Source organism: Papio anubis, chromosome 8 (assembly GCF_008728515.1).
Source record: "Papio anubis isolate 15944 chromosome 8, Panubis1.0, whole genome shotgun sequence".
NCBI classification, from domain to species: Eukaryota; Metazoa; Chordata; class Mammalia; order Primates; family Cercopithecidae; genus Papio; species Papio anubis.
The window spans coordinates 77,336,166-77,480,344 of NC_044983.1; the positions used below are offsets into that span (position 1 = coordinate 77,336,166).

Sequence of the window (144,179 nt, forward strand, 5' to 3'; positions counted from 1 at the left end):
TGCCCAAATTCCTTGACTCATGACTCCTTCCTCAGTCTTCAAAACCAGAAAGTGGCATCCTCAAATCTCTTCCTCTTCCTCACCAAACCTTCCCATTTTTCCTTTTGCCATGTCTGTCTCTAACCCTTCTGCCTTCCTCTCTTAAGGACTCTCGTGATCACATTGGGCCCACCTAGATATTTCAGGATAATCTCATTTGATGAGCCTTAACTTAATCACACCTACAGAGTCCTTTTTGCCGTGTAAGGTGACAGAGTCACAGGTTCATGGATTATAATGTATACGACTTTGAGGGCCATTGTTTTAACTACCGCAATATATATTCTCAAATTTCTCATAGTATTTCCATAGCATTTATCACAATTTCTGAGTTTATTTTTGCATGATTATTGATTAATATCTGTCTCCTCTTTGTCACCTGAGAACAAATACTGTGTCTTATTTATTACATCTCTATCTCATTGCTCAATGCTTGGCATATGGTAAAACCTCAGAAAAAATCTGTCCACTGAGTCAATGAATGAACAAGTCAACACTGATATACGCTGCCTCCCGTGTGGTTATACTTTCAATTAGTATTAATAAAAATGTAAAATTCAGAACAAAGAACATGAACATGGTAGTTTGTTCACTGTGGTTGGCCACTCAAAACCACTGGGAATATTTTGCTTGGTTCTGAGAACCATACTTCAAATGTGAAAGAGGCAAATTGGGGCATATATTTAAAGGAGGGCAGCAGGATGGCGAAGGAACTAAAAACCATTACGTAAAACTGAGAGTTTATAATGTTTAGGGCTGAAGCAGTAGAGATGAATAAGGGTGTGAAGCAAAGGAAAACCTATCATCAAAACTGCAATCCCTACTATTATCATGGCAGCAGTTATGTGTGTGAGTTTTGAAAAGCATGGTTTTTTTAAGCAATAGTTTGCCTTCGCAGGTAACTTTGTAACATTTTCTCAGGTAATTATTCTTTAGAAAGATAAATTTAGTAGTTCTGATAAGCATACATAAGATTATTTTGAAATGATGTCTTAAATTGCATTTTGGCACTAATGGGATATTCAAAATAATTAATCTAACTATAGAAAAAAAATCTAACTATAGAAAAAAAATAGCAACAACACCTACTATTAACTTTACTCCTTAAAATTCTCACCAATGAAAAGAATCAAATATTTAAAAATACGAACTAGTTTCTCAAGGGTATATTTCCTTCTTCTTCTTCTTCTTCTTTTTTTTTTTTTTGAGACGGAGTCTTACTCTATTGTCCAGGATGGAGTGCAGTGGCACGATCTTGCCTCACTGCAACCTCTGCCTCCTGGGTTCAGGCAATTCTTTTGCCTCAGCCTCCTTTCTCCTGCCTCAGCCTCTCGAGTAGCTGGGACTACAGGCTCGCGCCACCACGCCCGGCTAATTTTTTTTTTTTTGTATTTTTTGGTAGAGACAGGGTTTCTCCATGTTGGCCAAGCTGCTCTCAAACTCCTGACCTCAGATGATCCACCTGTCTCGGCCTCCCAAAGTGCTGGGATTACAGGTGTGAGCCATCTCGCCCAGCCTAGAGAGTATATTTCTTATAAGAGGAAGTCATTGCCTCCTTCTCTAATGCTAGGTGCAATATCTGTCCAAAGTTTTTTGTTTTTTGCCCAAATTAAGATGGGCCAGACATTTTGTGAGAGTCTTTGCATGCCGGTTCTGAGATTTGATGCTTTGATTCTTTTTTGTATTATCAGAATGATAACACAGATTCTTGGATCTAGGAAATGTGTTTCCAAATGTTTTCATATGCTGTACCATCATTTGGATATTTTATCACTTATGTTGTATTTCTTTATGCATTCATTTATTCAACAAATATTGATAGAGTGTCTACAGTGCGCCAGGCTCTGTTATAGGAATTGGGAAAATACTGGTGAAAATAGAACAAATAAAAATTCCCACTCTGAGGGCCAGGATTCTGGGGATGGTGGGGAAGCAATGGAAAATAAAAACTTAAAAATGCAAAACAGCGTAAGATAGATAGTGGTAAGTACTATGGAGAAAAACAAAGCTGAGAAAGAGGGTTAGAGTTCTTTTGGGGTACAGAAGTGAGACAATAGGGTTGCAGTTTCTGATATGGTGGGACAAAAATGGGATAAAGATCTAAAGAAGGTGAAGAAGGGAATGAAATAGGTGTCTGGTGGCAGGTTTCTAGGCAGAGGAGCAGCCTGTGCAATGACAGTATGCTTGGTGTACTCCAGCCAAATTGAGGACACCGGTGTGGCTGGAGCAGAGTAGATGGGGATATATGGATAGGGAGACACAGGTGAAGTAAACTTAAGGGTCAGTATTATTTCATGTAGGAGCTTGAAGACATTTGTGAAGACCTTCGCTTATAATTGGAGTGAGGTGGGAAGTCACTGGAGGTTTTCGTCTCCGTCTCCATCTGTTTGCTATGTAGGGAGGCTGTAATAGGGTCAAGGTATTTGTAGAAGAGTCAGAAGTCTAGTGGGATAATCTGGGTGAGAGATGACAGTGGTTTGAAGCATCATGCTAGTTATATTGGTGGTGGCCAGTGGGCAGGTTTCCATCATAGTTAGAACTCACGGGATCTGGTGATGGATGGGATGTAGGTCAAGGTTGATTCCAAGGTTTTTGGCCTGAGAAAAGGGAAGCCTGGAGTTATTAACTAAGAGGTAGAGGAGCAGGATTGGAGAGATTAGGTGTATTTCTTGATTAGGTACAAATCTCATGTGATTGTACTCAGGTATAGTGAAACTCTAGAGGTAAAGGAAAGTGTAGAAATCAATTTTAAGTAGGTAATGCAGTAAGAGTAACATTGAGGTGGGGGCTGTATTTCACTTTATATCCATTAAATGGTTTACATTTAAGTCTAATGAAGTTTAGGATTTTTTTTTTTTTTTTTTTTTTTTTTGAGATGGAGTCTTGCTCTGTCACCCAGGCAGGAGTGCAGTGGCATGATCTTGGTTCACTGCAACCTCCGCCTCCCAGGTGCAACCATTTCTCTGCCTCAGCTTCCCGAGTAGCTGGGATTACAGGCGCCCGCCACCATGCCCGGCTAATTTTTGTATTTTTAGTAGAGACGGGGCTTCATCATGTTGGCCAGGCTGGTCTCGAATTCGTGACCTCAGGTGATATGCCTGCCTCGGCCTCCCTCCCAAAGTGCTGGGATTACAGGCGTGAGCCACCGTGCCCAGCTGAACCTTAGGATCTTTAACTTCTTTCTGATCAAGGATGAACAAAGGTATGAAACACATGAATAAAGAGCTATGCAGGCAAAACCCAGTCATAGGCACCATCTACCTTCATTATGAGTTAGGATAATCAAACTTTTAATTTTGCAAAATTATAATTTTTTAAATCATAGCGACTTTTGTACTCAAGTGTGACTGAGTATTATATATGATGGATATTTGGTTCTAAGAAACAGAACTGCTGATAAAAAGAATGTGTACATGCTTGTTGAGCTGCTTAATAAATAACTATTTGATGATGATTCTGCAGTATGTTTAAAGGCAATCCTTCTTCTGTTGCTTTAGAGAGTTCATTTGGCATTCTAAAAATGGACGTAATTTCAGGGGGTGGCCAAAATGTATCAATTAGCCTGACAGCTAGGTCTTTTTAACAGATCTATAAATTTCCAATTTCCTTTGCCCTCTTAACCATGGTAAATCATCCTGAACAAGATCGTTCTTTTGAACAACAGCCTCCTTATTAGCTGAGATCAATTGAGATTAGAAAATGAAAAATACACTAGATGCTAAAAACTCTTTATGAAACCACATTTGTAGGATGAGTATTGAATGAAGATTAATGTGTTATTTTTGGCTTCTAAATCACTGATTTAAAAATTTATTTTCTACATCCCACTGCTGGATTAAACACTAATATATATTTGGTTGGTTTACTTGCTTGCAAGTGTTATCTTTTCCTCTTTGAGCTTATGGATTAATGGAAGGAAATGATTTTTAATTTAATTGTATCTTGCTTTGCACACCACATGTTTCTGAAAGAGCTACACACTAAATTGGTTAAATTGATTATTTTTTCCTATTGAATTACAAATTAATGACTAGCTTCTTTGTTTTAATGTCTGATTGATTTTCATTTGCTTTTTGAATAAAATACAGGATCCTTAGCACATCATGTGATCTGGACTTATGTGATCTGGACTCTGTCTACCTTTGTAGGCGACCTCACCACACTCTCCTACTCTCCTCTTCTGTCTCTAAGCCCCAGTGACACTGACCTTTTCTCAACCCCTAGTAATTCAGACTCAAGATTTTTGCACATATTGTTTAAAAGTTTTAATTCTCCAACATTCTTTGCTTTATTAAAAATTTAGTACACATAGTACATTGCTTTCTTAATTCTCCATCTTCCCTTAGCAAGAAAGTAGGCTCCAAATATGAATGTATTTTCGTCTTTTTATTCACTGCTGAATCTCTACATCTAAAAGTGATGAATAAATGAATGAATAAATTGATAAATGAATAAGGAATTCCTTATAATGGAATAAAAACTTCCCTTCTCTAAAACCAGGTAACTTCTATTCATCTTTCAAATTCTAGCTTAAATGTCACTTTTTCAGGCCACTCTTCTATGACCCTAAGACAAGATCGAGTTCCTCTATTATTTATTCTTATAGATCCTATACTTTTCTATATAGTTTATTAGAACTCCAACTTATAAAGTTTATTATTTGTGAGATAATTTGCTTAATTTCTGTGTTCTCCCCTAAGCTGTAAGCTCTGTCGGGACAGACAATGTTTCTTACTCTTACCTGTATCCCCAACACTAGCACAATGCCTGGATCATACAGACACTCAATAAGCATCAGTTGAATGAAGCCATGGATGTGTGGATTAAGCAACTCCTCAGTTATAACTTTGTCTCTCTGTTCTACTGTCCAATGTTCTCACAAGAAAAAAAAGTAATTAATGAACCCCAAAAGAATGCCTTAGTATTCTGGATAAGTTCTTATTTCAATGCACTCCTCCATGAATTCAATAATGCTTGGAGGATCCCTTAAAGATAATGCCTAATAATTACCTCTTCACCCCATGCTATTTAATTAAACAAATACTTAATGAGTTTTTCCTCTAGTCCAAGTTGCACAGAGGGAAATAACATCATGTAAATAGTGAAAAGACCATGCGTTTTCAAACAGAAAGATCTCTTTCACTTTTGCTGCCTGTTAAATTTGGTTATCAACTGAGCCTTGGGTTCTTCATCTGTCAAACAGAAATAGCAATACCTATTTTGCAGGGTTTATGTAAGGATTAGTGATAAGCATATGTATATTGACAAGCCTGACACATAGTCAGTGCTCAAAAGATGGCAGCTGTTATTACTGTCACTGGAAAGTAAGCTCTTAGAGGGCAGACTACACTTGCATTCCCCGTACCTTACACTCAATAAAGGCTGGTTAAACTGACTAGCAATGGGAACCATAGCAGAATATGTGCTACTTCTCAACTCTCAAGGGCCTTAAAATTCTAATCAAGAAAATACATTCCAAAACATATTCAAGAAATATTCAGATAATAAAGAAAAACAATACTTATTACAACCTATAATATACATGAAATTAGAGCAAAATGTGTGTTATAGACCATACATGCTTTACATGGCCAGCCAGGAAATGATAGGAGGTGACTGGCTGCAGTTACTGTGAAATGATGAGTTCACATTTTTGTGTGTTAGAAGATGCATACCGTAAGCCTCCTATGAAAGTGTTCAATTTCTTTGGCAAAATTTTATGCTATCTATGCCAATGTTGGATAAATAGATTAACTTGCGGCTTTGTGTTTGTATGTTTGCAGACAAAATTGGGTTATCGATCTTGTGTATCAAGGTGAATTTGTCAGAGGAATGGGTGTTTTTTTTTTGTTTTTTGTTTTTTTTTTCTTAAACAGTGGCTGGCTAACAATTACAAATAGGTTCTGATGATGTTGGGTAATACTGCTCAAATAGGGCTGTATTATGCAGAGCACATGGCAATCCTTGAAAACTAAAACAGACAATTCCACTTCTTTGTAGTGTGCTTGGCACAGGTTTGCAGTTGTATTGCATCATCTATAAGCATTACATATGGCTGTCCTTTCATCTCACCAAATTATTTGGCAGCAGATCTAATAGATGGGACTGAGAAAGCGAGCATGAACAAAAGAATGTTTCTCTTCTCCAGGATATTCTCTACTTTTTGTTCCTTAGGTATCTATGTAATGGCATTTGACACACAGCCAAACACAAAGGCAGCCCCATTTAAGGTTTTTGATACATTGACGATCATTCAGAAAACTTCAGATTCCTAGTTATAGAATTGAGTCCAACCACCAACACACTTCAGAAGTCCTGACGTTAGGAAAAGAGATGGCCACCATCTTTAACCCACTTCAAGTCCTGTAAGGATGATCTAGAATCTACTTTGTGCCAACTAGCAGCCAGGCAGACATCAACCTGCCCAGACTACCAAATGCAGAAACAAGCCCAGTAGGAGCAACTGCTCCTAGGTTGCCCACACACCTGCATCCTAGCGGCAGACAAATATCCTGGAAGCCTTTGTGTCCACACCTCATACCTACATGACATACACTTAGAGGAAAAGATCTGAATATTCTTATTCACAAGAACAGAGGCCTGAATACAGGAACACTATGCTCACGCACACACAAAAGACACGCATGGAATAAAGCATTTTGCGTATCCAGCCTTGCGCACTTACACTTCCAGGTCCTGCACAAGACCCCTGGACATCGGTTTGCTTTTCTTTGAGCCGTTCACAAACTAATTCCTCGTTCCTGGGAGAGTCCCTAGTGTGGTTTAAGCCAGCTTCCCACGGTCTTTGTCGGTCTTTTCAACTTTTCTCTGCTCTCCCTCAACTCCCAGAGGGCCGGGTGGCGCCGGCCAGCCGACGTCCCAGCGGTGCCCTCCCCGCCCAGCCGCTGTGCCGCGGGGCGGGGCCGAGTTGGCAGCCAGGAAATGCCCTGGAGTGTGTGTCACCTGTCCAGGACGACTTGTTGATTCCCAGGAGCGCCGCCTTTCCGGTCTGGGTCCCCGAGAGGACTGCTTTGCTCACCTGTCCCCTCGGCACGGCCCGGGGGAGCTCCCGACAAGTCCCCGGGATCGCTCTCCCTCCTAACTCCACAGCAATGAGCAAGTTGGGCAAGTTCTTTAAAGGGGGCGGCTCTTCTAAGAGCCGAGCCGCTCCCAGTCCCCAGGAGGCCCTGGTCCGACTTCGGGAGACTGAGGAGATGCTGGGCAAGAAACAAGAGTACCTGGAAAATCGAATCCAAAGAGAAATCGCCCTGGCCAAGAAGCACGGCACGCAGAATAAGCGAGGTAGGCTGGGATCTGGCCCACAGGCAGGAGCCCATCTGCCTTTAGCCCTTCCCTTGGGGACAATCGGCCCACACCACTGAGGTCCCCAGATGGCCGGGTTTGCTCTTGCAGTCTTTTCTAGGAACTGGTACTGACTCTTAGGGCCCTGACTAGGGTGAGCTGAGCTAGACGCTGGCACTTATGGCAAAATGTAAGCGGCCGCTAAAAATCTCAGTAATCAAGATGAACAATACTTTAATGCAATACCTAAAGGACTCAGAACCAATGCCAAGAAAGAAATGATGAAGAAAATATCAAAATTTTAAATAAAGATAGGATTGGTATTGTTTTTTTTATTTGCCTCTAGGTCTTATATTGTTATGTACAGCACTTCTTTGTTTAAGACTATTTTTTATAATGTGATGATTTGTTCATCGTGGATTTTTTAATATTAATTTTGAATTTTAAAAATATTGCATTAAAATATTATCTGTCTTGATTACTGAGTGTTTTTGCACCCCTGTAAATTTTGCTCCTGGTTCAGCTTTTTCTAGGCCAGCCTTGCTGACTCCAACACTAACTATCAAGTTTTCTGCTGTATGTTTGTATATTAAATTACACATTTTAACTTGCACGTAAATCTTCAGCAAAGCATATTCTAGCGCATTGTGGTTTACCTTGCTCTTCAGCTGTGGAAAGCTTTAGTTGGATGTTCGGCAGTTGAAGTCTTAAAAAAAAAAGAGGAATTAAATATTAAATTTCCTATCACTGACTTTTGGCACACACAAGAGACTTTGAGTTAATAATAATTCTTAATGTTCCTGTTGCACCTTGAACACCTGTTCTTTGCCAGAGTTAATTGATTGCTTCAGTATACAGCTCCTTCTATAGGAATACCACTAAACAACACCTGTGGCACAGATAAAAACTCAGTGAGAAGTTGAAGTGATTTGCACTTGTAATACAGGTTAATGGCAGACCCAGAAAAGGAAGTGGCAATATAGGACTCTGTTTACCACCAAACCCAAATATTTGCATCCTCAAGTTGGGCTTCTTTAGTCATAATGAAACCTTGGGAAGATTTTGGCTCAAGGATTTGGCTACAGGATGCTGCCACTGTTTAATGCAGGAAAGGAAGGATGTCTCAAGGAGCTGACCTTGAGAACTCTGCCTCTTCCCGTAAAAGTGTGACAGCTGTATTTATGCCTACTTACTACCAACAATAAAAAGGCTGTTTTATTGCGTATAACTTTTGCCCATATTATAGCCTGTTTTAGAGGTAAGTACTGATTTCTACTTTTACTTTGTGTCTGAAAATATTCTGGGAAGTTATTCAATGGCAATTTCTAAAGAAAGACCATGTCATTATGGCTTGCTAAAAATGTTGTTGGTCATTTTGTAACTTGGCCCTTCCTCTTCAGTTTGATACACACTCTGACATTTGTTTAGCGTCTGTCAAGGGTTTTCTTCCCTTTGCCATCTATTTGGATCTGTGTATAGCTTTGTCTACCATGGTTGCTCAGCAAATATTGGTAGTGGTTGTTGTTTTGAGACAGAGTTTAACTCTTGTTGCCCAGGCTGGAGTGCAATGGCGCGATCTCGGCTCACTGCAACCTCTGCCTCCCAGATTCAAGCGATTCTCCTGCCTCAGCCTTCCGAGTAGCTGGGATTACAGGCATGTGCCACCACACCCAGCTAATTTTATATTTTTAGTAGAGACGGGTTTTCTCCGTGTTGGTGAGATGGGTCTCGAACTCCCGACCTCAGGTGATCCACCTAGCTTGGCCTCTCAAAGGGCTAGGATTACAAGCATGAGCCACAGTGCCTGGCCAACATTGGTTTTAAAAATCTGAAAAATTGACCATTTCCTTTTAGGAAGTGGTAAAAATGTAAATTTGCTTTCAAAGACAGAGTGCAAAATAATATGGGTTTTATTGATTTTTTTTCAGAAGTACCCTTCAATAGGCAATGCACAAAAAATGATCTCAATTTGACTTTATGAATAAAGACAAAAAGTTTAAAGACAGTGCTAACCAAGACTATCAATCTAACTTCCTTAAATCAAGAAAGTTATAGATGCAAGTATGAAGAGCAAATAACTTGGGTTTTTTTTTCTTTTTTTTTTTGAGACACGATCTTACTCTGTCGCCCAGGCTGTAGTACAGTGGCACGATCTCAGGTCACTGCAGCTTCCACCTCCTGGGTTCAAGTGATTCTCCTGCCTCAGCTTCCCAAGGAGCTGGGATTACAGGCATGCACCACCACGCCCAGCTAAATTTTGTATTATTAATAGAGATGGGGTTTCACCATGTTGGCCAAGCTGGTCTCAGACTCTGGACCTCAAGTGATTCTCCTGCCTCTGTCTCCCAAAGTGCTGGGATTACAGGTGTGAGCCACTGCGCCCAGCCCTAATTTTTAATAGAAAAGTCATTAACTTTGTCCTCAGAAGCTTCACTGGTGTTAGTGTCTGGAAACTCCCAGAGCTTCTAGAGTGACTCTAGGAGTAAGAAGAGGCTGATTAGCATGAGGTCATCTGTAATCTAAGCTATGGAAAGAATTCAATCTTAGGCCCATGCATTGGTAACACGCTCAGTATCAGTACCTTCCAAATAAACCGGATAACTTCATATACTTCATAACTTTGCATACACAGTTACTGTCTTCTATTAGGCACCAAGTGATATAAAATAGTAAAATAAAACCTGATATACTTAGTACTAAATGGTCCCTGTGTGACACAATGCCGTTGTTAGAATGGCTGTAATTTAAATGATAATCAGGGTGACATAATTTATGTGTAATTGAAGTTTATTATTAGAGATAGCTGGTCAGCTAATATATTCTCTGAATGGCCAGCTAGCATTATACCAGAAAAGGCCACACTCCTAGCCACTTCAGATTCTTCAAAGATCAATTTCTCTACAACAACAGAAGCTTTGACAGCATTCTAAATGTCAAAATGAGTTTGACTGGTAAAATGAAAAACTTTTAATTAGCATAATAAATGTTAGAAATGGGGCAGGACATGGTGGCTCATTCCTGTAATCTCAGCACTCTGAGGGGCTGAGGTGGGCACATTACTTGAGGTCAGGAGTTTGAGACCAGGCTGGCCAACATGGTGAAACCCCATCTCTACTAAAAGTACAAAATTAGCCGGATGTGGTCGCGCATGTCTGTAATCCCAGCTACTTGAGAGGCTGAGGCAAAAGAATTGCTTGAACCTGGGAGGTGGAGGTTGCAGTGAGCAGAGATGGCACCATTGCACTCCAGCCTGGGTGACAGAGTCAGACTATGTCTCAGTAAATAAATAAATAAATAATAAGTAAATAGATAAATGTTAGAAATGGGATCTCACTGGTGAATTTTTTTTGAGACAGAGTCTCGCTTTGTCACTTAGGGTGGGTTGCAGCGGTGTGATCAGGGCTCACTGCAGCCTTGACCTCTGGGACCCAATTGATCCTTCCACTTCAGCTTTCTGAGTAGCTAGCACCACAGGCATGCACTACCACACCCAGCTATTTAATTTTTTTTTTTTTTTTGTATGGGTGAGGTCTCCCTATGTTGCCCAGGCTGGTCTCATACTCCTGGGCTCAAACGATTCTCCTGCCTCAGCCTCCCAAATTGCTGACAAGAGCCACTGGGCCTGGCCTCACTGGTGAAATTCTAGGTATTTTAAATATGTGGATTGCTAAAACAGTTTAGAGACACTTCCAATACCCTCGCCACCCCACCCCCAGGTATGAACCAGACGTGAATCTACTAGGTGTATAATTAACTTAACACTAGAATGGTGTCTGAAACTAGATCTCAAATCAATGCAGTGTTCAGTCTTTAGTTTAGGTGGGTTTCTGATGGAGTGCACCTCTAACAGAGCACAGCACCTACCAGAGAAAGTTGCTGTCTTCCTCAGTGAGCCTTTCATGCAGGGTGAATGGGAGCATCTAAAAGTACCTAGAGTTGGGACTTCATTGAGCTCATGGGACAGGTTGGCAAATTATTGTTATATGCTTGCCAGTGTATGTTGTTTAATAATGTATATGCAGAATTTAGTCTGAAATTTGCTTTCATTATAACTCATAGCAAGGTAGTACAGGGGTAGCTAATTCTCCTCCCTTCAAATTTGTTTGGCAGTTATCATCATCATCCACCAAAAAGAACCTGAGTAAACATGAACAAATTGATTTTGCAACACTTACTATCCAAGGCTCTATCGATCCAAAAGAGTAACAGTTGGAGCTTGAGTTATAATTTGGTTAAAAACTCTAGGAGGCCAGAGATTCTTGAATGCAGTTTATTTAGATTACTATGCTATAATTCTTGCTTTATAGGTAGCAATCTACTGTGTGGAAAAGCAAACTTTTAATATATTATTTAATTTTTGTTCTACTTCTTCTCAGCACTGTATCTTAAAGTCACCTGGATGCATGGGGCCCACCCCGATTTATTCTGATATAATTGACTGGAGTGGGGATCAGGCATCTATTTTTTTTTAAAGGGCCCCCACCTGATTCTGACCTGTGGGCCAGGGTTAAGGATGGGGAGCCTAAATCCATAGGAATGTTAATGAGGTGGAAAAACAAGATCTGTTGCTATACCAGTGCTTCTGACCTCAGGGTCTAAAGGGTATCAATATCTCAGCACACTGTAGAACTCTCCTGCCACACTGATCTGGCAATACACACCTTACAGGTCACTATTCCAACTTTATTTATTTATTTATTTTTTGCTTAAATATAATATCCCTATCTATTTTTTTGCACATTTAATAGAAAGTATCTTGGTGTTGTAGTTAAGAGCCTGGGCTTCAAAGCAGACAGCCAAATAAAGTCCTACGTTTGATTTCCATCCCCGCCGGCCACTTAGTAGCTCAATGACCCTAGATCAATAATTTCGCTTGTCTAATCCTGTTTCCTTATCTGCATAATGGCAACGATGACATAAATCCTTGGAGTTATGGGGATGAATGACATTATTGGGTAAAGCATTTAGTGCAGTGCTTTATAAACATTAGCTCTTAGTATAAACTAATTACATTTTAAAAAGCTGTACTTGGCCCAGTTTTTGGTCAAATTTTGTCTTCTGGAATACCATCAAATAAATCTACTTCATCTGTCCTATGAAGGCCTTTTACATATTTGATGACAGCAATCAATTCTTCAAGTCTCCTGTTCCTTGCCTACCTTTTCCACCCTCCTCAATGACCCCTTACCGTGCTGAGGTTTTCTCACTAGGGGCAGGTCAAGGATGAGGCAGGTGAGATGCCTAGGACACAATTGTGTGACCCTGAGAGTGAGTGCCTCCTTGCAGTTTGCACCCTACATGCCTCTTTTTCCCTCTCATCCTAGTCCTAGCTCTGTTGCTTGCCTTATCCCAGGCTTAGCAGCAACTCCAAATATGTAAATATGTGAAAATGAGTGGATCTAGTCTGGGGTTATTTGTGGGCTGATTAGGATTAAGGGTTGAGATGGAGAGAAAGCAAATATGGCCAAAACCCCTACTTAGTGTCATTACACATGATTCCAGTGAAAATTGGGTTCGGAGGCTGTTCTATCTCTTCATCAGGTGTCCATTTGGTGAAGTGAGTCTCCAGTACAGAGTCCTCTATTGAATAAGCGCTCTCACTTTGAAGCCTGGGCTGTATTGGTAAGGATGAATTTGCTTTCAGAGTCATGATGTGGACTTGATCTTCCTTGGAGAGAAGGAGTGTGCATAATCCTACTTTTAGCTCGTGGGAAGAACCTCCTCAGTCTCTTAATTTTGCTTTTTATTATAGTTGTCATAGAACTCAACTTTGTAGTCCTCAGACACTGCAGATCAGAAGGACATCTGTGTAAAGAGAGTCAGCTAGTTAGTTGAATGTCAAACTAGTGATAACAAAACCATGGCTCAGGTTAAACAACACAGCCATAGACTGCAAGAGATTGTTGGAAGTTCCCTTGGGAGATTTAACTTACCTAGTAACCTCCATTCTTAAGACAGTCTCTTAAAATGTGGTACTCAGATCACCTGCATCAGAATTCCTTCTATATTTCACTCATAAGTATTCACTAAAGATTCTAATTTAGTAGGTTAACTATAGGGTCCAGAAATCTGGACTTTGAACAATTAACTCAATGACTGCTCCCCAATTTGAGAATCTATGAAGTATTATTCAATGAGCTGTTAAACTGGAAGGGATTACTCTCTATTTATTCTGTTTTCTTCCTCACCCATTTGTATTGTTTCTCCCTTCCTCCATCATCACTCAGATAATTGGATGAAATATCTTTCCACCTTTCCCTCTGCTTATTCTTTTTTTTTTCTTTTTGAGACGGAGTCTTGTTCTATCACCAGGCTGGAGTACAGTGGCATGATCTCGGCTCACTGCAACCTCTGCCTCTTGGGTTCAAGTGATTCTCCTGTCTCAGCCTCCTGAGTAGCTGGGACTACAGGTGCGTGCCACCATGCCCAGCTATTTTTTTTTTTTTTGTATTTTTAGTAGAGACGGCTTTTACCCTGTCTCAGACTTATCCAGTATTCAAATTAGAACCAGGCATTAAAATACCTTGTTTTGTGTGCCTTTGATTGTCTGATTATTTTGTATCATACTCAGTATTCTAGGGCCTGGGGAAAAAAGCAAAACAAAACAAAAACCAACGAATGAAAAAAACTCTTATCCCTGGGGCATTAACAACCAATACCTAGGCCAGATCTTACTCCCAATCAACTACCCCTCTCCTGGAAAAGATAGATCAGTGGAAACATGATCCTCCCCTCAACCTTCATCCCTAATTTCCCTCCCTTACCAGAGGCTCCACTTGGGCTTTCACCCCACAGTGGGGAGACCTGAGACATGGGCACCTAGCCCCGGGGACCCTCTTCACTTAAACTGTTGTTTTAAACTTTGAGCTTCCCCACTACCTCCCTCTCTTCTCTGAGCTGTTGCAAGGATCCAATATAGACCAACACTGCACTTGCACACTTAGGTACTGGCCAGCACAGAGTGGCCTGGGCTTGTTATTTCTTTTGTTCTGTTAATACAGTCTCAATTTGAATATGATTTTTCAGATACCCATTTCACTCGCTTTTTTCCCAGTGGATGTGGAAAGAGTTAAAACTCTCAGCCAAGTTACTCTTCCATGGAAATCAATATGTTCAACTGCATTTAGTATTTGACATTTATTTCTATTAAATATCCTCTTATTTTTAGTTGTTTTAGAATTAAGATTTTAATTCCAATGTTATTGTCTTATATGCAAGCTATTTCTTTGAGTTAAGTTAGCCACAAATTTGATCTGCAGCCTCTATTGTTGTTGTGGAAGTCGTTGTTAAAACATTGAATAAAACAGAACCAAGGACAGAACCTTGGCATGCCACCAGAGGCTGCATTTCAGGATGGCCTTTGCATGATAGCAACCATGTTTCATCAGCTGAGGCGGCAGTCCCCAACCCTTTTGGCACCAGGGACCAGTTTCATGGAAGACAATTCATCCATGGCTGTTTGGGGGTAGAGGGGATGGTTTTGAAATTAAACTGTTCCACCTCAGATCGTCAGGTATTGGATTATCATAAGAAGTGCACAACCTAGATGCTCGCATGCGCAGTTCACAATAGGGTTCTGCTCCTTTGAGAATGTAATGCCGCTGCTCTTGTAACAGAATGTGGAGCTCAGGCCATAAGGCTCGCTGGCCTGCCGCTCATTTCCCGCTTTGCAGCCCAGTTCCCAACAGGACACGAACCAGGGTTTGGGAACCCCCAGAGCTAAGGCGTAATCCCAGTTCAACAGATCAACACTCAATGAATTCAGGTGTTCATCTAGCGATAAATACACCTGACCCACATTTCTAGTCCTTATCATCTTATTTCTCCAGCTTTTTCTCTTTTATTCAGCAATGCCCTCAATATTCCTTGTGAATAATATTCCTAAAACTGAACTGTATTTACGCACCTGGGGTTCACAAATGTTGGCTTCTGAACTGAGAGTATCTTACCTTCATCAGATTCTCTGGAGAGCTTTTAAAAAATGCCACACCAGGAGATTCTGCCTGGAGGGATCTGGAATAAGGTTCAGGATCTTGGTATTCAAAGACTGGGTGATTTTGAAGTGTGTAATGTTTGGAGGCTAGTGGATGGTCTACGGTTTTTCCTTGAGTCAGTATCCAGCAACCAAAAGAAAAGAAGCCTATGAAATTATTTGGGTATTTTTCATAGCTGTGAACTCATATTGGCTTAGAGTAATCATCATCTTCTAACTCCTCAGAAACTGCAGTATTTTTGTTCTAGAATTTTGCTTTTAGTGTGTGTGACACAGTTTGCTGATGGATTGTAGCAACTTCTAGAAGAGCAATTGCTACTGTTTCTTATGTTATATAACATTACATCTAGTTTTTTTCATGAATTTGGAGCAGTATTGTAAATATTTAAACATTTATTATTATTACTCATTTAAATTCCACAAGGATGAAAAGCACTACATTTGGGGAAATATTTACATCAAGCAAATAATAAAATTCCCTTCATTTATACTATTTTGCAGTTTATTGAGTCAGCCAAAATAAAGTAGAATAAGTTAGAAAAGGTATTGCTAACACCATGATTATGCCAAAGTAATGGGATTTACACAGTTTCAAGGAATTATGGCAAGAGAGTACTATGAGCTTACCTAGACATGTGCTTAGTACAACTAGTTTATTTCTCGGTATTTAGGACTACTTATTTCAGGTGATTTTTTTAAGATAACAGAAAAGTACCAGGTACTCTAACCAGTGATAAGTAAGACAAGGGATCTAATACTCAGTTAAATAAAAATTATAAGGTTTGGCTTTGGGGGTCAGCTTTGGAATGGGTAAGAATTATCTATTTTGGCATTCATTTTTTGTACTATGCCTAAGTACATGTGAATCTATTTGTACTTTTAAGGAATAAAATTATCACAAAACTTAAAATATACAGATGATGTTAATTTATTTTTAAATATCACATTCTCAATCTGTTTTAGTAAACTTAACTAGTTTCGTTTTTGTTTTGTTTTGTTTTTTTGAGACGGAGTCTCGCTCTGTCACCCAGGCTGGAGTGCAGTGGCGTGATCTCAGCTCACTGCAAGCTCTGCCTCCTGGGTTCATGCCATTCTCCTGCCTCAGCCTCCTGAGTAGCTGGGACTATAGGCGCCCACCGCCACACCTGGCTAATTTTTTGTATTTTTAGTACAGATGGGGTTTCACCGTGTTAGACAGGATGGTCTCGATCTCCTGACCTCATGATCTGCCCGCCTCAGCCTCCCAAAGTGCTGGGATTACAGGCGTGAGCCACTGCGCCCGGCCATTTGATAGAAGTTTTAACAAATACACAGTTAGTTTAAAAGTTTGCAGAAGAAGAAAAAATAAAATTTAAAAACTCAAACAAACAAAAGTCTGGATTAAATATGAAACACACAGTATGCCACTCTTTGAATAATTGACTTTTCCTGTACTAGACATTTTGATTCTTTACTTCAAGCAGCTGGTACTGATAGGGAATTGCTTGTTGGAAATATTTAGGACCCTATCCAAAGCTTCTAAGATCATGGTTTAAAGCAGTAAGAGCTATTATACCTAGACCAATGGCTCTTCTAACCACTGCTAAGCCCTTTTTTCAGGTATTTCTAATTTGTAGGAATTTCCAGGTAGCTAGAAGGCCCCACTACTATTGCTCTGCACAGCCTCCATCATCTCTTCCCCAATGTATGAATCTAGTGACTTAAAATACCAACACTGTAATCACTACTTGCAAAATAAGACAAGCCCCCAAAAAGCAAGCAAATGAGAATGGTAATTTTAAAATTACAGGCAAGGAAAAGTAGGTCATTTTCTGTTAACAGTTGGGAAGCCTTGCATTAAAAGTTAAACTCTTGATTTAAAAATTAAAATTCAATTTCAACTATCTCGCTTAAATGAAATAAAGTTTACATGTGTATGTTTAGCCTAGATGGAAATTTGGAGGAGTAAAATTACGCAACTAAATATTTAACAAACACTTTGGACATTTTATTCTTTATTTAAATATGAAGTCTTAGTGAATCTTTTTGGCTCTATCACATGGTGTTATATGCTATATAGTCATACTGGGCGCGTCTCATTTGCTGTAGTGGTAACGTTGTTCAACAGGCCTTGCTTGCTTAGCAGTGCTATTTACATTATCATTTCTTTCCCTATATTTAATATGTATAAAGTGAAAGCAAATATAACCTTGGAGTTGGAACAAAGATATTACTGTAACTCAAAACTTCTACTGTGTTAACTATAGAAAAAAATTATGATCGTGGTCAATTAATTTGCAAGTATTTCAAAGACCCCATATATAAGAGCCTATGCTTTATTATTTTGTGAGCAGTTTGAAAATGTTTATTTATGAAAACTATATTGATTTGTTGGTGTTACTTGTATTTGAAAACATTAAAGAATAGTATAGTTCATCACCAATTTCAAGGTGAATCTATTCTTAAAGAATTTCCAATACTAACAGTCAACTTGAGGAACTATATATTTTTAAAGATTTTTTGACCTTAGGGTCTCAAAGGAATAGTCATAGAAACCAGACAGTGAGACCTGAAAGGGGCTAAAGGAATACAGTTTTCTGGTTCTTGAACTTCAGGTGGTAGAGCACCTGCAAGCCACAGGCACAGTACTATGAAATATTGCTGCATCATATGACTAAGGAATACATTTTTACAAGTAGATAATAGAACCATATTAAATATATATATTATATATAATAAATGACATCTGTAGGTACACACATCGACTTTGTAAAATTAAGCATAATCAGCTATTTCTGTTTTTTTTCTGTTAAAATTTGCTGGTTTCATATTTATACTTAAAAAATATTCTAGATGATAACAGGCCCACAAAGTTTACCAATTTGTGGGGTTATTAATAACATTAGCAGCAAATAAAAAACTCATTTATTCAATTAGTTATATATTCTGACTGGTATCAAACAATTAATTGGGTTTTCACAAAGAATATCAAATAGATTTTAATTAATGTATTGGTATGTTCGTCGAACATGTTAATTTCTCTTGCCCAGCAATTGACTTCTGAAGCAATTAATTATAAGAGATGAGAATTTCAGTGAGTATTTAAAATAAGTCTATTATGCAAGTATATCTTCCTTTTTTGACAACTCAAGGCACTTTTAGATCATGAACTTCCCTTCTCAGATTTACCTTTTTTCATATTCTCTTGCATGATATCCTGGTAGCAAGAAATGCCTCATCTTCAAAAACAACCTCAAGCTCTTTAGAATGAGGAGCATCATTTCTGCTGGAAAATAACCTTAGTTTCCTTTGCCCATTTGCTATCTCTCTGGAGAAGAGAGAGGGCACTGATCATCCAGCCTATTTTTCTCCTCTTTTATACTTTATAGTATTAATCAATCACCTTTTTTAAACACGAAATTCAGTCCAAAGTTACTAGCTTGCTTATAGCAGTATTGAACTTCCAAATGCCCTTATAATATCTCTTATTTACTTTCTGAAATCTCATTCCTTTTTACTGCTTTCTCAGGCATCTGCTTTAGCATTATATAATCCTATATATCACTGTTGTGTGTTGGTCTTCTTCTAGATTGCTATTTACCCTCCATGTGACATTTAATATTGATGAGACCTCCAGAAATATGGAGGTTACATACAAGATTCAGCTGCTGTGGCAAGCTGGAGTGCAAATCTTTAAAACGAAGACGTGCTCTATATTTAAGGTTTATAGTTCCTAATTTCTAATATATCTCAGTCAGAAACTTTTCATTGGTATGAGATTTGTAGTAGGAGAAAGGGTTGGGGAATGGAAGGAACCTGTCGTGTAATACCTTTTTATCATTCATGTTCTTTATTTACCAGTGTGTTGAGTATACATGTAGACAGTCACCGGGAACTTTATCTACATAGAAGACATGTAACCATATTTCTTTCCATATATGAAAAGAAACGGTAATGTAAATAGAACTGCTCACCGAGTAAGGCCTGTTGAACAAGGTTACTGCTACAGCGATTTCTGCGAAGCCTTCCCTAACCCTCCCAAGAGAGCCTGTAAATTATTCTGCGTACCCATTGCACCTTGTACATCTATCTTCTTATTCTCCTCTACATCTTCTCTACTACTTGAGGTGAAGAATGTAACTTACACATGTCAGTATCCCTAGGAACAGTGCCTATAGCATAATAGGTGCTGGATAAATGCTTGCTGAATGATGAATAGGTGATTGCCCATTTCATATTTTGTCTCTCTCTCAGACTGTAGCCTTATTTCTTTGTCCCTCCAGTGCCTAACACAGTACCAGGCATGTCATAGATCTTTAATACATGCTTGTTAAGTGACTGAAATAAATGAATACAGAGTATTTTTTAAAAGTAAAGAAGTTCAGTGAAATTCATAATAGGACGCCTCTGGCCACATGGGTGTTAAAATTTTCGAATATTCCCCCAGTTCTTTTCAATTTAACCTGTAACATTGAGCAGATATATTTTGTTTTTATTTCATTTGGGAAATGTCTATGATGATGCTTATTCAGATTGAGCTTTTTGAAAACCAAAACAATTGCCATAAATAGAAGGTATTGTTTAATTAATGAGGTGATTTGTATATGGGTAAGAACAGGGCTTACACTAAAGTTCCTCAAATAAAACATGATCACGAGCCTTCCCAGTTAAAAGCAAAAAATGACATAAGCAATTATGTGTGACATGTCTCTTAAACATTCTCATATCTGGGCTTACTCTTCAGAGCCTCATCTTTTAGCCCTTCTCTAGAGATCATTCCTGGGACAGAGAAGAGCTACTATAATGCAGTTTCATATTTCAAAAACAGGTTTGTCTGTGTTCACTAGATATAATGATTCCTAAAAGGTTCTTCCTGTGTGCTGACTAATGGATTAACAATACAGACGTTTATATACCCCAAATGAATGAAGAACAAGTTGACTTTTAAAACCAAAACGCCCTATACATTACATGAGCAATGAAACTGAAACTCTTTTCTGCTAGTTGAAATTATTTGGCATAAGTGACTGAAAGCCTTCCTCCCTTGGCAGCATATTGGAGTTGCATAGGAATAGTTAAATTTTGGTTCAAATGGGTAATTTTTGCATTTTAGTTCCAATCCCCAATGGGCTGCTGTAAGGACTCTTCACGTATCCTGTTAGCAATAGTACATAAAGGACATTGTTTTGCAACTCCACTGCTGAAGGAACATCACTATTATGCAAGGAGACAAAAACCCTGGCTGTTTCTCTACCACAGAGCAATACAGTAGATTCCTTTGTCTTAGAAAGAATGTTGTCCAGGTCTCACCAGCTGCCTAAAAGCAGGAGTTTGGAAGATTGAACTACACCTTCTATACAGGTTAAATTTCACAGCTCTGAAAATGTCCTTTTAGGCCAAATCAGGAATAATGCTTGATTTGCAGCACTTGTTGCATGCCTTTGAAAATATACAGTTGCTTCTTTCCCAAATTGTTTATTAGGGAACAAGGTTAAGTCCTGTCCGGCTCATGACATATCAGTGGCATCATCATTTCATATAAGAAACAGCTCACTGAGAGACTCACACTTCTTGGCTATTTGAAACAAAAGCCTCCTGTCTTAATGTTTGGGAGAAGCTTAACGTGCCAGGCAGAAATCACAGTAAATGTCAAGTATCCTAGGCTTTGATCCAGCCATGCAGAAGTTACCGGTTTCATTCACACAGGTTTTTAGAAAAATTTAAAATAGCATGTAAAAATTGGGGAATTTTGCATGAAAATCCAGATTTCTTGCTTCTTTTAAACATGTGGTAGGCTGGGACTTCAGGTCTACAAGGCAGCCTGGCACTGAATCCCAGCAGTGCTGCTTCCATTAGATCAGGTTTATGATCCCAGGTCACTGGGGTCTCCAGTTCTTCCTCTTGACTCCCTTATACTGAGGCCAGTGTCTGTTGCTCTGTATTGCCACCATTACACTAGTTTTTATTTTTATAGAAGAGAAACATTTCTTTTTCTTTCTTTCTCACAGGCGAAAAAACAAAGAAGGCCTTTTCCCTGACCTTCTAGATGCTTCACTTAATTTCATTACCTGCCTGGCTCCCTCTGAGTTTGGGACTCTGGTTGGGCCAATATGTAGTGTGTGGTATGGGAATTACAGTGTAAATTGAGATCCCAAGTGTTGGTGAAGTTTAAAATTTTTCCAAAATATTTTGAAAGGCAGAAACCATATTAAACATAGGTGTTTAAAATTATGCCCAAACCAGAACTTATTATTACTAATGACTAACAATTTCATTAGTCATTAGTGAGGTTCAGTGTCATACCATGAGAGTCCCACCATGTGGTTCTGACAACCTACAAAGGAAATGATGATGATAAAGATCCCTAATATTTAGTAATCACTCACTATGTGCCACTGCACTAAACAATTTATGAATGCTATTTCATTTAGTTCTCAACAACCAAATGAGTTATATCTCCATTTTTCAGTAAGCAACTTATGTAAAACCGCATAGTCTTGCCTGTGAATGAGGGAGCCTAGATTTGAAGGTAAACAACTCTAGCGCATGATGTTCTATTGTTGTCTTCTAGGTACAATTGTTCTTGTCAATCAGGTGGGGGAACGTCACTTAAGATGAGTTCAGGTCATGCATCACGATTATTACACACAGGTATTAAGTGGTTTAGGTAGAATTAAAACACAGGTCTAGAGCTTCAGAGCTCCACCCTTTATACCAAATTGCTTTTCTAGATTTTCAGAAGATTATCTAAAATTAATTTTTACTAAGAAATATGACATTTTTTAAATGGAGAACTTAAAAAATTGCTCAAAAAAAAAATTTGATGCCTTAGGGTCGATGGGTACCAGTTCGGTTCCAAATATGTATAGATACTGAACCAGCCTGACAAGATAGGGAGGACATGCACTCTGAACATTCCACTTCCGGGTATGTTGGGTGGAGATGTATATTTGCAGTTTAGCTTCTTAGGCTACTCTGCTGAATAATAATGTTGGCTGTACCTATTGAAATGTAGAAATGTTTTGTAATATTATGTTTCTATTGTGATGAGGTATGGTAAAACAAATGGGTAATTTGTTATGTGGTAGTCTCAGAAATAAGATATGCAAGCTCAGGGCTGGGCACGGTGGATCACGCCTGTAATGCCAGCACTTTGGGAGGCCGAGGCAGGTGAATCACGAGGTCAGGAGATCGAGACCATCCTGTCTAACACAGTGACACCCCGTCTCTACTAAAAATACAAAAAAGTAGCCGGGCATAGTGGTGCATGCCTGTAGTCCTAGCTACTTGGGAGACTGAGGCAGGAGAATTGCTTGAACCAGGGAGTCAGAGGTTGCAGTGAGCCAAGAGTGCACCACTGCACTCTAGCCTGGTGACAGAGCGAGACTGTCTAAAAAAAAAAAAGCAACCTTAGTAATTATGAATGTTGTATAAATTGCTACTATTTATTTACTTGCTACATCCCTGCCATTCACAGGGACTGTATAAGATGTTTTCCATAAATTATCACTAGTTCTTATAATCACCCAGCCTGATATAATCCCAATTTTCAGAACAGCAAACTAAAGCTCAAGGAAGGGATGTGACTTGCCCAAGAACACACATCTGTGAAGTCATGGAAGAAGGATTCGCACTCTGGTGTCAAAAGGCCACACTCTTTCCATTATACCATGCTGTCCTTGTCCTATGTGCAAAATTATCAAATTTATTCACTTACTATCTATTCATTTTATTTCTGTAAAATGGCCAATATCTACTCTTGGGATTCTTGTGAGAATTAAATGTGATAAATCACATAATGCACATAAAGCATGATTTAGAGTATCTGGTGGAGGGAATTTCTAAGTGGCAAAGTGTTCAAGGGGAAGCAGAGCATAAAAGTTTGGAAAATTTGCAGCCTGATGATGTAATAGAAAAGAAAATCTCATTTTCTGAGGAGAAATTCAAGCTTGCTGCAGAGATGTGCATAAGTAAGGAGGAGTCTCATGTTAATCACCAAGACAATGGTGAAAATGTCTCCAGGGCATGTCAGACACCTTTGTGGCAGCCACTCCCATCATAGGCCTGGAGGCCTAGGAGGGAAAAATGGTTTCCTGAGCCTGACCCAGGGCCCCCTGCTGTGTGCAGCCTAGGAACTTGGTGCCCTGCATCCCAGCTGCTCCAGTTAAAAGGGGCCAAGGAGGCTGGAAGGGAATCAAAGGGCCCAAGGTACAGATTGGGCCATGGCTTCAGAGGGTGCAAGCCCCAAGCCTTGGCAGCTTCCACATGGTGTTGAGCCTGCAGGTGTGCAGAAGTAAAGAATTGAGGTTTGGGAACCTCTGCCTAGGTTTCAGAGGATGTATGGAAACACCTGATGTCCAGGGAGAAGTTTGCTGCAGGGGCAGAGCCCTCATGGAGAACCTCTGCTATGGCAGTGCAGAAGGGAAATGTGGGGCTGGAGCTCCCACACAGAGTCCCCCCTAGGGCACTGTCTAGTGGAGCTTTGAGAACAGGGCCATCATTCTCCACACCCCAGAATGATAGATCCATCAACAGCTTGCACTGTGTGCCTGGAAAAGACGCAGACACTCAATGCCAGGTGTGAAGGCAGCCAGAAATGGGGCTATACCCTGTAAAGCTCCAGGGGCGGAGCTTCCCAAGGCTGTGGTAGACCACCTTTTGCATCAGCATAACTTGATGTGAGACATGGAGTCAAAAAAGGTCGTTTTGGAACTTTAAGGTTTAATGACTGCACTATTGTATTTTGGACTTGCATGGGGCCTGTAGCCCCTTTGTTTTGGCTAATTTCTCCCATTTGGAACAGGTGTATTTACCCAATACTTCTACACCCATTGAACTTGCTTTTGATTTTAGAGGCTCATAGGCAGAAGGGACTTGCCTTGTCTCAGATGAGACTTTGGACTTGGACTTTTAAGTTAATGCTGGAATGAATTAAGACTTTGGGGTCTGTTGGAAGGGCATGATTGTGTTTTGAAATGTGAGGACATGAAATTTGGGAGGGGTCGGGGTGGAATGATATGGTTTGGCTGTGTCCCCACCCAAATCTCATCTTGAATTCTAGTCCCCACAATCCCCATGTGTCATGAGGGACCAGGTTGAGATAACTGAATCATGGGGATGGTTTCCCCCATCCTATTCTCATGATAGTGAGTTAGTTCTCACAAGATCTGATGGTTTTATAAAGTGCTTCCCCCTTTGCTAGGCTCTCATTCTTCTCCTTTGGGCTGCCATGTGAAGAAGGATGTGTTTGTTTCCCCTTCCACCATGATTGTAAGTTTCCTGAGGCCTCCCCAGCCCTGCAGAACTGCTAGTCAATTAAACCTCTTTCCTGTATAAATTACCCAATCTCAAGTATGTCCTTATAGCAGCAGGGGAATTGATTAATACATTCTCCTTGTAGTGATTTTTCACCTCCCTGTTTAGCTGTATTCCTAAGTATTTTATTCTTTTCATTGGTAAGCCTCTGTTGAGTGTGATGTTGTAAAAAGGACTTTAAGCCATTTGACTTACAAAATTATTTCAGTTCTTTCCTAAAAGACAGATTAAACAAATTTTCCTCTATAAAAAAGTTTGTATATAACAAGGAAAAAATGAAAAAAAAAGAAAAAATGTAAGTGCTGTTCATCAAGAACTTAAATTGTGGTGTTATACCTGGAGAGGGAGTTGGAGCAGAGCTTGAGGATCCCCAAACCTCCACAGTGGGCAGGAAGGGGTGAGGAAGGACTGTCACCACTTATAAGAAAAATAAAGATGTCCCATACCTAGAGGCAAGCCTTTCTTTGGTAACCGTAGTAATCCTCTGCTTGTGTACCTGCCCCACCTTTTTCTTACACAGAGCTATGGGCAACCTTCCCTTTAGGAGAGAGGCCTTGTGGGGAAACACTCTCACATAACGACAAGATGCACAGCCACTTAAATGAACTCTTCCAGTCTGTCATAATATTTATAAATATGAACCTATAATAGATCAGAAGAATTTTGAGGAAAGGTAATTGCATGAAAGAGAAGAATCAAGATAAGCAATACAAACAATGGAACCCAGGAGAACAGAGGTAATGTCAGAAATAAAATATGTTACAAATAAAACTAGTGTTAGTATCTTCAGGGAGATTAAAGAGGCAATTACATCTATAAAACAAGAATAGGCTGCCATTAAAAAATGAGCAACTAAAGAACAAGTTTTTAGAAGTTAGAAACATAATTTTTTTATAAAAAAGGTAAAAAAGTAGAATGAATATTGCTGAAGACTAAATTAGTGATCTGAAAATAAAGTCAAGGAATTCTCCCAGAACATAGATCAAAAAGACAAGGAGGGCTGGGTGTGGTGGCTCACACCTGCAATCTCAACACTTTGGGAGGCCAAGGGGAGTAGGACTGCTTGAGGCCAGGAATTTGAGACCAACTTGGGCAGTATAGCAAGACCCTGTCTCTACAAAAATATTAAAAAAATAGCTGGGTATGGTGACATGTGCCTGTAGTTGCAGTTACTCTGGAAGGATTGCTTGAGCCAGGAATTCAAGGCTGCAGTGAGCTGTGATTGTACCACTGCATCCAGCCCGAGTGACAGAGTGACTCCATGTGTCAAAACAAAAAATATATAGGATAGAGCCAAAGAACACAATGTTCGTCTTATATTATGGCATTTCAAAAGAGAGAAAACAATGTTTTCAGGGTGTGTGTGTAATTGTATATATAATTAAATAAAAATAATAGAAATTTCAGAAGAGAGTAGACAGAAATACAGGGGAGAAAGGAGTGATAAAAAAATAATAGGATACAATTTTTTCAAGCTGAAGGAAGATTTGAGTCTTCAGATTGAAAATACTCACTGAATGCTCAGTTGGAAAAAGCAAAAAACAAAAGACACATACCTAGATGCATACTGGTTAAATTTTGTAACTCCAAAGTGTAAAAGAAAGTCTTTAACATTTTTGGAGAGGAAATAAGAAAAGAGATTATCTGCAAAGGGATGAGAATAATTTTATTATCAAGCTTTTAAAAAGTTAGCTATTCAAAGATAATCTTTTGAAATATTTTGAACCTAGCATTCTGTAAAAATCCAAACTGTCACTCAAGTTTGAGGCAAAATAAAGACATATTCAGACTTACAGGCATTCAAATAATTTATATCTATGTACCTTTTCTGGAAAGTGTAATACTGTAAGTTTTACTCCAGTAAAATAAAGAAGCAATCCAAGAAAGAGGACAATATAGAATACAAGAAGCAATAGTAAGAAATTTATAAATGATTGTTAAAATTGTGTCTATGAAGCTTAGGACAATTGTTAAGAAAGATTTCCTTAACATTGGAAAGTATAATAAAAAAAAAACTATGTGAATCATCAGGGACTAATAAAATGGCAGATTCAGTCAAACCTTTCAGAGTTTGGAGTGGGAAGGGAATCTTATTTGGGAACAATAAATTAGAGATACTGAGTAATTTTCAACATAGAAGAAAACTTGTTTAATTATATGTGTCTTAAGGGTATCCATTAAGAGAATAAATTCAGTATATACAATTGTCCAACAATTAAAGGGAAAAAATGAACAAAGAAAATTTAATGAATCTATATAAAGACAAGAAAGCAGAAAGAAAACAAAAAGCATAACAAACAGAAAACACAAAAAAGATGACAATAAAGAGATGGTATTAGATAGCATACCAGTTACTAACTACAATAAATAAGACCGAGTGAAAATCTTACATTAAGTAACAGAGACTATCTAAATGGGTCAAAAACAATCATAAAAAGTAAACACTCATGTAGAGTAATATAGGTGTCTTTATATAAAATTGAATAAAAACAATTTTGAAATAGTGGTCTATGTAAAGATTTTTACAGACAAATTGTAATAAAAAACTGGCATATTAACTTAATAAAACAAAATGGAATTCAAGGCAAAAAAGAATGAATGGGATAGCGAGTAATACTTGATTACAATAAAAATCCACCAAGAAAGTATAATGGCTATGAGCCTTTGTGCACTGTAGAAAAAGCACTGGAATGAATCAATCAAATCTGTTGCAATTACAAGTATAAGTGGGCCAAAACAGAAGAGAGAGTTCTCTCCAAAATCTCTGTTGTGATAACTTACCTGCTTTACACTGAAACCATAAAACCATTTGCGTTCTTTTGCCAATTCCATTTAGTTATCACTTATTTCCGTATTAACATTCTGCTGCTGCTCTTTTCGCGCTCTCTCCTGAAATGCATTATGAAAACATATATTTTAGGGCCTTTTTTGGTTGCCTTCCAAGGTGCCACAGTCAAGAGGGCTCTACTTGTTTCGTGGTTTCAGAGTGAGGCAAGTTAGGTTATCTTACTAAAACGTTAATGGGAAGATTATTTGGTTATCATTTCTCTGAAGGCCCTGTTCTTTTCTCTCACCATTGTGCCATCTGATCCTTGAATACAACTCTAGCAGTGCTGAATTCATGGATGCTCACAGTTAGATGTAACCTCAATAGCCATCTCAAAATAATTTCAGACCAAGACATACAGCTCAGCATTCTAAGTTCTTGTTCCAGCTGCCACTGTCTTCCTTTAAGCAAGTCACTTCACTTCTCTGGTCTCAATGAACTTGCCTTTAAGAAAATGGAGCTAGAATCAACTGTCATTGAGGTCTTTACATTCTCTAAAGGTTTGCTTTTCTATTGAGTGATTTTTACTCATATTTTTATCCTTTTTCTAAAATCTGACATTGACAAAACATTTCTATGGCATATGTTTTGGAATAGGAAAACTGACTTTCCATCTGCTTACACTTGCCAGATCTTTGGAAGAAAAGACTATTAAAATATTGGAGACGGTACTAGTTGGTGTAGGTAATTGAGAGGACAATGTGAGTCATTCATTTCTCAGGTTTATTTTGGTATATTCATTGGCCTTAGGTACAAGCAGGTCTAAGTCCATAGTGGTGCTGAGCAAACATCTCTTGAGTTAGTGTCTCTTTCTCTTTCCTAATAAATGTAGCTTCTCTCTTATTTAGCTGCATTACAGGCACTAAAGAGGAAGAAGAGGTTCGAGAAACAGCTCACTCAGATTGATGGCACACTGTCTACCATTGAGTTCCAGAGAGAAGCCCTGGAGAACTCACACACCAACACTGAGGTGTTGAGGAACATGGGCTTTGCAGCAAAAGCGATGAAATCAGTTCATGAAAACATGTGAGTGACTCTGGTCTTCCCCTGAATCATAAATTCCCTCAGTGTTGGGAAGAACTTTTGGAACCATATGATGATTTTGGCAGGAATGGGTTTACTCATTTGAGGCTCTTTGACATGTTGAATAAAATACGTCTCAGAGAAAGATTAAAGGTTATAGCAACAACAACAAGAAAGACCATGAAGAAAGAAAGGGCATTCATTTTTGCCTGTAATGTTTCCCAGTTACTTTATGATTGCTGGAAACTGTACCTGTAAATATTTTAATTCTACAGTTTAAAAAAGACTTCAATTTCAACCTGTGTGAGGGTGTTAGATCTATGGGATAGTGGCTGTCAAACTTTGGAGGGAATCAGAATCACGTGGAGAATAAATAAAGAGAACACAGATGCCCAGGCTCCTTGAACTTGCAAAGTGTTTGGGTCCATGTGATTCTGATGCTAACTAGTGTCTGAGAACCACTGACACAGAAGAACAGTCATGAGCATGGATTTCGGGGTCAAATTTTATGGGCTATAATCCCAGGTCAACTGCTGACTATCCCTTGGGCAAATTACTATACCTTATTCAGTTTCCTTATATGTAAATTAGAGATGATAATAGTACTTACTTACCTCGTGGTTATTGTGGGATTCGATGAGATACTAGATATAATGCACTTAGTATAGTTCCTGGCACAAAGTGAGCACTCAATAATTAATATTCACAATTTGCTTTACATTCACACTGGGCAATATGTCTGGGACCTCATCCTTTCCTGATACTGGACATGATAGTGGAACCTGGGCCAAGGATGCACAAGAGCAATGAGTGCCTAAGAGATGTAGACACATTTCCGTAGAGTGGGAAAAGGTGAAAAAGGTGGCAGTCGGGGGCAGTGAAGACAACCTTGCCAACATTTTCTATTCTGAATAATTCATTAACAATCAGCTTTCATTTTGACAGCTTCAGGGAGATATTAGATTCATTATCACAGTCAAAATTCTCTATTGCTTTTGGATACTAAAATGTATTACAAAATCAGCCTTTCTCTCCAGGCAGCTTGGCAGCATCATACCATTGTATTACATTTGAGAAAAATTTGTTCCCAGGCCCAAAGTTTAGCGATACATTTTTTCATACTCCTTTTAGAAATAAATATATTTGTTTTATATTTATTATAAATAGGATAATAAGGTTTAGAGATAAGGGATGGTCATAAGGAGGTAAAAGTATTCTTTTGGATTATTGCATGAAAATATGTCAAAATAGCTCCTATAGAGTCAGAGAAACTCACAAAAAAATTACTTCCACTAGGAATCAAACTTTTGATATTTAGACTACTTAATAATGAGGGACATTGTCAATTCTCTTATATCCAATCTGTTTGGCCTAGTTTCAGAGTTGGAGGAATTATTCAGAGACAAGCTACTATAGAAACATTCCAGAACCTGGCATGTAGACACCGAGATGCTTAAGCGGGTGTTTAGCAGCCAGTGAAGCTCAGGTGTTAGAAAATGTCTTCAAAGCAGCTATCCATCCTGAGCCAGTGGCCACCTAGATTTATTTGCTGCAGTTGCTGATTCTTCTGAGGGCTGTATAAGTTTAATCCTGCTCTCTTTAGTAACCTCTCAGGGCATCACCGCTATGGGAAAACCCTCAGGGAGCCAGGATCTCAGAACTGCTAAGTGTTACAGAAAATAGATCTCTAGACCCAGCGTTTAGCTTCAACAAAGGGCTGCTGTCAGATGGGGGCTCCTGAGAGCTGCCAAAAGCTCATTTGGTTCCAGTGGTCCTGGTGGTCTGTGGCAGTGTTTCCTGCAGAGTTGATACACAGCAGCATGTATTTAAATTTGTCATATGCCCTACCAGACAAAATTTCAAAATGGGTCTATAAATACTGATAGTTATAAAATACTTTTATTTTTAGTGAGTTCCAAATGTAATAGGTATTTACTTAATGTTTGTAATATATGGATTATTAAGTTTTAAAAATATAAGTTACCTTTAAAGTTTATAAATATCATCAGGAATATATATCCTACTCAAATAACTAAGAACTTATATTAAATGAACTTTTTAATATAGGATTGTATCTAAACTCATAATTATAAGTTAAAGTTCTAAAATGTTCAACAAAATATGATTTCCCAGGGATCTGAACAAAATAGATGATTTGATGCAAGAGATCACAGAGCAACAGGATATCGCCCAAGAAATCTCAGAAGCATTTTCTCAACGGGTTGGATTTGGTGATGACTTTGATGAGGTACGTAAGCCAATATGAAGAATGCAGGATTGTGGCTGCTATAAAGAGTAGGTTCCCGTCGTATACAGTAGGCAGCTTCCTTTACTACTGAAAGAACAAGTGATATTTCTCAGAAAGATACTTCTCTTAAGAGAAAAATAAAGTGTTAGTAGCTCTGATTTAAAGGAAAGATTAATATAGTTTGGCAAACAGCCACCTAGTTAAGTTTTCAGCTATTAAGGAAAGAACAGCATGTGATTATGTAAAGTTAGTGACTTTTAATGGTTGAAGCCTAAACAGCCCCATTACAAGGAACTGAGTGCTCGCACATCTGGGTAAAACAAAGTAGACTTTGTCATTCTGCATGAAACAGATGTATCATGCTCTGTAGCTGTTAAATTAGAGGTTAGGCTGCCTCTGTTTATTACTCAGACTATGAAATCAAATAAATGTGGAGTGGCATTATTAACACACACATTCCATTTAGATTAATCAGTCAATAATACAGACAGACTATAATTATAATGATGATGTCTGCACTGTGAATTTCAATTGTTCTGCTCAAAGCACACACAAGTGGGACTACTACAGATTTAGGAATATTTCCAAAGCTTGGATTAGCATGGCAAAGAATCCAACTTCCTGCATCTATGTGGTATTAAAAATAGTACATTTAGCAAGTAAGACCTGGTTCCATGGAATCCCCAAAAATGAGAATGGGGTATCAACACCTTTTAAAAATGGTGTAGACAAGGGGTCAGCAAAAATTTGGCTTGCAGGCCAGATTCTTCCCATGACCTGTTTTTGTACATCCCATAAGCTCAGGATGGGTTTCACGATTTTAAAGTGTTGTAGAAAACGATGACAACAAAGGAGACCATGGGGTAGAAGAAAACATGCAGCCTGCAAATCCTGCAATATTATTATTTGGGCCTTTACAGAAAAAGTTTTTCAACTCCTGATGTAGACTAATAAGCATCTAATGAGTACATTATGATATGGTGGAAAGGACTCTGGGCTTGTGTGGACATCTGGGCTCTATCATTTGTTGAAAACTTTGTGTAAGTCCCTTTTACTTTTCTAACTCTTAGTTTTCTTATCTATGATAATGAAGATTATTGGATCACTGGATTATCTCCAAAACATCTTAAGTTCTAAAATTCTTTTCTCAATGGTCTTAGTGTTTGGTACCTAAAAGATGAAAATGGTGGAGGAGACAATTGCTCTGTTGTTAACATATTGCTAAAGAAAATATTAATATGTTTCTGCTGCTGTTGATAATGATGACGTATTACTGGCAATTCTGGGCATACATTCGGCATAGGATAGCTTGTTTTGCCGTTACTATGTTTATGGTATTTGTCCCTAATTGTTTTGTGAGCAGAAATAGGACACCAGGGTATTCATTCTGATGCCATTTTATTCATATAGCCTGTGGAGATCCATCAAGTACACCACTATATTGACTGTGCTATTTCATACGGCCCAATGCTATACACCTTCATATTTTCTTTTCTTTTTATGAGGCGAATTTAATAGAGGTCAGACAATCTTTAGTTTGCTGCAGTTCTGATACCCACTGACTTAATCAAATGTTGTGTTTGGCTTAAATATCTTCTCTCTTTCCCCACATTCCCCATTCCCCTTTACTCTTTCCCCACAATACTCTCACATTAATATTGGATAATTATTTGTTTATGTGCTTTCCTCCCACATTTGAGTGTAAGCTCCTTGAATATAGGGAGTGTTGATTCAACTTTGCATCCCAGCACTGGGTTCAAAACCTGTCCAGGAGTCAGTGCTCAATAAATTTGTTGAATAATGAATGAATGATTCTCTCATTTGTTATTCTTCCATGAAAGAAAAATCTACTTGGTTGAATATAAGGTGTCCCAAGTCATTTCTAATAGTGACGACCTCATAATTCTGTCAATGACAAGTTTAGTTGTGACTCCCAAACGCTCTCTGAGAGGGGTTAGACTCCACTTGAGGACTTGTGGAGCCAGTGAGATCTGAACTATCTGAGTCATCTCAGAATTGGCATAAGGTGACTTACATCTTTAAGGTCTCAAACTAGCCTTGTCTCTCAAAAGTTCTTGGAATAGAGAATAGTTTAAGATTAAATCAGACTCTCTCAGACTATTGCTAAAAGAAAGAAATATGGTATACCTATCTTGAATTGAACTTTTCTTAACCCAAATGCACAACATAATTTATATTGGCTTTGGTGATTTGATAAAAGAACCATAGTATCTTTGATTCTTTTTACTCTGTGCGTTATGGTTTTGCTATACCTGTTGTTTTATTTTCTATAGCATTCGCCCGAAGAAAAGCATTTATTTCCACCAATTAACATTTTGTGGATTCTAAACAGTAGAAAAGAACACATTGGAAAGATGACAGGCAAGGTGTAAATTTCCCAGAAACTGTGGGGAGGTTATATATTCAGCTAGCACAAATTACTTGAATGGCTGTTTACTGAAGTATTAGAAGATTAACTACAACAAATTTGCACAACCCAGAATATTCATTTTTTAATCATTGCTCAGTGTTGCAAAAAAGACTTAGTTTTAAAATAAATATTCCATTTCACTGGGTTCTCACATATCAATTGGGTAGCAGATGTTCTTGTTATTGTGTTTGAGGAAACCCACGTCTTGAAACGTTAACTTCGTAATTCTTCCTTTCTCCTGTGTTCAGGATGAGTTGATGGCAGAACTTGAAGAATTGGAACAGGAGGAATTAAATAAGAAGATGACAAATATCCGCCTTCCAAATGTGCCTTCCTCTTCTCTCCCAGCACAGCCAGATAGAAAACCAGGCATGTCCTCCACTGCACGTCGATCCCGAGCAGGTCTGTTACCCAACTCAACTACATGTGGTCAGATAGTTGCCTAAAATGATAGCCAGGCCCATTCTTTTTAGCACATGTTTTTGATTTCATATTGAACACATTTTTATATGTAATTCATACTGTTTTCTATGCTGAAAGTGTGAATCTCACCAATTACTAATTTTTATCTATTTTATGTTCCAGCATCTTCCCGGAGGGCAGAAGAAGAGGATGATGATATCAAACAATTGGCAGCTTGGGCTACCTAAACTAAAATGCATTTTTTGATACGTAAATTAATGAGCTGTAGATAAAAATACAAAAAATGTTTTTGCCAAGTTCAGAAGTTAACAAAGACTGTGTTTTATAATTATACTGAATGAATAATTGTGTTTTAAGCCTCCTAAGTAAAAGTAAAAAATGCGTCATTTGTATACATATACTCAGTGATGGAGGCCGGGCACGGTGTCTCACGCCTGTAATCCCAGCACTTTGGGAGGCTGAGGCAGGTGGATTACTTGAGTCCAGGAGTTCGAGTCCAGCCTGACCAACATGAAGAAACCCCGTCTCTACTAAAAATACAACAATTAGCGGGACATGGTGGTGGGCACCTGTAATCTTAGCTACTTGGGAGGCTGAGGCAGGAGAATCGCTTGAGCCCAGGAGATGGAGGTTGCAGTGAGCTGAGATCATGCCACTGCACTCCAGACTGGGCAACAGAGGGAGATTCTGTCTAAAAAAAAAAAAAAAAAAAAGATGCATTTAGTATAGCTGGGAAAAATAACGTTATTTCCTATGCAAATGATGTGTATCCATGTACCCATGGTAAATGTAAATATACTGTGTCTCTTTTGGGAGCAACTTCTAGTAGAGGAGTCTTTCATGAGTCTCTATATAAGTAGTTTCACTTGAGTTTTGCAGTTTGAAATCTTAAAGGAGCTTTAATTGACATTTATTATACCAATTAAGCTTGGAATGGGGCAATGGATGCATTTCCCAAAATGTCTGAAAGCACTAACAGCTTACATTGCTGAGTGAGAATCTCCTGGGTGTAATTTAGCCACTTAGGGATCTACGTGAACACTCCCAGGCCGTTATGATGCTGTTATGGCTTCAGTGTATAAATGCATGAGTGTTGTTTCTGTTCTGTTTGATGCTCTCTTGTATATTTATTTACACTTTACAGAATATTCCTTGTAAATACATAAAAATATTGGCAATTAAAAGTGTATATTGAACAAAATGTTGGCCATTATTATTTTTAAGTGAAAATAAATTACAAAATTATGGATTCCCCATAATAGATCATGGACCATCAAATGACAAATATCATTTAATAAGATATTTTAGTATTCTTGCCAACATTTTGCTTGCCAACATGGTGGAATGGAAAGAGCACTAGACCTGATGGTAGGAGTCCTGGGTTTCAGTCCCTGCTCTGACACTAATATGAGCCATAGACTCTCTGAGCCTTTGTTTCTTCACTGGCAAACCTAAGGATTGGACTGGATGATTTCTAATAATTCCATCCTGCCACAGACCTTTTGCACATTCTGTTCTCCTTGGCAGTCTTCCTACCCTGCACAGTGCAGGTACCAATCTTACTTATTCCTTAAATCTTAGTTAAAAATGTCCTTGTTTTGGGAAACTTTGCTTGATTGCCCAGACTAACTCAGATTTTCTCATAAATAATGGTTTGCTGTTGCAGTGCTCTGCCTTCTGTTATTTCTTACCATGGTTTATATTACATATTTTCTTGAATGATTCTTTAATTATTGTTGCTCTTCCCTGCTGAGCTGTGCTAACCATGGGGGCAGGGACTGCATTTCTTTTAGTTCAATAGTTGATTCCCAGCATTCTGCAGTTTCTCATCAGCAAGCAATCAGTCAATATTTATTAAATGAATGGCAATTAACTGTTTATATCTTTCAGGCCATGGTAGAATAACAGGATCTAGATTTACCTTATACTCTTAAACAACTGGAAAACTGGACAAAATACAGGAAACAAAATTTTTTCAGACATTGGACAACAGGCAGCACTGGACAATGTTTCCTGGGAAGAGAAACCAGTAATGTGAGCACTTCCATGGCCCCAGCCCCTGCCTACACAGGGAAAGGGAACCCAAGTAGAGCCTGGTGGTCTTGCTGAGTTGAGAAAATTTGTGGGGAAGAGTGCTAGAAAGGAAGTTTCTGCAGAGATTGAGATTGAGAGAGAGAAAGAGAGAGAGAAAGCCATAAGCCGGAGGGCATGAGCTATCTATGGTCTGAATGTTTGTGTACCCACCCCCTAAATTCATGCATTGAAATTCTCACCCCTAAAGTTTGATAGTATTAGGTGTGGGACATTTTGGGAGTTGATATTATGAATGATTAATGAGATTAGAGCTTGTATAAAATAGGCCCAAGGGAGTTCATTCATAACTTTCCTCCATGTGAGGACAGAGTAGGACACAATAAAGAAGGTGCCATCGATGAACCACAGAGTGAGCCCTCACAAGACACCAAATTTGCTAATATCTTGATCTTGGACTTTCCAAACTCCAGAACCATGAGAAATAAATATCTGTTGTTAATAAGCTACCCAGTTGATGGTGTTTTGTTATGGCAATCCCAGCAGACTGAGAGAGAGAGAGAGAGGGAGACAAAGAGAGAGAGAGAGACAAAGAGGGCAAAGTGGTGGTGGGGGGATGGGGGAAGAGAGAGAGGGAGAGGCCAGAACTCTGGAACTGAGCAGAAGAGTACTTTCAAATCTTCCTCTGAGAACCAATCTGCATACATGTGTGAGGAAACTACTGACATCAAGAAGAACTGCTGGGAAGACAGGCGGATCAATCTCCAGAGCACACACAGGTCCGGGAATAGCTTATACACCCATTAGCCAGAGTGGAAAGACCTCCTAATACAGGAGGAATTAGGTTCAGTTCTCAGAAGAGTATTGCTTCAGTAGTGGGGCCATATTATCCCTAGACTAAAGAGCACACCCCACAAAGCCTGAAAGCAAACCTCAAAAGTATCAAATGATTCCAATTGACTAAATTGCATCCCAGAACAAAGCCCCTAAATACTTAAAGAAATATAAAAACTATCAATTAACAATAACACAATGAATAAAAGCTTGGCACCCAATATCATAAAATTCACAAAGTCCAGCATTGACTTTGTTCAATGTTCAAGCATGCCAAGAAGCAGGAAAATACAATCCAGAACCAGGAGACAAACAGTAGGAACAGACTGTGAAATGACAAAAGGCAAGATTTTAAAACAGCTGTTATAAGTATACTCCATATGTTCATTAAGATAGCTGTAATGAATATACTCCATATGTCCAAGAAAGGAGAGGAAAGCCATGATCATGATGAAGAGAAACGTGGAAAACATTTTAAAACACCCAAATTGAAGTTCTGGAGATGAAGAATACATGATCTGAAGTGAAAAATGCAGAATATCATGGATGGCATTAACAGCAGATTGGACACTGCAGAAGAAAAGATGAGTGAACTTGAAGACATAGTAACAGAAACAATTCTAATTAAGATACAGAGAAAGAAAAACACTAAAAAAAAAAAAAAAAGCAGAAAAGAACAGAGCAAGAGTGAGCTGTGGGACCATATCAATCAGCTTAACATGCAGGTAATTGGAGTTCTGAAATGGTGATGGTGGGCTGGGTGGATGAGGGGCGATTTGGCAGAGGAAACAATAGAAAAAAACCTTTGAAGAAATAATGGCCAAAAAAATTCCAAATATGTTCAAAGTTATAAACCCACAGTCCAATGAAATTCAACATACCTCAAGCGGAAGTCCCTGTATCCTTCAATAACAAAAGTAATTGTGGAATGTTAAAATGTCGAAATCTCATGATCGAAGTCTGGGACATGTCTGAATGTCTCTCCTTATTCTAGTTAAAATACACATGCCTACCCAGTTTAGCTAGACCCGTGAGATCCAAAGAGAATCCATTAACCACGTGAAATGAGCACTCAGTAAAGGCTAGTACAATTGAGAAACTGAATTTATAATTCCATTTAATTTTCATTAGTTTAAATGTAAAAACTGACACGATTCATTTATTTAAAAACTTTAAGTGTGTTCAGAATACCTTGGGTATCTTATTTTCTTTCTTTCTTTTCTTTTTTCTTTTTTTTTTTTTTAATTTTTAATATGAGGTTTCACTGTATTGCCCAGGCTGGACTCAAACTCCTGGGCTCAAGCAATCTTCCAGCCTCAACCTCCCAGGTAGCTGAGAATATAGGCATGTACCATTGAATCTACTTTTTTTTTTTTTGTTTGAGATGGAGTCTCGCTCTGTTACCAGGCTGGAGTGCAGTGGCCTGATCTTGGCTCACTGCAACCTTTGCCTTCTGGGTTCAAGAGATTCTCCTGCCTCAGCCTCCTGAGTAGCTGGGACTACAGGCGCATGCCACCACACCCAGCTAATTTTTGTATTTTTAGTTGAGATGGGGTTTTACCATGTTGGCCAGGATGGTCTCGATCTCTTGACTTTGTGATCTGCCCGACTTGGCCTCCCAAAGTCGTGAGATTACAGGCATGAGCCACTGCGCCCGGCTGAATCTACTTTGTTAACTGTAAAATTTATGAAGTCTTTATACAAACCAAATACTTCAAATGGAAATTTGCATCTCATTTAAAATGCTCTCTAAGTGTGAAATATGCATTGGATTTCAAAAACCTAATATATTAAAAAGAATATAAAATATCTCAAATAATTTTATATTGGTTACATGTTAAAATATTATTTTAGATGTTTTGGGTTAAAAAAATATATTGTTAAAATCTATTTCACCTGGTTTTTAAAACTTTAATGTGGCTCATGGGAAATTTAAAATTACATAAGTGGCTTACATTATTTTTCTATTGAGTATTCCTGGCCAAGACAAAATCCTGGATACTGGAGAGTATACAGATAATGTATGACTTGAAATACCAAGATGCTAAAATATTAAAAAGAAATGTTTATAAAACATGATACTTTACCATGAAATGAAATGAAAATATTTTGACATAAATCATAATGCTGCTCCTCTGTTGACAATAAGGAAGAATTGAAACATGAGAGAATAGTTGTAAAAGTAGATCATCTTTGGACTGAAAGTTATGAAAAAGAATAAAGATATTAATCAGACATCTAAGAGTATTTTTGGTAAAGCATCCTTAGAATGGGTAGACTTGTTTGGAAGTTATAAATTCTGGTATGTTTGCTAACAACTGGTCCTACTTCTTACAGGGGCACCTCAGTGGTAGACCTCAGTTTGGGCAGTGCTGGATAACTAGTCTGTTGGTATTCTGCCTTTTTAAATAAAATGTTTTCTGATAAATAAGGTTTTTTGTTTTTTCCTTTTTGGTTGTTGAAGTGCATTCAATATAACTTAAGAGAAAAATTTGTATTTATTGGAAGGAATTTGGATATTCCAGAAATGAAAACAATGTTTAAAATGCAAATCTGAGGAGGGTCACAAACCAGGGAGGCTCTGGAGGTCAGGGTATCTCTGGAGTTACTCCTTCTGAGTATTCAGCTGTAGGGAAAGTAAGCTATCACCATTGTGAGTAAGCTGTTCTACTCAAGAGTCAAATTCCAGATGCAGAACATTTGGTTGGCCAAGCTTGGTTTATGTAACGGCCTCTGAAGTCAGTCATCTGAACCCTTATAAACTGAGAAGCAGGAAGGAGGGTGACTGAAATATAGTGAAGATGATCCACCTGAAGAAAGGGGAATGGATGTTGGCCACCTAAAACCTAAAAACACCACTTACAACAATAAGTGTCCGTGCAATAACGGAGAATAATTACATCTGAATTGCAGTATTTCCTCATTCTTGGCAAACATAGAATCTGAGCAAAGACTTCTTTAGCAGAAACTGGGGTAGCAGATAATTTATACACTGCAATTATATGTGTCTTACTAAAACAAGATGGACAATGTATTAAAGTTAGCAAGCCTAGCAAAAAGAAAGAAGAAAAAAGGGAAAAACCCAAAGAAGCTAGGACTAATAAAGATATCTTAGTACCATTACATGATGTCCTTAGAGAATAAATTGATAAAGTGTTAGCCAATTTCTAGTTCATCTCTCCACTTCCTTTCCCCCATCTCCTGAATTTAAGATGGACATTAATGTTTCCATTGGAGAAAGTGTTTGTTAAAATAGCTAAAATCCTCTTCTAACTTCAAATTCACTTTGTATCTTTTGTTTGTTTGTTTACCAGAAGTTTTATTGCACTATATACAGGATATTTGAGCTATTTTTTTCAGAAGAAAAACGCTCAGTATACATAAAAGGAGTATAGACGGCAAAGCAATAGAGTTGTTATTTAGAAGAGAGATGTACAAACTATAAGCAAGTAGGCAATGCTTCTGATTACGAACTATTCTTCTGAACATGTCTAGTACTCACAGTCTATTGGAGGCAATATCTACCTTATTTAATTATGATATCAGAAGAATTAAGTGTTGCCTTTCAAAAGTCAGAAAACACTCCAGTTTAGGCTTCTCTGTGGTGCACTGAAAGAGTGACATGTATGTGATTGATTATTTTCATTATATAAATACACACATATACACACATGCATAAATATGTATGTATGTAATCTATGCTTAGATGCAAATTTCATATACTCTGTATATATTGATACAATATGTGTGTGTCCTGTGCTCTTTTGATAGTCTGCTGCTCTTTGTCTTCAATTGTTTTCTTGTACTTCCTTACTCCAACACTTGCTCTTCTTTCATTTGCCTCATAAATACAAATCTTTCCCACATTTTCTATGATTTAGTTATTTGTGGTCTCTCCCTTCTATAGTGTCTGCAGATCTTATTTTAAATTATAGCTTCAACTATCACTTCTATGGGAATGATTTAGAGTTCATACATAATTTCGTTCACTCAATCAATATTTATTAAATATCTATTATACCCTGAGATCCAAGCTAAGTATGAGGATTAAAGTTTAATAAAACATGGTCCCTGTCATCATGTATGTTTATAGCCATGACCTCTGTCTCAAGCTCCAGTCAATTAGAACTTAGAACTTAGAGGTATCTTCTAGTTTTCCCGCCATCTCTTCAATAGCAGTATCTTTGTCTTAAAATCTATTTTGTCTGATGTTAGTAGAGCTTCTCTAGTTCTCTATTGGTTACAGTTTGCATGGAAACTTTTTTCATATTTTTACTCTTAACATATATCTGTGCTTTAATCTTAAGTATCTTGTACACATCTTGTAACATATCATGGTTTTTTAATCTATTCATCAATTTCTTTTTCATTTCTTTCTTTTCTTTTTTTCTCTCTTTTTTTTTTTTTTGTGAGATGCAGTTTCACTCTTTTTGCCCAGGCTGGAGTGCAGTGGCGCAACCTTGGCTCACTGCAACCTCTGCCTCCCGGGTTCAAGTGATTACCCTGCCTCAGCCTCCCGAGTAGCTGGGATTATAGGCGCCTGCCACCATGCCTGGCTAATTTTTGTATTTTTAGTAGAAATGGGGTTTCACCATGTTGGCCAGGCTGATCTCGAACTGCTGACCTCAGGTGATGCACCGGCCTTAGCCATCCAAAGTCCTGGGATTGCGGTGTAAGCCACCTTGCCTGGCCAATTTCTACCTTTTAATTAGGGAGTTTAATGCACTGATATTTAATGAAAGTACTATATCTGCTATTTTCCTTTTTGTTTTCTGTATGCTTACTGTGGTTTGAATGTTTGAGTTCCTCCAAAATTCATGTTGAAATTTAATCCCCATTGTGGTATGATTAAGATGTATGGTATTTTGGAAAGTGATTAAGTTGTGAGGGCTCTGCCCTTGTGAATGAAATTAATATCCTTATAGAAGAGGCTTCAAAGAGCTGCCTGGCTCTTCAACTCTTCTGCCATGTGAGGACACAGCATTTGTCCCAGTTTCCTCTTTTGTTCTTCTGCCATGTGAGGACACTGTGAGCTGATGCCCTCCCCAGACACTGAATCTGCTGATGCCACGATCTTGGACTTCCCAGCCCTCAGAATTGTGAGAAATGAATTTCTATTGTTTATAAATTATCCAGTCTGAGTTTTTTTGTTATAGCAGCAGAAATGGACTAGAGTGATATGTCTGTTTTGTTCATTAATTCCTCCATTTGTTCCTTCTTTTGTGTTAAATATATTCTGAAATTACATTTTAATTTTTATTTAATTTAGCTGACCACTAATGGAACAGAGACTTCAAGGGGTACATACAGTGAAGAGTAAAGACTTACAAAATTAGTTTAGAAAAGTAATTAAATAAACAACTACAACAAGAAGCAACAACAAACACTATGGAATGGGTTATAATATTCAAATATATATTATTCCTAATATTGCTTTCAGCAAAAAAATATGAGACACAGAAAGAAACCCAAGAAAATATGGCTCGGGCACAGAAAATATATTCCACAGGAAAAAGTATTATTTAATTTTTTTCCTTACTACATATTTTTGGGTTATTTTCTTAGTGGTTCCCTTGAAGATTACAATTAACACCTTAATTTGTAAAACACTAGTTTAGATTAATAAAAGTAATTTCAATAGTATACAAAAACTTTATTCCTATAGAACTCCATTCTTTCCCTCTTTTATGCTGTATAAATTACAGATTTATACATTATGTGCCCATCAACTAAGATTTATAATTACTGCATTATGCACTTGTTTTTTCAATAAAATTTTAAAAGGAATTATAAACAAAAAATGCATTAATACTGTCTTTTATAGTTATTTATGTAGTTACCTTTGCCAGTGTTCTTTATTACTTTGTATGGATTCAAATTACTGTCTAGTGTCCATTTATTTCAGGGTGAAGAACTCCCTTTAACATTTCCTGTAGGGAAAGTCTGCCAGCAATAAACTCCCTCAGCTTTTGTTTATCTGGGAATGCCGTAATTTCTCCTTCATTTTTTTGAAGAACAGTTTTGCTGTTTTGGTTGATGAGTTTCTGATGAGTAATCTGTTCATCTTTAAGTATCTCTTGTACATGATGAGTCTTTTTTCTCTTGCTGCTTTCAAGATTCTCTTTGTCATTGGCTTTTCACTGTTTGATTACAATGTATCTGAGTCTCTTTGAGTTCATCTTATTTACAGTTTGTTGAACATGTGAGATATTTATTTTCATGTCTTTAATTTGGAAGGAATGTGAACATTATTTCTTCTTTCTGTTCCTTTCTCCCCTCTTTTTGGGGTTCTCATTATGTATACATTGGTAAGCTTGATGGTGTCACATGGGGCTCTTAGGCTCTGTTCACTTTTTCTTCATTTTCCTTCTTTATGCTCCTTACACTGGAAAATCTTAATTGTCCTGTCTTCAAATTCACCGATTCTTTCTCCGCCGGCTCAAATTTTCCATTGAATCCCTCTGCAAATTTTTCATTTCACTTATTATATTTTTCAACTTTGGAATTTCTATTTAGTGCTTTTCAAAGAATTTCTTTCTCTTCATTGGAATTTTCTGCTAGGTAAGAAGTTTTTCTCACACTTTCCTTTAGTTCTTTAGAAATTGTTTTAGCTCTGAATATATTTGAAATCAATTAATTAAAATCTTTGTCTAATATGTCCAACATCTGGTCTTCCTCAGGAGCAGTTTCTATTGATTGCTTTTTTTGATATGTATGAACCATATCCTTTCTTATTTCTTGGTGTGGCTCATACTTTTTGTTGAAAAGAGAATATTTTGAATATTATGTATTTGAATTTTATAACCTATTTCTTAGTGCTTGTTTTTGTTGCTTCTTTTGTGGTTGTTCATTCAGCAAATTTTCTGAACTAATTTATGATATCTGTATTCTTTGTTCTATATTCCCTAGAAGTCTCTGTTCCATTAGTGATCAGCTAATAATTAGACAAAGATTTTCTTAAATACCTGGAACTAAAATATATTGAATAATACAAAATCTGTATAAAGTGGTAACACTCTCTGCACCTTTTATCAGTTCCCAATGAGAATCTAAACGATTCCTTAACATTTCAGAGAGACTCTTGTTGCCTTGAATGTGACATACAAAGTCTGCACTACATGGGAAATAAAGCTTATATTTGATTTATGCTTTCAGCTGTTCATGTATCCATCAACAAATACTACTTGATGACAGGTGTTGTGAATTTACACAAGACACGGATCCTACTCTTAGACAGATCACAATCTAGTTGTGTGACCCTGGGAAGGTTCCTTAATCTTGCTGAGACTTCAATCCTTCCATGACATAGTAGGAAAATTGTTGTCAATCTCATTAGATTGTTATGAGAATTAAATGGAAATATGTATGTAAAGATAGTGTAGTATACAATATCAAGTTAATGCTTAATAAATGTTTTCTCCCTGCACTTGTCTATGCTCAGTGCAACAGAAGCACTTTAAGTAGCAACTATCATCATCTGTCATGTGTTATTTATATGCCAACTGAGTGCAAGGGGTCTCATTCAATATTTTATTCAGTTTATTTAAAAATAACGATGAAGTAGGTGTTAATATAATAGTTATTAATTGATTAACATAAGTAGTCATTAAAAGAACGAGTGAAAGTGGCTCAAAGACATTAAACAACTTCCTGAGGCCATGCAATTGATACATTAAGATTAAGAGTTTGAATTCAAGTCTCCTTGAGTCCACTATCTACATTCTTAACCTCTTCCCTACATTTTTGTTGGTACGAGTGCTTTCCTCACAAAATGACACAAACATAAAATTCTTAAGGAAATAATAGTTCCAGAGTAGTAGCTCCATAGAACCTATGGAAAGACCTTTTCTTGCCTTTCTTTGGTTGCAGAGGGCAACAGAAAGCCAGAAGGGTCAGCATGGCAGAGAGGTGGAATATGAAAAGAGTGAGTACCTCGTAGTGTCAGCTTAGATTCTGGTCTCTCTACTAACATTTCTCCTAGAAGTTTATTTTAATTTGGACAATGAAAAATTATATAGGTTTAACACTGTGCAATAAGCTTCTGGGACACTGAGCCAGACTGACAGGCTCTTGACATTTTAATTAACTAGTTAATTTTTCTGACAGACTTTTTCAAAGAACGTTCCTCAATTTTGCAAAGACAGAAAGCCAACGTCAAACTAAAAAATTATGCCAATAACAGTTCAAACACTGGTAAAGAATATTCCCTGTAGCACCTATTTGAAAAGTCAGCCCTTCTGTAGCTTAGTTCTTAATCAAAGTTGAGAGTTCAAGATCAGAAATATTTATGTATGTTTGTATGTATGTATGTACATACGTTTATATAATTTTTATTTACCTTCTGGGGTACATGTGAGGTTTGTTACACAGGTAAAGTCGTATCATGGGGGTTTGTTGTACAGATTATTTCATCACCCACATATTACACTCAGTATCCGATAGTTATCTTTTCTGATCCTTTCCCTCCTTCTGCCCTCTATCCTTAAGTAGACCCCAGTGTCTGTGGTTCCCCTCTATGTGCCCATAAGTTCTTATCATTTAGCTCTCACTTATAAGTGAGAGGATGCAGTATTTGGTTTTCTGTTCTTACATTAGTTTGCTAAGGATAATAGCCTCCAACTCCATCCATGTTTACACAAAAGACATGATCTCATTCTTTTTTATGGCTTCATAGTATAGCATGGTGTATATGTGCCACATTTTCTTTATCCAGTCTGTCATTGATGGGCATTTAAGTTGATTCCATGTCTTTGCTATTGTGAATAGTGCTGCGTTGAACATTTGCTTGCATGTGTCTATATGGTAGAACGATTTATATTCTTCTGAGTATATACCTAGTAATGGGATTGCTGGGTCAAATGGTAGTTCTGCTTTTAGTTCTTTAAGTTCTTTTAGGTCTTTACTACTTTCCACAATGGTTGAATTAATTTACGCTCCCACCAACAGTGTATAAGTGCTCCCTTTTCTTCAAAACCACACCAGCATTTTTTTTTTTTTTTTTTTTTTTACTTTTTAGTAATAGCCATTCTGACTGGTGTAATATAGTATCTTACCATTGTTTTGATTGGCATTTCTCTAATTATTATTGATATTGGGCTTTTTTTTCATATGCTTGTTGGTCACACGCATGTCTTCTTTTTAAAAGTGTCTGTTCATGTCCTCTGATCAGTTTTAGTGGGGTTGTGTGTTTTTATCTTTTAAATTTGTGTAAGTTCCTTACAGATGCTGGATATTAGACCTTTGTCAGGTGTGTAGCTTGCAAATATTTTCTCCTATTCTATAGGCTGTCTGTTTACTCTGTTGATAGTTTCTTTTGCTATGCAGAATGTTGATGGTTTCTTTTGCTGTGCAGAAGCTCATGTTTATTTAGGTCTCCTTTGTCAATTTTTGCTGTTGTTGCAATTGCAAAAGCACTTGTTAACAAGCCTTATGTACTCTTCTCTCCATCTCAGACTCTGCTCCCCAGGGAATCCTGTGACACTCACACAGCTAGTAAAACATAGGTACTGAGCACAGACAAATATTTGAGCACACTCAAATACTGAGCACACTCAACAAATATTTGTCAAGTCACTGTTTCATCTGTTTTTTTGTTTAGTTGGTTGGTGCCATTTGTTTATGGTACTTGTCCTCAAGAACCTCACAATCTAATCTGTTGGCCATGAAGAGGCAGGAAAATTATATTCTAAAGTGCGTGGTTTTAAGATGAAGTCAATAAATCTAAGTTTAATTACTTCAAACAGGACACAAACATTCTCTAAGTTTAAGCTTTGTTTTATTTAACAACACTTTCAGAAACCCAAAATTTTAGCAATGATATTGTAAACAGAGTAAACAGACAGCCTACAAGATGGGAGAAAATTTTCACAAACTATGCATCTGACAAAGGTCTAATATCCAGCACCTATAAAGAACTTAAATGTACAAGAAACAAAAAAACAACTACATAAAAAAGTGGGAAAAGGACATGAACAGACACTTTTCAAAAGAAGACATATATGTGGCCAATAATCATATGAAAAAACAGTGTGACATCACTGATCATTAGAGAAATGCAAATCAAAACCACAATGAGATACTATCTTACACTAGTCAGAATGACTATTATTAAAAAGTCAAAAAATAGCAGATGCTGGTGAGGTTGTGGAGAAAAAAGAACGCTTATTCACTGTTGGTGGGAGTGTAAATTAGGTCAACCATTGTGGAAGAGAGTGTGGCAATTCTTCAAAGACCTAAAGACAGAAATACCATTTGACCCAGAAATCTCATTACTGGGTATATACCCAGAGGAATAAAAATCATTCTGTTATAAATATCCATACACGTGTGTGTTCATTGCAACACTATTCACAATAGCAAAGACATAGAATCAACCTAAATGCCCATCAATGATAGACATGATAAAGAAAATGTGGTATATATACCATGGAAAACTATGCAGACATAAAAATGAGTGAGATTATATCCTTTGCAGGCACATGGATGAAGCTGGAGGCCATTATCCTTAGCAAACTAACACAAGAACAGAAAACTAAATACTGCATGTTCTCATTTATAAGTGTGAGCTAAATGATGAGAACACATGGGCACAAAGAGGGGAACAACACACAATGGGGCCTATTGAAGGGTGGAGGGTTGGAGGAGGGAGAGGATTAGGAAAAATAACTAATGGATACTAGGCTTAATACCTGGGTGATGATATAATCTGTATGACAAACCCCTATGACACAAGTTTACCCATGTAACAAACCTGCACATGTACCCTTGAACTTAAAATAAAAGCTAGTAATCCTAGCTACTTGGGAGTAGCTTAAAGAGTGCTTTTAGCATTGGTATCTTTTAAAGAAAGAGAAGAAACTGAGACTGGATAGAGGAAAAGTTGTGTCTCAAAGGAGGCCTCTGAGCTGACTTCATGAGATGCTCTGAATTGACAACCCAGTTGAGGTAATCTCTCCTAGGGGTCAGTCATTGAACTTGCCTAGAGGGCATAGCCTTGGGTAAAGAGTACCATGGACAACAGTTCACACAGATGAAGCAGTAAGGCCTTTTTTCTTTCCTTCCCTTCCTTCCCTCCCTCCCTCTCTCTCTCTCTCTCTTTCTTTCTTTCTTTCTCTCTCTCTCTCTCTCTCTCTCTTTCTTTTCTTTTCTTTTCTTTTTTCTTTTTTTGTGAGATGAGGTCTTGCTCTTGTCGCCCAGGCTGGAGTGTTATGGCATGATCTCAGGTCACTGCAACCTCCGCCTCCCAGGGTTAAGCAGGGTTAAGCAATTTTTCTGCCTCAGCCTCCCGAGTAGCTAGGATTACAGGTGCCCACCAAACTCCCAGTTAATTTTGATATTTTTAGTAGAGATGGGGTTTCACCATGTTGGCCAGGCTGCCTCAAACTACTGACTTCAGGTGATCCATCCGCCTCGGACTCCCACACTGCTGGGATAATGGGCGTGAGCTACCATTGCCTGTCTGGTCTTTTCTTGAAGGAGGATTTGGAAGGTACATTACAGCTTCCACCATGGTGACCTCAGATAATTTAACTTTGTTGACCCTTTGTTGACTTTGTTGGCCCTCATTTTCATCATTTATAAAACAAACGTTAAAAATATCTTCATAGGGTCGGTATGAAGATTAAATATAGCCATACATGTAACATCTTTGTAGTGCTTAACAGAGGGTAATAAGTGTTCTCCATTATCATATTTTCTCAACTTCTCCAACAAATATAACAATCTCTCTGTAGGGCATTAGGTTTTCAGAAATGAACATCAACAGTTTCTGCCCTCAAGAAATCTAGTAGGGGAAGAGGCAGACACATAAAGACAATGGAATTCAATGTAATCTGTGTTCTAATGTTGCCCGCATGCCTTAAGCTGACCTCCTGGATGACCTGTTGCCTAAGCTGAGGACTGAAGGAACTAGCCTGAGGAAGTGGTGAGCAGTAGCTAAGGCAGGGAGGTGTGGAAAGGAATGTTGATGTCTAGGATGCCTGGAAGCTTGGGTGAACAATGGCGAGTGGGAAGAGATGAAGCTGGGAGGTTCTAGGAGCCAGACGATAAAGGTCTTGATATCCTCATGTAGAAGTTTGGATTGAGGTTGAAAGCACTGGGGAGTCAACGATGGATTTTTAGGTGGTGATCAATTTGCATCGTACAGAGCTCAATCTATCACCGAAAAACAGAATTTACTGGAAAGGGACAACAGGGAGAACCACTGAGAAACATGATGTAGAAATCATCATGGCAGAAGATGATGAAAGAGTGAATTGAGAGTGGCAATAGGATTTGGGGGAGGTCAACGCGGAGGGAGGAATTATAGTTATCCCCCAATTCCGGTTTGGGTGGTGCAGCAGATGGTGGTACCATTTTCTATGAGATAAAGGATTTTAGGAAGAGGAGCAGATGTACGTGGGAGGAAGAGGATCCGTTTGGTTTTCAACATTGAAGTGGAGATGTTTAATGCCAGTTTATTACTGTAGGGCTGGCACTCAGGGGATAATCTGTAGAACAGACAGGGTTTGGAGTCAGCAAATTACTTCTGTGTAGAGAAGAGGATAGAGTGGAGGGGGATGGCTAACATCCAGTTAGTGGAAATTGCAACCAAGGAAGAGAAGTTGGATAAGTGGTATAAAATCCAGCAAGTTTCTCAGTTTCTATGATGTGTTTTGACATTATAGAAAAATGTCCCGTTTTCAGCTAGTCAAGTAGCAGCTTTCTATATTTAAAATTCTTTGAGCAAAACCACTTCTTTCAATATACTCTTCCTCTAAAGAAAGGTACGGAGTAAATAAGAGAGATTTTATTTTTCCAAAATAAGGTGACAAAAAGTTATTAAATATAATCCTTTCAGAAAACTAGTTGAAGTAAAAAAAATTGAGCTAAAGAATAAGGAAAAATTTCAGAAATTAAACAGAATGTGAGAGAATAGAAAAGGGTAATATAGGGAATAGTTCTGCTATAGAATTATTAAAATCTGTTTGAAACAAACATATCTCAATGGTGTGTAGCTGGATTCCTAGTGAAAAACAGACAAAACAATAGAAATGAATAAACTTAAAGTTTATTAAAATTCAACATTCTCAGTAATAACCTTTAATATTTCGAATATGAAAATTTCTAAGGAAAAGGTCAATTTCATGTTTCTGCCTTATGAAAATAAAGGGGGAAAATTTACCAAAATATTCTACAGTAAATGAAATACACTACTATTTAGGATGTTTGAGACCTAGATAAGATGAATATCCTGATGCAGCTAGGACGCCTTTTTAGATGAGCTAGTCACCTTGGGATATGGCTCATTTAGGTCAAGCAAGCGCATAAAACAGCAGCCCATCACCAGGACCTTGGGACTTTCTATTTATAACGTTCCCGACGTCTCCCTTCATAGTTTTTTCCTCTACAAAATGTTGTCACTGCTGCCTCTCATTGTTCCCACTAGGCGGCGCTCTAAACTCATCGTCAATGCGAGGACCAAGCGCCAGCTAAAACCGGCTGCAGGCATCTCCGTTGTGCAAAATTGGATTTATTCATCGAAACTTTAGAATGGAAAATAACTATTTCTAAACGAGGCAACAAGGCAAGCCATATGGTTTAACTGAGTCTGAGAGTATATGGTCTTTGGAATCCTGTTACTGGTCGTCTCCCTCTAGGGTGTATCATCTCAGACCAGGAAAGCAAAGCTGCAGGGGCCAATAACAGGGCTGCGGTGACACCTGGGGGTGGCCCGCTCCTCCTCAGTGCTGGTGTCTTGGGACTATAGAACATGGGAGATGCCTTGGTCGCCTGGGAAGTCTACTATTGCTTCTCAAACAGTTTATGAGACCCAAGGATCTTGCCCAGCCCAGCGCATGCGAATAGAGGTGACTTCTCTAACCAGCATCCTCAGAAAGAACGCTTTTCACCCCAGGAGAACAGAGGGGAGGCCAACTACGGGACTGTAAGTGGCTGTGGGGCTCACATCCCAGTTAATTCAGAGAACAGCTCCCCTCACTTCGGAGGTTGCAGGCACTGAATTAAGCTTTCTGCATTTTTCATTGCATTTCATCTTCACAGGAGTCTTTTAGCGTGTATTATCTCTACTTTTATAGATGAGGAAATGCAAGTTCAGAGAGCTTCCTTCTAGCTTGTGAGTTGCTAGGGTTTGGGTTATGTATGGTTTTTCTGTTGTTGCTATAACCAATTACCGCAGACATAGTGGCTTAAAAGGACACCAATACATTATCTGACATCTCTGTAGATCCGGGTTCCCTTGGCTAAAATCAAGGTGAGGTAGCATGCATTCCCTAGGGGAGGATCTGTTTCCTAGGGCAGGATCTGTTTCCTGGCCTTTTCCAGCTTGTAGAGGACATCCGCATTCCTTGGCTCATGGCTGCTTCCTCCCATATTCAAAGCCAGCAGCTCTCTGAATCCTCCTTCCATGGTCATATCGCTCCACAACCATAGCCAGGAAATGTTCTCTGCTTTTAAAGACCTATACAGTTTAATGGGGCCCACCCAGTTAATCCAGAATAATCTCTCAATCTCAAAGTCCTTAACTTTTATCAAATTGTCCAAGTTCCTTTTGGCAAGTAAGGCCACATATTTACAGGTTCTGGGGATAAGGATGTGAACATCTGTGGGCGGGGAGGAGACATTATTCTGTCTACCATAAGCAGGAACGGTTTTTTTTTTTCTTTTTTCTTTTTTTTTAAATTTTAGAACTTACTTCTTAAAGCATATAAGCATTAAAATCGAGTCATAGAAAGAAAACCGATAGGGTCAAATCTTTTATGCCAGCGATGAAGTGTGAACAAATAAACAGGAAAATTACAAGATCCTATAAGTAAAATACATGATACGACTTGAGTACAAATCACAAAAATTTGAAGCAAGAATAGGATAGCCAGGAAAAACTGAATTCATTTGTGATTTAACGCTCAGTCAAATGTGGAGGAATTGACTGTGAAGACAAAAACAATTATTCTCACAATTTAAATATATTTAAAGACGAGGTCCATGCAGAGAACAACACATACTGGTCTTCAATCTTTCTTTCTTTCTTCTTTCTCTCTCTCTTTCTCTTTCTCTCTCTTTCTCTTTCTTTCTTTCTTTCTTTCTTTCTTTCTTTCTTTCTTTCTTTCTTTCTTTCTTTCTTTCTTTCTTTCTTTCTTTCTTTCTTTCTCTTTCTTTTTTCTTCCTTCCTTCTTCCTTCCTTCCTTCTTGCTTTCTCTTTCTCCTTTCTTCCTTCCTTCCTGCTTGCTTTCTCGCTCTCTCTCCTTCCTTCCTTCCTTCTTTCCTTCCTTCCTTCCTTCCTTCCTTCCTTCCTTCTGACTTTTACGTTCAGAGGGTACATGTGGAGGCTTATTTTATAGGTGAGTTGTATGTCTCAAGGATTTGGTGTACAGAGTATTTCATCACCCAGGTAATAAGCATAGTACTGACTGGTAGTTTCTTGATCCTCACCCTTCTTCCGCCCTCCACCTTAAAGTAAGCCCTGGTGTCTGTTGATCCTCCACTCCTTTTTTTTTTTTGTCCTTGTGTACTCAGTGTTTAGCTCCCATTTGGAATTGAGAACACAGGTACTTAGTTTTCTGTTCCAAGCAGTAAAGTTTAAACAGACAATTGTAGTTTATTTTCATGAGTTGTACTCAGTTTATGAGAGTAAGATTCTGTTTAGTATTTTGATTTTATATAAATACGGAGATAAGATGTAAGACTTATTTCTTGTTAACGTGAAAGCTTCTAACCAATCTGTATAGTACCTTCCGAAAATCTAGCTAAATGTGATTATACAAGATTTATTTATTAAACTCCTACTGTCTCTCAGGTATATTAATTAGGTCGTGGTCATACAATGGTAAAAAGATAAGGTCTTATCCTTTAATGCAGTTGAAAAAAGGGAATTATATAAACAGATAAGTGTAATGAAGTAATATTGGTGCCACAAGAGAAACCTGCACTAAAGAAAGTTACATCGAAAGAGAGTTTAAGACTAATATTCTACAAGTTCTCACTCAACCATCTTCTCACTGTGCTTAGTCAACGTCTCACTTGTAGCCCCTGTGACAAGGAGGAATGAACCTTCCCTAGAATGTGTTATATCCACCTTAAACTATCATAACCTTTGATTACTATGTCTCTGTTCTAAATGTTGAATGTCCTGTCTGAATTTGGAAGGAATCTCTGCAGATTGATAAGAGGGTGGAAGGTTCATCTTCTGGTTTGTCTGCAGGAGGAAAACAATTCTTAGATGAAGATTCCTTCACTGAGATAAGTCATGATCCACCCATGGTGTGCCTCCTGCATTTGTGCCTGTTGGGTCTTTGTTCTTCAGCTGAGGCTGTGACGTGCTCATGGGGCAACCACTACATTGGCTCCTTAACCCTCTCCCAAGACCTGGCACAGAGAGGGTGAAGAGCACTGGCTCACTCTCTGCTGCTAAACCTGAAGAGCAGGGGCCTCAATCCTTCTTCAGGAACCTGTCCTGGAAGTGAACGTTGAGTCTGGGGACAGAAGTGGGGAGTTGTGAAGAGAGAGACCTTTTTAAGAGTGGCTGTGAGGCCGGGCGCGGGGGCTCAAGCCTGTAATCCCAGCACTTTGGGAGGCCGAGACGGGCGGATCACGAGGTCAGGAGATCAAGACCATCCTGGCTAACACGGTGAAACCCCGTCTCTACTAAAAATACAAAAAACTAGCCGGGCGAGGTGGCGGGCGTCTGTAGTCCCAGCTACTCGGGAGGCTGAGGCAGGAGAATGGCGTAAACCTGGGAGGCGGAGCTTGCAGTGAGCTGAGATCCGGCCACTGCACTCCAGCCTGGGCGACAGAGCTAGACTCCTTCTCAAAAAAAAAAAAAAAAAAGAGTGGCTGTGATGTCAGGGGAGGGTGATGGATATCGTCTTGCCCCACCTTTTTCCTATGTCTGGTGGAGTTTCCTAAGTAGCCATTTTATTCTGCTGACTCACCCTCTAACTCCTGGCCTTATTCCATCCTGGCTCAGGGTCCATGGTGTAGTCATAGCACCTAATGAGGTAGCGTTTGTTTTAGTGAGATCAGGATGACTCTTCATTCAAAAGCTTTTGGGCCAGTGCGTGCGTGAATGGCATTGGAATGGGCAGCAGTTTCACTGTAGGGAGGTGGGTATGATGCCTGCAGCTTCCTCAGGCTGGGTGGAAGTTGTTGACCCTTGGTTGATGGTATTAAAATGTGACTCACCAATCTCCTCATCATCCCAGGCCCAAGAGGTAGAACTGGAACCTGGAATCAGGGACAAGACTGAGAACTCTCCTTCCACTGGCTGTGGTGGGAGTATAATTCACAGATAACTGCCCTGATCCATCACCCATGAAATGTTCACAGATATAACCAAATACAGGAGACATTTGTATGAAATAAAGTATCATTAGGCTGGGAGCCAGAGAGCTTTGTTTTCCACTCACTGTGTTCATGTCACCTTGCTGGTTTGTGATTTCATCTGTAAAATGAGAGGTTTGGAGCAGAAGACTTGGCAGGCTCCTCAGGCATGACTGTTCTAGGGTTTGAATCTGGCAAGGTAGATGGTGTCGGCAAACTGTCACCCTACAGCCATTTCAGGAGAACTTTCCAAATCACAGTTACTTCTGTGGAAATGACAGGTTTGCTATGAAAGGAATTTTTGCCCTGAGGGTCAGTGTTGACATCTACTTTCTAAAGCATTTCTAGTTATGAGAGCCCCTAGATCCATGTTACTTGAGAGCAGATTATAAAGTATTAATTGACTGGGATCTAAGACTTCCATATACCCTATTTTGAAATATTGGATACTGGTCACAATCTGCTTGTGTAACAAATATCTATTGAGCCTCTGTGGTGTACACGCCAGCACTGTGATGTAATAAGCAGTGAAGGGTTGCTCAGAGTCAGCCTTCAGTGGTAATGGACTCAAGATAAATGAGTTCAGCCCAAGGTAGTAAGTGGTCCACCACAGGAGGAGGTTACGGGTGCTACAGGGCTAACTTCCTGGTTATTATGGAGTGAACAGAGCATGCAGCACTGGGATACAGCATGTCCCGAGCTGGGGCGCTAGGTGAGGATTGGTTGGCAGAGGAGACTGGAGAAGTAGCAGGTTAACAAAGGGCCTTGTTCATCATAGCAAATGTCAAGCCCATGCCCTACCATGCAGTAGATGGTCAGTAATGTTTGCTGATTGAATGCCTGAATGTATACAGATTATAGAGTGTTGAGTAATTGAAAGCAATGCCTAAAATGTTTCTGAGGTCTTTGTAGACAGAACCCAAGGTCAGCAGACATTGTGTTTTTGTTGCCATCATTTTTCTAGAAACTCCGTGCACATGAACAGTAATCTCAACATGTACAGGTATATTGATTGAATTGAAGGGAATTCTTATTTCAATATCTTTAAATTCAATTAACTTTCTTAGAGTGTACCCTTCCACTTCAACAGAAGCTAGTGACCAAAAAAGTGGAATCAAGTATACTCAAATAATATTTACTTTTTTTTTTTTTTTTTTTTTTTTTGAGGCGGAGTCTCGCTCTACAATAAATCCAGGCTGGAGTGCAGTGAGGCAATCTGGCTCACTGCAGAGGCTCCGCCTCCCGGGTTCCGCATGCATTCTCCGGCCTCAGCCTCCCGAATAGCTGGGACTGCAGGCCCGCCACTGCGCCGGCTAATTTTTTTCTGTCCACAGTAGAGGCCGGGGTTTCACCATGAGTGCCGATCTCCTGATACTGTGATCCGCCGCCCCGACCTCAAGTGCCTAGGGTTCTAGTATCGATAATATTACTTTTAAACATTTTGAAGTTTAAAACTCCTGATGTAATTGGGTGAGGAACCAACTAATGCAGAAAGGCACACCATATGTTTAGTCACAGTGACCATTTTGTATCTTGAAAAATTTAGAAAGTGCCTTCCATATCAGCTTTTTATGCCTTGACAATACACAAAATCAATATTATTTTTCTGATATGTTTGAAAGGTGAGACTGAGCCAAAAGAAAAGTGTTTCCAAGAAAAAGCTTGAGGGAATTTGTTACCTGACCTTAAATAGATCAACTTCCTTAGTTTTACTATTTCTTTATGTCCTTAAATACCATTCTTACTTGTTTGATGCATTTACATAGGAAGTTTCATTTAAACTTTCAGTTAAATAAAATAATTATTAAGCATCGCTTAATAAAACAAGATTTACTGGAAAGCCTTCGGAACCAGGAGGTTGAGATTTCCCTAGCTAAGGTTTGGCTTTCTTCTTCTACAGAAAGAAAACGTACAGCAAATGTTGTGTTTGAGGGGTTTGAGGTGGGAAAATGTTTGGAACACCCATTGAACTGAAAAAGACTAGTATGGCCAGTGAATCAGAAAAAGCATGACAGGAGATGAGATTGAAATGATGAGCTCCAATGTATTGTCAACATGGGTGCAATGAAAATGTATTTCTGTGAAGTAATCTATTCAAACACAGAGCCCATCACCACCAAGCAGGTCTACAAGCTACTGTAGGACTGTGGATAATTCAGCATTGCAGGTAGCTTTTTCTTGTTTCCAGACTGTGACTGAATTATTATCTTTTCATAGCAGCTTAGCGGGCACTGGATGAGGCATAACTCTCTGACTGGCAAACATTTTTATGTGGGCATGGAAAACACACACTGCCTCACTTAGCACATGCACAGCGTCCACACTGACCTGCGGCTGCAGTGCTGTTTCCTGAGCCACAGCAGATGCCAAGTGCTCTGTTGAATACTTTACATTCTCTTTACCTGTTCTTCTTTCAATAAACCAGACTGGTGGGCACTAGTATTGCCTCCCTTTAAATAAGGACGGAGGCTCAGAAATGCAAAGGAATTTGCCCCACTTGTTAGAAAACAGAGTCCAGACTTGAAGTCTGTGGAATTTTAAAGTATACTCTGAACTAGAACTAGACTAAGAGGCAGGTGAGCTTGGAAGGTTGTGGGCTGTAAGAACTGGGGAAAATCAAAAAACAGTTTACAGACATAAAATGCTTAAAAAAGTAAAGTAAACTCAACAGATTTTTCTTTTTTTTTTTTGGGGGATGGAATCTTGCTCTGTCACCCAGGCTGGAGTGCAGTGGAGCAATCTCGGCTCACTGCAACTTCCACCTCCCGGGTTCAAGTGATTCTCCTGCCTCAGCTTCTCGAGTAGTTGGGACTACAGGCCTGCGCCATCATGCCAGACTAACATATATACATATATATATATATATAAATACACACACATATATATATATATTTTGTATTTTTAGTAGAGACACAATTTCACCATGTTGGCCAGGCTGGTCTCGAACTCCCAACCTCAAGTGATCTTCCCTCCTCGGCCTCCCAAAGTACTGGGATTACAGGCGTGAGCCACCAAGCCCGGCCTCAAAAGATTTTTTTAAAAGGTGTTGAACAAGGTATTGTAAATATATCCATGTAAGCAACACCAACCCTTAATGAGTAATTATCATCCAGCTGAAAAAGAAAAGGCAACTGTCTTTTATTTTATTTATATTTTTTAGTACATACTATAAAGGTCTTATTTAGAACATAAAGTTGTTAACATACTACTAAAGCAATTTCTCTAAGATCCTACTAAATAAATCCCTGACACACCAAGTTGAAGCATAGAGGGCTGGCACATACCAGATTATAAACCTTCCAGACTGAGTGAGTGCTCTCTTGCTTTTGTCTGGCTCAATTTTATCTGCCATATTCTCCTGGTCATCTTTCTTTTCTCGCAGCTGCTTGAGTACACGTGATATTGTAACTTTTGTCTTATTTTACCATGCATACTTTTATTAATTCAATTGGAGGCAAACTCTCACTTCTTCCTCTGTCTTCTAACTCCTCTTCAGCCACCACAGGAATATTTTTATTCCATTTTTAAGTAAAGGCACAGCCCTCATTTTGATTAACAAGCATAAAATTAAAGCTAGTGATTGATAGACTTATGCAAAAAAAAAAAAAAAATTAAAACCCTGTGCGATGTTTTCATAAGCCCCTGTGCAGCAGACCATGATATAAAAGAAGCCCTTACAAGGCACTAGGTCAGTCCTTTAGGGTTGATATGCTTCACCCCAGGCTCATTACACAAAAGGCAGGGAAGGACGCAGTGGTTGCGTTGCTTCTGTGCACTGTGGGAACCACCTAACTGCAGTCAGCTTCCATGAGGAACCAGGAAGGATTTGGGAAGCTATCTCTTTGCTTACTTGTATCCTCAAGGCCTAAATCTTTTGCCTTGTTTGTTGAACTATTGAGTTGAGGTGGACAACTCTGCCTTACTGTAAAAACTCTTTGTGTTTGACGTAGCTTACTTTGAAATCCCCCATTAAATTCTTCACACAAGTCTCCACTTACCTTTTATTTCGAATTAAACTGCTTTTTCCAAGCCCCATGCATCTAGATAAATATCTGTAACTATTATTTCATTATTCTTGTTTAATTGCTAGTTCAAAGCCATTGTGTCCTATTGAAAACATTACACAGATTTCCAGTATTTCATAGATTAAAAAGGTGTTTTAAGTTTAGTTTGAGAAAGCACTATTTACTAATGTGTAACTTGGAAATGAAGTTAGAACAAAAGTCATTTGTAACCTGGGTAGACCCTGTTTAAGCCTTCAAAATTTAAGATTAGGGTGAACAACTGAAATAAAATGGTTAGTTAATGAATGACATTAGATCTGTTCACCAATATCAGTTTAATAAAATATTTATGGCATGTAGTTTAGGCATACAGATGGACGACTCTTCTGAATGGCCAAAGATAATGGTAGTCAGGACAGGCTGAATGTCAGATTTTACCCATTCATGAGTGCCTACCATGAGACAGGCTGGGTTTAGCATATTCACACTTTATTTAGGCCACAGCAATGCTATAGCTTGGATGGCATTATCTTCCTTTTATAGGAAACAGACATGTTGAGGAATTTGCCATAAGTCAGCAGATGGTGGGGCAATATACATATTAGTTTTTATTAGTTTAAAAGTAATATTTACAAATTACGAACATGCATATTGTAGAAATTGAGAAAATACAGATTTATGAAAAGAAGAAAATAAAACTTCATAATTTCATCAAGTGGAGATAACCACAGGTATTATTATATTTATTCTTTCTGTATACAAATATATACATGTATATCTTTTTACTTGTAAAACTGAAATTATAGTTTTGTAACTTGCTTCTTTAATTTAGTGGTTGTCTTAGTCTGTTTTCTGTTGCTACAACAGAATACCACAGACTGGGTAACTTATAATGGAAAGAAATTTATTTGGCTCATGGTACTGGGTACTAGAGGCTGGGAAGCCCAAGAGCATGGCACTGGCATCTAGTGAGAACCTTCTTGCTGCATCACAACGTGGCAAAAGACATCACATGGCAAGAGAGAGCAAGGAATTAAATTCAACCTCAAGTCCTTTTGTAATCAGCATCAATCTATCAATGAGGGTGAAGCCCTCTTGACCTAAACACCTCCCATTAGGCCCCACCTCCTAACACCATTGCAGTGAGGATTAAATGTCCAATGACTGCTTCTTTGGGAACACATTGAAACCACAGAAGTAGTGTATCATGAATATCTTTAATCCTCATTTTTTATTTTTTAAACTTTTATTTTAGGTTCGGGGGTACGTGTGCAGGTTTCATGTATAAGTAAACTTGTGTCATGGAGGTTTGTTGTACAGATTATTCTGTCATCCAGGTACTAAGCCTAGTACCCATCGTTATTTTTTCTAATCCTCCCTCTTCTCACCCTCCACCCACAAGTAGGACCCAGTGTCTGTTGTTTTTCTCTTTGGGTCCATGTGTTTTCATTGTTTAGCTCCCAGTTAAAACTGAGAACATGCAGAATTTGGTTTTCTGTTCCTGTGTTAGTTTGCTAAGGATAATGGCCTCCAGTTCCATCTGTATTCCTGCAAAGGATATGATCTTATTCTTTTTTATGACTGCATAGTATTCCATGGTGTAAATGGACCACACTTTCTTTATCCAATCTGCCATTGATGAATATTTAGGTTGATTCTATGTCTTTGCTATTGTAAATAGTGCTGCAGTGAACATACACATGGTATGTCTTTATGGCAGAATGATTTGTATTCCTTTGGGTATACACCCAGTAATGGGATTGCTGGGTTGAATGGTATTTCTGTTTTTTCTTTGAGGAATCTCCACACTACTTTCCACAGTGGCTGAACTAATTTACACTCCCAACAACAGTGTATAAGCATTCCCTTTGCTCTGCAATTTTGCCATCATCTGTTGTTTTTTGACTTTTTAATTATAGCCATTCTGACTGGTTGAGATGGTATCTCATTGTGGTTTTAATTTGCATTTCTCTAATGATGAGCGATATTGAGCTTTTTTTCATCTGTTGGCTATATGTAAGACTTCATTTTATTGGGTACAAAAGAGTTTGCAATTTTATATGCCATACAGTGTTTAACAAATCCTCTAAATTCTTGCAACTTTTTAGTTGAAGTATTTGTGATAAATGTAATGCACATCCTTTGAATTAAATCTTTACATATCACATATATGTCATTAGTTTAAGTTCATAGAAATGTAATTGCTATGTTAAGGCTATGAATGTTTTTAATGGTTTTGCTACATATTGCTAAATCAGCTCCAGAAATATACTTAAAGAAATTTGCACTCCCATCAGCAATGCACAGAGTTCATTTCCACATACTCTAGTGAGAACACTGTTTTCATAACACATTCTTGCCAATGTAGTGTCTTCTTGTAGTTGCAATTATATTTATTTGATTGCTAGTGAGATCAGTTTTTTTCATTCTTTAAATTTCCTCTTTAAAGTTTGCTTTATTTCTTTATTGATACATTGCAATTATACATATTCATGGAGTAAAATTTGATGTTTTGGTACATATATAATAATCAAAACAGAGTATTTAGCATATTCATTTTTACCTCATACATTTATCATTTCTTTGTGGTGAGAACATTCAAAAGCCTCTCTTATAGTTATTTTATAATATACATTGACTTACTCTTAACTATTGTTAACTATTGTCACCCCGCTTGCAATAAAACTCCACAACATATTGCTTCTATCTAATTGTAACTTTCTCCCAGTTGACCAACAGTTTTCTGTCTTCCCTTGCTTCCTCTCCTCCTCAGTCTCTGCTTCTAGGATATCAACTCCTCTTTTTTTCAAGATTCCACATATGGTGAAACCCCGTCTCTTCTAAAAATACAAAAATTAACTGAGCATGGTGGCGCGTGCCTGTAGTCCCAGCTACTTGAGAGGCTGAGACAGGAGAATAGCCTGAACCAGGGAGTCGGAGGTTGCAGTGAGCCGAGATCATGCCACAGCACTCCAGCCTGGCGACAGAGCCAGACTCTGTCTCAAAAAAAAAAAAAAAAAAAAAAAAGAAAAAGAAAAAGAAAAAAGAAAAAGGAAAAGACTATTGTAATCGTTCATTTGAGATAGTTTTGTGACAGTGGAGATGAAAAGAAATGGATCGATTTAAGGTATAAGGGAAATAATCCCCACACTCTCCAACCCTGAAATACACACATAATAGGCCTGCCACAGTTTTCCCTTCCTCTATAAAACGTGCTGCTCACACTCATGGCACCCTGAATCCTTGTGACTAGTAGCATCCTTTTTAGGACACCTAGGTATTCCTATTCCCCCCAAGAGAGATGGATGATTACCACGAATTTGTTTTGTTTCCGAATTTATGCATATCAGCTGTATTTTAAAAATTTTAAATAAGTTTATTAATAGTATATGAACAATACTACTTGAGTAGACTGGAGCCAAACTTTCTGCTGGGTATGGTCTTCTATCTTTTAAGAAAGTAACTACAATGTGTTAGAATTCTGCTTTTTGACAATCTTTGTCCTCCTTTTTGGCCCTCACATCTCTATAGTTTACCAAGCTTACCTCTATGAATTTACCATGAATATCTGTGCCACATTAACCACAGTGATGCACAGTCATAATGTGGTTTGCTGGAAAGACTCTCAGAAGTTAAGGCACCTTTGATTAGTCTAAAAGATACTTTGCTCTCCTTTGGCTTTCAAGAGAAACAACTTTTCTCCTTCGCTAACAAAATGTAAACTATTTTCCCAGACAGATGTTTCTTGTTTCACACAGATTATCCTGTAGAAAGAGCCATATCTGAACTCCTGGAAGGGATCATGTGTTTCTTAATAATTTTTATTAAGCTGTGCCAAAACATGTTTGTTGAATGAACAAATAAAGGAATAAACTAATCTTTGGAACTGAGAAACATCTTTGTAAACATTTAACGATGCTATATGCATACTCTACTGTTACGGACTGTTTATGTCTCCTCCCCAATTTTATGTTAAAACACTAACCTCCAGTGTGACTGTATTGTAGATAGGGCCACTAAGGAGATAAATAATTAAGGTTAAATGAAGTAATAAGGGTGGGTCCCTGATCTGATAGGAACCATCTAATTATAAGAAACACAAAAATGTTTGTTCAACGCTTCACTCACACAAAGAATAGATTATTTGAATGCACAGTAAAATGGTGGCGGCCTACAAGAAGGAGAAGATAGTTCAGAATGAAACTTACCTTGCCATCACCTTGATCTTGGACTTCCCAATCTTTAGAACTATGAGAAAATAGATTTCTGCTGTATAATCCACCCAGAATGTGGCATTTTGTTATAGCCATCTGAGTAAACTAATACACATACACACATACACACACACACACACACACACAGAAAATACAATAGACTGCTTTCTGTTTCATACATATTTTGTTTACCAAAAGGAACCTCAGAGGTAAGAGACTTTGAATGTCTGATAGATATTCTCTCCTCTTTAGCTTTCAAGAAAACCATTTTTTTCCCTCCTATTGTCTTTGCTAACAAAATGTCATAGACATTTGTCATAGACAAAATAGACTTTTTTTGAAAAACTTTCTTTTTTCTGAAGCTTTAATCAAAAATACAATTTTAAGATAGTCTTTATCTTGGTACAATTAACAAAAAACCTACAACTTCCAGCTGCTTGGCAAGTGGCCAGAATCTTTGTGATTCTCTTACCCTTCCCTCAGACTTGTCACACTCATGTTTGCAGATGGTTGCCATAGGAGCTCTGAACATCATCTGAGATCAAAATGAGAGGAAGGGGGAAAGGCTGTATCAGCAGCATGCTTGCCTTATGGGAACAGACTTCCCAGAAGCTACCAGCAGACTTCCATTTATCTCATTGGTCGTAACTGTGACAGGCTCAAAGCTAACTGCAAGTGCAGCTGCAAAAACGAGTATTTAGTTTTTCTCATTCCTATCTAAGAGGTGGCAAAGCAGAAGAGGAATATAAGTATCTGTAGTGTTAGCCAGTGAACAGTCTGCTATTCAAAGGAACTGTTATAGAAGCGTGGACTAGCAGATCAGCTAATTCTAGAGTCCTCCAGAGTTATAGGCTTAATAACCCAAATGTGGGGCTTTACATTTCACACCTTAATCACTATTTGACTACTGCTAATGTCTTTGATTACAATTAGCTAGGCTGCAAACGTTATTTAAGGTCTATACTTACTCTCACCATGTCTACTATAATAAAACATTATTGAGTATACATTGGTTGCATTGCTTATTATTTAATGTTGAGATGACACTGATCTAATTTTCTCTAATTATATACATAAAGTGACAAGTGAGGTCTGTTTTGATTTGAGGCTGAAAACCATGATCGTGACTTCATACTGTGCTCTAGTCAAAAATCCACCTATAGCTTACCATTAGCTAGCATTTCTAAGTGCATTCCATATTATTCAGTGATCTTCTTTCAAGGCGTTTTCTTTTTTTTAATAGTATTTTGCTCTGATGCCTGGGCTGGAGGGCAATGGTGCAGTCACAGCTCACCGCAGCCTCAACTCTGGTGCTCAGGTGATTCTTCCACCTCAGGAGCTGGGACTACAGGCACAGGCCACCACATCTGACTAGTTTTTTGTAGGGATGGAGTTTCTCCATGCATGCTATCCAGGCTGGTCTCCTGAGCTCAAGCAATCCACCCAGCTTGGCCTCCCAAAGTGTTGGAATTACAGGCATGAGACACTGCACCTGGCCCCCAAAATATGTATGTTCTAATAGAACTAAAATAGGGGAAAAAAATGGAAGAAGATAAAAAATAAAGTCATGATTACAACAGAAAAGCGTAACCATACAAGTGAACTACAATTTGGCCTAGAGCTGCCCAAAAGAGAAAGAGGAGCAACAAAGAGAGCTGCCCAAACGACAAAGAGAGCAACCAAAAGACTCTTTAAGATGAAAACAAATCCCAAATGCCCATCAATGATAGACTGGATAAAGAAAATGTGGCACATATACACCATGGAATACTATGCAGCCATAAAAAAAGGGTGAGTTCATGTTCTTTGCAGGGACATGAAGCCGGAAACGAATTCTCAGCAAACACACGAACAGAAAACGAAAAACTGCATGTTCTCACTCATAAGTGGGAGTTGAACAATGAGAACACATGGACACAGGGAGGGGAACATCACACACTGGGGTCTGTTGGGGGGTGGGAGGCTAGGGGAGGGATAGCATTAGGAGAAATACCTAACGTAGATGATGGGTTGAGGGGTGCAGCAAACCACCATGGCACGTGTATACCTATGTAATAAACCTGCACGTTCTGCATGTGTATTCCAGAACTTAAAGTATAATAAAAATAAAATAAAAAACCGCTAATAGAAAAAAGAGAGAAAAACAAATTAGGCTGGTTGCAGTGGCTCACACCTGTAATCCCAGCACTTTGGGAGGTTGAGGCAGGTGGATCACCTGAGGTCAGGAATTTCAGACTAGCCTGACCAATATGGTGAAACCCTGTCTCTACTAAAAATACAAAAATTAGTTGGACATGGTGATGTGTACCTGTGGTCCCAGTGACTTGGGAGGCTGAGACAGGAGAATTGTTTGAACCTGGGAGGCAGAGGCTGCAGTGAGCCAAGATTGTGCCACTGCACTCCAGCCTGGGCGACAGAGTGACTTCGTCTCAAAAAAAAAACCAACCAAACAAACAAACAAAAAAAACAAAGAAAAAAAACCCCACACTACCCCCACTGAAAATCAACTGTTTAGGAGAAGCACATATTTTGCTGAGATCAAGACCCAAGAGAACTTTCTCCTATGGGTCTTCATAAAAGGCACACTATGTGATATATTTAATAGTAGCCATTAGCCTTAAAAACACATGTCTTGAAAATATGTTTTGATGACTGTGTTTGCTATTAGGAGCCAACAGCATAGAAACAAAGTGTAATGCAGTAACAGTAATTCTATGAAGAGCCAAAATGGGGATCACATATGTAGCTCTCTGAAGATTTCCTAGAGGATGAAATTTAGATTCCTCTCTCTGCTAGTTGGGAATACAAACTTGTCTTATCATAATCTCCAAACTCATGTGTTTCTATAAGTAATAAAATCCATTTCAAAACCAAATTATTTTTTATATCTAAAGCCACTGTTCCCTTTTAATATCACAGACTGAAGTAGACTACATAATTTATCTAAGCATGGTTTTCTAAATAAATGTGCTGTAAATGGCTGATCTCAGTGTAGTAGATACATTTTAAAATGCTGTCTTATGGTTGTACTAACTATATGTAAACTTATTTTTAAAAGGTTAAGTTAAAAGATTGTCCACAAAAATGTTATGTTTCAGTTGCATTCAATTTTTAAAATTATTAATACAGGTTATGTTAAAGTGCATTGCAACTATTCACAAAGACTTTCAAAAAATGATCAGCAACATAAAGTGTAAACCTAAAAAGAAAATCAGACTCATTCCACATCTGTGAAATTCACCACTTAAATATAATTCAATTTACAATAATTGTAAAAGATAGGGAGAATATAGAAAATGGAGGGGGAAAAAGGTATTCAACATATGAACAACACTGCTACTGTTGTAGTGAAAAAATAATTTATTAAATGAACATAATACTGGGAGTAAAATGCATTACAAAAGTAAAAAAAAGTAAATTATAAATATAAATAATAGTGGTTTACCTAATTAACAGATTTTTTTCTTCATCCTTGCAGAACTTTAAATACAATCTTCCAAAAAGCCAGATTGAAAAAGTGGGTGGTTCACTTTAGAACAGACAGGCAACACTATAATATCTAGAATTTGGCAAAGATCTGTTATATAAGATTCAGAATTGTACTGATTAAATGATTGTTCTTTTTAAGCCTTTTGCAAGTCCAGAATAATAATTTTAATAAATAAGCAGATCAACTTGTTATATTCATTTCTGTCTCTAAGGATAGCAAACATATTACTAATATACGTTGTGAAAAATGTTCTGAGAGCATACCTGTGCACTTTGATAAAGACTAAAAATTTTTGGTTATTTGGTAAAAAGTTATCTCCTTTTTACTCCAAAGGTTAACAACAGCCATTGGATGTGTTGATATATGTCAGTAGAATTTTAAACAGCCACACCTTAATATATACATCAAGATACTGATAAACTTTTAGATAGTAAAGAAAAAAATGGAGGTTGTTATTCTACTTCTCCAGTAAGTTTCCCTCAGTTTTTAGAAAGCATACCGACTGGGATTGCAAAATGCCAGCATGATTACAATGCATATTAACAGCAATATGCAAAACAGTGAAAACAGAAAATAAATAACTTCACACTATAAAAATGAAACAAGGCACTTTCAATGACTGTACACGAAGCTGAAATAAACAAACATTTTTTCATAAAGCTGACTCATAGACTCTAGGAGACTTTTGTAGAAAGTGAAATAGTAAAGGCACTACATAATTCTTTCTCCTAACTCTACTTACTAAAGAAATCCACCAATTAAACTTGGCACAAAAGAGTTTAATGATCATAAAGTGCATCACTTGGCTAAATATATTAAAAAGAAAATCAGCCATAATACAGTATAATAACATCTTCACATATATAGAAATAAAAATGTAATGTCAGGAATCAAGCCAGTTAGGAACTTTGCAGTATATATGGCTTTTTATTTTTTTTGTATAAGCCCCTATTTATATAGAATCTATATTTTCAAAAGAATATGCCTTAACAAAAGGAGGTAGTATTCTGAAAGAGGCAAACTCACGAAATCTAGGTAGGTAGAGATAAAGATTATGTGGAAACTAAACAAATGCAACATATTAATAACCATGACACTTATTAAAGTATTTTGACATTAATGAATCAGCTTTTAAAATCAAGGCTTTCTTATCATGTTAGCTATATGATTACAGCTCTTTCAAGTAGTTTTCCTTTGGTACTAGAAAGTCATTTTTTTTTCTGAAGAGCATTAACATTTCAAATAAGCAAATTTTATTTAGAGATGGTAAACATGTAAACATTAAAAACTCAACTAAATTTTATCTTTACTATGATGGTCACTGATTTATACCATTAATGAAAATATGTCATGTCAGAGATATAAAGAAGAATATATCACCCAGATAGTAACATGCAATTAATTTCCATTTGATTAATATAATTGGTGATTTAACACACATACATATATACACAGTAGTTTGGAGCAATATATAGGCAAAACACCATAATAATTTATGCACAGTATTTAAGAATGTGGGCCTTGATAACAGAATTCCAACAAGATTTTTTTTTAGTGTATTAAATATAATTGGATAAAATTAAAAGCAGCAGTGAATATATTTCCTATCTCAATAACTTAAAAAAATTCTTTATGTAAACTTCATACATGTGCATTCTTGCTCTTTTCTATATGTTTTACAGTTCTTTTTTTCTTTTAAAATAGTATTTGCCACTCTTCTAAATTTGCTGAATAGTCTAAATGGAGGGAACCGCTTGTGATATATTAGTCTTCTTCAGCATCATATGCCACTTCTGCTACTTCTATCTCTGATACAGCATTTTCAGGTTCACTAAAACTTAAGCATGGTTTATTATCAGCTCTGCAAAAAAAAAAAAAAAAAAAAAAAGCAACGTGTCAATGACAGGATTGGATGCATGCTATTATTTCATTTCACTATTACCTTTAAAAATCTTCTACCTTATAGAAAGAATATTTACGTATTTAGTGTAAAAGTATTTAATGTAAAAGAGTATTTAAACATTCAATCAGAAATTTAATATTTTTAAGTTGTCATTGCCAGGTAAGACCCTTGGAGATAGGTTTTAAACACTTTCAGCTCTCCAAACTACCATTTACCAATAAAAATCTACTTGGTAATTACCTTTATCAACATAAAATTGTTCTCAGAATTACAGTCGACCATTACCACTAAACTATTAACAATTACCTTGGATTTGTATGCAATAAAAACTCTATGTGCTTTTAAATACATTACCTTTTCATCATTCCTATTAGGTAGGAAGGGTAGTTTGCTATTATAGTATCCTATTTTTTGAATGGAAAAAGGGTGATATTGAGGGACATTAAGGTAATCTGTCAATATTTTAAAAATTAATTAATTACCCAAGTCAGAGGCCAGTTAATGCAGACACAGCTCTAAAGTAAGTAATGAGAAAACTTACAGCCTGATGTCAAAGATACTTTTTTAGGAAGAGCCTAAAATATCTCCAATCATTCTCTGCTTGCTTAGTAGATTCGTGATACAGTAACACTGAGTTCATAAAAAAATACTCTATAGAGTATCAGAATCACTTTCCTCCAATTATTCAAAGGATTAAGCTATCATAAACGAAATATTATGTACCTAGATTCTTCATCCAGGACATCCTGATCAACCTCAAGTGCAGAGGACTTCACCTTTAGGATCTGTTCACCTTCTGTTTCTGACACATCCAGTGATTCTTCAGGTTCTACAGACAATGTTCTAAAAGTATGTTATAGCAACAAGTTATTTTCTATGAACAAAACAGGCATATGTTTAATGTTGTGAATACATGTAGCTATCGCAGTCTTTAGCTGTTAAGGCTTAATGTAGTCACATAGCTAATAAACAGCTCACTCTGGAAGTCAACAGAGAAATTAGTAGCTGTGATTAATTTAAAATGACTTTAGCATCAATTCAAGATATGCTGATGAGATGGCAAGCTAGAGCTTTCATATGTGAAAAGTTGGCATAAATGCCTAGAAACTAAAATATCACTTAAATAAAATAATGGTATTCTATTTAATAGTGATTATTTATTTAATAATGATTTAACAACGATTAAAATGAATAATGTTTATCTTGTTGAACAGTTAGCGGCTTATTTTCCTGATGTTTCCCATCCTTCAATGTTCAAAATTTATTTAGCAAAATTAAATTATGCTAAATAAAGTATACTTTTCCCAATGAAGTATGCCAAAAGCCTACAACTTTCAGAATCAGAAAATTCCTAAATCATATTAAAATATAAAGGGCATTTAGCCCAAAGTATTAAGGGTTGAATTAGTTAGAGTAGAAATTCAAGTATCACAACACACCTGATTCTGTTCTCTAAAGTGTCTATATGAAGTTGCTTCTCACTGAGCAGTTTCTTTAGTGATTCCATCTCCTTTTGTTTTTCAAGTAGTTCTTTCTGTAAGCGGTAGTTAGTCTCTTCTAAAGTTTCACAGAATGCCTTAAAAAAAACAACAAACAAAACTAAACACATGCAGAAAAAGAATACAATTCATTACAAATGCAGTATCTTTCTCAAGGGCATTATTGAAGAGTCAAAGAACACAGATAATAAAAATAAAGTATGAAACTCCAAATGATTTGTTCTCTACTCTCATCTTTTTAGGTCACTGGTATGTTAACTTTCTTAGCCCCATCCAGCAGGGGGACATAACTACAAGTTCTTTTTCTTAAGATTTATAGTAGTAAGCTAGTGTGCCTGAAGTGAGTATGTGATATCCCTTTAGTGTAGAACTGGGATAAAAAATAATCAGCAACTACTGTTTTAGTTTTTATTCTCCTTAATCTACTTTTGCCTAGTCATACATGATTACACTTAAAAAAATCAATTGTGGTTGATTCCATCTGTATTAGCTCAGTAGACATACTACTGTAACAGCATTTTGGTAATATTGACACTTGGGATGCAGTAACAGGATGGTGCAAGAAATGGGGGGTCAGGTACATTTTGGGAAGTGAGTGACAAAAAATGGTAGATTCAGGAATAAAGCAAAGAACCTAAAGAGCAAAGCCATTAATAAAAGTCACTCAACAACACAGGAATACATCAAGAAAGACTGTTTGTTTCAATCTGGTCTCTAGGTGGGCAAGGTAAAGTCTCTCCTGAAGAATCTAATCTAAAAAGCCTCGTACGGATTTTGGGAAAAATAATGTAAGGAAGACAAATAAAAACAAATACATACATAAATACAGGATACTGAAATTGCAAATACCAAAATCAAATAGAAGATCTCTAAAACACCAGGAAGACAAACCAGTTTACTATAAAATTGTAGGACAGTAGGGGACTGAGAATAGATGTCATAAAACAGTCTATGTCAAAGGCAGTGGAAAACACTTTAAAGCACTGAGTAAAATAACTATCAAGGTAGAATTCTACACTCAGTTAAATCACACTTCAGGAATGAGAACAAAATTAAAAGACATTTGAACATCAAAGATCTAAACATTACCAATACACATTCACTGAAAGAACTATTAAATTACATACTTTAAGACGAAGTTAACTGAATCCCAAAGGAAAGAGTAAGATGAAAGTAGGAATGGTGAGGAATGAAAGTGGCAAACACTCAGGTAAATCAAAAGAAACACTGTGTGAAATGATAATGATGGCCAACTTAGAGGAGGGCTGTAAACAATCTGTTTCCAAAATATGAGAACATATGACCATTAAATAAAAGACAATGACTACAGAACTTAAAAACCAAGAGCAGAGAACAAAGAGAAAAACTCATTAAATAACATGAAAGGAAAGAAAGAAGGAAAAAAGCATTTTATAAAGCAGAATAAAAAGCACAAAATAATAGAAATAAATACAAATATATTGGTAATTACCATATATAAAATAAACTCAAAACTTAACAGATTTTTCAGATTGTATTTAAAAAACTATGATGTTTAAAACAGACATATTTAAAATACAAAAGTAGAAACATACTTATCAGGCAACAGACAAATGTTAGCCTTTTCTCCCCTACCAAAAGTTGTAGTTTTCTTAATATCTGACAGAATGCAGTTCAAGATGATAAACATTATTAGGCACAAAGAGTCTCTATCTAATAATAAGAGTAATAATTCACCAGGAATATTTTAAATGCATAATTACAAGAAATTGAACAAATCCACACCATAAGGGGTAAATTTGATATAACTCTTGGCAATTAATGGATTAAACAAAAAAAGAGTTAAGATTAAAAAAATTTAACAATACAAATTAGTAAGTTTGATCTGATGAACATATATTGAACTCAGAGTCTAACAATTAAGAAAGAAATACATATTCTTTTGAAGCACACATGGAAAATTTAGAAAATTTATCACATATATGCAGATCCCAAAGACTGCAGAACACTGTCAACAATAACCAAGAACTGGTGTCAGAGAGAACATAATCTCTGAAAAAAATGCAAATAGACTAAAAAACAGTCAATAATGTATGAAAAAAAAGTTTGAAAAATTAAAGAGAATTCTAAATTTATGGAGCAAACAAGATATTAGAAGGAACAATATAAGATATGAATGATAATGAAAATATTAAGACTTGTGAGATGCAATTTGACTGTTATATAAAAGAACTGTATAATACTAGAAACAACTGAGAAAGCATCCAATTCAAGAAGTCAAAGAACATACTAAAACCAAGTATAAGAAAGGAATTAAGAGAGAGGAAAATAATTTAATCAAGAGAATCAAAAAGGCAAAAAGTGGTTCTTTGAGAAGACTATTAAAATACACCCAACCCAGGGAAAAAAGACCAGTGGAAACAATAGTGAGATTGAAAGTGGATATATAACTAAAGATAGCTTAAGAGATTTTAAAAAGTCATGTGATACTACTAAGAACAACAGTCTCACGGTGGCTCATGCCTGTAACCCCAGCACTTTGGGAGGCTGAGGTGGGCGGATCACGAGGTCAGGTGATCAAGACCATCCCGGCTAACACAGTGAAACCCCGTCTCTACTAAAAAATACAATAAAATTAGCTGGGCATGGTGGCTGGCGCCTGTAGTCCCAGCTCCTCAGGAGACTGAGGCAGGAGAATGGCGTGAACCCAGGAGGCGGAGCTTGCAGTGAGCAGAGATGGCGCCACTGCACTCCAGCCTGGCGACAGAGCGAGACTCCATCTCAAAAAAGAAAAAAAAAAAAAAGAAAAAAAATGTATTTTAAAATCTAAACAAAATGGTCAATTTCTAGAAAAATACAAATTTTCAAAACTGAAACTCCCGCCCCCAAATAATCTGAATACACTACAGACATTAAAGAAACAGAATCAGTTGTTAAAAGTCTACTGTAAGACAAACTAAAGAAAATATCAAATCCAGATTGTTTTACAGGTGAATTCTAACAAACATTTACGGAACAATCAATACGCATTTATTCAAATAGTTCTGGATAACAGAAAAAGAGGGACTATTCCTTATTTTATAAAACTGGTATAATTTTGATGCCAGACCCAACAAAGGGTAGTAACAGAAACAAATATTATATATGCCAAAATTCTAAATAAAATCATTACAATTCAAATCCAGTAATTTAAAAAATGCTGAATTTGAGTTAATCTCATAAATGTTTTATCATCTGAAAATCTATGAATGTAATTTACTACACCAATAAAAAAAACCCATATGATCATCTATACAGATGCAAGTGAAAGCATTCACACAGACACACGCATACACACACACACACACACACACACCCTACAACCTCTTAACTAGAAATAGAACTTCTTTAATCTAAAAACAACAAACATGATAAACAAATCAACATAACTCACAACTACCACTAGCCAATAGAAAACACCATATCCAACAGCAAAATACAGGATCATTTTCATTAAAGTTAGGATGAGAGGAAAAGGATGTCCACCATAATGGCTTCAATTAACGTTGAAAGAACCTATCTAGCAAAATAATACAGAAAAATGAAATGAAAGATATTAAGTATTAGGAAAAAATACATTGTTAATATTGCAGGGGATATGATTACCTATATGGAAAATCCAAACAGATCTATAAACTAATGAGAGAATGAGACATACAAAATAGATATATAAAAATCAATAATAAAACCAATGGCTTACAATGCAATAAAAATACCAATTATTTCATCAACAAAAATGATGAGAAATCCTATGACTTTCCCTAGAAGTTTAAGAAAAAAATGTAAACTTTTATTGAAGAACTTAAAAAAAACCTTCTATATGCAAAGATCTATTAATAAGAGGATTCAATACTATAAAGATACTCTTCAAAATTAATAAATAAATGAATTAAAATTCCAAACAAAATGGCAATAGGGTTTTTTCATGGAACTCATGAAGTTGTTCTAAAATTCATATGGAAAAGTGAATAACCAACTTGGAAGAATAAGGGCACCCTTGTTCTGCCAGTTAATAGGATTATTTAATTATAGTACTTAACACAATATAGTACTAGCAGAGGGATGAGACTACTAAAAATGAACTGAGTGGCCAGGCATGGTGGCTCATGCCTGTAATCCCAGCACTTTGGGAGGCTGAGGCAGGCAGATCACCTGAGGTCAGGAGTTCAAGGCCAGCCTGGCCAACATGAAGAAACTCCCCCTCTACTAAAAATACAAAAATTAGCTGGGGGTGGTGGTGCACGCCTGTAATCGCAGCTACTCAGGAGGCTGAGGCAGGAGAATCACTGGAATCTGAGAGGCAGAGGTTGCAGTGAGCCAAGATGGTGCCGCTGCACTCCAGCCTGGGTGACAGTGAGAGACTCTGTCTCAAAAATAAAAGTGGCAGAAGATTTTAATTAGGAAACAAAGCTCAGTCGGAGAGGAGAGCCAGAGAAGTAACAGGGAAGCTGCAGGTTGCTACAAATTTGTGAACTCAGCCAAGCACAGTGATGGCAGGGCCTAGCTGCTACAAAGAAGACATGTTTTAGACAAATACTCATGTGCATGGGCAAAAAACTGGACGACTGTATTTCTTACTAATTGTATAACAGGTTATTTTAGTTTCTGTTCTGTAGAAAGTGTAAAGCATTCCAACAAAGGGTTTTAAACTATATATATATATATATTTTGCATCCAGGCGTTTGATTGCTAAATGTAATAGTCTGACTGTAACGCTGAATAAATGTCTTTTTTTTTTTAATGTGCTGTGTAAGGTTAGTCTACTCTGAAGCCACCCTGGTAAATTTCCCCAACAGTGTGAAGTTAGATTTCCTTCAGAGTCATGACAGGTTCCATTTGGAATTTATACACAACCTGCTTGGGTGGAGAAGTCATTGTCTTCAGAAACCTTGTTGTAGTTAAACTGATGGTTACTGTTGTGACCTGAAGTTCACCATTAAAAGGGATTATCCAAGCAAAATCGTGGAATTATTGGTTATAAAAATGATTGTTGGCACATCCTATGCAATATATCTAAATTGAATAACGGTACCAGATAAAATTATAGATGGGAATGAAGCTTGTGTATCATCCATTATTAGGTGTAATCAATAAATGATTTAATTCCCTTAAAAAAAAAAAAAAAGACCTAAGTGTGAAAAGCAAAAGTTTACACTCATGAGGAGGAAATTTAGGAGAAATATTTTTATGTGCTGGTGTGTAGGGAACAACAGGAGCCATAGAAAATGTGACAAAGAATGTGGAGCAGGAAATTTACAGAAGTCTCAAACAGCTACTATGGAAGATGCCAGAGCTGGCTGGTAATCAAGAAAATTAGGCTAAAATAACAATAAGATACTATTTTATACCCATCAGACTGACAAAAATTAAAAGATTGACAAATTGTATTTGTGGTGATATAGAGCAAAAGGAAAATATATTGCTGGTAAAAGTACAAACTGCTATAACCAATGCACTCTTTAGCATATGCAGTGAAGCTGAAGAGGAGAATATCTAACAATGAAACAATTGTATTCCTAGGAAAGTACCTTATATAAGTCCTTGGGTTTCTTCCAAGATTAACATCCATCCCTATGAGGGAGGTATCTTAGGAAAGATGTATATAGAAATGGAAACTGTCCTTAGAATAATCATTGGAAGGCTATATTGATATAAATTTCCTTCTGGGATAGAGATCAAACAGTTCCATTGGGACTGGAAAATCTGCTAACAAGTGATTCTAAGAAAACAACTTAATTACATATTACAATTCTCACTGCATTTTTAATCTGCCTTTCTGGGTTTCTCACACTTAGGAACAAGAAAATTAAGTTCTTAACCTGTAGCATAACTGAAGATTAAAATTTAGGTAGAGGATAGATGGCTTAAGAATTCTGCTTTATTTGTACTTATAATTCATATAAAATATTAAAAATTATAATTTTTAAAAATTATAATCTATTCATTAATGCTAATACAGTAAGACCTCATTTCTTCCAATTATATTATCTCCATACAAGTAATATATTTGAATTTTCCCAAAAAAAGGTAGACTAATTTATATCCCTAACCTTAATTCCCTCTTTTAGTACAAGTATATGAGGGGTAGAAATGACTACTTTAAATAGAGAACAGAGAAAAGTAGGTTAAAGATTTGCTGAACTGAGTATCCTTTGAATAAGTTTAATTTTACACTCCAAGAAATGTGGGTTAATAAGTCATTTTGGGATTTTTCTTAAAATGAGAGGCTGCTTAAGTAAGTCTGCAGACAAAAGAGATATATATCTCATTAGGTTACTATAGATTTTACTTTGAAGCAGAGGAGCAAGCACAGAATTTTTTCATTCACTGTTCAAACAAACACATATTTTCAAATACACCTGTAGGAAATGCATTTATTTTAGAGAAAGAGTCTAGAAGATACATTCCACATTACTCTGTTGAGTATATAAACTTAATATTGCCTTGATGATTTATTTAAATCAGTGGTTCTACACCAGGAGTGATTTTAAACTCAGAAGACACTTGGTAACGTCTGGAGACATTTTTACTTGTCATGAGTGGGTATGCTATTGGTGTCTAATATGCAGAGGCCAAGGATGCTGCTAAATATTTTCAATGCACAGGTCAGGCTGTGCCCTAGCCATGGCCACCAAAAAGTTATCCAGCTCTAAATGCCAGTATCATGGATGAGAAATCCTAACTCAAATCAGTTAGGATTCCACTCTTCCCCTGCCCATTATGATACTTGACACTTACTAACTAGCATATATTTTGAACTAAGAACACTAAAAAGATATTCAAATTATTATTATTTTTGTAAAAGGGCTAATTTAAAAATTAAAAATGAACTAAAGGCTGTCTTGCAAGAAGAAAGAATACTATACTTTAAAGGAATAAAAATCCTGGAATCCTTGAGCTGGAAAGGAGTGATAAACACTTAGCTTCGTTAGCCCAATGTTCACTTAAAATATAAGTCAATTTTCTAAACAGATTCTGAATTGAAGTGACAAAATGGTAGCCAAAAGGCTGAATGAAACCTAGAAGCAATGATCTAGCCAGGATTTAACAGGGAGTTCTGGAAAATGATATATCTATGGGGCCTTGATAAGCTCTCCACAGATCCTGGGACCACATATCCTAGGACAACAGAGCCCATATACGTGTATAGAATAGGAGATGGGAGAGGATTCAGCAGAAACTAAAATCTATGGCATATCTGAAAATGACCTTAAACCTTAAATGCACTCCTTAGACTATATACAGATCCATTACCAGAGTGTAAAAATCTTACTAGTTCAAGGTGTATAAGCAAAATTTATGACCAACTGTTGACTGAACATTAAGCTATGCAGAAACACAAGAAAGCCAGGCTTAAAAATAAAATGAGGGAAAAAACACTGAGAAAATACAACAGTGACCATACATTGCTGAGGAGACAAATTTCACAGATTTAGTCTAGTCAAGTTACTAAACGGACAGACAAAATAATAACAACCACTATAAGAGGCAGAAATCAGAGTCAAGAGTTACTAGAGTATATCACCGAAAACATCTTGTATTAAAAAAAAATGAAATGCAAATCAAAACCACAATGAGATACCATCTCACACCAGTTAGAATGGCGATCATTAAAAAGTCAGGAAACAACAGGTGCTGGAGAGGATGTGGAGAAATAGGAACGCTTTTACACTGTTGGTGGGATTGTAAACTAGTTCAACCATTATGGAAAACAGTATGGCGATTCCTCAAGGATCTAGAACTAGATGTACCATATGACCCAGCCATCCCATTACTGGGGATATACCCAAAGGATTATAAATTATGCTGCTATAAAGACACATGCACACGTATGTTTATTGCAGCACTATTCACAATAGCAAAGACTTGGAATCAACCCAAATGTCCATCAGTGACAGATTGGATTAAGAAAATGTGGCACATATACACCATGGAATACTATGCAGCCATAAAAAAGGATGAGTTTGCGTCCTTTGTAGGGACATGGATGCAGCTGGAAACCATCATTCTTAGCAAACTATCACAAGAACAGAAAACCAAACACCGCATGTTCTCACTCATAGGTGGGAACTGAACAATGAGATCACTTGGACTCAGGAAGGGGAACATCACACACCGGGGCCTATCATGGGGTGGGGGAGGGGGGAGGGATTGCATTGGGAGTTATACCTGATGTAAATGACGAGTTGATGGGTGCAGCAGACCAACATGGCACAAGTATACATATGTAACAAACCTGCACGTTATGCACATGTACCCTACAACTTAAAGTATAATAATAATAAATAAATTTAAAAAAGAAAAAAAAAAAAATGTATAAAACACTCAAAGAAACAAGGTCAATCTAAGCATACTCAGGAAAAAAGGTAGTCAGTTGAAGCCATCTCTAAATGGTCCCAAATGTTAGGCATATCAGGCAGTGATTTTTAATGCAACCATTATATACAGGAAATACACTAGAAAAAATTGAATTAATGATAAAGATAATGATAATGACTCAACAAATAGAAAAATCTCAATAAACAGGAAGAACAGTTAAAAAATAAGCAATTGAGAATTCTGGAGTTGAAAAGCACAGTAACTGAAAAACTAACAAGAGGGGCTCAACAGGAGATTTAATATGACCAAAAAATAAATCTGTGAATCTGAAGATCAATAGAAATTTTCCAATCTGAAGATCAGAGAAAAAAGCAATTGGAGAAAAATGAACACCCCTTCAGAGACATTTTGCACAACATAGGGTGTACAAATATACAAGTAATGAGAGTCCTAGAAGGAGAAGGGAGAGAAAAAGGGAGTGAAAAAGTATTTGAAGAAATAATGGCTAACAAATTCCAAAGTTTGATAAAAAACATTAATCTGCCAAGTCCAAAAAGCTCAATGAAGCCAAAGTATGAGAAACAGAAAGAGATCCACATCCCAATACATCATAATCAAACTGCTGAAAGTCAAACAAACAGAATATCTTGAAAGCAGCAAGGGCAAAACGGCTCATCATGCACATGGAAACAATATAATTAAAGGTTGATTTTTTTTTTCTCAGAAATAATAGAGGCCAGAAGGCAGTGGAATGACACATTCAAAGTGCTGGAAGAAAAAAATCTGTCAGTAAAACTATCTTTCAAAAATGATCATTTCCAGATAAACAAAGACTGGGAATTTGTTGCTAGCAGACCTGTCTTACAAGAAAAACTAAAGATTATGAGACTGAAAGGAAGTGATACCAGATGATCACATCAACCTACAGGAACAAATGAAGAGGGCCAGAAATAGTAAACATGTGGATTAAATAAAATAATCTATGAAATATATTTTCCCATTTCTTAAGTTCTTTAAAGCACAAAAGATTGTATAAAGAAATAATTATTGCACTGTATTTTTAGGTTTATAAGATATACGTAAACTAGATAACAATAGCAACACAAAGAAAGAGGGAGGAAATGGAGATATATTGGAGCCAAGTTTATATTTCACTGAAATATAATACCTTGAGCAGTCACTGAAAAATAAGAAAAAGTAAAAAATTCTATAGAAGAATCAAAATGGCATACTAAAAATTATTTTACACAAGAAAAAAGGAGGAACAGGATGGAGACAGAGAAACAGAAAACAAATTGCAAAATGGCAGATGTAAAAGACAGATGTCAGAAAGAATAAAAGATCAAGACCCAATTACACGCTATGTAGAAGGGATGGATCTCGAGTTGAAAGATACAAACAGACTGAAAGTAAAAGAATGGGAAAAGATATGCAAACAGTAACGATAATACAGTTGCAGTAAACAACACAGTATCATACTGGCACAGGGATAGGAAAAAAGATCAATAGATAGAACTAAGAGTCTAGAAACAAACCCTTCTTTTCATGGTCATTTGATTTCTGACAGAAGTGTCAACATAATTAAACAAAAGGAACTAAAAAAAAATTAAGATACATATAGGAACTTAAGTCCCTTACTTAACACCTTATAAAAAAATTAACCCAAAACAGACCATAAACCTAACTGTAAGAGCTAAAATATAAAATTAAAAAAATATGAGAAAATATTTGTAATGTTGGGTTAGGCAAAGAGTTTTTATAATGCAATAGTAAAAGCATAAGCCATTTTAAAAAGTGATAAAATAAACTTCATTAAAATTAAAAACTTTTGCACTTCAAAGAATGCCATTAAGAGGATGAAAAGACACCTACAGACTGGAAGAAAATATCTACAAATTGTATCTCTGATAAAGGATTAATATCTAAAGTAAAGATTTTATAACTGAATAAAATAAACAGTTCAAGTTTTAAAAAAATGGGCAAGACGTGAACAGACATTTCATTGAAGAAAACATGAATGGCTAAAAAGCATGTGACATGATGATCAATATCAAAAAATCATTAGAAACATGAAAATTAAAGCTATAATGAAATATCAATACCTATCCAAGAGAATGGCTATAATCCAAAAGACAGATAATATCAAATGTTTGTGAGGACATAGAAAAACTGGAACTCTCGTACAGTACAAGTGAGAATGTAATACAGGACCTTTCAAAAACTTTATTGGTTTCTTTAAAAAGTTAAACTTGTTACATGATCAAACACTTCTACTCTCAGGGAAGTAGAATTTCTCAGTCCATGAGAAATAAAAACATATGTTCATACAGAACATTATATGAAATTGTTCATAGCATTACTCATATCACAAAACTGGAAACAATCTAAGTATCCCTCAACGGGTGACTGGATAAACAAAATCTGGTATATGCAAACAATGAAAAATCATTTAGTAATGAAGTAATTATAGAGGATAACATGGAATACCCTAAAAAGCATGCTAAGTGAAATAAATCAGGTGTAAAACATTATAATACTATATATAAGGCAGACTGTATATATAAAAGTTATGTATATGGTAAACTAATACACATATACAAACACACATTGTATGATTTTATTTATATGAAATATCCAGAAAGGGCAAATGTAGAGAATGAAAGCAGATCAGTGGTTGCCTTGGGCTGGAACTGCAGACTGATTGCAAAATGGCTTATAGAAATTCTTTTTGAGGTGATGAAAATATTCTAAAATTGGGTTACAGTGATGATGGTGTTAACTGCTCTATAAATTTACTAAAAAGTATTAAATTGTACCTTTTCAGTAGAATAGCAAACAACAAATTAGTGAATACTATAGATGAAAATCTTACTCCAATAAAGCTGTTTTAAAAAAGGCCATAGCATTCAATCTAACACAAAGAACTGACTCAGCTTGAATGAAAAACATCACAAACCTACCAATTAAATCTGTTCCATTTAAATACCATTAAACATTTGGGGAAAAAACTTGCACAAAATCCTAGGTAATCTACTATTACCAAATCTGTTTTGTGAATCTAGGCTACTGCTTCAAGAAATAGGACACTTTAACACGTCAATTAATGTAATTTGAGAAGCATCAGGCATGAGCTAAACCGATAACAAGACAATCACTCCTACCCCTGAAGTTTTAAACTTGATTTTAGCTGTAGGTTCCTTATTTTGACACTCAAATGGAAGAAAACTCAGTTTGCACATAGTATTATTAAATATAAAAAGGTTCCCCAAATCATTTTATTTTGAAACAGTAAAAATAAATAAAGGGGGATTTAATTTTAGAGCTTTATTGACTATATGACATGTATGAATTTTTACTTTTTCCTTGAACTAAGTCTATGTATTTCAATGAAAGAAACCTTTGACTCAAGCATTGAAAGCTTTCTGTGCAAAACTACCATAGCCTGAAATTATAACATTTTGCTGTTTGCTATTCCATTCAAGAAACAATGTAGTTATTGTACTGTATTATTTGTTCCTCTTTTCATGTGCTATATAATACAGCACTTACCCTGCTTTCTTCTAGGCTATCAAATGGACCCGGTGGATCATCCAAACAAAGAAATTCTCTCACTGCAAGGCTTTTCAAAGGAAAAAAAAATTATCTGAAGTACAAGTAAGTTTGCAAAAGACAGCAAAAAGCAAAAGTTACTTTGAAGCAATACAGTGTTTTAAACAAGTTGGTTATGTGCTTTCATACAAGTAACCAAATATAAATATAAAACTATAGAAGATGCAAAGATCTTAAGGTGTTTTCTAAGATCTTAGAACATAAATATCACAAATTTATTGTTACATACAAACTATAGGACATAAAACATACTTCACAATAATGGTTCAAGAGACCAACATAGTGAATAGCCTCTTTATGATTTTTCAAAGAAATATCAGTCTGAACTAGTCTAACAGTCATTATCCTTTTACGAATAAATGCAATTTCTAATTTATACCTCACTTGTTTTTGTTTCAGTAGATGCTTCTAAAGTGACTGAAAAGCATTTATTCTTAAACAAGTTAAAGACTGACCTTGCTATCATGTTTATTATATTAATTTCCTTATTTTCCCCAGATAGTTCGAGAGAAAAAATTCTAACCATCCTATCTCTAAATGACCACAAATTTTAAAATTATTATTAAAAAATAATGATATTATTATGCTTATACTTTGCTATTATCAGAGAAACAGGTTAAGGAGGTAGATAACCAAACTTCCTTATAATAAAAATGCTTCCCTGCCTTTCTAAAAAGCAATTCTGGACTGAGACACAATTCTATGTACATATCAAAATATAAATGTGGATCCTTATTTTAGATTTGCAAAATAAAATCTTTACAAATTTCCTTTCACAAAGGTTTTTTTTTTTTTTTTTTTTTTTTTTTTTAGACCAAGTCTTGCACTGTTGCCCAGGCTGAAGTCTGGAGTGTGGTGATGGGATCTCGGCTCACTGCAACCTCTGCCTCCTGGGTTCAAGCGACTCTCCTGTGTCAACCAGCCTTCCAAGTAGCTGGGATTACAGGCTCCCATCACCACGCCCAGCCAATTTTTGTATTTTTAGTAGAGACAGGGTTTCTCCATATTGGCCAGGCTGGTCTCCAACTCCTGACCTTGGGTGATCCGCCCGCCTCCGCTTCCCAAAGGGCTGGGGTTATAGACGCAAGCCACTGTGCCCAGCCAGGATTTCTTGATATACTACACAGGGGATGTCAACTTATCCTGAAAAGGGAATGGGGCTTTTGGGATCAGATTAGGCCAGACAGTTTGATGATGTCAGGAGGTGTCCATGAAGAGATAAATGGAATTTTACATATCCTATTGTATTTAATATGCTCACGTATTCAACTGCATTTAATTTTCACAACAATCATGTAAGATTCGATAAGTATTGGATCTCCATTTCACAAATGATACCAAATTTCAGAGAGGTGAAATTATTTGCCTATTGTCAAAAAGTGCAGGTGGTAGAGCTGTACCTTCAATCTGTTCCCTGAGTGTGAATATGTGTCCTTTTCTACCTTTAAATTCTTTTGTCTTATGCTTTGGTTCATTTGGATTCTCCTTGCTGGACACTTCTCTCTGAAAATATTCGATTTATCTGCATCCCTCTCTAGTCGTGGCCTCTAGTAGAACACTGCAGTTGGTCTGATAGCACAGAGTAGAACAAGGTCTTCTGATGTAGATATTATACTTCTATCCACCCATTATTTATACTGGGGCACCTGCTATTACATACAAATGACTCCTAGGATATCAATTGATCTGGGATTGAGAGGTCAAATTTGTATGAAACCCTGAGGAAATAGCACTTAAGACTGAAAGCAAACTGCTAAGAAACATATGGAAGGGTCCTGTTTAATACTTTCAGTATATGACAAATGTGAGACATTATTTTCTTACAGTTTTATATCCAAATTCCCTCATGCTTTAATGTTATTTTTATGTTTACAAATTACTCTATTGGACTGCTGCTGCTAGGAAAGAAAAAGTGGGTAAAGGAGTACACATATATCCCTTTTTATATCTTTGGTTTACAGTAGAAATTTAGCCAAGATCGACAGTGAATGTTGACCATGTATCCAGCTGGAGAAATCTGTTTTTGGAGTGGTTATTCTGTTTCATTCACCTTCCCTAAAAATCTTTACAATGTATGGCTCACTAGAGTTCTACTTAAACGAAATCCAATGGATTCTCTAAGTTTTTATCCATATAGTTCCAAGGTTATAGTCTATGCTTTACTTTCTTTAATCAGTAGCAGAATACAATTTGAAACTGGCTTTACAACTTTAATTTACATAAAACCTTTTCAGTGGTTCATTACATTTCCTCTGCTTCAGCAAGACTCAGTCAGAAAAGGAAGTAGTCAATACCCTCAAACTCTATTTTCTATCTAAGGAGAGGACACACAAGAATCTCTGGAAGATGGTAGTATTTGAGAAAACAATTCCTTTCTTCTTAGAAATTCTGATACATTTTTCCCCCTAGGAAAGGAAACCCTCATCCTTGCTTGAGAATCACTGACTACATAACTTTACTTAGATCCAGTGAATATTTATTGACTGTCTATGTGTGCCACTATTCCTTTTATTACCTGGAATACATTTTTACTGTGTTTGGGAAAACTATTTTAAAATTGGGATCAGGTGTTGACTTAAATTTACTAAAGGTAGATAAGGAAACCACCTATGGTATCCCTCAGCATTGTTTTAATTATCAGAACAAATCTGTATTGTAAATTCACCTCTTTCTTTGAGTCTCTTGAAGTTTTTTTTTTTAAAGAGTTTTACTGTATTTTCAAATTATGCTCTTAAGAACAACATATTTGACTTTATTGCAAATTTTATAACTATCTGTAATTTAATTTCTATCAAACTAACATTTTGTACAAAAACCATCCAACCAACCTTGGTAATGTGTGGATTCTCATGAGATAGCATTATATGAACTACTGTATAGATAACTGAATTCTTCTTTCATTTTATATAAATACTAAGATTAACTTCTCTGAATATCTTAAATTTTCTTTTTTTAAATTAAAAAATATAAAAACAACTTAGAGACATTAATGATTACATTTCCTGTGAAAACATAGTTCAGGTTGCAAATGTACAAAAATTATCTTTAAGTATTCTTGTTCAAGTAGACAATTATTGAATTTTAAGTAGAAGAGACCTAACTTGTCATCTAATCAAACATATTCCATTTAATAATTCCCTCTTTGATACCACTGATAGTTATTTACTCTCTTCAAATAGTTAAGATAAAGAGAAATCTACTTTTTCAAAAGGCAGAACATTTTTATATTGGACAGCTTGAAATGACGGTAACTTTTTAAAATCTGAGCTGATAGTGCCTTCCTTTAATTTCTTGCCATTATTCTTATTTCATATGTTGGCCTTGCTATTCAAAATGAGGTTATTAGACCAGTCAGTCTCATCATCAGCTAGAAACCTGTTAGAAATGTAAAATCTTCAGTTCAAGCTTGCTGAATCAGGGTCAGCATTAACAAATCCCAGGTGATTCAGTCACACTACAGTTGGAGAAGCACTACTCTTAAATATACATGATCAATCCTTCCTTCCAAAAACAATCTTTCAAATCTTTCAAACACGTAAAGATGGCTATCATATCTCCCAAGCAGTTTTTTAAAAGGATATTCTCATTTCTCTCAATTGTTCTGTCATATTAATGTTTGGATACTATTTTCTTTTCTTTAAAGTCATGAACCGCTATTAATCCAGATCGATCCTGAACTTTTTTTTTTTTTAAATGTAGAAATAAAAATACTGAATTTTGGTACTGAACCCCTTACAGATAAATGAGAATGTGAAGACAAATACATAAGTTTAACTTTTGAATTTTGAAAAATTAAAAAGAAAAAAATGACAAATAAGATATATGTGAAGTACTTCTAAAAATGGAGAATTGGAAAATATTTGCTGTGCTGATTGATGTAATAATTTAAAAGTAGTTCAAGACGGTGTAAAACCAATAGCTATATTTTAACTAAGACTGTGCAATGTAAGGCTATATTCAGCTTGATAAACTGACTTGTGTGTTGTTACTGGTACAAGACCTGTACCTTCTTGCTTCTGAGTTTTGATTATGATATTTCCTATCATTTGCAAAGTCCTTCTTCATCTTTCCTTGCTCGTCCAATTATCACTAATACTTTAAAGTGCAGTTCAACTACCACCCTCTGCGAAGCCTTTTCTACTTTTCCTAGTCAAAAGTTCTCTTTTCCACCTTTAAGAGGTCTAATTCTCTATCCATTATGATTTCTGGGGGTATGTCTTCTTTCTATTCAGTTTCTTTTAATAGGATGAGTATCTAACTCATTTTTATATAGTCAAAACATCTTTTAAATAGTAAGTCCTAAATAAATATTTATTGAACAGATAAAATCTCTAAATCTGTTTATTACGTAAATATTAATATTTTTATCTGCATCCTTACTTTGAACTTTCTAAATAAATCTGGAAACAACATTCTTTTAAAATATTGAAATCAATAGTCCTTAATATTCATTCAGTTCGTATTTTCTTCCATTTCTGCTTTGTTAAGAGTTGGAGAATATGTAACATTAAGAGTTGCCCATTGTGTAATGGTAAGTGCTTAGCCAAGAGGAAGGTTAAAAATTAACCTTGTTGTAAGGTGATAAGGATATAAAAAGTGAAAGAACAATTAATAAACAATTAATATTAATGTATAAACAATATCAAATAATTATTTGGCCAGCTAAAGATACTGAGTTTTTTCTATGTTGCCATTCCAACTCTACCAAAATGCTAACAGGCATCCCAGCAGGTAAGTGCAACTAACTGATGTTTTTATGTAGTGATTCTTACATGCAGTTTTATGTTTTCATAAAGAAATGTTGAGATTTTGTCTTTTTTCCTTTTCTTCCTTAGGAGGGATTTCCCCCCTTCCTTTTCAATTGTAAAAAATGAGAGAATCTTCTTTCACTCTTCTCCTACATTGTTGGATACAAATAGTAGTTGGAGCTTTTGTCTGATGAACTACCTTACGCTCCAACTACTATTTGAATTTAGATTGCAGAGATAGTTAAAATCTTGGCTATGCAGTACAACAGTAATACTGATGACAGAATCACTGCAATAATTTAGTCTGTGATACATTTAGAATTAGGTATGTATTTTATAGAAGGAACAATACTAAGGGATGAAAAGATAAAATCTCAAAAAATGTAGGCAAGTACTGTGCTAGTTTTTTAATGGATCAACCATCAATTCATAAATATTTGGCAACCTCAGACTTTCTATACACTTTCTAATTATTTGTTTCTGACTCATATCCATCTTCCTACCCATAATCTTAAGCATTCCAGGCTCTCAAAATCCCACTGCCAGTATTGCTTGATCATTGCAAACAGCACTGATCTCCCCGCTTCTTTGAGTTCTTGTTACTTTTATAAACTGTATCATACCAAGTAGCAATTCCCAAATGTCATTATTTTGTTCAAACAGGAGTCTATTTTTCTAAGTGATTTTTAAAACCAGTGAGTATATCCCCTCTTTTATACCCTATGATACAGGGCAAATGCATAAGATTTGCTCTGTATCAGTAACCCTTCCTCCTCTTCCCCAACTCACATTTTAAGCAATATGTTATTAAGAAGTCTCTAACATTGTGAAATAAAAAATGCTACCTATCACCTATAAAAAAGATAGTGGGTACCAAGGCACAAGTACCCTGTTTTTAATTGAATTGAAGTTATCTTCCTGCATTCCCTAAATATCTGATGATATATGACAAAGGCAGGTAGGCAAACAAATGCAAGGTATATTAGATTCTTTCATGCAAGATTTTTTAGAACCTTTAATCCTCTAGGAATATCAAATGAAACCCTTCCCCAACTTATTTGGCCAATAAACCTTTCTTTCCCTAAAACGCCTATTTTATGAATTGAGCAAGACCATTACCACTGTTCTGAGCTATGCAGCTTTAGAAATGACAGGATCTCAAATGGCCCTAGTAATCTCTCCTTTAGCAACTAAGATCTATTATCAGTATTTTAAAAACAGAGAATTCATTTATAGAATACATTTGATTTTAATTCACCACAACATCTTAAATAAAGAGACATAAAGGTTTACTGAACAAGGGGAAAGAGAAAAGGGGAGAGGATATGTCGATTTCTTGGTGGTAGTAAAAATCCTCTTTTATGGTATGCTATCAAATATATTTTCTTCCAAGGCTTTTTCTATAAGTTTGGTGTTTACTGGTTTTTATTCCTGCTTTGTGTGTCTGAATTAACACTAATCTTTTCTCTTTTTTCTTTTGAGATGTAAAAAGATATATATATATGTATAGAAAAGTGGGGAGCACTATGTTCTCACCACCTAGACCACATAATCGCTAACTCTGTCACACTGGCTTCAATTTTTTTTTTCTAATACACAGTATATCAGTGAATATCAATAGTTCTATCATTCATTCAAGAAGTACTTATTGAGAACCAACTATGTTAGCACTGTGCTAAACATTAGAGATTGGATGGTGAATAAAATAGCCACACGACCTGTTGTTATACATCTTATAATCTGGTGGGAGAAAGACAAATATTGACAGAAAAAATTATAAGCTGAAGTGCATTGATAGTGAAGTACCAATTAGCCTTTCTCAACTGAGATTCCAAGAGAGAACTGACCCCTACTGATAATGATTTAAGTGATTATTGTCTCAATTCTATTGAGACTGGCACATAGCTAGTATCATCTTAGAATACAGGAAATAAGTTAATTCATTACCTATGGGTAATGAATGGTGTCTTAAAGCATCAGAGCCAGTTGAGAAGGGAAGGTACAGACTCTGTGATAAAGAACTGACCTAGTGTTTGGTGGTGGTAGTGGTGGTGAGTGGTCAGTCAGGAGGCCAGTTACCTAAGGAAGTGAAGTTTGTGTTGAAAACTGAAGGATGGGTAAGGTATGAGGTCAGGGTTGGGTGGGGTAGAAGTGTGAAATGTTGCCTTTTCAGGAAATAGCATATTTGAAGGCTCTGAGAGACAAGGAGCAAGCTGATTTTGGAGAATTAAAAGAAGACCAATATGGCAAATATACAGAGAATGGGAGGTGGGTAGGAATAACAAAACCCAAGGTTGGAAAGAAGGCAGGTAGGCAGGGACCAGAAAGAATACTTTAAGTCAAACTGAAGCACAAAGATCACTGTGGCTTTACTGGGCTATAGTAATAACAGTGGAGGAGGAAAACCAGTGAGAAAGCATCTACAGTAATTAAGGTGAGGGATACCTGCTTGGACTAGGGTAGTGATGGCAGGGATGGAGAAAAGTAGACAGACTTGAGTGGTACTTGCAAGGGAAATGTTAAGGGTAGTGAGGGATGTGTTAAAGATGACTCACAGGTTCTGGGTAGATGATGCTGCTTGTGCAAATTGGAGGAAAAAATGTCTGCAGACTAAACTTTCAAATGTATTTTATGTTTGAGGTAATTTTCAGATATCTGAAGAAGATGTCGAGGAGGCAATTGCATATATCAATCTGGAGTAGAAAGAATGGGTTTGGCTTGCAGTTCCTTCATTAAAAGAAAAATGAGGATGGGCAGAGACCTTGAGAAGCCATCAGGCTTATGTGGCACACATTGACAAGCAAGATGTGTATATATATATATATATACACACATATCTGTATATATATGTGTGTTTGTGTGTGTGTGTGTGTGTGTATATATATATATCGCGTGTGTGTTATGCAGGAAAAAACTTGATACATGCAAAGGGTGAGAAAAAGAGATAGAAAAAATTAGATAGAATGGTTTTCTTAATTTGTTTTCCATCCTCATGTAAAAAACTGCTCAAGACAGTTATGGGCCCAAGTTATCTATAAGCTATTGCTGCATTATAAATGCTCTCTAATTTTTTTTTCAAAATAGTTTTAATTTATCTGCTAACATGAGTTCCAAAATTAGATACTCAGCTAATACTAAACCACCAAGCAATTTTCTTGTAAATATACTCTGAAGCAAAAAACCCATATAGCTCTGTTCTTTTCCTTTTTTAATGCTGTTTGGTATTTTCACTCTACCTTCTATGTAAATTAAGCCAACTTCACAATTTTAATATTTTTGCACTACTTTGGAGAAATATAAAGAATATTACCCTTACAATTACATATTATCATATTAACCAAAATTTTACTAATATGTAAGTGGTTTTGTTTAAGTCATTGCTAAAATACAAAATACTAAAAGTTTACCTTTGGGTGGTTTTAGTACATGGTACACTGGATTTTTCACTTTACTGACTGTTTAAAATAAGTTTTGATAAAAATGAAATGTCAAATGATAAAAATGAAATGTCAAATAAAGTCCTTATTGAAAGAAAGCAAGAAAATCCCTTGTAGTACTTTGTTAAAGAAGACAATTATACTCCAACTCTGTATTTTGTTCTTAAATAACTATGAGCATAGATTTATTCTTTAATTTACACCAGTTATTGGGATGCTTTTATAATTTCTTATTTTAATTCGTTACATACCAGTTAGCAATGTCCTTGTGAGCTACTAAATTTTGAAGAAACGCTTGTAATCCTAATTGTCTATCTTCTAAAAAGTCGGCATTGTAATTGTCTTTAAACCAGCGTTTTGGAGGAAGTGCTAGTCGAAAACCAGGAAACATCTCCTTTAACTGAAAAAGAAATAAAGAGCAAATACAACGTTTAACTCAAGCACTATCAATTCTACAAAATCTATCCTGTTGACTACATGAATTATTCATGAAATAAGTTTAAAATAAAAGAATTAAATTCAGTTAAGCTTCGTATGCCTTATTTCTTGTTTTCTACCAGTTGTGTACACAGAAGAGTTCCAGTCTTTCCACATCCTTGCCAGAACTTGGCATTGTCCATCTTTTGAATGTTAACCATTTTATTGGGGGTGTAGAACCATTTCATTCTGGTTGTAATTTGCATTTCTTTGCTGACAAATGTTGTTGAATATCTTCTCATCTGCTCATTTGCATTTGAATATCTTCAATGGTGAATTATGTATTAAATTTTGTAGCACCTTACCTTTTAAAAAATTAGGTTGCCTTTTTATTAAGTTAGAAGAGTTCTTTATATATTTCAGATACAAGTCCTCTGTCAGATATATGTATTATAAATATTTTCTCCCAACTTGCCCTGACTTTTCAATTTAAGTCTAAACAGAGCAGATGTTTTTTTAATTTTAATGTTATTTAATTCATCCATTGTTTCTTTTATGGTTTATGCTTTTTTTTAATCATAAAAATTTTTTTGCTTACTCCAAGGCTGTAAAGATTTTCTTCTATGTTTCTTTCCTAAAAGTTTAGTTTTAACTTTTATATTTTGATTATGACCTATTTTATACATTCGGCTTAAATTTAACTTTCTTAGGGAAGACTTTCCCAACCTTGTAAACTAGGTTAAGTCTTCCCTTCTACATTCTGCTCAAGTTACCACAATGTGTAACAAATTACCCGAAATCTCAGTGATATAAGATAACCACTTATTAATATTAAGCTCACAGATTTTTTTAGGCCAATAATTCATATGAGGTACAGTGAGAACAATATATCACTATCATATAATGAATTCAGGCCTCAGCTGAAAGACTTGAAGGCTGGGTGCTGGAATTGTCTGAAGTTCACTCACTTACATCTATAGTGGATGATGCTGGCTGCTGGCTGAGAACTTTGCCAAGGTTGTCAGCCATAAGCCTAACACTGGCCTCTCCAGGTATCCTGGACTTTTCTTGCAGCATGGAGGCTGGCTTCAAAAGGGAGCATTCCAAGAAAGCAAGCCAGAATGAAACTGTGTACTTCTTGTAATCCAGGCTTAAAAGTCACACAGCATTATTTCCACTGACCTCTATTGGGTTGAGTAGTCGCAAGACCATCCAGGTTCAAGGGGAGGGGAAATGTATTCTACCTCTTGATGGGCCGTGGCAAGATTCAGGAAGAGCATATGGGACTGAAGATACTGCTGTGGTAACTTTTAGAAAAGACAATTTGATACACATTGTCAAATCATAAATTTATTTCTTTAATGACATCATTCACAATGTAAACAACACATTTAATTTAGGCTCTCTTATTAGACCAGTGATTCTAAACTTGGCTGCACATTAGAATCACCCAAGGAGTTTTAAAAGATATTAATGATTGTTTCCCATCTCTGATAGATTAGGATTTAATTAGTTGAAATGAGGCCTGGGCATTGTAATTTTAAAAAGCTTTCCAGGGGAATCCAAAGTGTAATTAAGATTGAGAACCCTTTTACTATACTACAATTATTACGCATGCCTTTGTCATAGTTGCATCTTTTATGTCTAGCATAGTGACTGCGACATAACAAGCAGTCAACAATATATGTTCAATAAATGAATGACTGAAATGAATCCGTGTACATTTGCATTTCTATACTTAAATATAAAATGAATATCATAACTACAAAGGAAAAATGCACTGGATAAAATAGTGGAAAAATGGAAAAATTATAATATTCTGTCTATATTTCTATACAAATGTGAAGATAAAACAAATAGGGCAAAAACTACAGAGTAACTTAGATAACTAAAAACCTTAATTTGATTTCAAGATGTAACTAGATATTTATGGCCTTGGAGCTTTGTTATTTAATGTATCTGGAAAGAAAATAAAATGACAAAAGTCATGAGGGAAATGAAAATAGTCTTTTTATTAATTTTAAGCTTTATAATTTAAATGGTTAGATTTTTTTCGCCCCTTAAAAAATTATCCGCAGAAAAGAAGTTGTCCCACAATTGGGTAATTCAAGAAGAGGAAGATAAGGGATAGAGAAAATAAGATCCAACAAAGGAGAGAAATGAAAAAAAAATCACCAGAAAGACGGTGATTTTTTCAAGGCAATCTCAGGATGCCACTTATGAAGCTCATATGGTGGGCAGATCAGTTTAAGAGAGAGCAGCGTGACTCAAGAGACAGACATGTGGAAGAATATCACTGAACTTGTTTTTAATGTGAGGACTGAATGCCTGGTTGAATCTGCCATGGACTTTTTATATGAACCTGGAATGTCTTGACAATGAGTTGGTAAGGTCCTGCTCTCTCCTCCCTAAGCTCTGCTGCCTGGAAGCAACTGAGAACAGTAATTTTACCTCACAGAAATGTTCAGCTTTGTCCTACTGCTGTAACCTGGAAGTAGAAATATTGAGCTTAAATTTTAAATAGAATTTAGAGAAAAACTCACTTCTTATGGCCATATTTCTACAATCAATACATCTCCCAGCCCAACCTAAAACCCTGCCTGGTTGCCCCAACTCTGATAAGCCCTGTGCATTCTAGAATTTGCTCATGACTTTGTCCTCTGACTTCCTCAGCAGAGGCTTTTATCACTCCCAGAGAAGCTGAAGTCAGAACATAACCCAGGAAATAAAAATAAAACAAAAAGAAAATATTAATGTTCTATATAAATGTACTTTTTCTAAGCAGTGTTATTTTAGTTATGTTCAATAATGTTTGTATCACCAATTAGCTATTTTTACTTCATAACTATATAACTGTGAAATGTAAATTCCTTAAAGTTAGTCATATCTATATAGTTTCTACATAACAGTAACTCCAAATTCCTAGCACAATGCTGAACTCAATCTACTCATTTCATAAATACTTCACGATTGATTTTATAAAATGAAAGATCCTAAGCTTTTATTTTTTACAATTATATTAATAATAACTACAATTTAAACTATGTGCCTCTTGGTGTTTGACATACTTTTAAAAAATATTGCCACTAAAAGCAAGTGACAGGTAGAGCTCTTTCTGATACCTATAACACCGACATAAACATTTGTTAATTTTAAATGCCCATCTTGGAGGATTAAGGAGATATTTACTAAATTTAAATTAAACTGCTATCATTTTTTTTCAAAAAGATTTATCTAAATTTCAGCTTGCCTAAGAAAATATTTCAGCAATAAAGATGAAAACTAAAGAGATAATAGGAAGTAAACACTAAATAACAGTGGAGTCTGAAAAGAAAAATAATGTCATATAGGGTTAAATAGGTCTACAATGAAACTGTTTGAAATCAGTCTGCATGATAAAAATTGTAATAATTTCATTAAAAGCTAAGTATTCCACTTAACTATCAGGTAACTTCATGAATTGCTTTTATCTTTCTGTTTATTTAGTCATTTCAAAAAATTAACAGAAGTACAGAATTATAAATTTTAAATTCATCAGTATAATATATGAAGCTCAGGAACAGTAAATAAAATACATACATAATTGTAGGTATGCATTAGAAATAACACTTTATTTTGGCATATTACAAGAAAGCATCTTAACCAAAACTTAAAATGGATAAAATATTTTAGCATTCTATATTTTACCTTTTCATTTAAACTGAAGTTTTTAGAGTGGCAGAAAAATTTGGCAGCTAAATAACTACAAAGTTACATGGGTTTCCCATCACCAAACACTATAAAAATATACTAACTTTAAAGTTTCAAGGAGTCCAAAGAAGGAAGAAAGGAAAAGTGGCAAATGGGAGAGAACAGGACCAGTAAAACTTTCTTATTAAACACCTGTCAAAATTGGAGAGTAATTTCTGCATGTTCTAAGATCATCTTACTTGGCCTCTCAAAAGCATAATAAATGGCTTGCTTCTTTTAGATAAATGATTTTTCACTTGGCTTCCAAAATATCACACTCTCTGCCTATTGCCCCATCTAAATTTTCTCTAGCTCTGGGGACAAGGCAGCTCTTCTTTTGCTATTAAATTCTAATAATAATTTACTTAATTCTTCACTTTGAGAAATTTAGGTTGCTTCCAACTTTTAACTACTAAAAACAAAGTAAAACATAGATAAACGAAACAATATACAAAACAATGAGGTAAGTGTCCTTAAAGCTAAATATTTCCCATGTTTATGACTACTTATATAGGATAAATCCTAGAAATGTGATTATAATGTTAAATTATGCAAAACTTTTGGGTGTCCTCTAGGAAGATTCATACTTCTAACATTGGGTATTATCATTTAAATATCAGTCAGCTTGACAGGTGAAAAACAGTGTCTTAATTTCCTTTTCTTGGAGTATCTGTGATATTAAGTGTTTTCCAGGTTTATTGGTCATTTATATTTCTTCTGTGAATTATCCTGCTCATACTGTTTGTTGCATTTTTTACTCTGGGGTTCACTTTCCTAATTTAGTTTTAAGGGTTCTTAATACACTGAGGTTTCTTATTCTGTTTCGTATGCACAGTAGACAGAATTCTAAATGTTCCATGACCTTTGCCTCTGGTATTACTTCTGTGATTTTATTATGTTACATAGAAAAAGGGATTTTGCAGCTGTAATTAAGGTTACTAATCAATTGACTTTAAGATAGGAAGATTACCTGGGTGAGCTTTATCTTACCACATGACTCTTTTAGACTGTTTTCTCTAGTTGGTGGCAGAGAAGAAAGCTGGAGAGCTTCAAAGCACAGGAAGAACTTGGCTCACTGTTGCTGGCTTTGAAGACAGAGGGGCTATGTGCAAGGACTGGAGGGCACTCTCTATGATAAACTATGAATGATTTTTGGCTGACAATCAGCCAGGAAACAGAAACTTTGGCCCTACAACTTCAAGAAACTAAATTCTGCCAACAACCTGAATAAGCTTGGAAGGTAATTCTTCCCCAGAGCCTCCATATAAGTGCCTAGCACAGCTAACAGCTTGATTTTGACCGTGCTTGATGCTAAGCAATAAACACAGCTGAACCCACCCAAAAAACTAAATAATCAACAGGTGTCATTTTAAGCAACAAAGTTTATGGTAATTTATTATGCAGTAATAAGAAACTAATATAATATGTTAAATATGTTTTTGTTCATTATCTTATAGACATATATAATTTTATAATAATTCAAAAGATCTTATACACATCTTTTTCAAACTCACAATTATTTATATTTCTGTTGGCAATTTTAAAGTTTCATATTTTTATACTAAAAATTTTTTATAAAAAATTTTTATTTTTTAAATTTTTAATTTAAAAATTTAATTTTCTTATGAACTAGAAAGGATTTGATTGACTCAATTAATAAAGAAGAAAAAATATAACAGAAGTATAGGAAATAGAAAAGAATTCAAAACTGAAATGTTAGTTTGGATTTATTATAGTACTTACTTTGTCATTGAGCCTAGAGAAGTCAGTGTATCTTCTGAAAACTACCCAGCTTTCTTCTGGGGTTTTCTTTACTAGTATTTTGTACACCTATGCACAGGAAGAAAAAGAGACAGAGAGAAATATAAAAGTAAAGATATTTAAAAATTCAAGCCAAATATTTTAAAAACTTTTAGTTGATAACCCAGTCTATAACAATTATTATGTAAAAAATATCAAAAATCATTTGAATCATCAAAAGTACAAATAATCAATGCAGGCACCAAAAGCCAGATTTTTTCCTTAAGTATATAAATATAACAGATTTGAGACAAAATGCTTTTTCTGTGCACAATAACAATAAACTCATCAGCTTCCAAAACATGATTTATGTCAACATATTCTAAAATTGATAAAGGAATTATACTTGAAGAAGCTATGAAAAATAGCCACTTTCGTTCTACACAATGTTTAAACTTAATAACTTCAAGCAAAGTTTTCAAATAAGTGTAATGTTTTTATTGTCAAGAATAAAATATGGAAGTCCTAGCCACAGCAATCAGGCAAAAGATATAAATAAAAGGCATCCAAATAGGGAAAAAAGAGGTCAAACTATGTGATTCTATGCCTAGAAAATCCTAAAGACTCTGCCAAAAGTCTCCCGGAACTGATAAAGGACTTCAGTAAAGTTTCAGGCTATAAAATCAATGTTTAAAAATGAACAGCATTTCCATACACCCATAACATTCAAGCTGAGAGCCAAATCAAGAATGCAGTCCCATTTACAGTAGCCACACACACACACACAAACACCTAGGAATACATCTAATCATGAAGGGGAAAGAGCTCTACAAGGAGAACTACAAAACATTGCTGAAAGAAATCACAGACAACACAAAGAAACAGAAGAACATCCCATGCTCATGAATTGGAAGAATCAATATTGTTAAAATGGCCACACTGCCCAGAGCAGTCTACAGATTCAACAGTATTCCTATCAAACTACCAACATCATTCTCCACAGAATTAGAAAAAAACTACTCTAAAATCCACATGGCACCAAAAAAGAGCTGAAATAGCCAAAGCAATCCTAAGTGAAAAGAACAAAGCCAGCGGCATCACATTACCTGATTTCAAATTATACTATAAGGCTACAATAACCAAAACAGCATGGTACTGGTACAAATACAGACATCTAAACCAATGGAAGAGAACAGAGAACCCAGAAGTAAAACTGCACACCTACAGCCATCTGATCTCTGATAAAGTTGACAAAAGAAAGAAACAAGGAAAGGATCCCCCGTTCAATAAATAGGGCTTGGATAACTGGCTAGCTCTATGCAGAAAAATGAAAGCAGAGCTCTATCTTTCACTATATATAAAAACTAACTCAGTATGGATTAAAGATTTAAAGGTAAGGTCACAAACTGTAAGAATCCCAGAAGAAAACCTAGGAAACACCATTCTGGACATCGGCCTTGGGAAAGAATTTATGACTAAGTTCTCAAAAGCAATTGCAACAAAAACAAAAATTGATCTAATTAAAATAAAGAGTTTCTACACAGCAAAAAAATTATCAATGGAGTAAAGAGATAACCTACAGAATGGGAGAAAATATTTGTAAACTATGTATCTGAGAAAGGTCTAATATCCAGAATCCATAAGGAACACAAACAATTCAAGGCTGGGCACAGTGGCTCACACCTGTAATCTCAGTTCTTTGGGAGGCCAGGGAAGGTGGGTCACTTGAGGTCAGGGGTTTGAGACCAGACTGGCCAACATGGTATGGTGAAACTCCGCCTCTACTAAAAATACAAAAATTAGTCAGATGTGGTGGGTGCCTGTAATCCCAGCTACTCGGAAGGTTGAGATGGGAGAATTGCTTGAACCTGGGAGGCAGAGGTTGCAGTGAGCCAAGATCACACTACTGCACTCAAGTGAGTGACAGAGTGAGATTCTGTCAAAAAAAAAAAAAAACAATAAAAATAAAAATAACTTAAAAAATTCAACAAATAACCTCATTAAAAGTAGGCAAAAGACATGAACAGACACTTCTTAAAAGATACACAAACAGCCAAGAAACATTAAAAAATGTTCAACAATACTACTCATTAGAAAAATGTAAATCAAAACCACAATGAGATACCATTTCACAGAAGTCAGAATGGCTATCAGTCATTATCACAACAGATGTTGATGATGTTATGGAGAAAAGAGGACACTTACACACTGCCGGTGGAATTGTAACTTAATTCAGCCACTGTGGAAAGCAGTTTGGAGATTTCTCAAAGAACTTAAAACAGAACTCCCATTTGACAAAGCAGTCCCATTCCTGGGTATATACCAAAAAGAAAATAAATTGTTCTACCAAAAAGATACCTGCACTTGCATGTTCACTGCAGGAACTACTCACAATAGCAAAGACATGGAATCATTCTAGCTGTCCATCAAAGATGGATTTGATAAAGAAAATATGGTACATACACACCATGGAATACTAATGGATTTGAAAAAGAAAATATGGTACATATACACCATGGAATACTATGCAGCCATAAAAAAGAATGAAATCACATCCTTTGCAGGAACATGTATGGAGGTACAGGCCATTATCCTAAGCGAATTAATGCAGGAACAGAAAACCAAATAAATAATGTTCTCACTTATAAGTGGGAGGTAAATATTGGGTACTCATGGACATAAAGATAGCAACAATAGACACTGGGGACTCAGTCGGGAGGATGAGAGGAGAATGAGTTGAAAAACTGTTGGGTACTATGCTCACTACTTGGGTGATGGGTTCACTAGTATTTCAAACCTCAGCATCACGCAATATACCTATGTAATAAATCTGTGCATGTAATCCTTGAATCTAAAATGAAAGTTGAAATTATTGTAAAAAAGGGCAAAATATAAGCTTGAAATACCAAAAAACCCCAATTGAATAAAATTTACATTTTTGTAATTATGTACAATTATGTAGGCTACTGAATAGAAAAACTTGAAGCAAGTCAATATATTTTTAAAAGCGCTTAAGAAAAAAGTGAATTCTATTTTTTAAAAGCATAATTTTAGAACGTATTATGAGAAAGTGTTATTTATGATAGAATCTCAGAGAAACATCTAGTAGTTTTTGATAAGGTATTTTGCACTAAACTAGACATAGGCACATACGAGATATTCAATAACTATCTGCTGGATAAGAAAATCTCTTTAAAAAGTAACTTCTTTCCTGGACATTTGCTGTCCAATAATTTCCAAGTGTAGCTCTAGGGCTGCACTTTTGGTCACACATGGCAATTCAGCATTCAATGTGTCACTAGTCAAAACTAAGATGTGCTAAGAGTGCAACATATACATTGAATTTCAAAGATTTAATGTGAAAAAAGATGTAAATGGCATTTATTAAAATGGTCTAATACTAACTACATGTTAAAATAATATTTTGGACATATTTGGTTGAATAAGATATATTAATAAAATAATTTCACCTATTTCTTTTGTTTTTAATGTGGCTCCTAAGAAATTTAAAATTACAGATGTGATTCACAATTATGGCTCACATTATACTTCTATTGGACAGTGCTGCCCTAAAGATAACTCATTAGTTAGGGACTACAGATTATCCTTATCCTTTGATTTTTCTCCCATACAAACTTCTCTTTCAGCTTTTAAGGGGAGAATAAGGAGGAGTTAAGGATTAATCATTTAGCTTTGAAGTAAAAAAAAATAAGCAATTTATCTTTGTAACATATAAGGGTGGGAAACAAGGTTATTTGGATACTCTTTAAAGTCAGCAGAAGGTTCTGATCTAAAAAAGTTGCAATCGGGATACAAAAGAAATTCTTTTTAGTAGTCACTCATTAAAAGAAGAGAGAAGTCGACTTTAAAACTTTTCAGTATGAATGACTGATACAGCATAAAAGTGCATTTCATATAATAATTAGGTTTATCTACAAATAATACATACTGACTTTATTTACTTGTCTTAGAAAATGAACTCCCTCTTCTAAATAAGTTACTCTCCACTGTGGCCACTGAATACCCCTGTTTCTCTAGGCAAGATAAAGTACAGACTTTTGTGTTTTATCTCTTCCAGAAAGTGCTCTTTCTGCTTGTTTGAGTAGTGCTTTCAATGAAAACTTTATGAACAGTACTGATCATTCCCTTCTCTATATTCCAATAACTGTTGTTTCTACTTTTTACTTGAAGCTTCCTATGTATTCTTTTACTGTTTTTATTTTAATGTAGTTGTTTTTGAATTACAAAATATATACAAAAAAGTACGCAATTCATAAGCATACAACTTGACAAGTTTTCACAAAATGAACACACCTATGTAACTAGTACCATGAGTGTATTAATCCATTTCATGTTGCTGATAAAGACGTACCTGAGACGGGGCAATTTACAAAAGAAAGAGGTTTACTGGACTTGCAGTTCCATGTGGCTGGGGAGGCCTTATAATCATGGCAGAAAGTGAAGGCACATCTCTTTCGAAAGAAGAAGGCACATCAGACGAAAGAAGAAAGTTTGTGAAGGGAGATTCCCATTTTTAAAACCATCAGATCTCATGAGACTGTCACAAGAACAGCATGGGAAAGACCTGCCCCCATTGTTCAATTACCTCCCACTGGGTCCCTCCCACAACATGTGGGAACTCAAGATGTGGTTTGGATGGGGACATAGCCAAACCATATTATTCTGCCCCTGGCCCCTCTCAAATCTCATGTCCTCACATTTTAAAACCAATCATGCCTTCCTGACAGTCCCCCAAATTCTTAACTCATTTCAGCATTAACTCAAAGGTCCACAGTCCAAAGTCTCATACGAGACAAGAAGTCCCTTCTGTCTATGAGTCCGTAAAATCAAAAGCAAGCTAGTTACTTCCTAGATACAATGGCGATACAGGCATTGGGTAAATACAGGCATTCTGAGTGGGAGAAACTGGCCAAAACAAAAGGGCTACAGGCCCAATGCAAGTCTGAAATTCAGTGGGTCAGTCAATCTGAAAGCTCCAAAATACCCTCCTTTGACTCCGTGTCTCATTCATGTCCAGGTCATGCTGATGCAAGAAGTGGGCTCCCATGGCCTTGGGCAGTTCCACCCCTGTGGCTTTGCAGGGTATAGCCCTCCTCCTGACTGCTTTTATAAGCTGTGGCTTTTCCAGGTGCATGGTGCAAGCTGTTGGTGGATCTACCATTCTAGGATCTGGAGGACGATGGCCCTCTTCTCACAGCTCCACTAGGCAGTGCCCCAGTATGGACTCTGTATGGGGACTCTGACCCCACATTTTCCTTCCACACAGCCCTAGCAGAGGTTCTTCATGAGGGTCCCACCCCTACAGCAAACTTCTATCTGGGCATCCAGGTATTTCCATACATCGTCTGAAATCTAGGCAGAGGTTCTCAAACCTCAATTCTTGACTTCTGTGTACTTGCAGGCTCAACACTATGTGGCAGCTGCCAAGGCTTGGGGATTGCACCCTCTGAAGCCATGGCCTGAGCTCTATCTTGGCCCCTTTCAGCCACGGCTGGAGCAGCTGGGATGCAGGGCACCAAGCCTTCTAGGCTGCACACAGCACAGGGACCCTGGGCCCAGTCCACAAAACCACATTTTCTTCCTAGGCCTTTGGGCCTGTGATGGGAGGGGCTGCCATGAAGACCTCTCATATACCCTGGAGACATTTTTCCCATTGTCTTGGGGATTAACATTGGGCTCCTTATTACTTATGCAAATTTCTATAGCCAGCTTGAATTCCTCCTCAGAAAATGGGATTTTACTTTCTATTGCACTGTCAGGCTGTACATTTTCTAAACTTTTATGCTCTGCTTCCCTTATAAAACTGAATGCCTTTAGTAGCACCCAAGTCACCTCTTGAATGCTTTGCTGCTTAGAAATTTCTTCCACCAGATACCCTAAATCATCCTTCTCAAGTTCAAAATTCCACAAAACTCTCGGGCAGGGGTAAAATGTCGCCAGTTTCTTTGCTAAAACATAACAAGAGTTACCTTTGCTCCATTTCCCAACAAGTTCCTCATCTGTAACTGAGACTACCTCAGCCTGGACTTTATTGTTCATATTACTATCAGCATTTTGGGAAAAGCCATTCAACAAGTCTCTAGGAAGCTCCAAACTTTCCCACATTTTCCTATCTTCTTCTGAGCCCTCCAAACTCTTCCAAGTTCCAAAGTCGCTTCCATATTTTCGGGTATCTTTTTAGCAGCACCCCACTCTACTGGTACCAACTTACTGTATTAGTCCGTTTTCACACTGCTGATAAAGACATACATGAGACTGGGCAATTTACAAAAGAAAGAGGTTTATTGGACTTATAGTTCCACATGGCTGGGAGGCCTCATAATCATGATGGAAGGTGAAAGGCAAGTCTCACATGGTGGCAGACAAGAGAAGACAGCTTGTGCAGGGAGACTCCCATTTTTAAAACCACCAGATCTCATGAGACTTATTCACTATCACAAGAACAGTATGGGAAAGATCTGCCCCAGTGATTGCCCCTTGCCCCTCATCTGAGACAAGGTAAGTCCTTTCTGCCCATCAGCTTGTAAAATCAAAAGCAAGTTAGCTATACTTCCTAATTACCTCCCACCAGGTCCCTCCCACAACACGTGGGAATTAAAGATGAGATTTAGGTGGGGACACAGTCAAACCATATCAGTGAGCAAGAAACAAAACATTAGCAAAGAGGTCTACAGCATGCTTCCTTCCCAATCCTACTCACTACCCATCCTAGTCAATTTTTGTCTTTAAACATCCTTTTTAAAGACTAGACACTTTATATATTATCAGATCAACAATGAGTCCTAATACTTTTTTAGTTACGAGATCAATTCAAAAGACTACATCTAGAAAAAATTATTTTACAAACCTAACATTATCAAGCTTGTATCTCCAGCTCATACCACTCCCTTAAACTCAGCTTATGTGTATACACACACACAATACATATATATGTGTACACGTTAACACATGTAACATCTCCATTTCAATGTCAAACAGACATATCAAATTTAGCATATCTAAAAACAAATCTTGATCATCCCCTCAAAACCTGTCATTTAATTAAATGGCAGCCATATTCTTCCCATTGCTTAGGCCAAAACTTTTGAAGTCATCTTTGACTTCTCTTTCTTCCACACTCCACTTCCAAATCATTAGGAAATATTGCTGGTTCTACATTTAAAATAGATCTAGAAACTGATCACTTCTCAGGACCTCCTCCACCATCCCAGTTCACAATACCATCACGTCTCCCTTGGATTGCTACAAGAACCTACTAACTGCTTTCTGCTTTGACTGTTCTCCATCTTGACCAAACCAGTCTCAATTCAGTAGCCAGAAGGAACTTTCTAAAACATTAAGTCAGATCACATGACTCTTGTTTTAAAAACCTTTTCAAAGATTCCCATCTCATGCAGAGTAAAATCCAAAGACTTTACAGTGCCTCCTTCCCTATGTGATCTGTGTGCCACACTTCCCTGCCTGTCATCTCATTCCCTACACCTCCCACAGCTTACTCTGCTGTCAGCCACAAGGATCTTTGTAGTTGTCCCATCTGTGCTGAAAACACATTCTCATGGCTCATTCCCTGTTAGTACTAACATCTTTTTTTGTGAGGCCACGACTGACAGTGCTATTTAAATCCCAACCCCAGATTTGAGGAAATTCCCTTTCTTTCTTCTCTATCTTATTTCTCTCAATAGTGCTTATCACCATGTGACATATCAGGCGTCTTGTTATTTACTTACTTATCATGCTTTCATTCAAATTGCTGTACCACTACGTCCCAGAACAGTGCCTGAGGCATAATAGGTAATTAAAAAAAAAGTTGAGTTAATAAATGAATATGACTAATTTCATGTCTGTCTGTCATTTACTTCCTCCTCTCCAGTCTCTTGAAATGCTTTATATAACACCACCTTGTATTTGGCCACATACCTGCATCTTCACACATATCATCTGTCTTAGTCTGTTAGGTCTGTTATAACAAAATACCACAAATTCGGTAGCCTGTAAACAACAGAAATTTATTTCTCAAAGTTCTAGAGTCTGAGAAGTCCAAGATCAAGACAGTAACAGATTTGGTATCTGGAGAGGGCCTGCTTTCTGGTTTATAGATGGTGCCTTATAGCTATGTCCTCACATGTGGAAAGGACAAGAAAGCTCTCTGGGGCGTCTTTTTAAGGGTCCTAATCCTATTTATGGGGGCTCTGCTCCCATGACCTACTGGCTTCCAAAAGCTCCATCTCTTAATACTATCACCTTGAAGGTTAGGTTTCAACATATGAATTTTGAAGGAACACACATTCAGACCATAGTATCAACTCAATAAATGCCTATTCTTTAATTCAGGAAATTGGCCATCAGTTTATTATAATTTCTAAAAATTTTCTAAAAAAGAGAGAGAGAGAGTTCCCAGCAGATTTCCTATATCACAGTCTTATGATAATTTTAAAGACCGCCTCTTCATAAATTATGTCAACAATTTTTCCCTGGAGGTCATCCTATCGTGTCATAAATTTGCAGCAGGAAACACTGAAGTAAACATTAAACTTTATTAAAAAAACAAACTCTTACCAAAAAAGTAAACCTCTTGAGTTAATAAGTGAGTTAAGCAAGGTTGCTGGATACATAAACATAAAAGGTCAAAATATATAAAATACCAGTAAATAGAAAACAAAAATAGATGTCTCTCACAAGAACATCAAACAACATCCATAACCTGAAACAAATCTAACCGAAAGATGTAAGAATCCTGCACCAGAAACAACAAAACATTACTAGAAAAAATTAAAGCCTTAAGTCAATGGATGAGGTTCATAGATTTAAAGACTCAGTATTGTAAAGATGTCAGTTCTCCCCAGATTAATCTATAGATCTAACAAAATCTCAATGCAAAGGGCCAAGAATAGCGAAGGCCATCCTGAAGAAAAAAGCTAGAGTACTTACACTGCTAGATATCAAGACCTATTACAAGATTTTACTAATTAAGACAGTGTGAAATTAGTAAAGGATGGAAAAACAGAACACAGAAGCAGACCCATACATTTATGTTCACATGATTTATGACACAGACAACACTGAAAATGAAGAGGAGAAAGAGGTATTTTAAATAAGTCTGATGAATTGATCCCATCTGAGGAAAAAAAAAAAAAATACTTGACCCTCATCTCACACCATGGACAAAAATCAATTCCAGTGGTTTACAATGTGAAAGGCCCAACAGTAAAGATTTTAGAAGAAAACAAAGGACAATATCTTTGTAACCTTGGAGTAGGCAAAGATTTCAAAAAGTGATAGCCATTCAAAAAATTAACAAATCAAACCAAATTAAAATTAAGAACTTTTGTTTATCAAAGGTATTATCAAGGAATTGAAAAGGCAAAGCAGAGTGAGGAGGATAGTCGTAATACATTATCTGAAAAAAACATATCCAAAATGCGTAGAAAACTACAAATCAAAAGGGAGACTTCGCAAAAGAAAAATGAACAAAAATCATGCACAGATATTTCACAAGAGAATATCCAAAGAGCCAAAAAAATTTTTTTAATCCAATTTAATTAGTCATTAAGAAAATTCAAAAACCACAACATATTACTCTATACCCATGAGAATAGCTGAAATGATAAAAATGTTAAAATATCACATGTGAGGAAGCTATGGATCAACTGAAACTCTCATATCCTGCTTTTAGGAGTATAAATCAGTACAACCATTCTGAAACACTGTTCATCAATATCTTTTAAAGCTGGGCATGTAATTTGGCAATGCTAAAGAAAAGAGACTAGATGCAAAAAGAGTATGTAACTCCATTTAGATAAAGTACAAAAATAGGCAAAATTAATCTAGGCTATACAAAAGTATCGGGTGAATGGGTTCTGACTGGCAGAAAACCCAGAGCATTTAAGATTCTAGTAACGTCCTTTTCCTTGATTTATGTGCTATTAATAGTTACATAGGTGTGTCTGGTTTGTGAAAATTTATTAAGGTAAAGCAAAAGTTTACAACAATATGATAGAATTCAGTGGTGTAAAAACCATTAGAATTTCATATTCAAGAAATTGTAAGTACAGGTTTACATTAATTTAACACTGGTTTAAACACACAGATTAGCCAATCTTTCACTTTGTACTGGTATACAGCAGAAGTCAATACTTACAGTAAATTTAGCTCTTTCTTCCATCACTTCATAACCCAGTATAGTAGGTGTAGATGGTCTATCTTCCCAAATCACTGTTTCCGGATTTTGCTCTTCAGTTTCTCTTGGTCTAGTGGAATACTCAATGGAAGAAGCTGCACCTGTAAATTTAGTCCTAATGAGGGGACTGCTACAGACAGGTGAAGTATTATCCATTTGATCAGGAACACTTGTCTGTTTAAAATTACCCATATTTGCGTCTTCTAACTGGCCTTTAGAAGAGTTTGAGCTTGTTGAGACACTGCCAAAAGAAGAACTTCTTTGATTTCTGTTGGTCGTAAAACTGGAAGCAGAGTTTCCTATGGGCATAGGAACTGGGACATAAGGAGTTGCCATCTTCTCTTGGCTTTTGCAACAAGCTTGCACACTATTGAGTCCACTTAGAGAACAACTAATATGCAATCCATTATTTTCTTCTTAGGAATTCACTATCTAAAAATGAAAAGGACATATTAAAAGATTAGTCTTTAATCTGCAGCAGGATCCAAAAGAACAATGTTCTTTTCAATTTAATGACACTCTATTATTTTATTTGGAATGAAAACATACCTCAAACCCCTTTTTTAAATCCCAGTTGTCTTTAAGGACTCCTATTTGCAAGGCAGAGAGAGCAAAACTGCTTCACACTCTTTTTCCTTGACCCCATGTTACATGTTATCCCTTTTCCCCTACTTTATTCCCTTGTGAAGTATTTCTGTAATGTTCATTTTAACCTGATTTCATCTATGTAAAATTGGTAGGAGAAAGATTGGTAAAGACCCTTCTGAAGCTTTATTCCGCGCTTATCATCCTGACAGTATTACATTTCAGTACAAGAGAGAAAAAGAGAAGGAGGAAAACTATTTACATTACCTCTGGATTTAATCAGAAAGAGAGGAAATCTATTCACATTATCTTTCAATTTAATTAGTGAAACTACAAAAACTTACACAGAGTAGTAACAATGAACCAGATGCTTACATGCTACATAGTATAATTTTATAGAACCCAGGATTAAAAATACACTTAGTCAAGTTACTAAAATAAAACCCAGTAAACATTAAACTTACACGCATCAAAATTAAATAGTGAAAAGTGTAACCGTTCTTCACAGCTTACAGGTCATCACTAATTCTGCTCTGCGATAAACTGAGGGTATTTAAATCTTTATAACTTACACTCAAGGATCTGTTATCAAAAGGACTAGTATATCTTGTGTCAAAATAGTATCATAACACAAAGAAGAAATGGTTTGCTATTACGTTGTTAAATAAACTCATAAGAAACTGTAATAACTACAGACCAACAAAATGACAAGACTACACACAATAACTGCCCAACTTTTCATACGAAACTCTGCTAGTGGGAAAGGTGAGAAATGAGTCGCCTGGACTTGGAAAGATGCTGAAATAAGATTTTTAACTCTGGGCCGGGCGCAGTGGCTCAACGCCTGTAATCCCAGCACTTTGGGAGGCCGAGGCGGGTGGATCACCTGAGGTCAGGAGTTCTTGGCTAGCCTGGACAACATGGTGAAACCCCGGCTCTACTAAAAATACAAAAATTAGCCGGGCGTGGTGGCGCGCACCTGTAACCCCAGCTACTCGGGAGGCTGAGGCAGGAGAATGGCTTGAACCCTGGAGGTGGAGGTTGCGGTGAGCCGAGATCGTGCCATTGCACTCCAGCCTGGGCTACAAGAGCGAAACTCCATCTCAAAAAAAAAAAAAAAAAGATTTTTAACTCAAGTGACTCTCCGTAACCTTTCCCCATTATCAAAGATTTATGAAACTTTAGCTGCTGATTCACCGCTCCTCAGTTCCGCCTGACGGCCTCCCCCAAAATAAGTTAAGTCTGAAATCTCAACCTTCTCAAGGTCCGAGGGATCCACCTGGCCTTTGCCACTCTTCTACCTGAGGCCGCCTGGCTGGGGGAGGTCGCATATCAATACAACCACTGACGTCCGAAGATGTGAGCGCTACCCAAGCGTTAAAAACAAAACAAAACAAAGCAAAACACGTGCTGTGCTCATTAGGGGCGTCTTCGCCTCTGCCCTGGTGCGGAGTTGCTCCCAGGACGACCAGTTCAGTCTCACTCTGGAAAATCTCAGGTGAGGTGGCCCGACTCTGAGCAACCCCGTGGGCGGGAGGAAAGAGGCAAATACCCGGCATAGTTCGACCCTCGGAAGGTAAGGCCGGGGTCCGCGCCGGCCACGGGTCTTCCACACTGCAGGCGGCGAGACCCGCCGCTCCCCAGGCTCCCAGAGTCTCCCGCCTCCGCTGCCCGGTGCGCGCCCAGCGCCTCCCAGACGCACAGTGGGGTCGGCGGTGGCCTGAAGGTGGCTGGGCTTCCTGCGGCGCCTCTCCACTCTCCCGCGGAGCCTCTCGCCGCCCGCCAGACATCGAGGTTGCAGGTGTCACCCGTACGAGAACCCGGGACAGCGACCGCCTGTCCTGAGGTAACGACCCAGTCCTTACCTCAGCCCACTCCGCGATCCCGAACGAGCGCGCTTCCCGGTGACGGTTAAACCGGACTCTCCTTAACCGCAGCTTTTCACCTCCTCCCTCAGCAGCGAGAAGCCTCACGTGACACCCCCGCCCCAAAAGCAGCTGCTCCCCGCCTCAGCCTGTCTCTGCCCGGCCGCCGGGCCCGAGATCCCTGCCGTGTGGAAGGAGGGGCCGAACTTGGGACAGCTCTGCCGGAAGTGATGTCACGCCAAGGGTGCCCGCCCACCAGAGGCGCGACTGGAGTTGTCCGGCCGGGCCCTCAGATAGCGAAGATAAACGTAATCCTGTGGCAGGAAGTCGACATTCTCTGCACTATCTTTACTTTTCCAACCGAACTTCTGAGAAATGGAGGCTACAATACCTAGTTTGCAAAACAGGAGATTAGAAGACTACAATTCCCAGAAGGAACTACGAGCAACATTGGTCCGCGCTCATACTTTGCATCATGGGACTTGTAGTTATTACCAGCTTGCGCTGGTTCTAACAGGTTATAGATTGTTTTCTAGAATTAGCAGCGCTTTAAGGGATGACAATCGATTAGAAGAGTAGGAAGATAGAACACTGCTTAGTAGCTGCTCCGTTCTACATAATTCAAAAGTCCTCACTGGCAGAGAACCCCTGAAATTCTGTAGTGTCTTTTTACTACCTGGTGAGCAATTTGATCCCGATGATGGAATATTAGCCTTGTTAGACATGCGCTTCTGAAGACCTATGAAGTCGGGAAAGCCGAGCTTTTTGATAGGCAAATTCCAAGATTCAGACCGGTCTACAGGTCATTTCATCATTAGAATCAGATAATGTGGTTGAAAAATCATTCCATGATTTCTGAGGCTTTGGTGTAGTCCCAGTGTTACACATGGAGGGTCTTGACTACAAGTCGTCCAGGTTCTTGGTGTTCTGAACAAAGAATTGGACAAAACGCACAAAGAAAGCAAGGAAAGAATAAAGCAAGGAAAGCAGAGATTTATTGAAATGACAGTACATACACTCTACAGAGTGGGAGTGGCCTCCAGCAAGTGCCTCAAGAGCCCTGGTTACAGGATTTTCTGGAGTTTAAATATCCTCTAGAGATTTCCCGTTGGTTACTTGGTTCCCACCCTCTGTAAATTAAGGAGTAGCCTGCAACCAATCAGAGGCAAAAGTTACAAAGTTATTCTCCTATGCAAATGAAGACTAGGCCCAGATACCAAGGGCCTAGAAGGTTGGGCAGGGGGTTGCAAAGGTAATTGCCTCTGGTCCTTTTGTTACTTGAGCTTGGAAAGTTGGAGTTTTCCTTTTGATTTACTTTTAGAAAGTCAGCATGAATGGACCTTAGGTTCCCTGCCTCCAGACCCTATTCTACTGCCCGACTAAGAGTGGGAAAAAATGATAGTGGTCATTTTGAAATGAAGGTTGGAAAATAGTCTGGTTTGTGACATGATGATGGTTTTGGTTTGAGAGATTCTGCCCTTTCAGTGTGAATGAAATAAAAATAGAATTCTATAGAAACAATGTTAGGTAGGAGAATAGGGTCTGGAGGCAGGGGACCTAAGGCTGATTCATGCTGACTGGATATCAGAGGCGACTCCATTTTCAACCCCTCCTTTTCCTGCGTGGCAGTCGCTGCATGGCAGTTGCAACCCTCCTTTCTTCGGGCGGCAGTTGAAAAATGAAAGTACCTCTGATAGGTCCCCTCCCACAACCAATCAGACTGGTTGAGGGCCTACTTTTCACTCTGATTGGTCTCCTTCCACAACCAATCCGATTGGGCATGGGCCAATGGGACATCTCTAGAAGGTATTTAAGCCCTAGAAAATTCTGTAGTTGATGCTCTTGAACAACTTGCTTAAGCCTGTTCTCCCTCTGTGGAATATACTTTCCTTTAAAATAAATCTCTGCTTTCCTTGCCTTGTTTGTGTGTTCTGTCCAATTCTTTGTTCAAAACACCAAGAACCTGGACAACTACCCTCAACTGGTAACATATTTTGGCGAGCCAGCCAGGAGGTAAGCCCAAAGTTTGGGATTTGTTTTTTTCTTTTTCCTCTTTCTCTCTCTCTTTTCCTTTCCAAGTTGGGACCCTTGATGGGCAGTGCCTAAGCATGGAGGCAACTGCAGGTTTCTGGCTGGGGCCACTCTCTGGTGAAACCAAAAGGTCTATGTGGAAGCACCTGACTACCACCACCTGGTTCAGATGAGGAACCTGAGTCCTTTTCTTTTTGTCTTTCAGTGGGTGTTTCCTAGTAGCCCCTTGGTAATTGAAGGCAACCGGGGCCACTCTCTGGTGTTAACTGAAGGCCCAGGAGTGAATGGGGATAGCTGCCTTGCCCAGAAGGTGGAAGGACTCTTTTCTGTCTTTTCCAGTTACAATCCCTGATGCCTGTGAGTGATGCAATTGGCAGTGGCAGCCTGTCCAGGGAAAATTCACACACGTTTCAGGTGACTTAAGCCTTCTTTCCTTATGTTAAATTCTTCCCTTCCCCTACTCGACTGGCTAAGGATAAGTCACAGGGTTTGGGCATATTTGTGGTCTGTGTAACTCATGGAGGGAATTCATGAAAGGGAATCTATGTACAATTTAATCTTGTCCAAATTTAGAAGGTTAAAGAATTGTTTTAAGTGGGATAGGAAAAAAATCCACAGGTTTGTCTGAAAGTTAATTCTAGAAGTAGAGACCTACATCCAGGGGCAAGAGGGAAAGCTCATAGTGGGTCATCAGTGGTGATCGGAATGGGTCCCTGGCACCCATCTAAGGTCAGAGATGTCTGATGGACTAAGAGGGGTCCCTGGCACTAGAGGATTGACTGCTCCCGCTCCCACCAAGGGGCTCAGTTAGGCAAAACTCTAGCAGTGTGAAAGGAGGAATTAGATGAAGACTGAAGGGGCCTAGAGTCTTCCTCACTGCCCCTGTCCGGGAACATCATAATTACTATTGCAGAGCTCTGGGTAACTAGATGTCATGGGCACCTAAATTCAGTATTGTTTTTCCCCCATACAGGGGAGAATTACTCTTTCCTTACTGCTTATGCAGGAAAACTTTCCTCCCAGTCCAAGAGTGTTATGGGAACGGAAGGAAAGACACAAATGAGATTCTTTACTCCTCCTTTGTCAATTTGAGAAACAAATCTTCCAACAGAAATCTTTAGTAGTTCCAAGCTGTCCCATCCATCTGTTGGGAAGAGATATTATCATTAAAATAGGGGTACTAATACAATTTAAGCATCACCCAGTAAAATTGCTAATAGTCAAAAATACAGGCAATATCCCAGACCACATTAATAAACAGGTTAACCTGCTAGCATGGTATGCTGGGAAACCAGGTGTATTAGTCCATTTTCACACTGCTTATAAGGACAAACCTGAGACTGGACAATTTACAAAAGAAATACATTTAATGAACTTGCAGTTCCACATAGCTGGGAAGGCCTCCAATCATGGTGGAAGGCAAGGAGCAGCAAGTCACATCCTACGTGGATGGTAGCAGGCAAAGAGAGAAGTTGTGCAGGGAAACTCCCCCTTATAAAACTTTCAGATCTTGTGAGACTTGTTCATGATCATGAAAACAGCACGGGAAAAACCTGCCCCTATGATTCAATTACCTCCCACTGGATGTCTCCTATAACATGTGGGAATTCAAGATGAGATTTGGGTGGAGACACAGCCAAACCATATCACCAGGGAAAGCTAAAACAGTAGTGCCAGTCAAAATACCCATTTAAAGACCTCAGCTATTTCCCCAATTGAAAACAATGCCCAATTAAGCTGGAAGCAAGAAAAGGCCTGACATTCATAGTTGAGATATTACTTATCCATGGGCTCTAAAAACCCTGCAATTCTCTCTTAAAAACCCGCATCCTAACCATTCTAAAGCCCTTGAGGGAATACCTGCTAGTACAGGATTTCGGAATAGTTTGTGAGACTGTTATCCCTGTCCACCCATTGGAGGTAGATCCATATACCCTCCTGGCTCAGGTGCCAGGGGATGCAAAATGTTTCTCCTAGACCTAAAAGATGCTTTCATCTCTATTCCTCTGGCCCCAGAATCCCAATACCTTTTTGCCTTTGAATGGGAAAATCTTAATACCAGAAAAAAACAATGCACTTGGACAGTGTTCCCTCAGGGCTTTCGGCTTAGCCCTGATTTCTTAGCCTGATCTGTGGAGAGGGATCTGAGGGATCTGCAATTGGAGAACAGGAGTATATTCCAGTATGTGGATGAACTTACTGTGTGTAGCCCAACCCAGGAGGCTTCTGAACAAAATACTGTAAAAATCTTGAATTTCCTGACTGACAGAGGATATGAAGTGTCCAAAAAGAAGGCTCAGATTACCTTCCAATGGGTCCAATATTTAGGGTATGTCTTAACACCGGGAACCCGGCAAATATCCCCAGAATGAGTGTAAGCCATATGTGGTTCCCCCGCTACCACCAAGCAGCAGCTTTGTTCTTTCTGGGAAATGGCTGGGTTTTGCAGAATACTGGTACCAAATTTTGGGCTTGTAGCAAAGCTCGTATATGAAGCAAAAAGGAGGCCTGAAAATGAGCTAATGGAATCAACCCCAGAAATGAGAAGCCTTCATCAAGCTAAAACAGGCCCTTACCCAGGCTCCTGCTCTTGGCATCCCAGACATAACTAAGCCCTTCTCCTTGTATATAGCTGAGAAGGGCATAGCTGTGGGAGTGCTAGCCTAGAAATTAGAACCAGAACCCAGACCAACTGCCTGCTTTTCAAGGAAGTTGGATGGAGTAGCCTTGAGATGGCCAAGTTTCCTGCAGGCAATAGCCACTGCTGTGTTTGTGGAGGAAGCCACTAAAATCACCCTGGGTCAACCACTGGACGTTCTAACCCACCATCAGGTAAAGCCAGTCTTAGAGATAAAAGGACACATGTGGATGATGGAGGAAAAGTTAAACATATACCAGGCCATGCTCCTAGACAATCCAGATGTAACCCTTAAAACCTGTAACACCTTGAATCCATCTTCATTGCTACCCACAGGCCCAATAACTGATCATTCCTGTGAGCAGGTCATTGTACACACATATATTAGCTGGCCTGATTTAAAAGATTAGCCTCTCCCAGATTCTGAGGATAACTGGTTCACAGATGGCAGTAGTTTTGTGTCAAATGGGGAGCGCTGAGCTGGATATGCAATAGTAAATCACAACACCATTATTGAAGCAGTCACTGCCCCCTGGCACATCAGCACAAAATACTGCAATCATTGTTCTTACCTGAGCATTAATGTTGGGACAAACGAAAAAGCTTAACATACATACAGATTCTAAATACGAATTCCTTATGTTTCATGCTCATGCTACAATCTGGAAAGAAAGGGGATTACTAAATAGCAAATACTCTCCAATAAAGCATGGGCCTGAAATTCCTCAGCTATTGGAAGCAATACACCTGTCAAAGGCTGTAGCTATAATCCATTGTAGGGGCGTCAAAGGGACTTACTCCCTATAGCACAAGGGAACAGAAGGGCTGATAGAGAAGCCAAAGCCACATCCCTCAGGGTGCAATCCCAACAAATCCTAGCACTGCTTCCTTTTTATGATTCCCCAATGGATCCTGAATACACACTACAGGAAGAACAGTTAATAAAGGAACAAGGGGGACAAAAATAAGAATCCTGGTGGTATATGGAATCAAACTAAATCTCCCTCAAACAGCCCAATGGAGATGCCACCCTCACCGTGGTTAACAGGCTCTTCATTGGGCCTAACTTAGATTCAGTGGTTAAGCAGGTCTGTCAAGCCTGCTCACTGTGTGCACTTAACAGTCCAGGAAACAAAATGCTTCCTCTAATAGAATCAGTCCTGAGGAGAGGAACTTACCCAGGGGAAGACTGTCAATTAGACTTCACCCAAATGCCCACTTGTAGAGGATACAAGTTTTTGTTAGTGCTAATAGATACCTTTACTGGTTGGGTTGAAACTTACCCTACCAGAATAGAGAAGGCTAATGAGGTTATAAAGTTTCTCTTACAATAAATAGTCCCCTAGTTTGGGTAACCTCAGGGTCTCCAAAGTGATAATGGCCCATCCTTTAACTCCCAAATAACTCAAGGGGTCGCTAAGACCTTCAGGATCAAATACTATTTACATTCAGCGTGGAGGCCTCAATCCTTCGGGAAAGTAGAAAAGGCTAACCAAACTCTAAAAAAAGCATTAGGTAAGCTATATTAGGAAACATCAGAAATTTCACTGACTATATCCCTCTTAAGGATCTGCAATACCCCTGGAGCAAAACTTAATATAAACCCATACAAAATGTTATATGGGAGGCCATTCTCAACTAACGATCTAATTACTGATCCAGAAACAGCTGGTTTAGTAAAATACCTAGTTAACGGACAATTTCAGCAGGCTTTAACAAAAGTTTGGAACTCAAAGACTCCCCATACCAGGAGCTAACCAGCATCCCAAAATCAGGCCAAGAGATAAGGTACTTGTTAAAACTTGGAAGGAGGTATCACCTGCTCAACAACTACAGCCCAAATGAAAGGGATCATTTTCAGTGGTACTGGCCATGATTTCCATGGTCAAAGTATTAGGATTAAATAATTGGATACAACTTTCAAGGATCAAGTCTGTGATACCTGAAGCCTTGGACCTGGAACCCGAAGTTTCCATCAGCCACTACACCTGTGAACCAGTGGAAGACCTGAAGTACCTGTTTAGAAGACAGCCAAAAGGTAAGTAAATGCCTACCAACTTTCCTTGGTGTTTTTGTTGCATAGTTACTGTAGGCTGGATAATAGTAGCCATATTTTTATATATTTTTGCAGTTTTTCTTTTTTCAAATATTTGGAATCACTTCCTTTGGAGCAATTAAGCAGAATGTTTGAATTTCTCCCTATAACAAACATTCCTGATAGCATAGGTATCAACCCCCTGAAGTTCCCATTAGATCTTTTAACCAAATACATTTCCTCTCACCTAGAGACCATCGAGCTTCATATGATCATGCAACAAGATTGCCAGGCAGTTCCAAATGAAGATAGCACCCCCGGCGATCAATAAACTACCCTGCCTCCACTAGATAGAGCAGGGAAAAAGTTCCATGATCTCCGATAGGTAGGGACTGCTCCCCAAGTTAACTTGAAGCAGTTACAGAAGAAAGACCATCAGTCCCTCTGCTTCCCATAAAGATTTATAGGAATCATATCTCTCAGGGGGAAAATAGGGTCTGGAGGCAGGGAACCTAAGGCTGATTCATGCTGACTAGGTGTCAGAGGCTACTCCCTTTACAACCTCTCCTTCTGTGTGGCAGTTGAAAAATGAGACCAATATCCCTGATGAACATTGATGTGAAAATCCACAATAAAATACTGGCAAACCAAATCCAGCAGCACATCAAAAAGCTTATCCACCACAATCAAGTCAGCTGCTTCCCTGGGATGCAAGACTCATTCAACATATGCAAATCAATAAATGTAATCCATCATATAAACAGAACCAATGACAAAAACCACATGATTATCTTAATAGAAAAGGCCTTCGACAAAATTCAGCAGCCCTTCATGCTAAAAACTCTTAATAAACTAGGTATTGATGGAATGTATCTCAAAATAATAAGAGCTATTTGTGACAAACTCACAGCCAATACCATACTGAATGGGCAAAAACTGGAAGCATTCCCTTTGAAAACTGGCACAAGACAAGGATGCCCTCTCTCAACATAGTGTTGGAAGTTCTGGCCAGGGCAATCAGGCAAGAGAAAGAAATAAAGTGTATTCAATTAGGAAAAGAGGAAGTCAAATTGTCCCTGTTTGCGGGTGACATGATTGTATATTTAGAAAACCCCATCGTCTCAACCCAAAATCTCCTTAAGCTGATAAGCAACTTCAGCAAAGTCTCGGGATACAAAATCAATGTGCAAAAATCACAAGCTTTCTTATACACCAATAACAGACAAACAGAGAACCAAATCATGAGTGAACTCCCATTCACAATTGCTACAAAGAGAATAAAATACCTAGGAATCCAACTCACAAGGGATGTGAAGGACCTCTTCAAGGAGAACTAAAAACCACTGCTCAACAAAATAAAAGAGGACACAAACAAATGGAAGAACATTCCATGCTCATGGACAGGAAGAATCAATGTTGTGAAAATGGCCATACTGCCCAAAGTAATTTATAGATTCAATGCCATTTCCATCAAGCTACCAATGACTTTCTTCACAGAATTGGAAAAAACTTCTTTAAAGTTCATAGGGAATCAAAAAAGAGCCTGCATAGGCAAGACAATCCTAAGCAAAAAGAACAAAGCTGGAGGCATCATGCTACCTGACTTCAAACTATACTACAAGACCACAGTAACCAAAACAGCATGGTACTGATACCAAAACAGAGATATAGACCAGTGGAACAGAACAGAGGCCTCAGAAATAACACCACACATCTGCAACCATCTGATCTTTGACAAACCTGACAAAAACCAGAAATGGAGAAAGGATTCACTATTTAATAAATGGTTCTGGGAAAACTGGCTAGCCATATGTAGAAAGCTGAAACTGGATCCCTTCCTTACACTATATACAAAAATTAACTCAAGATGGATTAAAGATTTAAATGTAAGACCTAAAACCATAAAAATCCTAGAAGAAAACTTAGGCAATACCATTCAGGACATAGGCATGGGCAAAGACTTCATGACTAAAACACCAAAAGCAATGGCAACAAAAGCCAAAATAGACAAATGGGATCTAATTAAACTAAAGTGCTTCTGCACAGCAAAAGAAACTATCATCAGAGTGAACAGGCAATTTACAGAATGGAAGAAAATCTTTGCAATCTACCCACCTGACAAAGGGCTAATATCCAAAATCTACAAAAAACTTAAATTTACAAGAAAAAAACAACCCCATCAAAAAGTGGGCAAAGGATATGAACAGACATTTCTCAAAAGAAGACAGTTATGCAGCCAACAGACACATGAAAAAATGTTCATCATCACTGGTCGTCAGAGAAATGCAAATCAAAACCACAATGAGATACCATCTCATGACAGAAGAGTGATCATTAAAAAGTCAGGAAACAACAGATGCTGGAGAGGATGTGGAGAAATAGGAATTATTTTATACTGTTGGGAGTGTAAATTAGTTCAACCATTGTGGAAGACAGTGTGGCGATTCCTCAACGATTTAGAACTAGAAATATCATTTGACTCAGCGATACCATTACTGGGTATATAGCCAAAGGATCATAAATCATGCTACTATAAAAACACATGCACACGTATGTTTATTGCGGCACTATTCACAATAGCAAAGACTTGGAACCAACCCAAATGTCCATCAATGATAGACTGGATTAAGAAAATGTGGCACATATACACCATGGAATACTAAGCAGCCATGAAAAAGGATTAGTTTATGTCCTTTGCAGGGACATGGATGAAGCTGGAAACCATCATTCTCAGCAAACTATCACAATGACAGAAAACCAAACACTGCATATTCTCACTCATAGGTGGGAATTGAACAATGAGATCACTTGGACACAGTGTAGGGAACATCACACACCAGGGCCTGTTGGGAGGTGGGAGCCTGTAGGAGAGATAGCATTAGGAGAAATACCTACTGTAAATGACGAGTGGATGGGGGCAGCAAACCAACATGGCACATGTATACCTATGTAACAAACCTGCACGTTGTGCCCATGTACCCTAGAACTTAAAGTATAATAAAATAAAATTTTAAAAATAGATTAATGGATAAAGGAAAAAAAAATGAAAAATGAAAGTACCTCTGATTTGTTCCCTCCCACAAGGAATCAGACTGGTCATGGGTCTATTCTTTATTCTGATGTGTCCCCTCCCACAACAAATCAGATTGGTTGTGGGCCAATGGGAAATCTCTAGAAGGTATTTAACCCAAGAAAATTCTGTAACAGATGCACTTGAGCCACTTGCTCATGCACACACCCACCCTGTGGAGTGTACTTTCATTAAAATTCTCTGCTTTCACTGCCTTGCTTTGTGCATTTTGTCCAGTTCTTTGTTCAAAACATCAAGAACCTGGACAACTACCCTCAAGCAGTAACAAGTAGACTAAAACATAGGTAGTTTTCAGGATAGACTTGGCAGTCTTGGCCTTGAGGTGGCAATTATATCCTTGAGTTCTCTGAGTAACTAAGAGTAAAAGAGACCAGGCGCTGTGGCTCACACCTGTAATCCCAGCAGTTTGGGAGGCTGAGGCTGGCGGATCAAGAGGTCAGGAGATGGAGACCATCCAGGCTAATGTGGTGAAACCCCATCTCTACTAAAAATACAAAATAAATAAATAAATAAATAAATAAAATTATCCAGGCATGGTGGCGTGCGCCTGTAGTCCCAGCTACTTGGGATGCTAAGGCAGGAGAATTGCTTGAACCCGGGAGGCGGAGGTTGCAGTGAGCCGAGATCACGCCACTGCACTCTAGCCTGGGCGACAGAGTGAGACTCCATCTCAAAAAACAAAAACAAAAAAAAAAAAATTAAAAAATTAAAAAAATAAAAATGAGAGAGAGAGTAAAAAAAAAAGCGAAGATAAAAACAAGCCTTGGAATATGTCCTTCGTTTGTGAACAGGGATGAATGTGGTAGCAAAAGAGACCCGTGATGAGGAAAACCTGATAGTCCAATGTCTAGGAAGCCAAGGAGAATTATACTTTCAAGAAGTAAGGGTGTACAGATAACAGGAGGAGGATAAAGATCTAGGTCTTTGAAACTGTCCTTCACAAACTATTGAAGGGAGTATAACATACATACTACATGTTTTCTTTGTCTTTCTGAATATCTGGTATTGATAAATGTTTTTGATTTTACTTTCAAGAAATGAAGTAAACACCTTTGGTAATCAAGAAAGATTATTCTGTGATTGGTCAAAGTTATTAGACAAATTTATTATTATAAAAGTTATTAGATTTTCATAGACTATATCTGATGATTAGTCCCTATCTTTGTAATATTTTAGTCTAGCTTCTGGATGCCACTGTATGGTACAATCAAACATAATTGTTTATATTTTCACTTATAGAATAACAGAAGATTGTTTATTCTGCCCCTTTCATTATTTTAATTTTATATAAAATGTATACTTCTAGAAGGACAAGGTACAGTTTTATACAGTTATATATAAATATGGATAACTGGGGAAGGGAAGAAGGAGGTAAAAATCACACCAGAAAAAAACCTGTGCAATGGGCAGGCATCTTTTGAGGTGGTTTGCTGGATACCAACATTTCTCCCTTTCTCAAACATTGGTGTCTTCTACAAGGCACGGTCTCTGATGGCCATGTTTGTAATATATCACTCTTTTGATGTATGTTTTTGTCATAGTTGGTTGTGCTTGAGCAGGACATTTGACCCAAGTTGTGTTCAACATATGCTCTTTCCTAGAAATTAAAATTTGGGGACAGGAGGAGAGATACAGGAGGGAGTCACAGGAACTAAAGTCAAACTAAAGGAAAATCTGTGGCAAGAATGTCCATGAAGTTCTACTGCTAAGGTCCCTGAAGTTGATCTGATTCCTCCCACTTCTGGACCTTTCCTTGGACTCCATGAGATAATCTAATGTTTTTTCAATAGATTAGCCTTTGCTTAAATCTAGCTGAAGTTGGTTCTTTTGCTGAAAACCAAAAGTACAACTAATGCAGCCAGTTGGAATGAGGCAAATTGACAATAAATAGTAGATGCTAAGAAAATACCTTCCTAGTTTTTGCAAATAGCTGTCAGCAATTTATCATCTAAGATCTTAAAACAAAGTATGGTATTTTATAACCTGTTGTCTGTTTATAACATAAATAATGCTTCCATAATTACTAAAATAACACAACAGTTTCATTAATTATTTTGGTTTAATTCCATAGATTCTTTAATTCATGTATGTTGTTTTTCATAGGCAGTCTTTCTTTAATCTTAATATTCAGAATCTGTAGTCCACCTGCCTCTATCTTCTTACTACCGTGAAATTGCAGGTCCAGAGAAAGAACCACAATCTATTTTTAATGTTAGCGAGGTAACCAAAACAGTAACAGGGTAACATGACAGTTGATATTTTCTCAATGAACCTGTGACCTATGCAACTCTTTAAATCCAGGGTAAGAGTTATACTTATAATGGCACAGAAATGATACTCTTCAATAGTGCTACCATTGATGAGTGATTTTATACTGATCATATTACACAGAAAAATTCTGAAAACGTGTGGAAATCCTACTGGAAACATAAGAGATCACATTGTTCTTCAAAATCAGAGTCATAATCTTAGAATTGAAAGGAAGCATAATGACCATGAGGATTAAGCATCCATTTTTCTAGCTAAGAAAACTGAGGCAAACACAGGCTAGATAATCTGCTGAGGTCACAGAGCCAATTACTCCTTGACTCCCAAATCCATAAATTTCTCATTACACACCAGAAAACCCTCTTTCCTGAGCACTTCTACACTCTGCCGTGTCATATGTGTCTTTCAGCTTTCCAGTATATCCAGCCTCTCGTATGTTCTCAATTAGCATTTGGTACCTGGGAAGTCTTCAAGGATTTTATGGTTGAGGAAGGTCTGCACTGGGTCTTTAAGGGTTGGTAAAAATTGAGTAAGTAAAGAAGGCAGAGCACACCAGGCAAAGTGAAAGACTTGAGAGAGGACATAGGAGTGTGGGGTGTTGCAGGACAGTTAGGAGACAAACCTGATTGGAATGCAGGGAGTATGTTGGAGTATAGCTAGAAATAGATAGATGAGCTTCTGCTTATTCCTCAAGTTCACCCAAATAAAATATCAGTAATATCTTCCTGCTTTCCTGAGATCAATTAAGTAAGCCCTTCTCTATGATCTTATTGCTTTTGGTACATAAATGGAGACAAATCATCATGTTATATTGTTTGTACTTATTTATGTGTGTAGCCTAAGTGCCAGGAGTATGTATGAGACATTCATGTGTTGACAATAATAAGGTGTAGTCTTCATAATTACTTTCTTTTTTTACACCTGGCCAACTTATTCACATTTTTCAAGATCCCTGTAGACGTTTGCATTTTCAGGTCCTAGATTAGAGAATAAATCCAAATTATTTGGGTACACCTGTAAGCCCCTTCAGGAACTGACTTTCACACGCTTGTTTCCTCCAGAATAATAATTTAGTTGGTAAATGAATTAACCAGCTATTTATTGAGGGCTTACCATACGCAATTAACCTCAAAGTACAGCTACATCAATTATTTCCCATTCTGAGCTCTCTGTTTTTTTCTGTTGCTAGTTTTTGTTGTTGCTTTTGTGTGTAATTCTTGCACTTCTCTCATTGTATTAATTAGGCTCAGCCCTAGGTCATATCCTCTCTGAAACTTTGTCCAAATCTCCCTCCACCATGTCCTCATAGTGTTACTGGTGGAAGGTCTTGACTACAAGTCATCCAGATTCTTGACATTTTGAACAAATAATTGGACAAAATGCACAAACAAAGCAATGAAAGAATGAAGCAACAAAAGCACAGATTTATTGAAATGAAAGTACACATCACAGAGTGGAAGCAGGCTTGAGCAAGTCACTCAAGAGCCCTAATTACAGAATAGAATTTTCTGGGGTTTAAATACCCTCTAGAGGTTTCCCGTTGATTACTTGGTTTTACCCTATGTAAATGAAGATTTGGCCCATGACCAGTCTGATTGGTTGTGGGAGAGGACCAATCAGAGTTACATTCCATTTTTCATCTGTGCACAGTGGAAGTGGGGGCATGTTGCAAAGGAGTAGCCTCTGACCCTTTTGTTACTTGGGCGTGGAGAGGTGGGGTTTTCTTTTTGATTCAGTTCTAGGAAGTCAGCATGAATTGACCTTAGATTCCCTGCCTCCAGACCCTATTGTCCTGCCTAAATTATTTCTTCGGTAAGCCTCTGCTATGGCCTTACTCCCATCAATACGGTTATCTCTGTATGTCTGCCTTCCTGACCAGAACAATAAGGCCTTAAGGCTGAGAGAGTGTCTTTTTTTTTTTTCTTCACTGGCTGAAAGAAACATGGGCACTTAGTGGTGCTAAACTGAATGATTAAATAAATGAAAATGAGTAAAGTTTTCTTATTAGATCAGTGTGATGGTTTAATATAAATAAACCTATACACACACATTCTCAGTGAAATTATGTTTGGTGAAACAATAAATGGAAGCTCATTCCATAAAACAAAAGTGAAACAGCTCCTGTTAAAGAGAAAGAACACCTTTAATTATTTGAGTAATTTGTAAACCAGTGGACTATATAGATACTTTCTAAGGTCCCCTTCAGATCTAACTCTTGAGTTTATGTCTATCAATGGAAATCTGAAGTCAATAACAAAACAAATATTACAGCCTAGTTAGCATTGCTAAGATCCGTAAAAGGCACTAGGAAGAGCCAAAATAAAATTTTGAAAAAGTTTAAACTTCTGAAATTAAATAGACCAATGAATCAGACATTATTGTATATTTAAGTATTTGTCTTAAGTAAGTTTGAGATAACTCGTGGCATATGTGTAGAGAATAATATATACATTCTCTGAGTTCCCAGTGCTAGGGGTTTTAACACCCCAGTTTATAAGAGACTCTTCCAAAAAAGAAAAAAAATGTTTCCAAGGAGAAAACAGCCGTGAAAAGGAAGCAAGTCTCTAACCCATCAACACCAGGATTCCCGCTTATCTTCTAGAGGAGCTTGATACCTCTTCAGGGAGGACTTAAACATCTGGCTTACCCACAGGTCTTTTGTCTGGGTTACTTTTGATGTTTTTCATGTGAAATATGGGGCAATAATAGTTCTTATGAGGTTATTTTGAAAAATAAAAACAATCCTGCTTGTTAAATGCTTAGCAAAGTGACTGCCAAAAAAACCCAATAGCTATTATCATTACCTCCTGAGTCAACTAGGAAACTCATCTACTTTAAAAGATGTAAACAATATTAGTAATAATGTATATAGATGTTTGTTAAATGAACAAATAGCAATTAAGAGCAGAGAACTGTGCTGTTGACTTTGTCCATTAATTTTTGACCTATATTTCTGTTTCTTCCTACTGACTTTTATTTATTTGTTTTTTTCCGGTTTTATTTAGATTCAATGGACAAATAAAATCATATGAATTTAAGGTGTACAACATGATGATTCAATATTTGTATAAGTTGTGAAATGAGTTCCATAATAAATTAACACATTGCATTGATTTATTTAACCCTCACAATAATCCAATGAGATGGTACTACTAATATAATTGTATTTCACAGATTTGAGTTGCTGAGAGGTTGATTAGCTTGTCCTTTGGGAAAGTTATTCTGAGCAGTTATCTTGTTTGACATCGTTAGGACTCAAAACCAGTTCTGTCTATCTCCAAAACCCATGCTCAGATTCCCACTCCACCTTACATTCTCCTTCACTCTTGGAAGTGGAGCCTGTACCTTTAAAAAGCCACACTTGGCAAGACACTGGTTGAAAACTAAGTCTCTGAACTTAATTCCAGGAAGCCCTGGGTTCTGCACACCATTTAATACACATGGTATCTAGCCCAAATGATTTCAGTTTTTTTCTTTCACTTTGACTATTAGTGAGTTCTAGCATAATTTATGCACCCTAGCTTTGGCCCCTAAAACTATTTCACCTTGGTAAACTGATGTTATCCTGTGCCTATTCTGTCCTCTAGTCTTCTGCTGTTTTTCTGACTTACTCTCTGGTATTAGTTCTGATGTCTCACTTCTTTCATTTTCCATGTTGAAAGATTGGATTAACTGGACAGATTGGAAGATGTTGATCAGACGAAGCATGTTTCTGGAGAGGAGATGAGGAATATAGTTGGGTAGCAGAGTGTCCCAGGCAGAAATCTGTAAAGGATATTATATAGAAGTTGCTTAATAATGAGACAATATTGTTTGAATTGAAATAAAGACCTGCAAGCATAAAATTGGAATTTTTATATGGTTATAATAATGGACTTAGTTCTATGAGGAGCCAGATCTTAATATTCATTTAACAAATATTTCTCAAGCGTCTACCATATGTGCCAGTTATTGTTCTAAAACTGCAGGAATTTACTAGTAACAAGATATGCAAGTTCACTGTTCTCATGAGGTCCATATTCTGGTGGACTCTGGTGAAGGCTTATGCAGGAGAAGTCATAAACATAATAACTAAGTTTTAAGAATTTAGATTCATATTCTTTGCAGAAAATAAAATAGAGTAATATAAGAGTTGCTTAGGTGGGGCAAGTGAAGCAATTATAGATTGGGGTATCAAATCAAGTTTTTCTGAGAGTGTGTCATGACTGCTGAAATTTTAGTTTCTACCAGAAAACAACTTTGCAAAAATCTGGTGGCTGAGCTTCCAGAAAAACTGCCTCACAAGAAAAAGGGAAACTTGTTATCAAAAGTGCTCCCTTTTCCTTCTTGTAAGAGCTCTGATTCCAGGAAGTAAATGCTAGATGTTTCTCTAATCACATATGTGATACATATGTCCCTGAGACATTAGATTTCTAAATTGAGTACCCAATTCCTTCTCATTTCAAACCCTGACTTCCTTGTTAAGGAATTCAGGCCCTTGTAGATTTTTGTTTTCCTGAGTATTCTTGGCATCCCTAAAAGGCATATTCAATGCTCTGGGGAATCTGTTCTGGTTATTGTTCCCTGTCACAGTTGCTGGATGAGCTGCTGTCACTGCCTTTGCTGCTGGCTGAGTCACTGCTTGCCTTGACAGCTCTGCACTGGCCTTTGCCCTAACAGAGATTAGTCATGCAGTGTCTCTTGAGTTCAACTCTGACACTACGGATGCAAGCTGGAGAGCTGTTGGTAATGCTACCTACCTCCACTAAGCTGGAGACTCAGTACAAGTCAACTGAAATGGAGAAGCTTCTTTAATTTTTACATGAATCCTAAAGTGTTACAGAGTTTGGTGAGCCAGTTCTTTCAGTTCTGTTCACAATCCTCTTTTCCTCAGGGAGCACCATACTATGTGGGTGGCTGAATTGGCAGAAGCTTCTGTAACAACTGTCAAATGGACCTTATTGGCAGCCAACTCTCTGAATCCTTTTTTGTGTCTAGGGAATACTTGCCCTCTCTATTTTGGTAAGAGGTCAGAACCCACTTCCCACTATAAAATTGTAAATTGTAACATACTTGCTTTCTCAGCCTCCTCTGAAGCTAATGTATAATAGATACATGCCCTAGGCATTGCTAATCAAATGAACCTACTTGGTGTCTGAAGTACAGGGTCTAATGTTCGGTGGTAAAAGCATCCTCACAAGAGTAGTTTGTGGTTTGGTTTGAAGCTTTGTTTCTGGCTGCATTGTCCCCAAGCTTTCTAGAATTTCTATGAGCTAGTCAATATCTTTAATATCTTCTTTAAATAGGACAGAGCCACTTTTCACTGCTTGTTACATAAGCTTGTGAAGAAAAGAGCCAAGAAAGAGGCTAAGAGAAGGGAAGTACTTATTTCTTGTGCTTGGGGGAGAATATTCTCCTCTTCTCTTCAATTGCATCTGAACAAAAAAAGCACAGAGTCCTGATTGCCTTTGGCAGTCATCTTGCAATTGCAAGGAAATCACTTCCGAATGAAGCCAATATGACGACAGCAGAGTGAAGAATGATAGAGCATTTAGATAATATCATTGAGCCTTTGATTGTACTGTACCTAGAGTATACTCTGCTTTTGAATTTGAAATTACATGAGATAATATGTTTTCTATTGATAAGCAAGCTTAAGTTAGGATTTTCTGCTGTAACTATCTATACTGCGATAGATACAATAGATGCAAATAATAATGGCTAGCCTTTATTGAGAATTTAAAATTTTGCAGGAAACTTTTATTTATTTGACAAATACTAATTGAGCATTTAACTTTATTTAACAGTTATTATAGTTCTAATGTTACAACAATACAGGATAGTCATGTGTCTCATAACAATGTTTTGATCATGATGAACTGCATGTCTGATGGTGGTCCCATAACATCATTTTGGAGCTGAAAAATTCCTATCACCTAGAGATGTTGTAGCCATTATAATGTCATAGCACAACACAGTACCTTTTCTATATTTAGAGATGTTTTTATATACAGACACCATAGTGCTACAATTACCTGTATTTAGTACAGTGACATGCTGTATAGGTTTGTAGCACAGGAGCAATAGGCTATACCATGTAGCCTAGTTGTGTAACAAGTCTAGGTGTGTCAGAAGCTCACATAACAACTCTCTAACAGACCTTATTGGTAGCCAACTCTCTGAATCTTTTGCTATGCCTAGGGAATTTCTGCCCTATGTATCTTGGTAAGAGGTCAGAGCCCACTTCCCAATATAAAATTGTAAATTCTCATATACTTGCTTTCTCAGCCTCCTTGCTATTTAGGTTTGTGTAAGTATACTCTATGTTTGCACAATGACAAAATCACCTAATGATGCATTTATCAGAATGTATACCTGCTGCTAAGTGATGCATAACTGTATTATGTATGCAGCTGGATGTATATATTTATACATAGACATATACATAAATATGGATATATATGTGCATAAATATAGACATGAGCATGTATATGGATATACATATAGGTATAGGTATGGCTATGGCTATAAGTATAGATAAACATATAAACATGGAGATAAAGATTATGCAACTAGGTGACAAATGAGATTTCTATGTTGTCCTGAAATAACTAAAATACAAAGCTGAAGATACAAGTTGCTAAGCATCCCCATGTCCTAAGAGTATAGTGCATAAGTAGTTAAATCTGCCAATATTTTCCAAAATTTGTATTGACGAGTGCCAGTTCAGAGAACTGGCCCAATCACCAACATCACCCAGGTACTGTTAGAGGAGGTCTTAATATAGGCTGGTGTGCCCTTTTGGAGGATGCAGTATTTATAAAGTATGGCTATTTCTTCCCCATCAAAGCAGTTAACAGTTTAAACAACATTTATGTTTTCTACCTCATAATCAGGATAGCCTACTACTCAATAGAAGATATTGCCCTGTACCCTGCCTCTCTCACTGAGCCCATTTCATCTTTTAATACCACATCCTGAATTAGTATGCTTTGGGGCTGTAAATAATAGAAACTATGGCTTAAACTTGCTGAAACATTAGTAAGAAAATTTTTGGTTTAATTCTCTGAAAAGTCCAGAAATAGGACAAATTTCAGGTTTGGATGATTGTGAGACTTTCTGTTCCCCTTTCTGTGGTGTTAGGTTAATTAGCCTCATGGATGTAGAATGACTGCTAGTAGTAATCAAACATATGTGTTTCTCTGATTAGTCCAGTGAGAAAGAACTTTTTTTCTAAATATGCCAACCAAGAGTCCTGAGATTCATGCTGACTAAACTGTTTAAGTCACATGCCCAACAATACACCAGTGACTTTGGTCAGGGGACTAGATCATGCTTGCTGTTTTAGGTCAACCAAAGTCTACCCCTGAGGTTGGAGAATCTGAATCAGCTTTACATAAAATATGTAGGTTACATGGGCACAAATATGGATATCTAAATTAAAACCTGAAAGCTGTTAGGAAGGGAGAATAGAACATGAATGTTGAAAAACAATCAATAATGTTTCCTCCAAGGAGAGTTAATGACCTAATGAGAGGCGATCAATAGTAAGAATCTATGTACGCCCTAGATAAGAGGCAGAAAAATTCGGTATCTCAAATAATAGGTAACAGATGTGCAGCTTTTAGAGCAAGGTTGGGATAGCTTTGAAGAATTCTTTCTCAATAAAGATCTTGTTACCCTTTAGCTGGCATCTGTATTTATTTGTGGAAAGTCAGGTTAGGTGGTATCTAGAACAGGTGGAGGAAGGCTATTCCTTATAGTGATCCATTGGTAGAATCACCGACTTTATTGTAGCTGCTTAGTGATGAGGATCATCTGCCCACTCACAACAGTTCAGCTGGAGAAACGGTAATGTTGGCCCCTGCCTCCAGTTTTCTCTTCCCTAGAAGAGAATAGGCACACTCTGTGGAACAGAACAGGAAGGAGCACACCACCTAGGCTTATTTCCAAAAGCTGGTTGAATGTTTCTGTCTGAATGTTCCATCAGTACTTTAAAGTAATCATTTCTTTAGTGCCCTCTCCTCTCTACCTAGCTATTCCCTCTCTTCTCTACTTTGGTGATGATATCGCTGCCTACCACGCCACCCAAAGTCCAAAACTTGGGAATTGTCCTAGATTTCCCTACCTGTATTACTTCCCTTTGTCAGAAGCAATCCCTGTTGATTGGTTTCTGAATATCAGCTAAAACTATTTTCTCTTCCAGCATCACCACAAATACATACCTTAGGTATTTACATATATTGCCTTGGACTCATACAGTTAGCTCCAGATTAATCTCCCAGACACTGGATACCCTTTCTTGACTTTGCTACTAAAGTGAGCATTCTGGATTCTGGAACACAAACCTACATGCATTATAATTCATCTCTCAAAATTCTTTATTATTTCAGTCATTTAAGTTGGAGCCTCTACCAATGAAGATAAAATGAAAAACCCTTTATTCTGGCAGCTGGCACCCAAGGACCTTTATAATATGGCTCCTGCCTACCAACTCTAGCCATATCAATTCTTATTTTCTTTTTCTCTCCTCTTAGTCCAGGTCCTGGATCAATCACTTTTCATAAATGTGAAATGTCTCCTTTCCTTGGTCTGTGCTGTTTCTTTCCTATTCTCTGAAGACCTCCATTTATAAAGCTTACATTTTAAATCCTCTGTGTGTGTGTGTGTGTGTGTGTGTGTTTCACAAATTTTCCAAGCTTACTTGACATTTCTTCTTCTATGTTCCTGTTAGCTTTTGTAGAGAGTTTGGTCTTTGTCACACTGCATTGAAATTGTTTCCATGTTTGTTTCCCCATTCAGTCAGCCAACATTTCCTGAACACATTTTGTCTGTGAAGAATAATTCTAGGTGCTGGTCACATAAAAGTAAATACTTTGTACATATTGACTTCAATCAGCAGTTAGGTAGAGAAAGGCATTTAAATCAGTAAAGATGATAAAAGTGTTCTAGATGCTCAGATGTGTCTCTCAACAGAGTATCTGGTCATAAAGAAGCATAAAGAAGATAGGGGCAATTTTGCTTGGAGTTGGAAATTATGTATCAGATCAGAGCTAGTTAACTTTACATGTGTTATCTCATTTATTCTTTTCACCAACAAAAGATATTTAGTGGGGATTGGGGAAAAGATGGCCAATGAGATGCAGCCAGCAGGTGTCACTCCCGCCAAGAAAGACCAAATTATTGAGTAAACCAACATAATTTGGGCAGATCTTCAGAGAGAAAATGCCAAGAGTGGATGGAGAGATGATACTGAAGCTGTAGCTGAAGAAAGAGGAAGCTGGGAACCCTGCATAGGGCACTTGAATGCGAGGGCTAACTCCCAGCCTTGAATGGCTCCTGGGAAAGTGGTGAGTGAGGGAACTGATGGGTGGCTCACTCTCACTGCAGACATCTGGGATCCTAGCTACAGGGGAACCCGTATCTCCATGGGCATGTGAGCCATTCTCACTGCAGCCATCTGGGATCCTAGCTACAGGGGAACCCGTATCTCCATGGGCATGTGAGCTATTCTCACTGCAGCCATCTGGGATCCTAGCTACAGGGGAACCCATATCCCCAAGGGCATGTGAGCTGGCAGGTGAATCGCCCCTGGGAGAAGGCAGAGACAGGATTTTGGACAGCAGAGATCCCAGGAGTTTTTGAGTGCTGGGAAGCTCTGATGAGGCATAGTCATAGGTACCGCTTCCCCAGAGCTCCCAATCCTTTTCTGGAAGGCTCTGGCTCCAGCTGACCACCAAGGCAGGAAAAACTGGGGCTGGCTGCCTCATGGGACTGGGACATGTCTGTTCCATAAGCCCTCCTGCCCACCAGCCTCTCCCAAGGCCCATACCTAGCCACCTCACAGGAGTGGGTACCAAACACACCCTCTGCAGCCCAACCTGAATCCATTGCCCCACCTGAGTACTTTTCTGGTGACCTGAAAGCACATCAGATTCCCCAGTGCAGTTGGAGCCCAACCCCAAGCCACAGAACATCCTGGTACCCCCAGAGCTGTGGCATGCGGCTTGGGAGTACCAAGCTGAGATCTGTGGCCAGCAATTAAGTAGGGGTGGAGCCCTCACTCTCAGAGCACTGAGATGGGCAAGACTTGTGGGTTTCTAGAACAGGGCAGGAGTGGGGCATACCTCCCTCCACAGGACTGGCCCAGAAAGGGTGTGGCCTATCTTTCAACTGTAGCCCTTGCCCAAGGGAGCCCCATGGCCCAGAACACCTAACAAAAAATATGCAAGTGTGGCACCAGTGGTTGGAGGAGGCTTCCCCAAGACTAAGAAGCAGACCTGGTTGGGGGGCCATCTCTCTCCCATCCCTACACTGGAGAGTATGCCTTTGAATGAAAGGAAGTCCAAAAAGGCTGTACAACTAAGTATTAGCCTAGCTACCAACCGTTACTTGTAAGCACCATCTACTGGATCAGAGCTCAAACTATAACACCAAAAATTACTGGGCTAATATGTACATTGTTGAAACCAAGTGCAAGAATTCACTTACATATAAAAATTCTTTACAGAGCCCTGGCCTTCATCCAGAAATGAAGCCAACTGACTATACTCAACTTACATCACAATTAGAGGAGCATCAACTCTCCCAGATGAGAAAGAATCAGCACAAGAACTTTGACAATTTAGAAAGCCAGAGTGTCACCTTACCTCCAAAAAGTCCACTAGCTCTCTAGCAATGGTTCTTAATGAGATTGAAATGTCTAAAATGACAGACATAGAATTCAGAATCTGGGTGGAAAGGAAGCTTATTGAGATCAGAAGGAAGTGGAAACCCAATCCAAGAAATCCAAAGCATCCAGTGAAATAATACAAGAGTTGAAATACAAAATAGCTATTTTAAGAGAAAACCAAACTGAACTTCTAGAGTTGAAAAATTCACTACAAGAATTTTATAATACAATTGGAAGTATTAACAGCATAATAAACCAATCTGGGGAAAGAATCTGAGCTTAAAGACTGATTCTTCAGATCGACTCAGACAAAAAAGAATTTTAAAAAATGAACAATGAACAAAACCTCCAAGAAGTATGGGATTATGTAAAGAGACAAAATCTAAGACTGATTGGCATTCCTGAGAGAAAAGGAGAGAGAATAAGCAACTTGGAAAATATATTTGAGTATAGAGTTGATGAAAATTTATCTAATCTTGCTAGAGAGTTGACATGCAATTCCAAGAAACAGAGAACCCTAACTATATACTATACAAGGAGACAATCCCCAAGGCACATAGTCATCAGACTCACCAAGGGCAATACAAAAGAAAAAAATCTAAAAGACAGCTTGAGATAAGGGTCAATTCATGTACAGATGGAAACCCATCAGGCTGGCAGAAGACCTGTCACCAGAAACTGTACAAGCCAGAAGAGATGGGGGCCTACTTTCAGTGTCCTTAAAAGAAATTCTAACCAAGAGTTTTATATCCTGCTAAACTAAAATTCATAAGTGAAGGAGAAATAAAATCTTTCTCAGACAAGCAAATGCTCAGGGGAGAATTTCAACTAGACCAGCCTCACATTAAGTCCTCAATGGTATACCAAATATGAAATCAAAAGAATGACACTTGCTACCTCAAAAAGACACTTAAGCACATAACTTACAGGCACTATAAAGGAATTATCCAATCAACTCTGCATAACAACCAGCTAACAACAAAATGACAGGATCAAAAGTTCACATATCAATATTAACCTTGAATGTAAATGGGCTAATTGCCTCACTTAAAAGGCTTAGGGTAGCAAGCTGGATAAAGACAAGACCCAGCCATCTATTATCTTCAGGAGATCCATCTCACATGTAATGACACCTACAGGCTCAAAGTAAAGTAATGGAGAAGGATCTACCATGCAAATGGAAATAAATGAGCAAAGAGCAGGAGTCACAATTCTTTTTTTTTTTTAAGATAGAATCTCGCTCTGTCACCAGGCTGGAATGTAGTGGTGCAATCTCGGCTCAGTGCAATCTCTGCCTCCTGGGTTCAAGTGATTCTCCTGCCTCAGCCTCCTGAGTAGCTGGGACTACAGGCGCCTGCCACCATGCCCAGCTAATCTTTTGTATTTTTAGAAGAGACGGGGTTTCACCATATTGGCCAGGATGGTCTTGATCTCTTGACCTCGTGATCCACACGCCTTGGCCTCCCAAAGTGCTGGGATTACAGGTGTGAACCACCGCAGCTGGCCAGGAGTCACTATTTTTATATCAGATAAAACAGATTATAAACCAATAAAAATTAAGGACAAAGAAGTGCATTACGTAATGACAAAGGGTACATTCCAACAAGAAGACTTAATTATCCTAAATTTATACACATCCAACATTGGAGCACCCAGGTTCATAAAACAAGTTCTTCTTGGCCTACAAAAAGACTTAGATAATCTCACAATAATACTGGAGGAACTTCCACACCCCACTGACAGCATTGGATAGATCATCAAGGTAGAAAACTAACAAACTCTGGATTTAAACTTGACACTTGACCAATGGGGCTTAATAGACATCTACAGAACATTGTATCCAACAACCACAGAATATACATTCTTCTCACCTGCACACAGAACATATTATAAGATTTACCACATTCTTTATCAGTCTCTAAATTTAAAAAAAAAAAAATTGGCCAGGCACAGTGGCTCACACCTGTAATCCCAGCACTTTGGGAGGCTGAGGTAGGTGGATCAACTTCAGGTCAAAAGTTTAAGACCAGCCTGGCTAACATGGTGAAACCCCGTCTCTAGTAAAAATACATTTGTTTTTTTTTTTGCACCTGTTATTGCAGCTACTGGGGAGGCTGAGGCATGAGAACCACTTGAACTTGGGAGGTGGAGGTTGCACTGAGCCCAGATTGTGCCACTGCACTCCAGCCTGGGCAACAGAGCAAGACTCTGTCTAAATAAATAAATACATTTAAAAAATTGAAATCATACCAAGCACACTCTCAGATCACAGTACAAAAATACAAATCAATATCAAGAAAATCTCTCAAAACTACACAAATACATGGAAATTAGATAATTTGCTAATTAATAACTCCTGGGTGAAACTCAAAATTAAGACAAAAATCAAAAAGTTTTTTGAAGTTAATGAAAATAGGGAAACAACTTACCAAAATCTCTGTGATGAGCTAAAGCAGTGTTAAGAGGAAAGCTTATGATGCTAAACACCTTCATCAAGAAGTTATAAAGATCTCAAATTAACAGTGTAACTTTGCACCTAAAGGAACCAAAGAAAAATGAAGAAACCAACTCCAAAGCTATCAGAGGAAAAGAAATAACTGAAATCAGAGAAGAACTGAATGGAATTGAGATGCAAAAATCTGCGTGAAAGATCAATGAAACCAAGAGTTGATTTCTTGAAGAAACAAACAAGGTTGATAGAACAATAGCTAGATTAACAAAGAAAAAGAAAGGGAAGATCCAAATAAATACAATCAGAAATGACAAAGATGACATTACAAACAATCCTGCAGAAATGCAAAAGATTCTCAGAGAATACTGTGAATAACTTTATGCACACAAGTAAGACAACCTAGATGGAAATATGTGATCCACCAAGATGGAATCAGGAAGAGACTGAAGCCCTGAATAGACCAATATTAAGCTCTGAAATTGAATCAGTAATAAAATAACTACCAACCAAACCACCCCGGACCAGATTAATTCATAGCTGAATTTTACCAGATGTACAAAGAAGAGCTCATATCAATACTACTAAAAGCATTCCAAAAAATTGAGCAAAACGGGCTCCTCCTTAACCTATTTTATGAAACCAGCATCAGCCTAATCCTAAAATCTGGTAGAGACACACACAGTAAAACAAAACTTCATGCCAATATCCCCGATGAACATACATGCAAAAGTCCTCCACATAATATTAGCAAACCAAATCCAACAGCACATCATAAAGTTAATACACCATGATCAATTAGGCTTTATTCCTGGGATGCAAGGCTGATTCAAAATAACCAAATTAATAAGTGTGATTCACCACATAATCAGAATTAAAAGAACAATGCGATCATCTCAATGGATGCAAAAAAATGCTTTGGATAAAATTCAATATCATTTTATAATAGAACCCTCAATAGACTAGGCATCAAAGGAACATACCTGAAAATAATAAGAGTCGTTTATAAAATCCCCCCAGCCCACATTATACTGAATGAGGCAAAGCTATATTTCCCTTGAAAACTAGAACATGCCAAGGATGCCCACTCTCACCAGTCTTATTCAACATAATATTGGAAATCCTAGCTACTGCAATCAGGCAAGAGAAAGAAGGCATCCAAGTAGTAAAAGAAGAAATTAAACTATCTGTCTTCACTGATGATATGATTCTATACCTAGAAAACCCTAAAGACTCTGCCAAAAGGCTACTAGAACTGATTAACAATTTTAGCAACGTTTCAGGATACAAAAGCAATGTACAAAAATCAGTAGCATTTCTATTCACAAGTAATGTCTAGGCTGAGAGTCTAATCAAGAACATGATCTCATTTACAATAGCCACAAAGAAAATGAAATTGAAATTAAAATTAAAATGAATTTAAAACAACCCCCATTTAACCCATTAATTCCATTCTTGGATATATACCTAAAGGAAAATAGGTATATATAAATAAATTATACCAAATAAACCACATTCACTGGTATATTCATTGCCACACTATTTTTAATAGCAAATGGAATCAACCTAGGTGCCCATCAATAGTGGATTGGATAAAGAAAATATGGTATATATACACTTTGGAATATTACATGGCCATAAAAAGAACAAAATCATGTCCTTTGCAGCAACATGGATGGAGCTGGACGCTATAATCCTAAGTGAATTAATGCAGGAACAGAAACTGCCTACCACATAGTCTCATACATAAGTGGGAGCTAGTCCCTTGTTTTCTCATAGCAGTGTCTGGGTCCCAAGGGCGGGCATCCTAAGAGAGAGGGAAGAACATATTGAAGTTGTATCACTTTTTCTCATTGGCCTTGGAAGTCCTTGCATTCTATTCATTAGGAATGCTTCACTAAGGCCAGCTCACATCTGAGTAAATGGGAATTAGACTTTTGATGGATGGCGTGTCAAGGAATTTGCCTATATGATTTAAATCCACTACAGCACCTAGTAATAATAGCTACCACATACGAAACACTTAAATATAGCGAGCATTATTCTGTAGCCCTTACTTCTACTCAGTTATTTAATCCTCATGACAATCTTATATTATTATACCTATTTAACATATAAGGAAATCTAGGTGTAATAAGTATTTTACTAAGACCACACTGATAATAATAAGTGTGATCACTATTGAAGGGCTGACAATTTGGCTCCAGGGTCTATGTTCTTAACCACTATGCTGAGCTGTCTATCTATTGTACTGTCTGGAATATAGGCTAGACCAATATACATTTGTTTAACGGATAAACACTTTATATTTGGGGCTTTCATCTAATGCTAGTAAAGCCACTCCTTAAGTGAATGATTTCATATGTCATCCTTCATTGGATATTGAATGGGAGATATGCTCCTATACAAGTGAAGAAAGAGCAATCATGGATTGCCAAGTAAGTGATCAAAGTACCTGTTCAGGGTGCCTTTCATTTAGGAGCTGCTTTCCTTAGGAGGTACCACATTCTGCTACAGTAACTCAAGAGCCTGGATATCTTCTAAATAAATACATTATAATGGCAGTCTCTCTCTCTCTCTCTCTCTCTCTCTCTCTCTGTGTGTGTGTGTCTCACACACAGTCACCAGAAATCATTGAAAGAATCCAACTATTTATCTTAGATTTTTCCTCTATTCCCAAAACTTGTTTTATATCAATAATACTCACTTTAAAAGAACATTTAGGAGATAATACAGTCTTTACGGAAATTTTTAAAAAGAGCTGCTTAGATGATACAGTTAGAGTCTATGAAGAGCCACCTTGTGGCAAAAGTTAGCATTTCACATTTGTGTATTTTTAAAGAAAAAATTATTGAATAGCAAAATGAAAGTACTGATATTGTATACAAGTCAGATAAAATGATTTCTGAGATATATAGTGTTGATTTTAACAGCAAATATTATTCAAAGTCACTTATTGAGAATTTAAGAAACCCTAGAGTAACACATGCAGCAGATGTTACATCCACCAATGAATTTATATTTTAAATAATAATGATAATAAACTCATCCACTAGTTTATATTTAAAATGTAATTTCATTTGTATTTAAGAGGCCCCAGTTGCCTCATAATACTCTCAGTTTCAGCACTAACATGGGCCTTAAAAATGAAAACTTAATAAGTATATTCAATTAGATTTTTTGATATTTAATTTTAATAAAGCTTATATTGTATATTTCAATATATTTACATAACTTCAATTGTAATCCTGTATGAATAATCAAGAATATTAAATTTCATTTTTGGTTCAATTGTACCATTGATACCTTTGCAATTTTTCTTCATTTCCTTTCTTATGCTTTGGCAACTAACTAAACTTTTCCTTTTTAAATTAATTCCAAATTTTTAAGTTTTTCATAAAATTTTCCCATTTAATTGAATGTGGTGGGAAATTTGCAATTTTAATGAGTATTCATAATGTACACTCAAGAATAAATAGCCACACCGTTGTAGAGCTATCTTTCTCTTTTCCTTTCTCCACGGGCGCTTTGAAAACTTGCTGGAAGTGCTGAGGTTAATTCAGCATATTACTATCTGCCCTTCCCTTCTCCTACCCTATCTAGTTTCCTTCATTCCCGGTCTCCAAATTTCATTTGATATCAGTGCTTGGCTGGTAATGGTGGGGGATGGGGTCAGGATAGGTGATAATGATGTAGGTACTGGCATGGAAATATAGCAGGGAGATTTGGAATCTAAATATCATAGATAGCAAGAAGCATAGCACAAGAAGCAGGAATGAATTGGAATGGAAATGAGAGAAAGAGAAAACAATGGGTCATGCTGTTACTCCTCACTAACAAAAACTCTCTGTGGTTCCTGCTTCTTTTCCATTCCTCAGAACTCTTCTTCCTCTAAAACCACCTCTCTCATCCAACCTCCAGTCTTAATTATTTTCCTTTCACCAGCTCTCAGTTTACAGATTATTCTTAGAACAGTGGTTCTCAAACTTTGGATTTCAGGACCATTTCATGCTCTTTAAAATTACTGAAAGAATCCCAAAGAGCTTTTGTTTTTGTGAGTTATACAGCAGCTCTTTGTCACCATCATATTGAACTTGTTTGGTCTCGGTACGGAATTCGCAAGTTATCATGTCAGGCCAGTGGAGTGATTCTTTTTGTTTTCTTTGTGTTTTTGTTGCTGTAACTGGAGTGGGACCCTGTGATGCAGTGTGGATAGCTGCATACAAGCATTAAGACTCTTGAGAAAATACAGTGCACCAGGAATACTGCTGTGAAAACTATCAGAGAATAATGGCAAGAGACTGAAGTACACTTCTAATAGGAACTCTCATAAACTAAACAAATTAAAATCAGACAAATTTTAAAAAATAAGCCAGAAGATGAATCTACTTGTTTTAGCCAAGTAGCTTGTTTGTTGATTTCTTACAATGGAGCTGCTGTCCTACAAGACACATGTATCTAAGTGCAGCAAGAGATCTTAGCCATCACCCCCCACCTTCTGCCAGCCTCCCCCCCCCCCCCGCCCCAGTTCAGCCGACAGGCAGTCCAAAGCAATGCTGTTATCTAAAAAAATCTTAGCAGGAGGATTTTAAAAGTTTGCTGGGCAACTAAAGCCTTTGCAGTTGAGTCAGATATAGTAGCTAATGTTTAAGACAGAATTTTAATCATATCTTTACTTACATTTATGCCAAGCCAGGGAAGGAGTATTCCACCAAAAATGCTCTCTAAATCTCAAAATCTCTCTACATGAGAGATTTATGACTGCTGACAAATTCCTCTTTATTTTATAGAGCAAATTAAGAGTTGTAGATCAATATTTAGTTTCCAATTGGATATGGAGTGACAATGGTACTGTTAGAACTTCTAATCCACATTGGCCTCTTATTTTCCACTTATTGAGATATAAAGTTGTCCATGCATGTAGTTGATGATTAAATGCTCCACATATAAAATATCTCCTGGAAGGGCACAATAGGTAGTTCCCTGCGGGATGCCTGTGTGTTAGGGGTCACTAGTAGTAATATTTATCCAAGGCTTCTTTTTCTTTCTCTCTCCTTCCTTCCTTCCTTCCTTCCTTTCTTTTTTCTTCCCTTCCTCCTTCCTTCCCTTCCTTCCCTTCCTTCCTTCCTTCCTTCCTTCCTTCCTTCCTTCCTTCCTTCCTTCCTTCTTTTCCTTTCTTTTACCTTTGCGACGACCGTAATAGGATCTGCCTTTCATAACCTCCACCTCCCAGGAACCTGCCTCATTCCGGTTAATTTAAGCACCATGTCTGGTTAATTTATTTCTCCATGTTATCGACCGGTCCTCAACTCCGACCTCATTATTTAGCCACTCCGATACTCATAACGACCAATCCAATTATTCTTATTAAGTTTCTGGCATACTTTAACTACAAAACCCTCACTATGGGTCTTACCTATTGTTAGATCTAAACAGTTAGATTTAAACATGGAACTTGATTATGTGACTCTAAAAGCCTCACCTTATAGAAAGCACCAGATGTGAAATTTGAATAAATAGTCACACTGAAAATAATGGTGAAATTTGTTACAGGGTAAACTTAAGGATCTCTAAAATCATGTAAGGATTTAGGTTTAACATGACATATCCAACATTTAGTGCATTTCTCTGTAGAAGCTGTTGATTATCACAGAAGCGTTAATTATCACATTAGCTTGCCACATATAAGCAGAAAAGAAACATAGGGCAAACTGGAAAAATAACAAAGGTTGCATGATGACAGAGGAGAGAAATTTTGATCTGTGACCTTGGAAAAGCTGTCCACACCTAGGATGTTGTCTGATTCTGAGGAGAAACCTCTCTGGTAAGTTTTACCTTGAGGTCTCCAATAGGAGTACAGTCCCAAGAGTTTGGAAAGATTCTCTTCAATTAAGAAATGTAGACCTAATACTCAAGACCCTAAAATTTTGCTACAGTGTGGCTGGTGAGAAGAACTTGGGATGGTCCCTTCCAGTGGGGTTCAAGAGCAGTCTTTCTCTGGTGTCATTTCCAAAAGATCCAGTCTCCAAGTTCTAGGTCATAAAAGGTTTGTTTGTCCTCAGTTGGTGGATCATGAATGTTTTCTTTTACTTGGTAAAAATATACTTTGGCATAACAATAATCATTGTTTCTTGATATATTCGGGTGTTCCAAAATATATGTAATAGTGTTATATCTAGAAAAAAGCTATGGTTTTTCTATATTTTATTTTCATAGCCAATGTACTCCTTTACAGAACTACTTTAAAATGCTGGAGTTTCCACTCCAGCCTGGGCGACAGTGTGAGACTCCATCTCAAAAAGAAAAAAAAAAAAAAGCCGGAGTTTCTACCTGTTAATATAAATTTTCCCAAGAAAAAGATAAGGGACAACATTAAAACTTCACAATTATACTGTAACCCTTGATTGTGTTTTCAGAAGTTGTTTGGGATGAATGAAATTGTTTAGGTTGTAATGAGTTTTAGAGAAGATGAGGAAAATGGATGAATTGGAAAATAAAGTATGTCTCTTAATTGAAAAGAGACTATGATTGTTTCTTTCCAATCTAAATCAAATTATTATGACAGTGGTTTCAGGCAATTGGAAGGAGGATTTATTCTCTGGAAATAATGACCTCATTATATAACAAAAATACAAGTAAAAAAACTTCAATTGTCTTTCTGCTAAAATAAATGATTTAAAAAGTGAAAATATTTGTATTGTTTATCTGCAGAATTCATTATTTCCTCAAAATAATATACATATAGACATTAGAAGATAGGTGTCTGGATTTTTTTTTTTTTTTTTTTTTTGAGATAGTGTTTCATCCTATTGCCCAGGTTGGAGTGTAGTGGCGTGATCTTGGCTCACTGCAGCCTTGACTTCGTGGGCTCAAGCAATTCTCCCACCTCAGTCTTCTGATTAGCTGGGACTATAGGCATGTGCCACCATACCCAGCTAATTTTTGTGGGTTTTTTTTTTTTTTTTTTGTACAGACAGGGTTTTGCCATGTTGCCCAGGCTGGTTGCAAGTAATCTGCCTGCCTTGGCCTCCCAAAGTATCAGGATTACAGGCATGAGCCACCGCAACTGGCCAGGTATCTGATTCTTTACCAGAATTTTCATTTGGGCCACCATGATATGTAAACTACCTAGGCAAAGGAAGTTAAACTATAAAAATACATAAAATATTACATAAATATTTAGGGTAAAATGTTTATGATTTTATGGGTTTATTTTCATAAAAGTTTCAGGAAATTAATTATTAAATTTATAACTTGAATGTAATTTCAGTTTTTAGAAATATAATCTACATTTTCATATCATACATACTACTAAAAACACAATCCCAGAACATGAATGAAATACTACATTGGACACTGAGTGTCCCAAATATTGGTGCTTTTATAAAGATGCCATCATGTGCCATCTGGGAGAAGAAATACTTTCAACCATTTATTTTTTAACTTTTAGGGAAAATGATCTCCCTAAACTCCAGTAGTCACTAGACTTTTTAATAATGTGAAAAAGTACCAATTTATAACCTCATGAACAAATACTAATTGTCCAAATCCAGATGTTAGAAATAATTCCTAAAGCCTTCAATCATTTTGCTTTTCCCATTTACCAGTACATGGACCATGCAAATATTATTGAGGCATAGCTTTTCAACTCATGGAGTTATCTTGATCATGACTTCCACATTTTGGAAACTTGGAAATTTGGTAAAATAATGTAATAATACTTATTTCCCTGTCTATTGATCCATCTATCTAGTTAAAATATCTATCGATTGATCTGCCAATCTATTAATATGTCTCTTATCAGTCTACCTATGGCACATACACAGTGCATGCTGCTCTTCCTTCTACTGAACACATACTATCTTCTGCATAATATACCGTGTTAGCTATCCTTTTCTATTTTTGTATAACGTTCTATAGATTGAATATTTAGAAAAGAGGAATTTGGGGATTAAATGCTCATAGAATCATGTCAAGTCAATTCATCCTTAAATTGTGGTTGTTTGAAATATTTTCTTTGTTTTGAACCAGAACTTCAAATTCTACCCTTTGAGCCTCATTCTACTAAAAAGCAGACTTAATCTTTCCTGAAATACTGATCTTGTTTATAGCCCTAGTGTTTGTTTCTCCTTTCATCTTCAACCCAACCCTCTTCTACAGGCTTTCACATCGAGCTTTGGAGCTTCGTTTTAAGTATGTATCTCTAAACAAAAAATACGTGTGTGTGTAAATACACATATGTACCCTCTCTTTATGGTCACTTTTCTTTCTGTGTTTTGGCTGTTAATCTTATTCTCCACAAGTCTTAGTTGCAAATAATTCCTAAAGTTGTCACATAAGTTTATAACAATGAGTAGAAAAGGGGTAAAACAATAAATTTGAGGTGATAAACCAATATGATTAAAAACAACCTTATGATTCTAATTCAGATTCTTTCTGTATGCTGCTTTCAAATGTAAATCTTCCAAAAATAGCCTTGCTCAAATCAGTTTCTCAAAACTTTTCATCAGCTCCACACTGTTTAAGGAATAAAGTACAAATAGTATAAAATACCCTTTCATTCATCTTGGCAACTTTATCTACTACAATTTTTTTCATCAAAAACTTTAACAAAATATATCTGGTCATTATTCCCTGATAGTCAGGCTATTGCAGAGGAGTCAGGGTGCCTATGTTTAATTTTTGCTTTGCTATCTCCTCACTGCATACTTTTTATACATTTGTTAAATTGACTCTATTTAACTAAAAAATTATGCCACACTAAAAAACTAGTAATAATATTTACTCTGTAGGATTATTTTACAGAGTAAAAGTGGTAATACATGTAAAAACACAAAATTGTGCATGGTACATGGTAAGAATTCAATGTATATTAGCAAAAAATGGCAGGTATGCCTCATTGAGTTTACTTTTAAATACCATTCATTTTTCCTATAAAATCATTACTTTTTTCTCTTTGTTTAAGCCCTCCCTTCCTTCAAGACATATTTCATCCTTCAGTGAAGGATGTAATATCTTTTATCCTTCAGCGATAACTCCTCTTCTGAACTTGTGGGTTTCTTCTCTGTGTCTTTGATGCGGTGCTTAGGTAGGTTGACCACATTATTTTCATTGTTCAGGCTGGGACTGTGGATATGGAAAGTGAGTACTATTGACGATTACACTGAAATAACAGGCATAGATTGAGTCTGACCTGGGCAGAGGGACAGATGGTTACCCTATGAATAATGGAACCGTAAGTGATCAAACCTGTTATTACCAAATCAAGGCAAACTTTATCTTTGTATGCAAATTATTATGGCAAATATCCCATCAACTTAATTATCAGGAAGTGAGTCATCAAAATGAACCTTAGCTGTTTCTGGCTATTCTCAGAGTACTGGTTCTCATCTGGTCCAGCACAAACCCTTCCGTTTCTCCTGTTCAAGCTTCTTCGTTTGATCCTCATGCTTCTGTCTTCTTGTCCGCTGATCTTTAGTAGAGGGCCACTCCACCTGGTGCGGCTGCATTGGCCAATTCCACTGACTCTAACTCTCTCCTCCCCACCCTCATGCTCACATGCTTTTCCAGGGTCTAGAGAGAAGAAACTTTTCTCACTTGTATCATTCCTTCCCAAAATGCAAATAGCAGGCCTTTCTTAATTATCCACAACACAACTGAGACCATTATACTATTTGTTTAGGCTTTAATGAAGCATCATGGATAAAAGAAGTGTTTATATCAGAGAATTCCTAACAACCATTGCCCCTAAATATGCCCACATCTGTAGTGACATGGGTTGGCTGTGTACTCATCTAAATCTCATCTTGAATTGTAGTTCCCATAATCCCCACATGTCATGAGAGGGACCAGGTGGAGACAATTGAATCATGGGGGTGGTTTCCCCCATCTGTTTTCGTGATAGTGAGTGAGTTCTCATGAGATCTGGCGGTTTTATAAGGGGATTTTTTTCCACCCTTTTGCTCTGTACTTCTCCTTGCTGCCATCGTGTGAAGAAGGATGTGTTTGCTTTCCCTTCTGCCAGGATTGTAAGTTTTCTTAGGCTTCCCCAGACCTGTTTAACTGTGAGTCAATTAAATCTCTTTCCTTTATAAATTACCGAGCTTTGCATGTCTTTATTAGCAGCATGAGAATGGACTAATACAATGGTAACTTATAAGCTTGTTTTTTGCCTTGTTTTCAGCCTTTCTCCTCTGACCAGGGACACCTCAAACCCTACCATTTGAACCACTCCATAATTCTCAGATTTTTTTCATTCATCAAAGGGTGCTTCTTAGAAAGAGGCAAGTTTCCTCTATAATCCAGCTCTCCGCTCACATTCTCTGGTTTAACCCCTTTTAGGATCATTGACAATAGGAAAAATGCTCCTTTTTGGAGATACTCTACCCTATTCCCTAAAGATGTGGTCTGGTTCTATATCCTTGATTAGATAATCATAAGAGCCTAACATCATTATAGTTTTGCAAACTTCGGTATTTAACTTTATTCATCATCACCTTGTTACAAATGTCTGGTACTTCATTATTTGTCTTTTCATAGATAGGATCTGTGGCCAGGCATAGTGGCTCACGCCTGTAATCTCAGCACTTTGGGAGGCCAAGGCCAGGATGGATCACTTGAAGTCAGAAGTTTGAGACCAGTCTGGCCAACATGGTGAGACCCCCGTCTCTATTAAAAATACAAAAATTAGCCAGGTGTGATGGTGGGCACCTGTAATCCCAGCTACTCGGGAGGCTGAAACACGAGAATTGCTTGAACCTGGGAGGCGGAGGTGGCAGTGAGCCGAGATCGTGCCACTGCACCCAGCCTGGGCGATAGAGCAAGACTCAAGCCTCAGAAAAAAAAAATATATATATACACACATATATACATATAATATATATAATCTGTATCCTCTACTATATTGTCCTTCAGGACAGTTATTTCCTTTGGGGAACTTGCTAGGGCAAGTTTCCTGTTGCAGAGACTGTGCTAAATAAAATTTTCTGGGGTTGATGAGTGTTAGTACGGTAACACGAAACACTCTCGGCTTATGAAATATCTATTCCTCCCTCAAGTATTGTTTCATTTTTACACAGTGGTTCACACATAGAACAACTTGCCATGAATCTTCAAGAGAACTCAAGTTCTCTTGGCAGAGCCATGTAGCTTACTGATCTACTCCATGCATTCTCCTTCTGGCCTGTGCTACTTATGTTGTAACAACTTCCCTCCTGGGACAAGTTGGTCTTACATTGTTGACCTCAAGCACAGGGCAGCACAGACCTTGGTGAAAGGAAGGTTTCATTGGAAAGTGAAATCCACAAGAGATATGTGTCACAAAATCACCAAGACTGGTGCTGGGCTTACCATGGTGATTGGCGTTAGGAAATCCACCCCTCTCCCCACCTCCACCTGAACATTATCTTTCTCTGAACATATCTGTCAGTAAAACTTCAGTGGCATGTTCTGGCAAAACCTCAATTGTTTAATACAAAACT

General features: G+C 37.3%; 2 protein-coding genes and 1 long non-coding RNA gene across 6 annotated transcripts; 2 read left to right on the top strand and 1 right to left on the bottom strand.

Moving 5' to 3' along the window:
- Positions 1–6,963: 6,963 nt before the first annotated feature.
- Positions 6,964–34,781, top strand: CHMP4C (charged multivesicular body protein 4C). The gene is made up of 5 exons (XM_003902915.4): positions 6,964–7,341; positions 28,304–28,481; positions 30,612–30,726; positions 33,406–33,559; positions 33,743–34,781. The coding sequence occupies exons 1-5, from the start codon at positions 7,152–7,154 to the stop codon at positions 33,805–33,807; spliced, it is 702 nt and encodes a 233-aa protein (XP_003902964.2). The 5' UTR covers positions 6,964–7,151; the 3' UTR covers positions 33,808–34,781.
- Positions 34,782–54,205: 19,424 nt separating this feature from the next.
- On the bottom strand, positions 54,206–107,721 carry SNX16 (sorting nexin 16). 4 transcript variants are annotated; one of them, XM_017962141.3, is made up of 9 exons: positions 107,537–107,665; positions 105,275–105,518; positions 105,048–105,187; positions 94,892–94,978; positions 89,254–89,402; positions 80,758–80,827; positions 68,812–68,948; positions 68,096–68,215; positions 65,322–67,330 (listed from the first exon to the last, which is right to left on the bottom strand). In XM_017962141.3, the coding sequence occupies exons 2-9, from the start codon at positions 105,420–105,422 to the stop codon at positions 67,234–67,236; spliced, it is 948 nt and encodes a 315-aa protein (XP_017817630.1). In that variant the 5' UTR covers positions 105,423–105,518; positions 107,537–107,665; the 3' UTR covers positions 65,322–67,233. The 4 variants fall into 4 exon arrangements, with proteins under 4 accessions (XP_017817629.1, XP_017817630.1, XP_003902966.1 ...); XM_017962140.3 differs by lacking the exon at positions 65,322–67,330 and adding an exon at positions 54,206–54,469 and having other exon boundaries at positions 105,048–105,518; positions 107,537–107,721; XM_003902917.5 differs by having other exon boundaries at positions 105,048–105,518; positions 107,537–107,721.
- On the top strand, positions 54,383–94,234 carry LOC116276372. Its single transcript, XR_004185865.1, has 4 exons — positions 54,383–54,473; positions 68,100–68,221; positions 80,773–80,862; positions 94,155–94,234. It is a non-coding gene; the product is annotated as an uncharacterized LOC116276372 (long non-coding RNA).
- Positions 107,722–144,179: the final 36,458 nt, after the last annotated feature.

Bases quoted from the DNA above. Each gene is read 5' to 3' on its own strand.
- SNX16 (XM_003902917.5), bottom strand. From the start codon at position 105,422: ATGGCAACTCCTTATGTCCCAGTTCCTATGCCCATAGGAAACTCTGCT. The intron at 89,403-94,891 runs GTAAGTACTATA...TTTCTTTTTCAG, and splicing joins TCTCTAGGCTCAATGACAAA to TTAAAGGAGATGTTTCCTGG. The intron at 67,331-68,095 runs GTACATAATATT...TTTTTTTTGCAG, and splicing joins GTCCTGGATGAAGAATCTAG to AGCTGATAATAAACCATGCT.
- CHMP4C (XM_003902915.4), top strand. From the start codon at position 7,152: ATGAGCAAGTTGGGCAAGTTCTTTAAAGGGGGCGGCTCTTCTAAGAGC. The intron at 28,482-30,611 runs GTGAGTGACTCT...ATGATTTCCCAG, and splicing joins AAATCAGTTCATGAAAACAT to GGATCTGAACAAAATAGATG. The intron at 33,560-33,742 runs GTCTGTTACCCA...TTTATGTTCCAG, and splicing joins TGCACGTCGATCCCGAGCAG to CATCTTCCCGGAGGGCAGAA.